At 38.0% G+C, this 144,179-nt stretch overlaps 1 protein-coding gene across 1 annotated transcript; it reads right to left on the bottom strand.

Annotated features, from left to right (window-relative positions):
* Positions 1-23,912: 23,912 nt before the first annotated feature.
* On the bottom strand, positions 23,913-95,694 carry FBXL4 (F-box and leucine rich repeat protein 4). Its single transcript, XM_090279692.1, has 9 exons — positions 95,571-95,694; positions 81,723-81,888; positions 80,549-81,132; positions 71,395-71,737; positions 64,712-64,956; positions 54,844-55,057; positions 34,541-34,612; positions 30,448-30,760; positions 23,913-26,275 (listed from the first exon to the last, which is right to left on the bottom strand). The coding sequence occupies exons 3-9, from the start codon at positions 81,058-81,060 to the stop codon at positions 26,112-26,114; spliced, it is 1,863 nt and encodes a 620-aa protein (XP_090135818.1). The 5' UTR covers positions 81,061-81,132; positions 81,723-81,888; positions 95,571-95,694; the 3' UTR covers positions 23,913-26,111.
* Positions 95,695-144,179: the final 48,485 nt, after the last annotated feature.

Here is a 144,179-nt window from a genome sequence, read left to right on the forward strand (position 1 = left end):
TCAGCATGAGAGAGGCAACTGTGGGAGAAGGTGTCCCAGTATGAAAGAGTAGAGGAGGCAACTGCAGGAAAACTGGGGAGGAAAAGGATCAGCTAACCTGTGGTCTAATTTGGCCTTTTTCTGATTGTTAGTTGGGGGGTGGAGCGTGGGGAGGGCCAAGGAGCCAGAGCAGGAAAGGAAGTTCTGAAGCGTATTCCTTCTGCTCACACCCATTCAACTTTTGGCCACTCCTGACCTCTGCTCCCTGCCTCCCGAGGAGAGGAACCTACTCTCCAAGCGCTCAGGCATGGAGGACAATGAACCTCAAAACCCTGGGCAACCGACCCCTCCCTGCTGGGCCTAAAGTCGTTCTTGTGTCTACACTGGAGGAAAGCCAGTTCCCCAGCGAAGGGAACCTGGGAGCCCCGCTGAACAGCCCATCGTCCCAAGTCAGAGCTGAGGGTAGCAAGCAAGGAGGGGCAGCGCCCCACCACGCGAGGCCTAAGGTTCCCTGCGGCCTGGGCACTAGCAGCGTGAACGGACGCCCTCCTACTTCTCTTATCCGTCCAAGGCCCCAGGGTGGAGTCTTCTGGTGCGAGGGAATCAATTCTTATAACCTTCGCTGGAAGTTCTAAGGCAGTCTTTTGCCTTCTGAGGAGGTGAGGGGCGGCGGGGGACAGGGGCTCTTGGGGATTGGTGAGTGTGCCTGGGTCACCGAGGCGGGAAGCTGGCTGAGGAGGGTGGGCAGGCGGCCAGGGGCAGAAGCAGGGGCTCTGGCGGGGCGCAGGTCTGTGCTGGCGTTGGGCCCGGCCTCCGCCCGGCGCGCCAGGCCTCCAGCTTACTCCCGCCGCGCCTGCCCGCGGCCGCTCACCGAGCCCCACGGCCAGCCCGGGCAGCGACGCACGCAAACAAGGATGCTTCTATTTACTCGCCTCTGCCTGTGGATTTCTAAGACATTCAGCAGGCACAATCATTAAACTAATTTGTATTTGATTGTTTGGGCGGACGGAGGGTAGTTTTATTGCGCTAAGCATTCAAGCAGGCACGCATCGCTGATTACCAGTATACATTAAATAAAGTTGTTTGTACACATTGTCTTACCACATATAGGCAGAGGCTTATTATTCTAATTACTCTAATTAGTGCATTGAAATGTTTTCTACTTGATTTGAGGAGACAGTGATTAGTTCTATTACTTCTTTTAACTCGTATTTTATGGAAAACTGTTGGTGCATGTTCAAATTACTTTATTTGCCCCTGGAATATAACGCTGACCCAAACGCAGTGAACTGCATGGCCCTTGTGGGGCCCCAACTTTGATGTGGGCCGGGGCTTGGAAGAGGCGCCTGTTATTTATTTCCCTCCCACTCCCGCGGCTGCCTCTCCCAGCTCCTGGCCGCCACCTCTGCCCCAGCTTGGGCCCCAGATGCGCGCCCCGCACGGGCCAAGTCCGAGCAGGCGCAGATTCTAAACCTGCTCGGACGCCGCTTCGCTGGCTTGCTGTCCCGCTAGTTCCCTGGGTGCGATTACTTTAAAAAAAAAAAAAACACCCTTAAGCATATTTTCTGTGAATCTGTTTCTTGAGCTTTAATGTTACTATTAATTGATAAGATCAGCTCATCAAACATACTATTTCGATAGGGAATTGTAATTAAAACCTTAATCCTGTTTGAGACTTTTTTCTTTAAATTTCTTTTTCTTATGGAAGGGGTGCAAAGTTCACTATAAAAAGTATTATAACAGGGAGATTAATTTGTTATCTAAATAACAATCTTTGCTATTGATCCAAGTACTTTCCGCCACCTTTTGTGTTGGTCGGGGAGGCCCTTAAAAAGGAGAATATGACAAAGCAGAAGATTTGGACTGCGTCCTGCAGACTCCGACCGACTTCGCCAAGCGAGGGAGTCCGCGGCCCACCACCCTTAACCACAACCCGAGGAAGCTCCGGAGGTGGGTCTTGGCCTGATGGCGCTGCCACCGGGAAGCGCCTCTCCAGGGCACCGGGCCTGGGAGCCTGACCTCCTCTGTGCTCTTCTCCTCTGGCAATAGATCTGCTCAGTTTCTAGGTAAATATTCCACTGGTTCTGCTTTTACTGTTAATATTTAAACTCGGATTATCCCGTCTCCAAATGCACGTTCCTAACCTTTGCCGGTGCCTGGGATGTAATAAACTCCGGTGAGGCAGGGGCTTTCGGCATCCCTCATCGCGGCTGAAGCTTCCCGCCTCCGCACCCCACCACGCCCCCGCCCCCGGCCCCGCCGGCCCCCTCCCTCTGTCCTCCGCCGCCCGCCCCGAAAGCCGTGCAGGGATGAAATCAGCGTCTCCTGGCAGCTGAGGGCTGAGCATCCGAGGCACTGGCATCTGGGGGAGGCCGCCCTTTACCCCGCCTGAGGAGTCCTCCGAGGCTGCAGATGGAACTGGACAACCCCGCGGCGCCCAGAAGGAGAAAGAGCCCGGCTTCCCAGAGGCAGCAGCCTCCATATAGGGTTAGGGAGCGGGGAGATTGGGCGGGGTAGCTGGTGTGCTTGTGGGGAGCAGATCCTCTCCAAATCCACCTCTCCTCCTTGCATGCCCCCTTTAAAAGAGGTCATGGCCCCAGTTTGAGAAGCCCAAGAATTTCTGAAGCGAAGAGGAGCAACTGTGCTCCTTGGTCAGCTCAGTGGTCCGAGAGCTTCTTCTCGTCTAAGAGCTTTCCCCCACTCAAACCCTCCTTTCCTTCTAAACAAAGTCTTCTTCCTCCCTCCACGCACAGACTTGTTATGTAACAAAGTCTCCCAGGCGACTTTAACTGGAGAATAAAGAACACCCCAGCCCAGCCCCACCCCTCCTTTCCTTTCCCTTCCCTCTTTCCTCCCCCCTCACTTCCCCCAGTACGTCTGTTCCCCAGGACTTCTGTCTTGGCACCCAAGGCGGCCGCAGGCCAAAGCGGAGTAGAACTTTGGCGCCCCACAGTGGCATCGGCCCGGAATTACTCTTGATTTTATAGCCTAATCTGTTCAAATGTTTTCAGATCCAATTCTCCCGCCCCCCTCCTCCCTCTCTCCTCACTACATTTTCTCCTCAACTTCTCCTAGACAAATACTTATGAAGGTGACTCTATGCATATGACTCATAAAAATGTTTTTAAATATCCAGGTCCAGGTGGTTTCTGAGTAGAGATTTGAAAAACTTTGACTGGAAAGACCATACATTCTATACCAGAGAAGTTCCCAAAGGTAAGAGGAAAGAATAGCTCCCCCAATCCTTGGTTCCTACACGTTGGGACTGTGATAGGTAAGTCTTCAGTCTCTCAGAGAAGCCCCCAGCTTTTCAAGATACGTCAAGACCTGAATAGCAGGTTAGAAACAAAGCTTCGTATCAGGTAGAATGCTTTATCAGGAGAATGCGAGCCCCAGTGAATGCTATTTTAATTCAGCCCAGGTTCCATCTGTGACTTCTTCCTGTAGAGTAGGTTTGTTCAGTTTGGGGTTCAGACCAGTTTCTAGCTGCCACTTGAACAGACACCTATCCATGGAAGAACTTTCCAAAATAAGAAAAACATCCTCCCAGCCCCCACCCAAGATCTGCCCAAAGTATCATTTCAGCAAGTAGAGCTGAACTTTGCTTCCTTCAGTGCCTGGTTAATCAGTCCTTTTCCCACATTGTAGGCATTTTCACCTGAATGGAAATGGGCCTCAATCAGAATACCTACCTACATTTTTGTACCAGGCCTGCACTTACATGTGAGCACCCTGGAGAGAGTCAGCTGACACCTCCAAATCTCAGCTTCTTCATGTGCAGAAGGTGGATGATACCACTTCTTTCTTCACAACAGGATTTAAGTAAAGCTCCAATGCAGTAATGTACATGAAAGTGCATGGAGGGCAAGTCCAATGTGGAGTGCTGTTGTTGCCAACTCCAGTGGAGGCCTCTGCTGTGACTGTCCAGAAAGAAATGTCTTTAACCTAAAAATAATGATGCAGCCGTATGTCTACCAGCGTGGGGGAAGAGAAATGCACGCACAGCCATCTCAATTGCATTATCCAGGAAAGGCACCACGGATTCTGATTAGCTTTAAATCAGGGCCGCCACTGCACAGGATATTTTGCGTGTTCAGGCCCTGGCTTGTAACTAGAACTATCATTAGGGCCTCCTGTGCCCACACCAGTGATTGCAGCGATGGTAGCACCGCTGTGATGCGAGGGCTAGCCCAGTACTCCTGCAAACCACTTCATTCTTTTAACATCTTACAACCTCTTGACGTTTATTGCGTCCTTCTCTGGGTGTCATTTATAGCGAATATTGGGATCATACAATTAAAACCAGTCACACACAGAAAGCAGCACAAGCAACAACAGCACTAACCACCAGCAGCTTATCATGAATCGATCCAAGACTCCCACCTGTGGAGAGCTCCAAGGGTTGAGGGTCACGTCCAGTCTCTGGGCTTGGAAATACAGTTTGGATCCAACAGGAACTTGGCGGCACCCACAGTCGCCCGGAGGGTCGCTGTGGCAGAAGCCGGTCCTCCACTCAGGGGGTCCTATCCCACTCAAAGCGCCCTTCCAGCACCCTAAGTCTCCTTCCACCGGCTTAGGGGGTCCCTGCGCCACTCCAGCGCAGGAGGAGTGGCCCCGGCCAGTCCCTCCCTTTGCTTGCGCCTGTAGGCCCCCTGGAGGCGCCTAGATGAGTGTGGGTGATGGGGTGGGGGAGGGAATTCTGGGCGTTTTCCCGCGGTGCTGAAGCCGGGGGCCCCTGTGCAGATGAGGCGCTGCGCGGGAGTCCCTGCGCGGGAGGACAGGGGGAGCCTGAAATGCAGGCGGAGGAAGTGTTTGCACCAGACCTCCCCAAAGCTGACTTCCGTCCTCTCCCGGTTGGCGAGGCGGGGCGGCTGGGGCTGTGCCAGTTTAAGTTTTTCAAACACTTTTTCTTCCCAGGAGTTCTCCTAGGGAGACGAGAGGCGGTCCGGGATGGAGCCGCTAAGCAAGGCGCATCGCGGTACCACGGAACCCGCGTGGCCAAGGAGGTGGCCCGGTCCCGAATGCCTTGTGGCCTACGGTCCGCTCCCCCGGCAGCCCCAGCCGCGTTCCACCTGGATGGTTTCCTTCTGACCGTCTGGAGGCCCCGGAGACTGCCCCTGTCCCGCCGCCCCGGGGTGGGAGGAGAGGGCAGAGCGCCCGGAGCGCGAGGAAGGGACTGGGGTCAGCACCAGAACCGTCTCCGAGCTTGACTGGCAAGAGCCAAGGACTCCACACTAGATGCACCTTTACCTGCTTATAGGAAACGCCAAACCAGTAGCCAGAGAACAGCAGGACTTATGCCAAATGAGGAGAGTCTCTTACCCAAGACATGTGGGCATTGCTCCCTGAAACAAGACGTTGATAATGCAGGTACATGAACTCACACGCATTTCCAAAAGGACAGAACCAACTTTAATTCATTAGAGCTCTTAGTTGGAATAATCAAAGTTGGAAGGGAAAGGTAATTTAGCTTTTTTTTTTTTTTTTTTTTTTAAAGATGGAGTGTGTTTGGCACAAAGAAGAAAGAAGTGGAGTGGGCACTCTAGGTAGGAGGCGTCTGGCACAACATGAGGCAGGGAAGCAGGAAAAGGCAGAGGGTGAGCAGGTTTGGTCCGCTGGGCCGGAGAACACAGCCGCCACCAGCAGGAGAAGGCTGCTGAGGGAGCCAGCGTGCAGAGTTAATTGGTAGAGGGTCTTGAAGAAGTTTTAATTAGAGTCAAAGGGCAATTAGGAGACATTGTAGAGGAGTGATCCGATGAAAATCGTGCTTCAGGAAGGGACGCAGTGTATCCGATAGGTTGGAGACGATAAAGAGCTGGGAGATTAGGAGGGGCTGGGGGTAGCCAGGCTCAGAGTAGTCAGAGTAGTGTGAAAAGGGAAGAAAGGCAGAGGACGGTGCCGGAGTGGCTGAAGGGGTCAACAGGAGATGTGAAGAGTGGCGAGACCATGATTAAATTTGGACAGGAATGGAGATGGAACAAAAGAACTGGAGAAATTGTATTCCGTTTCAGATGTGCTCGTTTCACTAGTTTGTCTCTTGTTTCTCACACACGCCCAGTATCATAAAGACGTCATGAGAGCAGGTTTTCCGCAACATTTATCCATTTATTAAACCTAGCCAGAAGGCTGACCCTAGTAAAAATCATTTTAATTTCAGTTCTGGGAATTGTTATTAAGTACCTACTACGTGCTAGGCCCTTTCCTCGGTGGTGTTTCTGTGACAAAGACGGAGAAAGTAGGAAGAAAAAACAAAAAACAAAAAACCACAAATTCGAGGCAACACATTTTTCATGCAAAGTAAGCACTATCCACGGTGCCAAGAAACCTTAGAAGGACCACAACAGGGCTTCTTGTAACTTCCCAATAGAGGCCTGCTTGAACCATACCCCTTCTCTTTTCATGCGTCTTCTCTCACATATTTTTATCCCAATCCTTATTTGCTTCTAAGGGAGTTAGAGGAAGGGGTCTGTTTTAAAGAAATTTAGACATAAACTAAACTTCCCTTACTTAACATGTCAACTGAAATTATGAGCGTTTAGATTTTGGGAAAATATATTTATTTATATGAATACGACTTCCCAGTTAAGGTGCAAAAACCTCTCTTTGGTATGTTCTAGCCTTCAAAAGATTGGAATGGTATAGTTAGGGGGGGAAAGGAAGGCGATGTGAATAGAGGCCACATAGAATACAAATATGTCAATGTTTTCTTGAATATAGTGTAAAGGAAGTGAGACTGCTTGGCTTAAAAGACAGAACATGAACTGACTTCTATATAATTTCTCTTCTTCTTTCATATACCACAGATAGTCACCTTACATTGGTTTTATTTTCCACTTCCCTTTTAAAATCAAGCTCACCAGCCGACTTGGGTTTTTTTGTTGTTTTTTAAGCTAAGTAATATTCAAAAAATAACTTTTTACCTGAAAATATTTGTTAGAAATTAATATTTGGGGGGAAAATGAGAAACTATTTTCTGCAATATTTGTCAGAATAAGATTTAGCTATAATTAGTTAAGGTAATTAACGTTTTCTGGAGTCCTTTTGTATTTTTTTTTTCACATGTAGACATACTCCCACCAGCCCACCTCACTGCCTGCCATATTTTACAAAATGCACCACATAAAAATCCTTTCACGTGCAACTAAGTGGACTGGAGAGGCCACTGGCTCCAAATGAGAAGGTATATGTAAATGGTGGAGGAGCTGCTGGATGCTACCTACCTATGTCTGTGCCTGTCATTATCATAATTAATTTGGAAAGGAGAGAAAAAAGTATTATGAAATGGTCTTGCATGGGGGCTGAATTATCAGAATTATTTATACAGTAAGGCAACATTTTAGAAACCATTAAAAATTATTTCTGTAAGAGTCTCAGGTACCATAGATTATAATGGTATCTTAATCAGGTATAAAATTCTGAAGTATAAAATTCTCTTTATAACTTTGTAGTATTTAAAATAAAGGAAAATATAACAAATGCCTGCATTCCTACCATGCCATAAGAAATAAAACATTGCCATATGTCATTCTCTCCTCCATTGTGGCTCCTTGATGACTTCCTCTGCCCTACCAGAAGTAACCCCCATTCTGAATTCAGTATTTCCCATCCAAGAATTTCTTTACATTTTTATACAATTTTTATTCTTAAGAGTTTTTAATGTTTTAAAACTCTGTGTAAGTTATAGAAAACTGATGAATAAACCACACATCATAGAAAAAATGTTAAATATTTCAAATACAACAGACATGCATCTTGGATACACTGCTACACATTTAGGAATTATAAAATGCAATATACATGTTCCAAGGCCTGTATGGCTCTCTAAACGAGTTATGTTCTTCAAAAGCCAAAAATCTATAGAGGAGAGTAAAAGACAGAATGGATAGTAATTACAATATTTATGTTTTGCCTTCTTAAAAAATGTATTTATTTATTTTTAGAGACAGAGGAAGGGAGGGAGAAAAAGAGGGAAAGAAATATCAGTGTGAGAGAGAAACATTGACTGGTCATCTCCTGTATGTATCTTGGCCAGGGACCGAACCTGCAACTGGCATGTGCCCTGACTGGGAATTGAACCTGTGACCTTCCAATTTGCAGAATGATACCCAACCAACTGAGCCACACCTGTCAGGACTGCTTTTACCTTCTTCAATAAGAGCAAAACCTATCAAAGAAAATAGGCTGGCATATGTGTATACAATACCTGCCACTTCAGAAATATTTACTTGCAATGAAAAGCATTTCTCTTTCATTTTGAGTACTTTTACAAGTATTAAATGGTTCAGGAAGGATTCTACTGTATGCATCATGAGAATTTTGAAATAAAAGGCATGCTAGTTTTATTTTCCAATTATAAATACAAACAGTGAAGCGGATTGTTTCCAAAGATGGTCACAAAACCCCCATCCTTCACACTTTCGGCAATGAGATTTTGCTACTCCTCTTGTCAAGGAATAGTTATCTGCCCCCACTCTAACCAGTTCTACACAGGGTGGGCAAAAGTAGGTTAATTATAATAAGTAATACAATAACAAATAAATAATACAAGAATAAACTGTTGTACTTTTGCCATGTATAAGCTGCGGTAGTCTTCACTTTGATCAGGAAAATGCAGCCATAGAAATGACTACATGGCTTGCAAGACTAAGCTTTAAGAAACCTTGAAACTCTTATTTTTGCACTCATTGAATCGCTGAGGGAAAAGGAGAGATGTGCCTCAAACAACAACCTAACTGAAACTCAGCCTGGCCAACCAGCTAGCTGAATGCAGTCAGGAGTGAGCTTGAGCAAGAACAACATTGCCAAACAGTCTTCAGAATTATGGGAAATAATAAACCATTATTGTTTTAGGCCATACATTTTGAAGTGGTTACAATGCAATAAATAATGGAAAAAGAAAATGAGATGGCTTTGTGTTTTAGCTCTGGCTTATTTGCACTGATAAGGTGAAGTCATAAGAAAATGTTCACAAAAGGAAGCCTTACTAGTTCTGTATTATAGTAAAATTCTTGGGGTGCCATTCCTGCCTGCCTCAGTCCTCTGAAGTATGTGAAATATCAATGAAGTACTTTACACTACATGAAAAATTTCAAACAGCCAATCCAAATGACACTGTACTTGGTGCTAAGTGTGTGGGGAATCCTGAGCTACTCTGATACCAGTATTATTTATAATTGCTACAGTTTGTAATCCAAGTATACAAATACATACCGATTTCCAGCACAACAAAAGCATATGAATATTATGTGTAAGCTGACTCAATTAGAATTCTTAGTTGGAGAATTCAAAGCCAGAAAGGGTAACATAAGAAAATGTTTCAGCATTGTTTAATAGCGTGAGGTGATGTGATCTGGCAGGAACAAGAGGATTGGTACTACTAAGAGGGAACACTGGAAAAGACTAAGGGAACCTGCCCTTTATAGGAAATGGGTGAATTAGTTGCTTATAAGAATATTTTTTTTAAAAGTTTTATATGACTAGTAGGATTCTTTCATTTGCAAATAACTGAAACTTAATCTACAGGTTTAACAAACAAAAACAAACAAAACATAAAATGAATTCATTGGATCATGCAACATAAACCTTCTTTCTGAAATGACTTGACCCAGGGGACAAAAGGCATCATCAAGACTATCAGGCTCTCTTGATCTCCTGGCAGGTGAGCTCACTCTGGTGAGTAGAGCTGCTGGCTTGATCATGGTAGGTTTGTATTCTGTACTGTAAGGTGCTCCAGCTTGAAGAGTTGCACCTGAGGCCCAGAATTAGTCTTATTGCCCTTTAAAAAAATTAATCATGGTGTGTGTGTGCATGTGCACACACCTGTAAGAATTTCAGTGTTCTGATTGATCAGTTCCAAGTTCACGTTCCAATTTTTAAAACCAAGGAATCAGCTCCATCCAAACCTTATGTCCTGAGAGTCTGAGAGGGGTCTTTCCCCAAAGAAAGTTAGGGGGTGGTTCAAGAAGGGTTAAAAGGTGGCTGAATAAGCAAAATATAGTTAAATTTTTTTAATAGAAAAATAAGTATCTACTATAATTAATGTACTTTTAATACAGTAATGCTTATATTTTACATATCTCTAGTCTAAGAACTAAAAAAGGAAGGGTATTTGGAGAGCTCTTTTTCTTTTCTATCTTGACTTAGCAACTTAAATCAGTTATATAAATTTTTAAGTGAGTTACAAAAGTGAAGATTGTTAGTCTCAACCTACAGTTCCCCTATTTTTTTAATGTAGAGGTAATAGAACTTCATAGGAAACTACTCTTGGAAGATTAAAAGATTTCATCTAAAAATGTACTTATTTAAAATCTCACAACATTCTTAATGAAAATATATTATCTGCATAATTATATTAAATGGCTTCTGAAATACATTACCACTAACGATGCTAATAGTCCAGATGCAAACTATAAAAACATCCATTATCTTTTGTCCTTTAAGGAACTTCAAAAATTGCTTTTTTTTTCATTGTAGGAAGCCTAATAATGCTATACTCTAATTTATTGCATGTTGTTTTGTAAACTATTCTACAGAGCCTCAATATCTTACAGAAGTTTCTAAAATGATTATGAAAGTATCTCATAATTTTGTACCCTTTTCTGTGGCCCAATTTCATATGTAATTGATTTAATGAATATAGTATCCAACATATTTAAATATAATTTAAATTTTTCTTTCTAGCTTGCAGTCAGGCTACAGATATTAGGTAGCACCATACACAACAAAAATACATTGTACTATTTGATAAGAAAAACATTAAGTTACCATTATCAGTAATATATAAAGTTGAAAATAAGTTTCATTGTGCATCAGTGTTATGATAACTAGTAGAGCTTACAAAAATTGCAGTGATAAAGTATTTAATTAAAATATTCTGGGTCTCAAGTTCATAAAAAGCGAAAGTTTTATAAATAAAAGTGATATTAATTAAGAAACAAAGCAGATGTTTGTAATGTAGGCACCAAGATGTTGATAGAAGCGTGTAAACACTTAAAAGCTCAATGAATGACTAGATCTCCCCAATAAAATAAATGTAATGCAAACTTCTGCTAGCTTTGATAAAATGTTTTGAATCCAGTTAATAAAATGGCTTTATTTCCTCTTTATAATTTGTAGGTTACAAACATTTTTGGCCTTGTTTAGAAGTATATTAGGGTTCCCCAGAGAAACAGAACCAATAGGATGTGTATATATGCATGTATGTATATATATTTATATTGTAGAATATTATAAAGAACTGCTCATGGAATTATGAAGGTTGGAAAATCCAAAATCTGCAGGGTAGGCTGACAGGTTGAATCCCAGGAGAACCAGTTCCAATTTGAGTCCAAAGGCAGTCTGCAGTAGGAGCAGAAAGAGTCAATGTTGCAGATGAAATGTGAATACAGCCTGCTGGAAAATTCTCTCCTGCTGGAGGAAGGCCCTCAACTGACTGGATAAGACCCCCCTACATTAGGGAGGGCATTATCTTTTACTTTAAATCCACCAATTTAAATGTTAATCTCACCCAGACCCAGAACAGGCCAAAATAATGTTTGGCCAGATACCTGGGCACTCTGTGGTGCCAAGTTGATACATAAAGTTAACCGTGTCGAGTGCACCTGTGTCAACTTGGCATCCATAACATCTCCTGAATCCATATGCTATTAACCCCCAGATCATCTCCATTATTAATCTCCAAATAAAGAGAATAAGAGGGTTATAACTCCACCCAACATGATACAACTATTCTGCATACAACCAAAAACCGCATTACTAACCCTTTCCCCAGAAGAGGATGCAAAAAGGTCTTAGATGATGCTTACTCTTCCTGATGTAAAGTTAACACTTAAATACTACATGGCAATACATCTGATGTACATGATAATGAGCTAAGAGAGGGAAGAAAGCAAAGCTATTTGCTATACAAACACACATTCCTAAAATAATAAGGAGCAAATACTCATGACAATCAGTCCTTGTTTCTGCAACAAGGAGCTGGTATTCATGACTACCGCCTTCCACTCCTCATCCCAAATTCCCTTTGCCTTCAGCAAACACCTCTGCTGCTCCCAGTTCCTTACCTGGTGAGGCAATCCAAACTCTTACTTCTGATGGTACCCTGGCATCTAGGGCATTTCTAGGCACCAGACCAGGTAGTAAGTAAAAAGCAGAGAAGTCTCGGCCAGGGAGAAGGAAATGTCTGAATAAGTGCACTTTTAATGTGGTTTAATTTTATCTCACCAAAAATGTTGTAAACATTGCAACAGCTACTCTTTTCCTTTCGTTTTCAAAGTGCATTGGATCTGTTGTCTAAATAACCTCTGTTCCAGTCACGCATATTTTTATGGCATAAAAGCCTCTACCAGTACTTACATTGATGTTAGGAGGCATGTATCAGAGGATGCTGAGGAATAAATTATCCTTTAGCTTTGTTTGCTTCTTAATCAAGAACATTTTTAGTTTTCAGAGGAACTGTACCCCCTACCCCATATAGGTATCACATGAAGGTAAGTGCTCCGTTTTATGGGAATGTAAATCTGGTTCCCTTCACCAGCACTAAATTCATAGTTGGAGTCTCATATTTCAATTAAGTAATTAAAACTTGTTGAAATAAAATATCTACTTTAAATTGCCATAATTGGAAATAAAGTTATCACACAATTTAAAAATAGACTAGAAAAAGACAGAAAGCAAAGTTTGCAAAAGGGATGATAAATCTGAAAGTAATAAATTGACTTTCAAAATAGATGAGAAATTAAGAGAAAATAAAACTGCCTCTAAAAACATTACTTATTTTATATACTAAAGCTAAGCCAAGCTGTGCATAATCTTCAAAAACTTCAACAAGTGTTTACTGAGTACCTACTACGTGGCAGATATTATTCTAAGCCCTAGAGACAGTGAACACAACGAAATCCTTGTGCTTACATAACTAAAAATTGTAAAGAGGTAGATACAAATCAATACATATGTCAATTAGTCCTAAATATTGTAAAAAAAAAAAAAAAGGCAGAGTACAAAAGCTAGTGTTGATGGGTGGAAGGGAATATCCTATTTTATTTTGGATGCTCAATAAGGGCCTCTAAGTAGGCAATGTTTGAGCAGAGACCTGAAGAAAGTGAGAGCTGGCGTGGTGAAGACATAAGGAGAACATTTCAGCAAGGAGCAAGCTGCAGAAGGTGGGAGTGGGGTGCAGTTAGGGAGGTAAGATCCTATAGGTAGCCAGGATAAGGGCTTTGGTTTTTATCCTGGAGAGTTTCAAGCAGAGAAATGACATCTAAATATGTTTCAAAAGGTGTACTAAGGTTGCGGAGCTTCGATGGTAAGGAAACAAGGAAAGGAGCAGGGAGGCTGGATGTGATTCAACAGTATCTCTAATTTTGTGGTATTTCATTCTGAGATAAATCAACCCATCAAAGCACTTTCACTTCAAAGGAATATTAAGGTATTTTCATTTCCACATTTCTAAATTTCTTTATGAACAGCCAGTACACTAAATGTGGTAACAAAACCAAAAAGTTCATGAAGACAGACTACAAACTCCATATAAAGTATGTTATAATTGAGACAATGGTATTAACAACTAATTTTAAATTATCACACCTTTAGTATAGAGTATCCCAGAATGTGGTGTTTTTTTTTTTTAAATTATTATTACCAAAATAATTTATAGGGTCTGTACTGCTCAAAGTAGTTTAGATACCTGGGGTACTTGTTAAAAATGTAGTTTTCTGGGTTTTATCTAGTCTCAAAATCTCCAGGGGTTTTGGGGACTAGAAATTTAATTTTAAACAAGCTCCCAGATGATTCTTATATGTAATGATGTTTTTACCAGCAAATCTCAGAGTAACTGAAAAGTATTTGTTTGAATACTAAGATTAAAAACAAAGAAGATTGTAGTCTATTACTTTATCTCAAATCCATGTTTTGAATAAGGTTGGATACGAATAAAGAAAAATTAAAATTCCATTGCTCTGTGATAATTCTAAGAAAAACAATGAGTTAAACTATATTAAAAATTGCAGGAGAATATACTTTGTTAATTAGATGGTAGTTAAAAAGCATTAGAATAAAAGGTTTATGGTAAGAATGATCTTAGGAAACTGATGAAACAACATCCTTTCTTTACAGATAAGGAAACTGAAGCTCTGTTAAGCCACAGCCTAAAAATTAGCAGTCCTGACTGTAGACTCTTCGTGACTCCTGTCTCCCCTCTGTTGTTTCCATCGCCACACCATCAATTATCTAGGAACATTTCTATTAGTTTATCATATTTTTTATTTCCCACATAATCAGGTGATATTTGAGACCATCTCTTTATTTTTCAAAAAGTGAAATATAGACAGAATCAAGATCATTCGAAAAATCCTGAATCAACCTATTACGTAGGTTTATATTCTAACACCAGGTACTTATTAAATTAGGTTTATATTTTTTTATAAAAATTAGGATATTTCCTACTATTTTGACATACTTTGGCTACACAGAGTGAGTGAAAATATTTGGTATGTGGGGAATTATTGCTCAGAATTATTTTTTCAAACACCTTTGACTACTACTTGTATTGGCTCCCTGTACGAAGGGTAGTCTTATTGCTCAGTGACTGGGCTTGGCCACATTACTTGCTTTGACCAACAGAATGTGAACAGACTAGATGAGTATTATATCCACTTAAACACTCTTAGATCCATTTCCCATTGCTACCAATTCTCTTGCAGCTGCACCAGAAGGGCATGACCCAGGTAGGGCTTTTCCTTTCAGCCTGGGTCTTAGATGGAGCATATATGAACTGGAACCGCAGCCTGGAGGACAGCCACAGCACGACCTACATACAGTAGCCTGCATGTCCCATGAGTGAGAAATTCATGTTAATGGAAAGCTACTGAAATTTTGGAGGTTGTTATTCATTGTAGCCTGATTACATAAATGCTCTCCAATTTTGACTAAGCACCTGGTACCTGATCCAGAAAGCTATCAAAAGTAAAAAATTTTTTTTTAATGTGTTTTATTGATTAAAATATTACATTTGTGCCACTTTCCCTTCCCTCTGCTCCCCTCCACCCGGTGGCCCCCTCCCTCCAGTTGTCCCCCCCTTTTAGATTATGTCCATTAGTTGTGCTTACAGTTCCTCCCAACCTCTCTCCGTCTATTCCATTCCCTCCTACCATGATCCCCAATTCCTATATTATCTCCCTCCCTCTCCCCACTCCCCCTCCCTGTTGGCCTCCCCCCACTATGTTTCCCTTACCCACAGTTCCTTTTCCACTCTCGTTGCCTGTTTCGTTTGCCTTTGTTTCATCTCCCTAGCTTCTGTTTTTTAAACCAGTCCCTTTAACTTCTCATATAACAGTGGTTTGGATCTAATGAACTCTTTCAGTTTTATTTTGTCCTGGAAACACTTTCTCTGTCCTTCTATTCTGAATGACAATTTCGCTGGATAGAGTATTCGTGGTTGTAGGTTTTGGATTTTCATTACTTTGAATATTTCTTGCCAGTCCCTTCTTGTCTGTAGGGTTTCCCTTGAGAAGTCAGCTGATAGTCTAATTGGGACCCCTTTGTACATAATTCTTTTCTTCTCTCTTGCTGCTTTTAAGATTCTCTCTTTATCTTTGATTTTTGACATTTTGATTATAATGTGTCTTGGAGTGGTTCTCCCTGGGTCCAGTCTCTTGGGAACTCTCCTTGCTTCCTGGACCTGCAAGTCTATTCCCTTCCCCAAGTCTGGGAAGTTCTCCTTTATTATATTTTCACTCAATTTTTCAAGTTCTAGTTCATCTTCCTCATTCTCTGGCAAACCAATGATTCTTATGTTGGGCCTTTTATAGCTGTCCCAGAGGTTTCTGATCCTCTCATTGTTGCTTGCCCTTTCCTCTCGCTGCATTGGTTGACTGCTTGTTCCTTCTCCATATTCCAGTTTGTTGAAATGGACTCTGGATTCCTCACCATCTGTCTCGTATGTGGTTTTGTTCCTTTCGTTATGAAAGTTTTTCGCTTCTTTCATATCTTTTTCCTGCTCTTTTGTGAATTCTGTAAGCCACCTGCTAACAATGGCCCAGAACTGAGCCTCTGACAGGTTTCTTATCTGTTCATCTGTCAGGTTCTCTATCTGCTGTCTGGTGAGTTGTGTCACCGGGATCTCTATATTTGTCTGCCACATTTTGACAGATGCGTTTTGTTTTCCTGGGCCGGCTGTCGGGGGCAGGGGGCAGTGCCTGCGTACGTGTCACAAGTCAGCGACCGCCGGCGCCTGCCTGTCCGCGACCTATTTCGCAGCCCTGTGGTGCTTTCTGTGGGGGCGGGGGTCCAAGATGAATTCACACAGTTATTCAGCCAGGAGACCGGGATCCGTCCTCCCGCCCCCCTGGGCCTCACTGTTCAAGGCGATGCTGCGGCTGCTCCCCAGCGCCGGAGTCGCGCAGGGCAGGGGCTTGATCGGAGTCGCCTGCCTGTCCGCGACCTATTTCGCAGCCCTGTGGTGCTTTCTGTGGGGGCGGGGGTCCAAGATGGATTCACACAGTTATTCAGCTAGGAGACCGGGATCCGTCCTCCCATCCCCCTGGGCCTCACTGTTCAAGGCGATGCTGCGGCTGCTCCCCAGCGCCGGAGTCGCGCACGCCAGGGGCTTGACTGCCTCCGGGATTTTTCGCCGCCCCGCCCCGCCGCTCCGCAAACAGCTTTGCCTTCTTTAACTCTTACCTGCCCAAATGGCACTGCTGGTTTATAACTTCATATGTTGGGCTTCCGTGTAGCTTTATTTTCTGGAATTTCTAGTTATCCTTTGTTTTGAAGTAGTTGTATTCCACTGTAGTTGTAGAGGGAGACCTAGCGTGTCCGTCTAAGCCTCCATCTTGACCGGAAGTCCCCAAAAGTAAAAATTTTGAGGTCCCCAAATAAAGAATCTTTCTTATAAAGATGTGCAAGTATCTTTTCAATGTTCCTGTATAAACATTAGTGATGGAATGTTTTTATGCAGTTTAGATTTTGGTATATGACATGTATGTATTTGAGTTACGGTCATTTGTGTTTGGAAAATAGGTGTAATGAATCTAGATGACAATTTCATAATGTAAAATTGCACCCACATGCAGAAAGGAAATGTCACAATTTATCTGGGGATATAATTTCAAAGTCCATGGAAATATATGGGAATGTGTTTTAAAATTACAATCCCACCAACACACAATGCTCTATCAATTTATATGACCAATGTCAGATTTAAATCAGCAAAAATAATTTGATTCTCATTAGTTTCAGTTTTCCTTACTATTCTTAAACCTCCTACTAGTGATTATTAGATATTTGTTTAGAAAAATTTATTTTAATTTATTCTTTTAATGTACTCAGTGGCAAGAAAGAATTTCATTGATTTTGAAGGACAACTTGACTATAGATAACACCAACTCCAGGAAAAATCTAGTTAATTATCATTCCTATTTTTTCAGAGATGAGACCAATGTTTGATAATTTCATTTGGAGGCGGTAAGCTACAGCCAGTTCATGCCAACTGAAAAAAGCAAAGTGTGTGCATTTCATCCTAACAAAGCACTAAGTGGCTTCACGTGGTAGCCTGAAATCGGTCACTGTGGGAGAATTTAGAAGATAGAATTGGAAGGCACTACAAACCAGGGCTTTTCCCTCCACGAGAGAGTTGGTGGTTGCATTTCTCCATGCACCACTAGGCTTAAAAATTCACCTTAGCATTTGCTACATAATATTCAAAGCATAAAAAATATATGGCCTAATTTAATTTATGAGCGAGGATTTAAGGCTACAGATTTAAAACTGAGGCTTCTGGCTTCTTATAGAGGCTTACAAGGACTGAAGGCACTGAGGAAGGGGGTCTGATGATGATCCAGGAACATTGTTCTGCTCAGACTCTAGGCCCTGGTAAAACTGAGGCACATACACTAGGAAATGAGACCCTGGACTTTGGCAGAAGTGTACGGAGATGGGGTATGAGAAGACATATTGAAAGAAGTAGAACAGTTGTCAGAGTTGAACAGTGTTTCTCTTTTCTGGGTAGTTACACATGGTCAGGCACACTGCTGACAAACTTTAAGAATAACATGCTAGGTACACACATTTTAACATCTTTCAGTTATTCTCATTATAAAGGCATGACTAGTTTAGGTTTTAATATGCAGATTTATTTTGAGGACTTTTAAACAAAGTAAACAAGGCTTCAACACTATCAATTCTTTATTTGGGGTATCTATCAGCAAAAACATCTCAAGTAAGAAAACTGGTGTGCCAGTACTTGTTAATATTAACAATCCTCTAGCTTTTATTGGAATCTTAGCAGCAATTTATATTCAATAGAACATACTGCAGAAATATAATTGCCCCCTAAAAAAGTTTAATGAAAGAAATTAAACACACATTTACCTGTGACTGAAATAAATATATGTATATGTATATATGTGACTATACATAAAATAGGGTTCACATAAAACTATCCATTTGGGAATAAACAATTGCTGTAATAAATTACCACCTTCCTTAATTCTCAGACTTAAAAACAAATGCTGTAGTAAATTGTTACTATACTCAATTTTTTAAATTATATATTAAATTTAAGTCACTAATCAGAAGTTAATCTAAAATTTCTACTTTAAAAACTAATACACAATTTATTAGAAGTTTATGAACTAGCACAACATACAAAAATTAAATAAAGCAACTTGAGAGTGGAATCCCACATACAAATATTAAAACTCATCAGATAGTACAGAAGTTCCTTTAGGCATTCCCAATGACTAGACTATGGTTCATATTTCACAGAAAAGACAAATTCTAAAAGTCTAATATATGAATAAAAATTGAGATAGAAATCATGGGCCAAAATGAAAAGTAATCATGCTCAGAAATATTTTTAAAAATCACATCATCAAAGTATTAATCAACATCCAAATTTTCTTCTAAAATTATAAATTTAAAATACCTTTGTTAGAAACACAATGCATAATCTTTAGAAAATATATTAAAAGTTACTGTAGTAGAGGTTTTTCATAATATGCCATGTAATGCTTCTTAGCAACATTTTCCAAATTGTGGTCTGAGAAACTAAGTTTTCAAAACATGTTGACAAGCATTCCACCAGAAATTAGGAAACACTACAGACCTTAACTCATCGCACCTTCAGTGTCCATTAGGGATTTAAGGTTCTGAAGTTTAGCAGCAAAAAATCTTACCTTTGTTGAGTCCATTATATCCCATACTTATTTCACTACAGAATATTTTCTTGGCATATAACAATTTCAGAAAATTGCTCTGCGGTTATTGATGATGCATTCTATAAACCCATCCCCACCCCACTTTGTGCCTGGAACACAGATGTCAATGCATCTTTGTTGTCAGTATACACATTGTGGACTAAATGAATGGATGAATGTATCTTATCTGTTGTCATTTATTCCATTCTAGCTCACCAAAAGTAGTCTGGGCATGACTAAGAACTATAGGACAACTTAGGAGCTAATCAGTAATGAAGGAATTGGCTTCTAACAAAAAGCTAATAAATACCACCATACATGTTACCTTACAAGTAAAAGTGAGAAAACGCTCTATCATTATGTGACAAACCAAACTTTTAAGTAAATAAATCCCATTTAGTGGAATTACAGAGAAAGTAGAAAGAATAAATTACAGTGTGAAGTTAGTTTACAGTTTAAGTGCAAACTTGTGTAATTTTAGAGTTTAAAATGCATCCGAGCTGATGCCGTTTCACAGAATGAGGATGGACTGTCAGTGTTCAGCACACAGAGGATGGCTCATCTTCCAGGCTTGTCCTCGTCTGATTTCAGAGGCTATGAAACAAACATATTTACCCAAACCTTCCGTTATAGACAGCAGTGTCCTGACATGACCAATTTTCAAAGGGAGCTAATGAGATGCTCATGCTTATCTTACTAAAGTACAGAATAAATCAAACAATAAAAACCATTAGATATTGAACATTTTATAGAAATAAAAATTTAGAACATCTCAGTTGTCTGTACAGATTCTCACTTGTAACAGAAAGAGCTACCTACTTAGTTTATCTGATCATGACTACTTTGCTTTAGAAATTTTCTTTAACATTTTTTTAGCTAAGACTGCACTAATTTACTTTACCAGATGCATTGATAATAATCTTCCCTCCTCTTACAATGTCAGTGTGAAGATAATTGTCTTTTTCCTTTCAAACTATTTATAATATTCACATGTACTAAAATTTAAGGCAATAATTCATTTATAGGCAAAAATCTTTTCTCTTTTTTTTCAGAAGGCATGGCCAGTGTGAGCCCCGAATACTTTGTAAGTTCTTAGGTCCATTAAAATTTTTTTTAATTCTTCAATTACAGTTTACAATCAATATTATTTTGTATTACTTTCAGGTGTATAGCATAGTGGTTAGACAATTGTATACTTTACAAATATACAATTTGTTGGTATTTCAAGTACCCCTCTGGCACCATACAGTTATTACAATATTATTGGCTGTATTTCCTATGCCGTACTTTACATCCCCATGACTATTATTTTTTAAGTATATTTTATTGATTATGTAGTTACAGCAGTCCCAATTTTTTCTTTCCGTTGCTCCCCTCTGCCCAGTACCTCCCTTCCCTCCAGCAATACCCTGCCCCCTTAGTTCATGTCCATGTGTCGTGCATACAAGCTCCTTGGCTTCACCCTTTCCCATACTACTCCCAACTTCCCCGTCTATCCTGTACCAAATAATTATGCTTCTTAATCCCTATACCATTTCCCCATTTCTTTCCCTTCTCCCTCCCAGCTGACAACCCTCCAAATGATCCACATACCTATAATTCTGCTCCTATTCTGGTTTGCTTAGTTGGATTTTGTTTTTATTTTTTAGATTCAGTTGTTGATAGTTGTGAGTTCATTGTCATTTCAATGTTCATAATTCTGATCTTTTTCTCAAGTAAGTCCCTTTGACATTTCATATAACAATAGCTTGGTGATGATGAACTCCTTTAGCTTCACCCCATCTGGGAAGCACTCCATCTGCCCCTCTATTCCAAATGACTGCTTTGCTGGACAGAGCAATCCTGGCTGTGAGTCCTTGATTTTCATCACCTTGAACACTTCCCACCAGTCCCCTCTTGCCCACAAAGTTCCCCTTGAGAAATCAGCTGACAGTCATATAGGCACCCCTTTGTAGGAAACTCTGCTTTTCTCCTGCTGCTTTCAAGATCCTCTCCCCATCTTCAACCATTGGCATTTCAACCATGATGTGTCTTGGTGTGGTCCTTTCCGGATCCAGCTTGTTCGGGACTCTCCATGCCTCCTGGACTTGCATGTCTACCTCCTTCGCCAAATTTGGAGTTTTCCTTCACTATTTTCTCACATAAGTTTTCAATTTCTTGCTCTTCCTCTTTTCCTTTTGGCACCCCTATGGTTCAGATGTTAGCACATTTAAAGTCCCAGTGGTTCCTAAGCCTCTCCTCATTTTTTTCAATTCTTATTTCCTCATTCTGTACTGGCTGACTTTTTTTCTTCCTTATGTTCCAAATCATTGATTTGAACCCCGGTCTCCTTCCCTTCACCATGGTTTTGCGTGGATTTTCCTTTGTTTCATTTAGCATAGCCTTCACTTCTTCCCTTATGCGTTTGCCTATACTTAAGCATATCTGTCAAGCTTGTGAGCATCTTCATCACCAGTGTTTTAAATTCTGTGCCTGTTAGGTTGGCTATCTCCTTGTCACTTAGTTCTCCCACTGGAACCTTGATCTGTTCCCTCTTTTGTGCCATACTTTTCTGTCTCCTCATCTTGACAGGCTCCTGTGTTTGTTTGCCTCTGTGTCTTAGGTAGATCTGTCACTCCTGTTACGTTGTAAGGGGCGGAATCTTAGGTATTCGTCAGTAGAGGGCAACCAGTTTCACCATGTTGTAGTGCTGTTTTGGGGGGAGGGGTACAATGCTGCCTGCTCAGCACTTGCCCTTTTTCTCCCACTTTCGTATGGGACTGGTGCCTCTCTAGCTGTTGTCCTGCGGTGGGTCTATAGATGTTCTAGGACTGTGCGGACCCTTTAAACAAGCGGTCTCTGCTGAGAGATGGGCAGTTTCTTCCTCTGCCCCAACCCCCACTGGTTTGCACAGTCAAAAGCAATGAGCTTTATTTTCCCCGGCACTGGGACAAAGAGCTGTGCAGTCTGGTCTGGTGCTGGGAGTGCTCCCTAGGTGTCCCTCCTGATTTTTTAAAACCTGTAACTGCATTTTCCGTGGGCCTGCCACCACCAACACTACTGCCACCACCACACCCCACTCTCTCTGCCCCAGCTTCGTCCCTCCTACCTGTCTGGATGAGTATTTCTTCTTTATATCTTTGTTTGTTGGACTTCCATGCAGCTCGATTTTCTGGAACTTCTGGTTGTCTGTAGTTTTGAGGTAGCTGCATTCCTTCTTAGTTGTGGAGGGAGATGCAGAATGTCTATCTAGGTGTCCATCTCGGCCGGAAGTCTATAGGCAAAAATCTTATTTCCACTGTGCTAAAAGAAAAATCTTGACCTCTATCCATATTTATAAAAATATATATATAACAAATCATTCTAATTTACCTTTTACCTTTTGACTTGTAGCTATTGCTGCCAATCATCACCTCATTTGTTTATTGGCATCAAGGTACTGCTAGAGAACTAGGCTCCAAGTATAAAATGATAGCTGCTAAAACAGTGTTTTGGCAATAGCTAATATTCTGTTAAGGATCACTGACAAAATTTTCATAGCGGCTAAAGAAAAGCTCTTCTGAAGTACCAATATTAAGTGTGCTAAAAGGGGAGGACTAGATGCAACAGATAAATTTGTGATAAATGGCTTTGAAAATGAAAATTACTGTCATTGATAACATCCTTTTAATATATTAAAGTAAAAAATGAACAAACATTCATTATTAATATATATGATAACCAAATGTAATTTTTGTTGACTACCTGGTTAGTATTATTTTACTTACAAATACAAGGTTTTGGTCGTTAATTCCTGGGAAGCACCCCAAAATAATACTTCTGTAAATAAGTCAGTTTTCCTGTTACATATTAGTTCAAAGCAAGTCACTCCAAAGGAAAGGAAGAATATTTACTGTCTGTGTTTTGTTTGTTGTATATTGTTTATTTTTAGGGTCTCATTTCAAGCAATTTAAATTGAGAGCATCCTGTAATTTTGCTCACAGAAGTCAATGACATGTCCTTATCTATTACTAGCCACTGGGAAGATAATTTACCTTACCAAATGCTAAGACAAATAATTATTTAAAAATTTATGTCAGCTGACAATGGTAATAACAATGAGTCATTTGGCTTCAAATTTAAATGGATAGTCTGTACATTCACTCTGGTTAAGGAAACCCTGGTACACTCTTGGTGGGAATGTAAACTGGTACAGCCGTTATGAAAAACATGAAGGTTCCTCAAAAATGTAAAACTAAAAATACCATATGAGCGAGCAACCCTAATCTGGGCCGGTATGATTCATGTATGTTCTGGAGTTCTAATGTATAACAATGAGGCCATAGTTAATACTTTATTGTGCAATTAAAATTTGCTAGAAGGGTAAAGCTTAAATGCCACTACCAGATAGTGGTAACTATCTGAAAAGAGAAATATGTTAATTAGCTTGAATGTGTTGATTATTTCACAATGTAAATCAAATCATTAAATTGCACACCTTCATATACACAATTCTTAATATAAATGTATATAATATATACATTTGTCAAATATACTTCAATAAAAAAGAAAATATTCAAAACTTTTGTTATGGTAACAAGTTTGGATTTTTCTAAGTCATTAGAATTCTACATTTTAAAATCTAAATAGTAAAATGAGAAAGATAAAGGCTGAGAACAAGTCTGAAGTGGTTTATAAAATTCGGAATGGGCAAAGCTGGGTTTACTAATTGATTTGAAAGTATCCTAGAACAAGAGCCACAAATTCACTCCACAATTCAAATCCAGACTATATGGTTTTATTTATTTTTTACATTTTCTAATGGCTAAAAAAAATCAAAATCAAATCAAAGGAAGAATATTTTGTGACAAATAAAAATTATACAAAATTCAACTTTCAGTGTCCATAGTAAATAGACTTTTATTCGAACATGGCCACACTCATTCACTCTGTCTTGTCTATGGTTGCCTCCACACTCCACAGGCAGAGCTGAATAACTGCAGCAGAGACCAAGGTGCTGCTCCCCTTCACTTGCACTGCTGCTCAGCACATTACAAAATATAGTGATGCAGTCATAACTACCAGCATTTTGAATGTCACACAGATTGTCACACCACAATATTTTTAGTTTTTTATTACCAGTGCATACTCATAATGTCGAATGAGAGAGAGAGAACTTCAAGTGACACGTGTTTAAGGCACAGTGAGGTACGGATTATTTTGATATTGAATTAGATGGCAAAGCATTGTGTTTAACATGCAGTTACACTGTAGCTGTTCTGAAAGAACACTATATTTACACTGGAATTCCAAACTAAGTACTTGTCATAATATTCTCAATTTATCGAATGCAGTGGCCACAGAAATTAGAAAATTTAAAACAAGGTACCTTGTCACAGCAAAATTTCTTTACAAAAATAAAAGTAAAGCTGTAAAGTAAGTGTCTGAGTGGCTCATTTGTTAGCCAAGCAAAGAAAGCCTTTTTACCAATGGGGAATTAATTAAATTGTTTTTGATTCATTAGCTGGAGAGATCTGTCCAAAGTAAACTCACTTAAGACTATTAGCCTTTTGGCACTAACAGTTGCTTGAAAGAATTGAGAACATTGGGAACATCAATACTCAAAAAATAAAATAAAATAAAAAGGCACATGATTCTGAGTGGTTTTCCTTGGCTCTTGATGAATTGACATACATTACTGATACTGCCTAGTGATTGTTGTGTATTTGATAAGCCAGTGCCAAGGTTGAAGCATCTGAAGAGTTAGTTTCTATCACTAGTAGGTGTGGAGTAATTATAGGTAAGAATATTTTCTAAGTTAAGAAAACATGATTTCAGTACAAACTGAAGTAGAATCTGCTAAAATGTGTTAGAATTGGTGATGGTAAAAATACACATGGAGCAAAAAGTAGGCTTAATTGGTCAAATTTACAAGTCTGTAAAAATGTAAAGTGTTAAAACCTATGGTTATATACTATATTACTCATCAGTAGATACTCTGTGGAATATATTTCACTCAATCTTGTGTTATTGAACCAATAGGGTCAACTAGCAGTTTGCTAAAGTAGTAGTTTTATTGTTTTTGAGCTCAGAGCTGATATTTAAATTCTTTTGAATAAAAAGTAATACCCTCAACCACTGTTAAGAAACAATAAAGGGCTTTGCAATTCAGCTTTTGTTGCAGACTTGATAATGCTTTGTAATGAACTCAACCAAAAACCCAAACAGCACAAAATAAGGACAGTTATTCCCACCATATGTGGAATTCACTGGGATTCAGGAAAAGCCACCAGACTCAAGGAGAGGTCCAAACCAGCAGCAGCATCACCTGTCTGACTACTTATTAGAAATGCAAATTCTACTGAATCAGAAGCTCTGGAAGTGGAGCAAAACAGTGTTTAATATTAAACATAGCTAATTTTGATGACAATTAACTTTGTTTGAATTATGAAGTAACATCAAGCTGCTTTATATACTTCTTGTGCTATCAAAAGGTTAAGACAAAATAAGCAAGATCTCTATTCTCACATAAGTTTGCAACAGATTTTTTGAGCTCTGAGCTCAAACTATAGGTCTAACAGCACATTTTGGACAAGGATGCAAGTATAAAGGAAATTTCCATTTTGCGAAATCCATTCATTTGTGCAATCGAGAAGCCTCTACAAGTGGAAGTGATTAATCTGCAATGTAATAACATGCTAAATGGAAATTATCAAGAGAAGAGGGAATCTAATAGAATTCTATCAGTGCCATCCAAGTGATAAATACACTCAATAAAAATCATATTTTTCTCACAGATTAACACATGTATTTGGCAATACCGATCTGTATTTCATAATATTCATATTTGTCTTTAATACCTAAAACAATGGGTTAAGATATCCCCATCATTATAGAAGCTACACAACACACAAAACAAAACCAACCCTAAGATAAAACCCTACAAAAGCACATTAATTTTATTATAGAACATATATTAAGTCACTGAGTAAAGCTCTTTTTTATGAACACTTTTGGAAAGCTCATATTGAATTCTAGCACAGCTCTATTATCAATCTGAGAACAGAAGGACACGTCAAGTAAGGAAAGATCTTTACATGATTCCAGGAGTTTTCTTAAGGATGCTGGACTCACCATTCTTGTTCCTGTTTAAAAAAACAAAAGCACATAAAACACTTTAAATAATATTTATATAATGTTCTGATAAAGAGTCCCTTTATTATTTATTGTTCACAATAACCTTAAAATAAATTGCCTTTAAAAGTTAAGAAAAATATTTCTTAAAACAAAAAACTTCATACTGAAATAGTCCTATAAACAAACACAAACTGAATTTTCCTGGACCATTTGGCAATCTTCTATCAAAACTCTACCCACTATCTTTATTCCTACCTCCTGCCACTTCCAAGCAGCTCCTCCAGACATTCCTATTTCTGTCACCACAGTTCAAAACTGTTGGAATCTTGTTCCTTAATCTGTGGGTCAAATCAGGCAGCAAATGCTTACGATGATTCAATCTCTAATTCTATGCAATGCAACTACTCTGTATAAACTGTTTCTAGCACTAAAGATGCAAGGAACTCAGTGACCAGGGTTGAAAGCAAGTAACAACAACACAACTTGGTAAGTGTTACAGTACGTGGTGAGTAAAAAGTGGCAGTAGTGGAAGACAAGTGATAGGTGATGAGTCCATGTTAAATCTGAAGTGATTATGGAATGTTCAGATGGGAGCTAAGTTATCACTAGACACTAAGATGTCACCTGTTGTAACATACCTTTCTTTACCCACAGCTTTCCTGGGGTGGGGGGGAGGATCACAATTGTATTATCTATCTATATACATCTACTGAGATGGGGACTAAAGTTCCTGAAATGTTAACTCATGCCTTTTCTCTGAGAACTCCTTTCTACTCCCCCCCGACATGGGCTCTGAAAGCTGTAACTGTAGTGCTACCCAGGCTGTGCCATGTCCCTCACCAAACTAACACAGATTCTCCTGAAAATTTGTAACTGGAATTCAATAAAGCTTTCAGTGTCCACAGATCCCTTGAACTAAAGACATGTAAAAGTGGGCTGGGTCTATCCTATTTGGCCATGCGGACCCAAAGAAGTAGAGATGACAAGCATGATGAAAGAACAAGGCATACAATTGCAGGGGCAGGGGCAAGATAGAAAAAGGAAAGAAAAACAGAAAATAGCTCCCTTGCCTTTTGATGGTTTCCCAGTACCTCCTGAGGTCTGACCATAGTGAGCTCCTACCCGTGGGATCTGAGAGAGAGACACCTGTATCTTTGCAATAGTTTTCTTTTTCTTATGCTTAGGTTGAGTGGGTTTCTATTATATAAGACCAGAGAATCTCAACTAAGATACTTGGCTATGTGGTGGGTCTTTTTTTACCTACGATTGTGATTGTTTTCTATTTTTCAAAGTCTTGGTCATTAAAATCTGACTTTTCCAATAAACCAAGAGTTCCTAAGAAAATGCCAGGGAAGGAAGTTAGAGATTGAAAATTTACCTAGACAAAGGTCCCCTGTCCTAGGCTTCCAGGGCACTTTGTGCTTTCTTTATTCACTCATGACACAATTATGTTGCCAGTTTGCTTGGTTTAACTAAGAATCCTTTAAAAAATAAAGATTCTAATACTTAAGTATGAAAGGAAACCAAAATAATAATAATAATAATAATAATAATAATAATAATAATAATAAAGGAAATGTAGCACAATGGTTAGGAGAATAGACTCTGGTTCAAATCCAGATTCTTTGTTAGCCATGAGACCCTGGGCAGATCACTTAACCTCTTTCAGCCTGTTTATTCAGAAGTATCTCATAAGGTTGTTGTGAGGAGTAAGTCAGTTAATATATGCTCAGAACAGTATAAAAGCATACAGTAAATTGCTGTTTACGTTTACTGTTAATGTAATTAATAATAATGTGATTTCCCAATATATTTGCATGATGGCTATCTTCTATCTGTAATTAGTTATAGCTTAACAGATCATGTTACTTGTTCCTTAAAGTTACAAATGTTTTCAAAAAGTGATTATACCCCTTACTATTTTTCTTTTATGTCTCAGTCAAGTAACACATGCATTTATAAGCCAAAGTGAGGCCACCCGACAACCAATCTCACTGTTCATCATGACTATGCTGGTATTTTAGGATCAGTGCTACTGACTTCTTTGTGGTTCTGTAGCACCTATTTCAGACTGGCAGCTTTTCATCCCTTCCCTTCCCCTCCCCTCCCCTTTCTTCTCTTCCTTTTCCTTTTCCCTTTCCCTTTCCCTCCCTTCCTTTCTTCCTTCCTTCCTTCCTTCCTTCCTTCCTTCCTTCCTTCCTTCCTTCCTTCCTTTCCTCCCTCCTTCTCTCTCTCCCTCCCTCCTTCCCTCCCTCCCTCCATCCCTTTCCTCCCTTCCTTCCTTTCAGGGGAGAGTTGTAAAGCAGATTTTAAGCAACAATAGCACTATTCTCTGAAGTGAAGCCTGATGCAATTAATCCATTTTTTAAAGGCCCCAGTCTTCTTTCTTCATTCCCCCTGTGAATTTATGACTTTTTATTGAACTTTTCAAAATATTTCTCTTATATACATTTCTCTAGGCTAACTCTAAGGTTAAGGTGGGTAGGAAGGAAAAAAAACAAGCAAGGTAAGTGGCTGTGGTGTTACAAAAAAAATGGTACTGACTGTGGAGCCAATAACCATGAATTTGAACTCTTGCTCTGCCATATATTAACTGCTCTCACCTATAAAAAGACAATGATGCCCAACTCCCTGAGCTAGGAAAATTAAGGAAAACATAACCTAGATGAAGTATCTGGACCAAAGTATGCATAACATACCAGGCAAGAATTCCTCCTCAAGTTTTTAGGCAAGAATTTTTGCCTAGATTTATCTTGAGTAAGTAATGTGCAACTATATAAGGAACATACACAAATGTATCATAAGCCTGGACTGTGAAGAGATTTAAACTAAAATCACAAGCACAGGTGTTGAGAATCTTTAGGTTTTCCTTTTGTTCAATGATTAATAAAAAGGAAAAAATATAATTAGAATTTCATGGACTAATCTCTTAGTACCAATAATTACCAGAGAACACAGTGCAAGCACTATGTAGGTGCACAAAGTAGCAATTGTGTGGACAGTTATAGCTATGGCATTGCTTGTACTTCTGGCTAAGGTAAGAATTAGTAACAAAACCTCAGTGTTCCTGGCTGAGAAACTGCAACAAGGATATACAGAGAATCTCAGAACTGAAAAGGATTTTTCTTAGATCTGTCTTGGGGTAGCACTATTTCTAAAAACTAGAATTCTCAGGAATGGAGGTTTTACAATATTTCTTAGTCAAGAGTTTAAGATCAAGAAGAGATATGGATATATATATCCATATATATCCATGTATATATATACACACATGTCCTGGCTGGTTTAGCTCAGTGGATTGAGCGTCGGCCTGCGAGCTAAGTGTCGCTGGTTCGATCTTCCAGTCAGGGCACATCAGAGAAGGAAAACTCTGACTCCAAAAAACCTCCGCTGCCTTGCGGCATATCTCTTCAGGGGAAAGGCTAAGGGAGTAAACCCCGACAGAAAATCTGGAGCCGGAGTCCCTAAGGCGGTTTGACGTTGTAGTCAACACCGGCAACTCCTGCGGCGCACCTGAAGCCAAGCTGTATCGACTCCGTCTTTCCCTTGGACCCTTCAGCTGCGAAGAGAGGGGGGGTCTGCTGCATGGGCAACAGCAGACCCTCCATATCACCCTGCCCAGGCTCTGTAGCTTCAGCGTCATCGCAAGATGTCGATTCAACACGGGAGGAGACAGATACCATGTCACTCCCGAGTCGGACTGCACAGCCATTCTCGGCGGTGCAGATAGACTCTTAAGAAGCTACACCATCGTCTCTCGAGACGGACGGCTGCCGACAACGACAACGACAATATATACACACACATATACATATATATATCTTGAATTCATTTAAAAAATGGATTTCTTAAATCTTAATAAAAATGGAGAATACAGCTCATATTAAATTCTCACTCTTCTTATTAGGCCAAGAATTAACGGTTATTTGGAGCTTTCTGATGGGTACAACAATAAAATTCTGTTCTTATCCTCACTCTTTTACTCAAGCACAGATAAAATTACTCTCCATATCAATTAACCTATCTTGTACTTCCTAGCAAACCAAGCAGTCTTATCAGGACAAAATTTTTATTGTATCCAAGAAGTTTCTTTTCTTTTTTTTTTTTTTTTTTTTTGCAAAAAGGCTGAGTTTAGCTTTTATGTCAAGGCTTTAAAATTTTTTATATATTGTATCCTTACCTAGTATGTCCAGTTGCCGTAATTTAGTACAATTACATGCCAGTTCTTCAATGTCTGTGTCACACACAGACCTGTTGGCTGTAAGAAAGAGTTTTTGCAAGTTTGGGAGCTGTCGTGCCAGTTTGGTGAAGCACCCAGTGCTGCTCTGCAGAGTAGGGCACCAGCCGAGGTCAAGTTCCTCCAGAAGCTGACACCCAGAAGCCAGTTCTGCTATCCCATTCTCAGTGATATTCTTACATCTCCACAGATCCAGGGTACGCAGTTTTTTACACTTGGCTCCTATCATGCTAGCTATCACATCGTAGTCTTCAATCTGGAAATCAAGTAATTCCAATCTTTTACATATTATGCTCAGAAATACTGACTGTTTAGAGCAAATTAAAACATTCTTAATCATCTTCTGCTTGCTTTCATGCAGACATACCACATTCTCATTAATACAGATCTGTGCACTCATCTAAGTGACCTGACACTGTTTCATGAGACAGCACGAGTAATCACTTATATAAAAACCTGTTTAACAGAACTCCAGACAGAGGACGTTAATGAATGAAATCCCAAAGCAGTCTGAAATCCTTAGTCTCTCACAAAGAAGTTGAGGATTCCCTGTTGTTCTTGTAGGCCTCCCATTTTGACCTTGCTCCTGCTACTGGCTGACAAGGCCTACCTTCTTCTATTTTACATTTAATCAATCAGTTTTGGTAGATATGTAAGATCTCCTCAATACAGGTGTACCCTTTTACTAGGCTCTAAAATTGTATGTGAATATGCTGATAGTACTAATGAGCATACTAGTTTTGGGTTAAATGAAGCATCTGGGGACTGGCTATACAACAAAAAATAATTTAGATCATGATATATTAACCATTGTCAGTTATAGGAGGTGATTTACCTCAAGATCACAGGATAAGCCTTTACTAAACAAGGATGAAACATTTCAATTCCTGGGCTGTATATGCTTCAATAATGTTTCTTTAAACAGGTTATTAAATTTTAAGAGGTTCACTTGATTTTTTTACAATCAGGTATCAAAATTATCAACAGAAATCAAAAGGAAACAAAATAGCAAACACTTCCAGATTATTTCCTTTTATTTCTTTTATCATATTTCCAACCATGTTGTGCCAGCACCACTCCAGATGCTAGGAGCAACGGTGCACCAACAAAGACTTTGTTCGCATTTTTGGGGAAAGACATACAGACAAATAAGTAAGCCAAGTAAATTCAGAGAGTGGTAAGTGGCATGAAAATAATAAAACAGAGTATGTGGGAGTAGTCGCAATGTCAGGAGTTGAGGGAAGGAGCGGGGGTTGTTGGGATTGCCAGGGTGAGCTCAGTGCATTCAAGGAACTAGAACCAGGATCGGTATGGGCCTGGAGAGTGAGCAAGAAGACAGCTGTGCAGGCAGAGTTATGTTGTGGCTAGGTTATGAAGGAGTTTTTTAAGTGCTAAGAAAATCAGTGGAGGGTTAAAAACAAATATGATTTCTATTAAAACAAAATAAGAACTCTCCTCTTAATTCTATATGGAAGATGATCTATGATGAGTAAGAATGGGGGAGGAGGTCCAGTGAAGAAGCCTGCCAGGGGAGAAGTGACAGGGTCTTGGATTAAGGAAGTAGCACTGGAACTGGAGAAATGGACAGATTTGGGGCTATATTTTGAGTCAGTACCAAAGGCTTATGGACTAGACATAGTGGTGATTTCTAAGGTTCTGGTCTTTAGCAACTGTGTATGGTAGAATCATGCAGAAGCCGTGTGAAACAGAATGGGGGAAATATAACTATCTAACTTGAGTGAGTGTACCTGAATAACACAAAACCGTAGCTTTAATAATTAGGGCAGCTAGTTTGCTTCTTTAGAAAGAAACGATTTAAAAACTTTCTGAAACCCATGATTCTGATTGCTATTATTTTGATAGTCAAAAATAAAATAGCAAATTGACTTTGTCATTTGACAGAAAATAAACTGAAATAAACATAGTATTAAAGTTTATCCAAGAGCTTTCTTACTACCCTGGTAAACTCCAGACCCGCTGTGAAGAACGAACAGTATTTCTATGACCAGTACGAAATCTTTCAATCATGACAGTAGTAGTAGTTTCAGCAATATTAGCATTATTTCTTAACTTTAGTGTCCAGTCCTTAACATTTCATTTCCTGATAACAAATATCAATGGTAACAATATTTTACTAGTAACAACAAACTTCAATCTTAAAATAGCTTATTTTTCTAAGGCAGCATTTACCATAGCATATTACATCTTAAACCCTGGCTGGTTTGGCTCAGTGGATTGAGCGTCGGCCTGCGAGCTAAGTGTCGCTGGTTCGATCTTCCAGTCAGGGCACATCAGAGAAGGAAAACTCTGACTCCAAAAAACCTCCGCTGCCTTGCGGCATACCTCTTCAGGGGAAAGGCTAAGGGAGTAAACCCCGACAGAAAATCCGGAGCCGGAGTCCCTAAGGTGGTTTGACGTTGTAGTCAACACCGGCAACTCCTACGGCGCACCTGAAGCCAAGCTGTATTGACTCCGTCTTTCTCTTGGATCCTTCAGCTGCGAAGAGAGGGGGGGTCTGCTGCATGGGCAACAGCAGACCCTCCATATCACCCTGCCCAGGCTCTGTAGCTTCAGCTTCACTGGAGAGGACACTCCAGCGTCATCGCAAGATGTCGATTCAACACGGGAGGAGACAGATACCGTGTCACTCCCGAGTCGGACTGCACAGCCATTCTCGGCGGTGCAGATAGACTTTTAAGAAGCTACACCATCGTCTCTCGAGACAGACGGCTGCCGACGATTACATCTTAATAGATATAATATGGAAAAATGGGTTCAGTAGTCAGGTAAAGTTGGAAAATACTGGTTTGAGAAAGGAAAAACATTTACTGTCACAGAAACTGCCCTTTGAATGTCACTGGGCCCATCCAGAAGAGCCACTAGAGAGACCCAACAGAAGCTCATGAAATGACTTACTAAGGCAAGAATTTGGCCAGAAATCTAATCTAATGCTGAATTAGTGGGCTCCCAGCACTGTTTTCGGAGACCAGGACAGGCCTGAGCACATAGACGGGGTTTAATCAGGCATAACCACCAGAATTAAAAACTACGGGGACATGGAGACAAATATGTCATTATAACTGGCCTCTCCAGCCCACATGGCCAAACCTTGGGGCATCTCTGAAGCCACTGCTGAGCTCTAAAAGATGTTCAAATGGGATCTGTTTTAGGTCAATGACTGTGCCTGTTGACTCCAAGTCTAGGACACCAGGAGAACCTCTCTGGAATTCTGAAACCATCCTGCTTGTTCTGGTCTTCCTAATAAGTGGCTGCAAAACTGGAATGGTTGGGGACCTCCTAAATCTGACTTGAAGAGAAAGGGATTCCTCACAATTATATTAAGAGATGCATTTCCTATGAGGGTGAACATGTGCATGCAACACGTACACACCTACACATCAACACGAAGAGGTCTGTAGTCCCTTTACCCCATGACCTTTTCAATGGCACATAAAAATCATAATTTTAAATCTGAAAGGACTTTAAAGACTACCAAGTCAGACAGTACTTAGGCTTTTGGATTTCATGGACCAGTAGAATTTTTTAAAATTTGAATTGCAACACAGAATATTCGTCTTTTTATCTCACCTGCAAGGCCCAGTAAAACAACAAAAACCCCAAATAAATCTATCTACTATCACCAGCATCCCCAGAAATAATCTCAGAACTTAAAAACTAAAGTTAACTTTGTGAAAAACTTACTAAACTATAGGCACTTGGTATGACTGATAACTTATTTTATAAAGAAATACAGAGATCTAAATAACTTGTCTGAGGTAACATCTGACTTGAGGCAGAACCAAACTCTTTCTACCCCACATTGTATTTCTCTTCTTGCTCTCATAGCTAAATAATATCACTGTTTCAAAGACATACTCTCTAATTTAAGAAAAATGTTTGAAAGTGGGTCCAATAGTTAACTATATATCAGAAAAGCTGTGAGTGGGTGTAGACAGGGTGAGTCAGGATAAAATTCACCCATGGGAAGAAAAAAAGAGAATGAGCAATTGAGCATACAAAAATTTCAAATACTTACCATTACACAGCTACCCAAACTGAGGTGCTGAAGCTCTGAACAGAAGTTCAAAATGCTGAGCAGTGCTGTTTGCTGCCATCAGGGACCACATCAGAGGCAAATATGGAAAGTGAAAGAATGCGAAACAAAGAGAAGAGGTCAATTAGACATTAAAGGCTGTCACTACTTCTCCTGAAATAGAGCTCAAAGCCTAGGTTACAGACACCACAAATGCCATTTAATGAGTTCCCAGGTGCTCCCACCATTGATTGGCTTAGAGTCAAGGTAATCATTTCCAGTCTCCATGTAAGTCATCACTCTGGATATGGTTTTGCATTCCCTAAAGATACCTGGATTCCCTATGACCTCTCATTTCATTTCCCAAAGGTAAGCAATTTGAAAGTCTGGTTAAGACTGAACAAGACAAGCTAAATAACTCCTCCCTTAAAAAAACAAAAACAAAAAACAAAATTGCAGTGGGCTGGTGACACTCTGAAGACAGCGGCAGCTCTGACATTCACCGATCAGCTGCAGACTGATGGAACTGCCAATAGTCACCTGAAATCAGGACTGAGCTGGTGACTTTAATGTCAAAGGATTCTCTTTGCTGACAAGGATCCCAACAACCATTGAGCACCTGTCACTAGCAACATGCTGACTGAAACATATATAACGTGCACTTTCTAGTCATGTTCCTGCCGTTTCGGCCCATCTATCCTGTGCAATGCAATGAAAACTGTCTCACCACTAAAGAAACCCAAAGAAATGCTAGCCTGTGACATAATCTTGGGACCAAAAATATCTCCAAATAGTCACAGCTTCATTTGATGACAAGTCTGCCATGAAAAAATTATAAAGAACAATGCAAAACATTCAAATTTCTAATTTTTACTTTGTAAATTAACAAAAAAGCTACTCCAACTTATGTGGCAGAATTTCTTTCTAGATAGTTGAATTAAAACATATCTAACAAAATTAAGATATTAATACAATTTATGTTTAATCTGTTCAAAGTATTCAGAAACTGACAAATATCAGTTGGGGAGGGGATGACAAATATGTCAATAACAATACAAAACATCTGTTTAAACCGAGGTAAGAATCTCATTAAGAAAATGAGACTTCTGGCCAAGATGAAGTCATAGACAGACACGTTGCATCTCCCTCCACAACTAAGAAGGAATACAACTACCTCAAAACTAGAGACAACCAGAAGCTCCAGAAAATCAAACTGCATGGAAGTCCAGCAAACAAAGATATAAAGAAGAAATGCTCATCCAGACAGGTAGGAGGAGCAGAGCCAGGGTGGAGAGGATGTGGTGTGGTGGCGGCAGCAGGCCAGCAGAAAGCGCCGTCACACGTTTTAAAAAGTCACGAGGGACACCTAGGGAGCGCTCCGAGCTCCTCACCAAACCTCACAGCTCATGGTCCCAGCACCAGGGAAAATCAAACCTCATTGCTTTTGACTGTGCAAATCATTGGGGGTTGGGACGGAGGCAGAAACTGCCTGTCTCTCAGCAGAGTCTGGTTGTTTAAAGGGCTCCCACGGTCCTAAAACATCCAAAGAACCATTCACTCTGGGAACGACAGCCAGGTCAACAGCTAGAGAGGCACCAGTCGCATACGGAAGTGGGATAAGTGCCTGGAAAAGGGGCGAGTGCTGGGCAAGCGGCATTGTTCCCTCTCAGACCCCTCCCCCACATACAGCACCACAATGTGGTGAGAGGTTGCCCTATACGAATCCCTAAGGCTCTGCCCCTTACAACGTAACAAGAGCGAGAGCTCTCCTACAACACAGAGACAAACACACACAGGAGACTTCCGGCAAAGATGGAGGCCTAGACTGACACGCTCTGTCTCCCTCCACAACTAAGAAGGAATACAACTACCGCAAAACTAGAAATAACCAGAAGTTCCAGAAAATAAATGGAAGTCCAACATATGAAGTTATAAAGAAGTGGTGCTCGTCCGGACAGGTAGGAGGGGTGAAGCCAGGGTGGGGAGGTCAAGCTGTGCTGGTGGCAGCAGCTGTGGTGACAGTAACAGGACGGCGGTAAGCAGAGACGAGAAGCGCCTGAGGAGCACCCCCGGCTGCAGACCAGACCCGTCAGCTTGCGATTCCAACGCCGGGAATCCCATTGCCTTGGACTGTGAGCCCCGGAGGGGGTGGGGACGAAGGAGGAGGCTCCCAGTCTCTCAGTGAAGAGTGAACAGCAGGAATCCATCTTGGACCCCCATCCCCACAAAAAACGCCACAGCATGGTGAGAAGGGTCGTCTGGTTGTGATGAGTGCACAGGGCTATGCCCCCTATAGCATAGAAGGTGTGACAGCCCCACCCAGGAAGCAAAGGTAAACACAAAACTGTCAGGATGAGACAGATCATGATAGAGATCCTGGTGACCCAGCTGACCAGACAGCAAATATCTACTCTAATGAAGCAGCAGATAGAAAATCTTTCTGAGGCTCAGTTCAGAGCTTTGGTTATATGAATGCTTACAGATCTAACAACAGATCTTAAACAAGATGGGAAAGGAATGAAGGATAGTCCTGCTGAAATGAACAAAAACACACACGAAACTAGTGGTGAGGGAAAGAAAACCAGGGATCAAATCAACAAATCGGAACATAGGGAAGGAAGAAACAGTCAACCAGTGCAGAAAGAAGAAAGAAAAAGTGAGAAAAATGAGGAGAGGTTCAGAAACCTATGGTACAGCTAAAAGCGGGCCAACATCCGAATCATCAGGTTGCCAGAAGGTGAAGAAGAAGAACTAGAAATGGAAAAATTATGTGAAAAAATAATGAAGCAGAACTTCCCTAACTTGGGGAAGGAAATAGACTTACAGGTCCAGGAAGCACAGAGAGTTCCAAAAAAACTGGACCCAGGGAGAACCACACCAAGACACATTATCATCAAAATGTCAAAAATTAAGGATAAAGAGGGAATCTTAAAAGCAGCAAGAGAGAAGAAGAAAATTACATACAAAGGGGTCCCAATAAGACTCTCAGCTGATTTCTCAAAAGAAACTCTGCAGGGAAGAAGGGACTGGCAAGAAATATTCAAAGGAATAAAAAGCAAAAACCTACAACTACGAATATTCTATCCAGCGAAGCTGTCATTCAGAATAGAAGGGCAGAGAAAGTGTTTCCAGGACAAAGTAAAACTGAACGAGTTCATCAGATCCAAACCACTGTTATATGAAATGTTAAAGGGACTTGTTTAGGAGAAAGGGGATCAAAACTATGAACATTAAAATGAAAACTGTATCACAACAGCCAACAACAGAAGCTAGGGAACCGAAACAAAGGCAAACTAAGTAGGCAACGAGAGTGGGAGCAGAATTATAGGCATGGCGAAAATTATGGGGGGAGGTCAGCGGGGAGGGGAAAGGGGGGAAAGGGAGGGAGATAGTACAGGAATTAAGCATAGTAGGAGGGAGTGGAGTAGACAGGAATATGTTGAGAAGAACTATATGCACAACCAATGGACATGGACTAAGTGGGGGGAACAACTGGATGGAGGGGGTCACTGGGTGAAGGGGAACACAAGAAAAAGAAATTGGGACAACTGTAACAGCATAATCAATAAAGCATATTAAAAAAAAGAAAATGAAGTAATTAATGAGGAATTTGAGATAAACTTAAGGCAAAATAAAATAACAAGTCTTATAATAGGCCCTATAGAGATACTAAACTTAAAACTATTTCACTGTTGGACATTTCTTTAAATTTAAGAGAAGTTTATATTGATTTTGTGTTTAAGTTTTAGCACAACTTATCTCATGTAGCTCTCAAAATGTTGACATTAGAAGAGATATATAAAGACGAGTTACTTTTCAGATTCTCCATAATACTTTGTGATTTTAATTTACTAATAGATGGGACAATGACATGAAGTTTGTTTTAATTTAAGTACTAGATCTTTACAACAAGGTTGTTTTGTAAGATTTTCCCAATAGCAAGACCCAGAAAGTATTAAGAAAATTTTTAGTGAATAAGAAACTTAAAATTAACAAATACACACATGCACAATACACTCAAATACACACATACTTTATCATGGACGTTGTATGGTAATACATTTTTAAATTACTTAAAATGAAGACTCTCAAATATACAGACTAGTATAGAGTTCAGTATAACATTCATTTTTCCTTCCTTGCTTATCTTCCTATATTTGTGTATTCCTCTATCTATTCACATACTTCCTCAGAGGTAAGTTTTGGCATGACTCAGTGTTTACAAACATGCCTGAAGTTTATATAATTTTATTATACATTATGTGTCCATAAGTAGCATATATTATTCTCCATGATTCATATATAAATGGCATTCTACTGTGCATATGCTTTTGCATCTTTCTTAACAGTGTTTGTGAGGGATTTGTCCATGTTAATAGCTTCAGTTCACTGACTTTTTAACTGTTCTATATTATTCCATTATGCAAATATACTAAAGCATACACTTTCACTCGATGAATATTTGGTTTTTCTTACAAGTTTTACCATAACAGAGAATGCTACAATAAACATTCTTATAGTGCTTCCTGTGTATTTACAGAGGAGTATTTCTCCAGAACACATACTAGAAGAATTTCCAGGTGTTTATGTATACTAACTTTATTAGATTTTCCAAAATAGCACACCTGAGTAATTGTATCAATTGATATTCCACCACCTGTGTAGAGTATGGGATTCCCCACATCTTTGCCAACATATAGGCTTCTCATCCTTTTTATTATCTACCTGTCTGATGAGTATGAAATGTTACAATTTGCATTAGTATAATTCCTAGTGAGGGTGAAAATGTTTATATATCTATATGGTTGACTCATATTTCCTGTTCTGTAAATTGCTTAATCACGTCCTTTGCTGACTTTTTTCATTAGGTGTTTCTTCCTTTTTGACTTGTAAGAATTCTTTTTTTATGCCGAATACCGATCTCTGTCAGTCTCATGCATTACAAATATCTTCCCTAATCTAATACTTGTCATTTTGCTTTGTTTATAGAATCTTCTGAGACATAAAATTTTAAATTTTAATACAGTCACATCAGTCTTTACGTGTGTATTCTGTTGTCTTTTCTAAAAAGTCCCTCTTTACCCTCTGTTATTATTTTAATGACAACTTTAAAGCTTTTCTTTTTTGCACTAAGGATTTAAACCAACTGAAATTGGTTTTTATACATGGTAAGATATCAAATTTCATAATTGCCTCATTAGGAATAACTACTTGTCCCAGTTCAATTTATTGAAGATTCTACCTTATCCACTGATTTGTGATGCTTTCTGTCTTATGTCAAGTTCCCTGATATGCATGAGTCTAGTTCTGGGTCATTTTGTTTCATTGAGCTATTGGCTTTTGCCCACGTTAATAGTTCAGTCTTAATTACTATGGCTTGTAATAAGTCTATAAATCTTTAGTAAGGAAAATACCTTTTCTTCATTCTTTAAAACTCAAATGTTTTTGGCCTTTGGCTCTTTCATATTTTAGAATCACCTTAAAGATTTTAGTTTACTTTTAAAAAATAATACAAAAGATTAATTTTCCGCCCTGGCTGGTGTGGTTCAGTGGATTGAGCGCCAGCCTGTGAACTAAAGTGTCACTGGTTCGGTTCCCAGTCAGGGCACATGCCTGGGTTGCAGGCCACGTCCCCAGTTGGGGGCCTGCAAGAGGCAACCACACATTGATGTTTCCCTCTCTTTCTCCATCCCTTCCCCTCTCTAAGAATAAATAAATTAAATCTTAGAACTTCCCCCATGATCATTATTTAACTTACTGGTGCTTTATTAATTTCTCTGTCATAACTGTTTATTATATCTTACACCCTCTTCCTTAATTTTTCTTCTTACTGAGAAATACTTTTTTAATATATTTTATTTATTTATGTTTAGAGAGAGGGTTAAGGGAGGGAGGAAGGGAAGGAGAGAAACACATGCTTTGTGCACACCTCCAGCCAAAGACCTGGCCCACAACCCAAAAATGTGCCCTGACTGGGAATCGAACCAATGACGCTTCGCTTCACAGGACAACACCCAGTCCACTGAGCTATGCTGGTCAGGGTGAAAAATATTTTAATAGTTCTTTTAGCAAGCATCCATGAGTGGTAAAATCTGAACAAACATTTATTGAGGAGTTATTAACATGTTGATATTGCTGTAAATTCCTTATATACATTAATCTTCATAACACCCTATTCATTCATTTAATATTTATTGAATGCCTACTATGTGTTAGGCATGGTTTAGGCACTTGGGCTACGTCAGTAAACACAGCAGAAAATAACCTATAAGGTAGACATCGTTATTCCCATTTACAGATAAGGAATCTGCATCACAGAAAGTTATATAACATATTTAGTCTTTATATATGCCTCAATCTTGAATAAAAGTTTATTCAGGCTTATCATTTTAAGATTACAGTTACCTTCTTTCATCATTTTGAAAGTATTACTCCATTACCTATCAGCCTCTATTATTTTGATAAGAAGTCTACTGTCAGTCTAATTGTCTTCCTCTATAAGTAATATGTCTTTCTCTCTGATAGCTCTTGTCCCTTTATCATTTATATTCTACAATTTCATCACAGTATGTCTAGATAAAAATTTATTTTCATTTATTCTGTTTGGTATCTTGAGTGAACATTTATTTGAAGACATGTCTTTTTTCATGAACAATCAAGATTCTTAATATTCTCTTCCAATATTGCTTCTCCATCATTTCTTCCATTTTTTTAATTCTTAAAATCCTATTAAATGAATACTGGAGTTTCCAAAGTATCAGTGCCTACAGTAGTTTAAAAAATATGTCCACAAATTATTCTATACTTCTTCCTCCTAGAGGTGGAACTTAATTTCTTCCTGTTTGAGTATGGGTTGGAGTTAGTGACTCATTTCTAACAAACAGAACACTGCAGAAGTGATGCTATGTTAGGTTACTGTGATGGTTATACTATATTATCACCCTGACTAGGCCACAGGGTGACCAGATATGTAGTCCAACATTATCACTGGTGTTTCTGTGAGAGTGTTTTTGGATGAGATAAGTATTTAATCAGTATACCTAGTAAAAAAGATTATTCTCTAATGAGAGTGGGCCTCATCCAATCAGTCAAAGGCCTGAATAGAACAAAAGACTGATTTTCCCCTAAGGTAAAGGAGAATTCTTTCTGTCGGATGGCCTTTGAATTGGGATATTGACTTATTCGTGATTTCAGACTCAAACTGAAACATCAGCTCTTCCTGGGTCAAGTATGCAGGCCTTTAGATCAGAAATACACCACTGGCTCTCCTGAGTCTCTAGATTTCTGACTCACTATACAGGACTTGCTGGCCTCCATAATCACATAAGTTAATTCTTTATAATAAAACTATATGCATACACTCCCCCTTATTTCTGTTTTCCTGAAAAACTCTAAAAGGGCTGCAGATCCTCTTAGGTTCCTCCCTTCCTCATTGGGAAAAGCCACCTGTCATGTCATGAGAACACTTAGGCAGGAGAGGCGCTTGACAAGGGAAACAGAGGCCTCTGGCCAACAGCTAAAGAGGAATTCTGCCAACAGACCCACAAGTGAGCTCCGAAGCTGATCAGTCCAGCCCTGAGACAACTGCAGACTCTGCAACCTTGTTGGAAACCTTGAGACAAAACTGCTCAGCCAAACCACTCTTGGATTCTGGACCTACAGAAACTGTGTGAGATGATGAACACAGGTTTTTTTAAGCCACAACGTTTGGGGATAATTGATGGACAGCAATAGATAAATTAACACAGAAACTACTCACAGCAGTGCCTAACAGGCAAGGCTTTTACAAATTTAAGTACATAGATCCCTCAGAGTTCTCTTCCAATTTAGCAGTTCTTTGTGTCTAATTTAGAATTTATCAACTTACTTTTTTAATACAATGACTATCATTTATTTTCTAGATTTCTAATCAGTTCTTTTGCACAACTACTTATTCCTGCTGTTTTAGCCTATGTGCGGTCCATATTTCCTTTTTTTGTTTATTTTTCAAAATATTTTTCCTTGTTCTGTTTAAAAATATGCTTTTGTTTACTCTGAACCCTCATGCCCTGCCCTCAGTCTTTATTCTTCCCTGTGTAAGGAAGAGTCTTGCAGTTTGCCCCCATCCAGACCCAGGACTTCTACTGACAGTGCAAAGGTCTTGCTCTGCACTGCCGGGGGGCATGGGGGGATACTGCAGAACCAGGAGGAAACTTGGCTCATTTATGACCATGAGGCATGGCCAGCGGCAGGTCATTGTATAGTTTTTGGTTTATCTACCCAGGCCAAAATACCCTCCTTTCCCCAACATTTCCACCCAACCACTGGAGTGGCCTGGGTACCCATGTAAACACAGTCACCTAGTTGTAACTGACTACCCCCATGCTGAGATATGATTCTTTTCATATAGGTTGAAATGAATTCTCTGTTCCATGGTACTTCTAATTAAAAATGAGTAAGACAAAAAATACTTATTGTCAAGAATACCATAATGACCTACCTGGACTGTTCCTTACAGGAGCTATACCTATTGCTTATTGTCTTTCTTAAAGATTGTAACTTTAAGGCACAAATAACTCATTGTTGAATTAAGATTCTAATAATTATATATTTAGAAAACATCTTGTGTAATGGTAGATGAGTTCTGGAGAAATTTCAAGTCATAGAAGAGAAATTCATGGCATACTATACTTATTCAGGCAAACATTTTAGAATAATTTAAATTGCCTGAACATTAAACTGGGAATTAAAAAATTCATTCCTACTTTTAGAACTAACATAGGACTAAAGAGATTTATGGTGAATGATATCACACATCTTTGCTAAGTAAGAGGTGTGAGATCAAATGCTGAGACCAAGAAATGAGGGGACAGAGGTGATGGCTAAAGATAAAAACAAGGCTAACCTTGGAAAAGATGCTGTGAGGTCTGTAACAAGGAGTCAAGTAGAGATAAATCAAAGGGCTGACAGGTAGCACCAAGGTGAGCAAGTACAAGTGAATAGCTTCATGACTCTGTCCAGCAGAGCTCATGATGAGACAGGGGCTGTGGGAATATCCAGGTTTAAAAAACACATCTATAGACCAATTTGCAATCTTTCTAAATCCAGTTAACGAGTTTCTTCCTAGACTATCTTTTGAATATTCTTTCACTATGCTATTAGTATTCAGAATTAAAGTACTGCTGTTGATACTAAAGCAAACAGGAGAAACTAATTCTTCATTTCCAGATATAAAAGGGCTTGATTTTGGAGGCCAGACTCAATGGTTTAGAGCAGGAGTTGGCAAACTAGTGCCCACAGGCCAAATCCAGCCACTAGCTGTTTTATAAAGAAAGTTTACCAGAACACGGTCACACTCATTCATCTATTTATTGTCTATGGTTACTTTCATACTAGAACAGCAGGACTGAGAAGTTATGACAGAGACCACACAGCCTACAAGGCCTAAAATATTTACTATTTTGTTCTTCACAGAAAGTTTGCCAATCCCTATGTAAGAGAAGAATTCTACTGTAAAGAGTACTTGCAGCACTTCTAGAACACATAAATGGATGGATTAAAGCTACATTAAGTGTTCTGTGTAAAGGCATTCAGGACTCTAAAAAAAATTTTAGGACTCTCTTATTTAAGACTTAAAATATCTTCTATATTCTGCTATGGTAGTTCTCTAAAATTCATTCAAGAGATACGTAAGAATAGCTCTTTAAAATTAAAATACAATTTAAAGAGATAGTAACTTTTATAATACAAGGCAGCATTCATTTTCAAATGAGTTTGCAATTTTAAAGCCAAGGCCAGCCTTATTAAACCACTGCAGAAAGAAATTCACTAAGAAATGACTGGTCATGTCAATGTCTCCTACAGTGAATGCTGGCATCTGTAGTAAAATATATGTTCATAAAGAAAGAATCTTTTTGCATTCCACCTAGAATCTATCTACTAACCGAGTTCATTAGCTTTAAAATCCAATGGATAACTATAAATTAAAGATAATTATTATTAGTGCCTCTACTTGTTACAAGGAAATTTATTAAGAGGTAAAAGAAGGCATGAATTGAAATCTTCATTGACAGCCTTTTAAGAGATGCTACCCATAAAGTCCATAACCTCCCATCCTCCAGACTTCTAAAGTGCTAAGCAAAAACAGTTAATAAAAGGGTAACTGATGTTTATTATATTCACATATAACTTTTACATAGGCCAAATGTATGGCTTAGTAATGTACATTTTATAATATCATGAGACAGTATATAATCAATGTATACAGTACTATGTTAACTATTCTATATTTATACTTCTTATAACTAGTTTATAACTTGTACTCAAAGTTTTTTGCATATCTTAAATAAAGAATGGAACCCTTAATTATAACACTCTCAGAATTCCAAATCAGAATTCTCTACTTTAATACCTCAGTCCTAGAAAGCATACTAAAGGAACACATAACGAGTTTTATATATTACATACAGTAGCTGAAATAGACTGGTGGCATCACCTGGTCACAAACATGACACATTCCAAACACATAAGAGCAATATCTATATGTAATAAGTTGTATAAGACTACATTCATTAAATGAACATTTATAAATTTGCATAACAAATACCACCAAAGAAATTCTAATAACACAATCACTCAATTATTGAAATTTAAAATACACATATATGTGTGAATCTTTCTCCCAATTTTTTTGCATCGGTGTTCCAATCTCAGTAAATTTGAATAAGGAAAATAGAGAATAAAAGTTGAAGTATTTTGAGGACTATTTAAAATACTTGAAAATAACTATATGTAGAAGTAAACATCATCATTCCAGAATATTTTAATTCAATTACTTCACACAGATTTGCTATGAATCATCCAGTACAAATTGTTCTCTTCTATACAGTTTAGATATGCAATGAGTTATAGGTTAAATACTGATTACATGGTCACAACTTGAAAATAATATTGTCTTTTACAGGTTAAACTTTAATATCAACATTGTGTTAGAAATGTTAAGACTTCTGATTAACCTCCAAAAAAAAAAGAAACAGTTAAAGGACATATATGACATAATAAAGCTCTTACACATGCCTTTGAGGAGGGGGGAAGAAAAGGAAACTTCTTTAAGCTAATGATAGATAGTTAAAACTACAGACTCACAAATTTGGCTCTATAGTATGAGATTTTAGTATAAGGCTCAAATTATTTGTTCAAATTCCAGAAATGCATGTGTATAATAGACAAAATCTAAGATTAAATCACACATATCTTCCTTACCCTGCTGTCTTACTTCAGAACCTATTTTTACCATTGTGGTGGATCTCTTTCATAATAATATAGAATAATAATAATAACATCTTTGCTCACAGATAACTAAACCGACCAATTTCCATATCAACCCATAATGAATATGGCAGGAATACGTTGTCAAAAAGTCATGGTAGTTTGCACACCAGCTGGACTTGGCAGCAACCTTATTGACTATATAAAGAAAGAATGTTCCAATCAAAGGGGTAAGGGACAGAGACGATCATGGAAGCATGTAAGAGGAGTCTTAGGCATGTATTTGTTGACACTGTTAACCTAAATGATGCCCAGCTAAGAGAGTACACTTGTCCAAAAACTATCTATCTTCTTCCAAAAGTATTTCTTTTCTCCCTAATATGGTGTCATCCTGTTCTGTGCTGATGCCCTTAAGTATTTGTCACATAATTCTCAGTGTTCTCATTCTAAACTCACCAAATAAATCTTACTACTATAATTCAGTTTCACTTGTGATGTGCCAACAGTGAGAATATGGTCATCAGCTCTCTCTGTCGTTTCCAAGTAAATTCCTATTTTAAAGATTCTTTTAATTGTTATTCTATTACAGTTGTCCAAATTTTCCCCCCTTTCTCCCACCCCCTCCCATCCTACCCCATACTTCCACAGTTAATTCCCACAATGTTGTCCATGTTCATGGGTCATTCACACATGTTCTTTAACAAGTCTCTTCCCCTTCTTTCCACCACAATCCAAGTAGATTTCTTATAACCTGGTTTACTGGTCACTGTCATGAATGTGGTTACTAATGAGTCCGATGCCCCAAGAGCTGATGCCCTGTCCCCACTACACTGACAAGTCAGACTCCTTGACCCTGACTGAACCACAGGTCCATTCCTTAGATCACACTCCCCCAACCCTATCAAAAGCCTCATATTCCTATTGAAAATTCTACAAAGCCTATCAGGATAAAGAGAAGTATAAATATATTCCTGACTGGAAACATGTAGACTTTTTAAGTTTGTTCGTTTTAGTGTACGATAATAAGTTAAATAGAAGTTCTTAATATCTTAACTCTTGATTCTGTTTAAGAACAAAATAATTAATGTCCTTTTATTTTATTTGTTACTTAATGTGTTTGAAATATACTGCATTTTAAGTGACAGTTAGCTAATGACAGCCTGTATTAGTCAATTTAGGTGACCAAAGTGGGTTGTTCCTATTTCAATTTCTCCTCATGGTCTCAGTAGGTTATCAGAACTGGCTCTGTTAAGTGAAAGACCACCCTTTTCATTTGCCAGTCTGTTTTTATCTGAGTGTCAGCTGCACTGACTCTATTAAAAGGAAGGCCATCATACTTCTACTTATCAATATGTAATGTGTCTTTCAAATCAAATAAGAATGCAGTTAAGAAAACCACTATATCTATGCATCAGAAAGCCAATTCATGGCACTAAACCAAATCATATTTTTTTAAAAAGACAGTTTACATATCATTTGTAGGACCAGATGCTTTTCATCAACAGACAGGGTGGTATGCATTTTTACTTATATTTCCATTCTGCCAAATAAACTAGCACAGAAAAAAAGAAAATAGGGGGAGAGTGTTGACATGCAACAGAAGTCAAGATCAACTACTCTTGCTGTCTTCTGGTTCATGAAGATGAAGGCAACAGGGTCCTTGAAACCGCTGTCCTGGCTCAGGAAGCTAAGTAAATAGCTGCTGAACCATACTCCTGGATTACTGTCATATACTAGTCCCCGACAATACCTATAATCAGTTTTTTCACTTCTTCAGATTCTTTCAATTTATGCTCTATCATTCTTGAAGTGAGGCAATCAAAACTGGATGCAGGTGTTCCATTTATAACTCTGACTTTTAAAAACCACTCTCGGTTTTCTTGCCTGCTGCTAAGCAACAGAATGACATTCTTACTGAGCTACCTGTCATACCCCATCTCACCCCTCCACCAGAGATTTTTTTTCCAAACAAAGAAAAGGTAAACAGGCTCAAATTTCTAACACTAATCCAGACTGTTTTAGTAAGAGCACAGGACTTCACTTAAAGATACCTTTTATTCAGTTATGTTAACAAGTTATTCTTATGCCATCCTTTACAAGCTGTAGGAGGAGAACCCCCCCCCAAAAAAAAACCAGGAATGATCTTCTTGAGGGTGGGCCCCTTGTAGTACAGGCTTTCCCAGTTAGGTGAGTGTTTTAGAAACCCATCTGTATCAGTGTACCAGCTGGCGTTGTGGTGAGAGGCTGCGTTTGGTTTCAGAGAATTTTTTTTAACTCTTTCAACATGTTTGCCCATTTCATGATGGGTGATTTAGGAGTGCACCTGCCCACACTGCACTGGGTGTTCAAACAGTTTTTGACCAAAAATGGCATGACCCCCCATGCCCCACCCTATTCACCCAATCTTGACCTGGGTGAGTTTTTTTTTTGTTTCCCTGAATGAAAAAAGCCCTCAAAGGGAAACATTTGCCGATGTGGAAGAGGTGAAACAAAAAACAGCAGAAACACTAAAAGGCATCAAAATCGACAAGTTCAAAAACTGTTTGGAGTGTGGAAAAAATGTCTTGATGGGTGTATTGAATCAAATGGAGATACTTTGAAGGTGACTGAAGTTTAAACATGTAAGAACAAATACACAATTTTTTGTAAATATACTGTTTTGGGGGGGGGTTCCCAACTTGTATGACTTTGTTTGCTCTGCTAGAACCAAGTACCATAGGCTAGGTAGCTTAAACAATGGAAATTAATTTTTTTCATAATTCTGAAGTCTACAAGTCTGAGATCCAGGTGTCAGCAGGGTTAGTTTCTTCGAAGGTCTCACTTCTCAGCTTGAAACTGGCATCTTCTTCCAGTGTCTACACATGGTTTTCCCTCTGTGTGTGTCTGTGTCCTAATCTCCTCTTCTAAGTAAAAACACGAGGGACTGTGGATTAGAGCCCACCCTAAAGACCTCACTAACCCTAATTACCTCTTTAAAGACCCTATCTCCAATATATTATGAGGGAGTAGGAGTTAAAACTTCAACATATGAATTTTGGGATGACACAATTCAGCCTGTAACACAAGTATTTAAGAGTATTTTGTAGACATATGCCCCTATTGGGGTAAAGGAGAATTATATCTTCTACTTATTTTCAAATGTTTCAGGGGGAAAAAATACCATTTATGCAACTTTTTGCATAAAGCTTTTTTTTTTTTTTTTTTTTACTTTTTAAGTCAAATTATTTCAAAATAAAAGTTTTTCCTTTAAGTAGTTGAAAGTCTATTTAATGAATTAAATTTTTATAGAACTTTTCTCATGAAAATGCATCATCATGCATGGCTAAAGTGCTTGCAATCAGTTTATCATATATAGTAAGAATTTTATGAATAGAGAAGAAAAGGACCAAAGGAATTGAAACAAAGTTCTTCCAATCATTATATATTGAATATCTAACTACTATAATTACTTCCTTGTCATGGATAGAAGAAACTAAATACCATTAAAGTCTCTTTCCTGTATGTTCTAAGTTCCCCTCTTTTTGCCTAAAGTGTTGGCCACACAACCCTAAAAGATGCCCCAAAATCAGTAAAAATGAAACTACCCAATTTACCAACCCATTTCACTAATTATTCTGGGATCATGAAGTAAATAGGGTCTAAATCTCAGCTCTTTGCCAACCCATTTCACTTAATAATTCTGGGATCACACAGCAAACGTGGCATAAATCTCAACTCTAGGGTCATTTCTTCTACAAAGATTTCCCAACGTGGACCATTTTCCAACCAAGTACAAACATGTGACATTGTTAGCATGCACTGGGTTTCTCATAAAGACAGTCACTCTGTCTCTCTTTAATATAGTAGTATCTTCTTCTTTACTAGGCATATATTTACTGCTCTGAGTCTACTGAAATTTTACAAATGTATACCACTAAGTCTGCAAATAGCTTATTTAGTGATTATATTTTGTTTTGGTTGATGTTATAAGACAGTTGTTATTTCTCTGATAAAGTGATTTTCATTGCCATCTTAAGTACATCTAAAGAAAGAAAAAGATCTCATGAAGTAAATTAATAAAACAAATTGAACTATATTTCACTATTTAGTAGGGTTAAAAATTCTGAATACGGTTCAAACTTTTTCTTACAAGAGTTTCAAGTTGCTGATCTACCCACCCATCTGCTTAGTAGATGTGGTTATTCTGTAGAAAGACAAACTTATGCTATTTTATCTAATAATGAAAGAATGAATTGATAAAAGATAACTGTTGCTCATTCATTCAACACAAGTTTACTAAGTATCTACTATATACTATGGTGAATACCAGACACTGTTCTATGTACTAGTTGTAAAGAAGTAAACAAACATGGTCCCACCCATTATGGAGTTTACAATTTAGAAATAAACATTCTTTTTACAAGAAACAAATCTTAAGGGTAAAAAAGAGATACTGCAGCCTAAATCTTTCTTAGCACATGATAAAAAAAGATATTCCTACTTAGGAAGATCTATAAGAATACTTCATGCAGGTAGGGATAACTGTGTAGGAATATACTGAGTAAATCTATACTATTGTTTCACATCTACACAAATCCATCTAACTTATAAAGTGGGTTTTTTGTTTTTTTTTTTACATGTATGACCTAATTTGGTCTTCTCAATAGCCTATGTAAAAAAAAAAAAAAACAACTTAGGGAAGTGATTTAACCAAGCACATAAATCTTTCTCATGGGAAAGCAAAGATAAAGACAGAGTTTTATGAGTTGGGACTTTGATACAAACTAAATAACAAATATCTCTCCAATCTTTAAATGATCAAATAATGTATTAATCAGATAGATATCCAAACATCACTGCTAAACAGTTCAATAATAGCTAAAGTCTCAACAAGATCCTATTACTGCTTTCTCTCACTGTGGAGTGCTAGCCATAGTATTAGCCAAAGCAGTGGAGGTAGGGCAGAAAAATCTTAATGATCTAGGCCACCACAAAATTTGGGCTCAAAAATCAGTAACAATGACACCTGGGACTTGTTTTAGGGTTGCTCTCATTTTACTTTACTACCAAAGCAGCAATCAAGCTGTATAAAAGATATGCCCTGGGGTACATCCTCGGTTCTTGACAAGGTTACACATGAGGCTAAATGGTCAATGCAGCATCCATGTTGGTGAAATCTATCAGGCAGAGGGAAGCCCAGTGCCCTGGGCCCACTTCCTGTTTCATCACTGGCTCATAAAGAAGCCACATCAACATGCCAGGTCCTACCTACCAGCATATAAATTAATTCTGACCCTACTATAGGTATGTGGTTCATTCATATTGGGTAATCAGACCTGCAACATGCCTGGACATTCCTAACCACTTAAGAACACACCAGTTAGGCATAACAATACATTATTTTACAGACCAATAAAAAACATGGGCTAACATTATCTTTAGAGTGGCATTCATGGACAATAGTCTTCTAGTTTAACAAATAAACAGTCTAGGAATTTGACAGACAAGGTGACTTAACCTAAATTACTAAGCTTGTAACTGATAGGGCCATAACTATAATCAAAGTCTTTTTTCCATCACACCAGGTCACCAGTTAAACTCGAGCTAAACATTTTGCCCAAAACAAGGAATGCTGCATTAAACAGAAGCTCTCATACTCACATACTTTCAGGCTTCCATAGATTAGCGAAAAAGCTATGTCTAGAAAAAGGTATCTACTCTGATACCTTTTAAGGTATCCACCAATAAAAAAAAAAGCTATACACCCAGATGGTTTCATAAGTAAATTTTATCTAACAGATAATTTCTATTTATTCAAGTTATTCCAGATCAGAGAAAAAGATGGGAGTTTTCCAAATCATTTTGCTATGTTGTCACAATCCTCACCCTATATCGAGTAAGACAGCATGAAACGAAAAACTACAGTTCAATCTCGTTTAAGGAAGCAGATGCAGAAGTATTTAAAGAATATTTACTTTGAACTAGACACTGTTGTAGACAATTTATGTATATTAAATCATTTAATCCTCACAACAATCCTTTGAGATGCATACTACTCTTATCTCCACTTTATAAAAGGGAAAGCTGAGACACAGGCAGTCAAGAAACTTATGCAAGGAAACTCAATTAATAAACAATAAAACTAGAATCTAAATCCAAGGAGTTTGACTCCAAAATGTTAGGAAATTAACCTAGCAATGTAGTGAATCAAAAACATGTAGAGATTACTTCAGGAAAGCAAAGACTGTTCAACGTAAGCCATTATATTAATAAACAAAAGAAGAGAAAAAGATGAGTGTTTGTTAATAGAGGCTTTAAAAACTTAAAAATAACATTTTTGATAAAATATTCTTAATCAAACAATAATGATTAAGACTATGTACCAGAAAACACCATCAAACAACAAATAAAATTAGTAAGCTACATGAGGAATTGTCTGTTTAGTTGACTATTTCAGTCCCAGGGCTTTGTAATGTCTGGCATAAAACATGTACTAAATTTTTTGTGTGTAAATATAAAAAAGGTGAAACACTGAAGACATCCCATTATATTAGAAATAAGACTGGTATGTCCTGGCTGGTGTGGCTCAGTAGGTTGGAGAGCTGTCTCACAAACCAAAATGTTGCCAGTTCAATTCCTCCTGCTCAGGCCACATGCATGGCTGGGTTATGGGTTCAGTCCCCTGTTGGGACGCACATGAGACAACCAATCAATGTTCCTCTCTCACAGATATTTCTGGCCCTCCCTTTCTGCCTCCCTTCCGTTCTCTCTAAAAGAAAACAAAACAAAACAAAATGAAAGAAAGAAGAAAGAAAACAAAGAAAAAGTAATTAGACTGTTACACCTGTTGTGACTCTCCTATTCCACATTATTTACGAAGTTCTATCTAATGTTGTAATGTAGTAACACTTTAGATGTTGGAAAAGAAAGAAGAAATGTATTTCCAGATTATTAACTCTATCATTAGAAAATTCAAAAGACTAAGTAAAAAGTTATAATAATTATAAGCCTGTAGTAAAGTGAGCGGCGGCGGCGGCAGCCGTCTGTCTCGAGAGACGATGGTGTAGCTTCTTAAGAGTATCTGCACCGCCGAGAATGGCTGTGCAGTCCGACTCGGGAGTGACACGGTATCTGTCTCCTCCCGTGTTGAATCGACATCTTGCGATGACGCTGGAGTGTCCTCTCCAGTGAAGCTGAAGCTACAGAGCCTGGGCAGGGTGATATGGAGGGTCTGCTGTTGCCCATGCAGCAGACCCCCCCTCTCTTCGCAGCTGAAGGGTCCAAGGGAAAGACGGAGTCAATACAGCTTGGCTTCAGGTGCGCCGCAGGAGTTGCCGGTGTTGACTACAACGTCAAACCGCCTTAGGGACTCCGGCTCCGGATTTTCTGTCGGGGTTTACTCCCTTAGCCTTCCCCCTGAAGAGGTATGCCGCAAGGCAGCGGAGGTTTTTTGGAGTCAGAGTTTTCCTTCTCTGATGTGCCCTGACTGGAAGATCGAACCAGCGACACTTAGCTCGCAGGCCGACGCTCAATCCACTGAGCCAAACCAGCCAGGACATAAAGTGAGCAGATATAAAATAAATATACAAAAACCAAATTTTCCTTTATACTAACAGTAATAAACTAAAATTAAATAAAAAATGGTATCTGAGACTATAAAATGCAAGAAATAAATTTAACCAGAAAGGTATAAAACTTAGCTGAAGAAAACTATAACATAGTCTTGGACATAAAACAATACCTACATGAACAAATGAGAAGCCTTATTAAAGAACAAAATAAAATATAATGAATGTGCTTTCTAATAAAATCCTTGATGAAATATATATCTGGAAGAATAATATATAAGGATTTATGAAAAAAATTAAAAAGAAAAACTTTCCCTACCACATGGCAAAACATACTACAAAGCTGTCATGATATTATCACTACTACTTCTGTTATTAGCAGCTAATACTTCCTGAGTTTATTACGTTTTAGGCACCCTCCAAGCACTTTACATGCAATTTAACTCCTACAATGATGATATGAGTCTGTATTTTTATTATCTCTATTTTAGAGATGAGAAAACTGAAACACTGAGAAGTTGAATACCTTGATCAAGTTAAATAAACATTTATTGAATGGCTAATCTTTACCAAGTCTAGTCTAGGTACTGGCAGTGAAAAAGAGATATAAGGCTCTTACCATCATGAAACTTATCTCCGAGGGTAAGGAGACAGATAACAGCAAGAAAATAAATAATTTCACAGTGATAAAGATTCTGAAAAGAAAATAAAACTGGGTGACATGAAAGAAACAAACTAGAGGGTGGGGGCTACCTTTTATCAATGTCTAAGAAGCCATCTCTGAAAAAAGAAAATTAAGTTGAACATCAAACCAAGAAGAGGGTGACCATGTAATAAAGCGGGAAGAATACTGCAGGCAGGCAGAAGAGAAAAAGCCACGAGCCTGGACCAGGTCAGAATGTTCAAGAAATAGAAAGAAGGCCAAGTGACTGGAGTAGAGGAAACAAGTATAGAACAATAAATGGGTGTTTACAACAGGAGCCCAAGGCTCATGCGGTCAGGTGGTATAGGTAATGACCTGGAAAGATGGCACAGAGATACTACATGGAAAGAGCACATAGATTAATATATATGATGTAATTCCATTTTTCTTTAATGAGACTGGTGAGCTATGATATCAGAAATTTTAAATCCTAAATCTGGTCCTGGAAAAATCTCACTTTGCTTCCTCCTGCTCCAAGCAAACGCCCTCCTGCATACCATGCTCCTATTCCTTTCTTTAATTCATTCCCTTCCAGCACTTCAGCTCACTTCAGCCCATTACTTGTTTATTTACCTGGAAATGTGAACAGCATCACAAAAAGTTTAAGAGCACAGAGAAGAACATCTTATAACTAAAAAAACAACAAAAAAGACTAAATAGTTTAGAAATGATTGAATCAGTTCTAGTGAATTTTGAATAGCCAGGTGGCACCAAAACATAATCTATTTAAAAACCAGAAACCATATTACAAGCAACAAAATATTCAGTTGGCTATTACTCTAGCAAATATGTAAATGAGTTATTCTTACCTCTACTTTTGTTCGATAGAGAACAAGTCGTTTAAGGCCACATAATTTGGCAATGTGGTTGAAAGCTTGAGGTGGCAGTTTATCACAGGATGAGAGATTTAACTCTTGTAGATTTGGACACATTTCAGAAATAATCTCCAAGCAAGTTTCATTTAGGAAGTGGCTGCAAGATAACTCAAGGCGCACTAATTCCGATCCACAAACCTTCAGAAACCTGTAAAAATAACGATCAACACTTAGGTTTTTCCTGTGAATTTTGTAAAACTAAAAGTATTTTTTGCAAGGATTTTGGAATTATATCAACTCTAAGCAGACACCTTCAGAAGAATGGATTCTATCAGAGAAAATATAAGACTTGCTTCACTTAAATACTCATTTACTACATACTGAAATAGGCATGGTTAAGCTAAAAGAAATCAACCTCAGAAGATAAAATGAACTCACGTCACAAAAAATTCAGCTAATGCTAAGTGGAAAATTAAGAAAGCAGAGCATGTGTTTCTCCAATGTACATGAAATTCACATCTAAGTTAGTACAGCCAAAACAACCATAACAAAACTCTAAACTATGGGAAGACAATTCCCCCTAAACAGTACCCATACAATACTGGATAATTTACTTTGTATGTGGTAAACAAAGTGAAAGATTTAATTAAATGACCTCAAAACAAATCAAACTAACCTCCTCACAACTCACTATATTTCTGGATTGGCTTAACTGTATTGTTGTGATATGTTCCTTGTAACTGTTACTATTTAGCAGTTAGACTGATGTTAAAATTACTACAAGATATTCAATTGCAGCTTCACATAAAATATAGAGAAATAACAATGTAGAGGACATAAAATTCCTTCACAGAACAAAAATAACAATACTTATCTTAGTTATATTACAAATGAGGGAAAACAATCCTGTCCATAATCATCATCTGAAAATAATCTAAAAGTAAATGTGAGTCTAGGACTATCTGAATCCATGAAACTATCAACTAAGCAAACTGAGCCTTAAATGAGTGCACCAATCATCCCTTTTGAAATTCTCTTGCGCATCTCAGGGTCGCATCAGTAACATACTACTAGTTTATGGCATGTTCTTTTCCTAAATGACTTAATTAACTTACAAATACACATACAAAATAAAATTAACTAAATCACTTAAGTAAATAAAGGAAGTAACACTGGACTTCTAAGTCCAAAGTTGGATTTTTTGCCTATTTCACTACCTCCTAGCATATAAACTTGGAAAAGGCACTTAACCAAGTCTCAGTATTTCTTCGGCTGTAAAAGGCAGAGTAGAATTATATAACAGCACTCAACACACTACCTCGTGCTTCTGAATATCAAATATGTGAAAGCAGTTTGAAAAAATCAAAGCACTCCACAAACATGAAAATAAAAGTTAAATCTTGGCCAACTCACATTCAAAGAACAATTAAAAATACAGTTGCTACAAATTTATTTAAATATTGCAAATAACTCTAGCCCACAAACCTTATTTACATCTGAACACCCATTCTTTTTTTTTTTTAGTATATTTTATTGATTATGCTATTACAGTTGTCCCAATTTCTTTTATCTTTGCTCCTCTCCACCCAGTACTCCCCTTCCCTCCAGCAATCCCACGCTCTTAGTTCATGTCCATGCGTTGTGCATATAAGTTATTTGGCTTCACCCTCTCCTGTACTATTCTTAACATCCCCCTGTCTATTTTGAGCCTACCAATTATGGTTCTTAATCCCTGGACCATTTCCCCATTTCTCCCCCTTCCCCCTCCCAGCTGATAACCCTCCAAATGATCTCCACATCTATGATTCTGTTCCTATTCCAGTTGTTTGCTTAGTTTGTTTTTGTTTTTTAGATTTTGTTGTTGATAGTTGTGAGTCTGTTGTCATTTTAATGTTCATAGTTTTGATCTTTTCTTAAATAAGTCCCTTTAATATTTCATATAATAATGGCTTGGTGATGATGAACTCCTTCAGTTTTACCATGTCTGGGAAGCACTTATCTGCCCTTCCATTCTAAATGACAGCTTTGCTGGATAGAGTAATCTTGGTTTTAAGTCCTTGCTTTTCATCACTTTGAATACTTCCTGCCAGTCCCTTCTTGCCTACAAAATTTCTTTGGAGGAATCTGCTGAAAATCTTATAGGCATCCCTTTGTAGGTAACTCTGTTTTTCTCTTGCTGCTTTTAAGATTCTCTCTTTATCTTTAACCTTTGGCATTTTAATTATCATGTTTCTTGGTGTGGTCCTCCTTGGGTCTAGCTTGTTTGAGACTCGCCGTGCCCCCTGGACTTGTATGTCTATTTCCTTTGCCAAATTAGGGAAGTTTTCCTTCATTATTTTTTCACACAAGTTTTCAATTTCTTGCTCTTCCTCTTCTCCTTTTGGCACTCCTATGATTTGATATGGGCACATTTAAAGTTGTCCCAAAGGTTCCTAAGCCTCTCCTCATTTTTTTCAATTTTTGTTTCCTCATTCTGTACTGGTTGTCTATTTTCTTCTTCCTTATGTTCTAAATCATTGATTTGAACCCTGGTTTCCTTCCCTTCGCCACTGGTTTCATGTGGATTTTCCTTCATTTCATTTAGTATAGTCTTCATTTTTTCCCTGTCATACTTAATCTTGTTTGTCAAGTCTGTAAGCATCCTTATCACCAGTGTTTTGAACTGTGTGTCTGTTAGGTTGGCTATCTCTTTGTGACTCAGTTCTCCCACTGGACCTTGATCTGCTCCCTCCTTTGAGCCATACTTCTCGGTCTCCTCAATTTGACAGCCTCCTGTGTTTACCTCTGTGTCTTAGGTAGAGCTGTTGCTCCTGTTACATTGTAAGGGGCGGAGCCTTAGGTATTCGCCAGTACTGGCGATCCCTTTCATCACGTTGTGGTGCTGTATGTGGTGGAGGGGTCTGAGAGGGAACAATGCCACTTGCACAGCACTCGCCCCTTTTCCACCAAACAAAGGTACTCTGTTGAGAGACCAGGAGGTCCCTCCACTGTCCCAACCCCCACTGTTTTTCATAGTCGAAAGCAATGTGGCTTTATTTTCCCTGAATGGCGGAACCATGAGCTGCCCATCTGGTCCCGGGCTGTGATAGTTCCCTGGGTTTCCTTCCTGACTTTTTAATTGTGTGACTGCACTTTTCCCCAGCCACTGCGCTGCTACTGTCACCAGCACTGCTGCTGCTGGTGCAGGTGCTGCTGCCACCAGTGACACCGCAGGTGTTCCCACGGGGGTGCCGCTGGTGCTGGTGCTGCCGCTGCCACCGGTGTGCCACCCCGCTTCCTCTCCACCCCTCCCACCTGTCTGGATGAGTATTTCTTCTTTATTTCTTAGTTGGACTTCCTTTCAGTTTGGTTTTCTGGAACTTTTGATTGATTTTTATAATTTTTGAGGTAAACGTATTCCTTATTAGTTGTGAAGGGAGATGCAGTGTGTCTACCTATGCCTCCATGTTGGCCGGAAGTCCCCATATATTCTTAATCCATTGTAAAATATGTCTGCTCTCTCTAAATTCAGGCTTTCCTTTGAAAAGGCAAATTCAGTGGCCTTTCTTTTCAGTTTGCATTAGTTAACTTTCTGTGGCATTTCAGACAACTGCCCACCCCTTTCTTAAAAATTTCTCATGCCTCTCAAGCTACTCTCTCGGATTTCCTCCCACCTGCCTGACTACTGTTACCTCTGCTAGTTGTATAAGCTAAACTGCAGCTTGAATCAATCATATTCATTCATTCATTCAACAAATATTTACTGAGCTCCTACTATGATCTAGCACTCCTCTAGGCCCTGGGGAATTAGGAGTGGACAAAACAAAGTCTCTGCTCTCATGGAACTTATGCACATTTTGGTAGGAGAGGTAGACTATAAGCAAATACAAGAGTAAAATAAATAATATATTAAAGAGTAAAAAGTGCCAAGGAGGAAATAAAAGCAGGGATGGTGATAGGAAATATTGCCAACGGTGGACTGGATGGTCAGAGAAGCCTCACTGAGAAGGTGAGTTATGACCAAAGGAAGTGAGGAGGTGAGCAAAGCAGATATCTAGCAAAGGGAGGGGCAAGTGCAAAGACTCAGGGGCAAGATAACACGTGGAGTGAGGAAATGTAAGGAGGCTAAAGCAGGTGGCACAAAGTGAGGGGGAAATGAGGAGCAGATCAGAGAGGTAATGGGCAGTTCATACAGTGTGTGTCCTATAAAGATTTTGGCTTTTATTTTGAAGGGGATGGGATTCTCAATCATAGGAGGGATTTAGCAGAAGAGTGACACACCTGCTTGCAATTTAACATGGTCACTCTGGTTTCTGTGGGGATAAAAAAACTGAAGGAAATAGGGGTAAAACAGAGGGACCATCAGGACACCACTACAATATTCAGGGAAGATGGATGGTGCACTGGATCCAGGTGGTATCACTGAATACAGTTCTCACTATTGAGATTCCAGATCTATTTCAAAGGTAGACAATGTACGAGATCTGCCCAGAAGTAATCCAGCCATGTAATATGAAAAAACAAAGACATTTATTAAAGAAGAGACAAGATACAAGATATACTGTACATAGGACAGATGCGTCAGCCCCCTTCAAAGTAGGCACCTTGGGACCTTACACAGTTTTTCCAATCACTATCAGCTACCCTGTCGTATTTTCCTGAATCTCATCAATGGTCTGAAATCTCTTTCCTTTCAAAGGTGATTTTAGTTTTGGGAAAAAAAGCCAGAAGTCAGAGGGCACCAAAACTGGGCTGTAGGGGAGGCTGAGTCACCTGGATGATTTGATATTTCACCAAAAAACTCTGCATAAAACATGATGCATGAACATGTTGTTGAGATGAAGCTGCCAATCACCAGTTGCCCATAGCTGCAGCCTTCTCAATCATCTCAATAGTTTTACACAGGAATGTTCAAGCTTAACGCAAACTTTGATGCAGATTCATTGCTCTACTTGCTCATTTTGAACACCATGGCCACACATACACCTGCTCACTCAGCAGTATCTACTGCCCCCACTGACCAGTACAGTGAAGTCGTCATTGTTCATGCATGCACATTCCAGTTAACCCTCTTTGGCTGCCTGGTTACATCAATATTACGCAAACCATTCTTATTATATTAACAATGACTGGACTTTTTCCGGACAGACCTCATGTACTAAATTAGGATATACCTTCTATATACTGAATTGAAGTCTGGCTCATCTATTTCTCAATAACTATTTATTCACCTTTTAACCATAATTTCCTTACTAATTTGTTTATATTGAGTTTTATAAGCTGCCTAAGTCCTTTGGCAATTGAAGCAGATTCTTGGTGTATCCAGCACTTAGTACAATATCAGGCATGCAAAAAACATCTGGTGAGAGCTTGCTGAATGGATCTTCCAATTATAAAAATTCACTTGAAGAACTGAAGTTCCCTCTATTCTGGAACAAAGTTCAATGGACTCGGTATTTTTCCCTTAACAGAGTCAAACTATTCCCAAGGAGTATGACAAAATTAACATTTTTACCTTACTTTGAGTATACATAGAAGTTATGGTAGTTTTTCATTATTTATAAGCCAACAATCTAGAAATAACTGGACATAAAGTTTCAGAGAACTAAAGATACCCTATTTTAATTTGATACTTCTGAAATTAACTGCAGATCAAAGAAGTTAGGAGAGTATATTAACTCTTAAAATTAAAATGTTTAAGCACCTTATCTCTTAAAGGTCTTCGTTATTTGACAAAGCACTTTGTTCTACAATTCTTTTTCATATTTGACTTGGGATACTTGAACATTCCTATCCTCCTCACTCTCATTACTGAACTTTTCCCCTCTAAAGACTTTACAGAGTGACATCAAGCCAGTTACCAGCAAGCCAACTGTTAACAGACTAGAAGACTTCCCAAATTGATTTAATGAATGACAGAATTTGAAAGCACAAAAAAGATAATGATCATACCTATACTACCTCTAAGCAGATTATCTGGTCACTATCCCCATATTCTCTCTTTCTAAATTTAGAGGATCTGCATTACCTTCTTTTTCATAACATGCCCATTCCAAGAAGGCAGAAACAGCAGCAAAACCAATTAGCTGAATACAACTCTTGTTTCCTTCCTTAATGCTGCTCATGTCATTTCTATTTTAATTCATAATTACATAATGCTTTTGTCTTGATCATGTATTTATTCATCTCAATTGTGTTACTGCTCTTCCTTACTTTCTACAGCCTATTCATTCCATGTTATGAATTCTCATAAAATATTTCTTGATATTGAAGGTATTATGAGAACACCTAAGTTCTGACAAATAAATCCAAACTAGGTCTCCTGCTAAGAGAAAAGGAGTCTCTGGAGAGAGAAATAAATTGCTTATCCTTATGAGGTAAATTAATTTGTCCAGAGTAATATAAGTACGTAAGAAGTAATTTCCTAAATGATAACTTACACCCTAAAATAATTAACATCACATGAATGAATGATTTAATCTGAGTTTATTCATCACAAAATAAAAGGCATTAATCCTCACAATCTGCCTGATGCATAAAGGTAAGGGGAGAATTAGATATAAATAAATATCCATTACTCTGATTCCTAATCTTTTGTTAGCTGAACCTGACTTTTATAAAACAGCATATTTAAGATAATTTTTAATCCCAAATAACTTGAAATGTTATTTATTACATCTGGTCCAAAATAAGGCCATTAAAAACAAAACTTCCTGCATAACTCTGTATGGTGCTTATCCAGCAACTGTAGAAGGAAGTCCGTAAATTGTCTCTAATGTCTAGGTATTGACAATCTAAAAGAGACAACTATATGAAGTACAGGGAAGCAATTAAATAAACTAATTTATGAATAGGCAATAAGCTCTTTATCCCATAAAACTATAACTGTGTCACAATATCTAATAAAGTTCTCGAATTTAGAAAGCATCCAGGAACATTTACATTTACAGGTAAAAAAATCTCTACATAACTAAGGTGGAGATCAAGGTGATTAGTTTGGGTAACTATCTAAAGAAAAATGTAGTGGAAAAATAAACCCTAGGCTCTTTGATCATCAGAATGATATGACTAAGGAATAGCCAGGACTTTAGGGAACTGTATTATAAAAGAAAAGTAGAATTATAATGGATGTGATTTTAATGAGTAACAATATGCCTGAGCAGTAATTAAAGTTGCAAAGCACAAATATGCAGATAAAATAGGATTTTGATAACTGATTAAAAACTTTAAATTCTTGTTATTCCAATTTAACCTATTTCCTTGCTATTTTGAATAATATAAATTCCTAAAACAATTCTTTAAAATCCAGTTAAACAGTTTCGACATGTGAGAATATGGTTTTTAGGCAACAAAAATAAATTGCATCAAACTTTTCCCAAAGACTTGCTCAAAAAAGAAGCACATCATCATTGTCTCTAGTTTAAAAGTGTACTTTTTTTCTTTAAAGTATTATAAATAAGTCTTCTTCACAGTAATGAGCACAAATAGACCATACTTATTCATAGGTTATTCATTAATAATCAAGCCATGAATATTTATTGTTTATTCTGGGAAAGCTGCCTACAAGCCATAATGATTGTCAATTCAGCAGTCAAGTCAGGGGACCAACAGCAATCAGGAGGCAAAACTCCAGTATCTCCTACCTCAAAAAAGATTTCTTCCCTGTTATTTAAACTTTTTCTATTCTTAATGGGAGCAATGGCTATGCTTAAAGGAATGCTATCAAGATTTATGGTTTTATTGGCTGAAAACTACAGTAAAATATGAAAAATTTAAATGTATGTATGTGTACTTTTGTGATTATTCAAACAGTCCCACAGCAACTAACATGGCTGAATGAAAATGAAACAGAAATTGCTGGGGAGAAAGTAGATTGGAGCTTTAACCTTGCAAAAGATCTTTATTCATTATGAATCTAGAATTTAAAAGAAAGCATTGCTAAGTTTTCTCCTCACAACTTGTGTTTCAGCTCATGCACCAGAATGAGTTACACAGAGTTTTAAAAAACAGATTTAATATTACCATTACATTTTACTCATTATATCATTATTATAGGTAATATATAGCCAAAGAAGTTGGACTTCAGCCATTCACAATCAATGCTTCCTTTAATGTCTATATTCATTAATTGCCACCCTGGTATTTTATTTATAAAAAAGAAAGAAAGATGTATTTATGTTTATCTTTATCTTTTCTGTAGCCTGAAGGCAGGAAATATGGTATACATCTCTTTACATGGTCAACAACCCTCACTAAAATGCCTTTACACATAAAGGGTTGAAAACAAACAATAAATTCCTAATATTGGGAAACATTAAGGAAAGAGCTATGAGGATAATTAAAATACTGGAAAGGTCCTTTTAATGTAAAATAATGCTTACTGACAGTAATTGTTCTATTTGCTCTCAGTTTACCTTGGTTTATAATCCGTAGTGTATGCTCTAAATACCCAAAGTCAGCATTAGCTTCAGTTCTTCTTGATCCCATTAGCGGAAAAGAGATTTTGCAAATGATGTGTGTGTTTGGGCAAAAGGGGAAGTAAAAAGGACTAAACCCTGCTCCACAAGATAGTTGTCAAATGTCCAGCAGTTTTTAAAAATTCATCAAAATCACACTGCTAAAAGAAATGCCTTATTTTTTCTATTATAGATATCCTCTCTTAAGCAAACTTACATAATGAAAAGAAATTCTGTGTACATAGCATATTATAAAAATCTTTAAACTCCTTGACTGACAATACTGTAATGTTTCATCAAAGAACCCCTCCCTCCACTCCATTTCTGGCAGAAAAGAAAGACAGTGTATCCATGGTTTCAACATGTGCTATAAGCCATTGCCTGTTTGTGTGTATTTTTTACTTAATTGCATGAACTATCAATATTAGTCTTTTGAACACATTTTTACTATTTCAACCGCTATTACTTCCTCTAAATATAGTGCTATCAAATATTTACTTTATTCTCTGGAATTGCATGTTTATTTTTATAATATAAGTTGAAGGGAAGCAAGGTTCAATATACAAATTTCTAAATCATAAACCACTGTTCAGGGATGTGTGCAGGGAGACCCGAAGTTCATTTTTAACTTCTAAAAACAGGATAGAAGATTATTTATTAATCAAAAATAATAGGTAATTTTCCCAAAGTTTCTACTCTTTCAATATTTAACTTAATGAAATTATGGTGGTAGATTGTAACATACATTGAGAATAACCCTCACCAAGGTTAAGAGAAAAACAATCTGTTTGTATTGTAAGAAAAATTACTATGGCATTACTAAATGAATATGCACTTGTGCAAGCTTTTCCATGTTTAACAGGTGACATTTAATAGTAAGAAAACTAAATGCTTAAATAGAAAGGAACAGAAACACCTGGGCAGGTCCGCAAGTGCGGTCGCCTGTTTAGCATGCAATTGCATTTTCAACATAATTAGTTTAAATGTGCTTCTAAATTTGGGTGATGTATTGCATATGTAATTAAGATTTAATTAAAAATGCTCTATAATAAATTGTTTTCCATTTCTGGCAAATCACATTAGAGGTGGATTTTGATTTGAAAATAGTTTTTTAAATGTGTTAATCATCTGTGCTGAAAATATGAGAAGGAAAAAAAGGAGCTCTGTTGAAAGTTACTTAGGATTTTTAAAATATGAGGTAAAAGGCACATAGTTTCCCTTCATATTATCTTGAAGTTTAGCTCAAGAGGATGGTGAAACTCATTCACTTTTATAAGCTAAAGCATTCTGAACGGATGATGCACAAAATGTATTTCCTCTTTATTTCTGTAAAGTACATGGTATATGATTTCAAACTTTATTATGGAAACTACTACAAAATAAGTACAGCTTGTAGTTGAAATAACCTTAACAAGCTTGGTACTAACCTGCTAAATCCTGCAATGGAGATGAAGCCCCTATTGCCAGTCCAAGATAAATTAAGCCACTGGACGAGAGTGCAGCGCGTCTGCAGAAACTCCAATGAGGTGTCGTTTAGTTTTGCCCAGTAAGGTTGCAGATTGAGATGGATGTACTGAAGAGGATCATAGCAATGCTGGTTCAGCAGTCTGCAAGTCTGTGCTAATCTACACAGGTCTGGTAGTGTAAGATGATTCAGAATCAGCTGAATGAGCTACATAAAACAGAGAAACCAAGATCATCAAGACTGAAAAACAGTATCATATATTTTATAATATTATTTTTACATACTGAGAAAAAAAACAATATTCAACCAAATTACCCAAAGCAAAAGAAACCATACCTACTTAAAACTCTATTACATTTCAAAATTTTTCAAAGTATACTCAGCTCACGCTGATGAATTTTTTTATAGTGCAGATATATTTTAATAATCTGTTGAATAATACAGTTTTTCGCAGATTCAATATTTACTACCCATCAAACACTAGTGACAGAGAGAAACAGGTTTCCACTTTCAAAGTTTTCAGAGTCCAGTGGGGACTAGTAAGTACAATGACATGTTTTAATAGTTTTGATGAGAGAAGCACAGACTGCTACTAGAACCTAACACAAGACATGAGCCTAACAGCAGGGTGAAAGAGGACTTGTATCAGGAACTCTCAGCTTTAAAGGGTGGGAGGCAAACTAGGTGAAAGGAAAGACAGGTTACAGACAACCTCAAAGAGCAGCTGGAATTTACTCTGAAAGCAATGAGGAACCTTGACAGGATTTAAACTGCAGAGTGACATGGTCTGATTTGTGTTTTAGAAAGATTACTATTGCAGGGGGTCCTCCTGGAGACAGGGAAGCAGGAAGGGAAAGCAGCCAGGGAGCTACTGCAGAATTCTATAAAAGAGAAAATAGGAGCCAGCTTCAGGAAGCTGGAAGCAATTGGAGTGGCAGACTGATACAAAAGAAAACAAAACAACCCCGCCACACACAAAAAAGAGAGTGAGAAATCAAAAAGATTTCTATCTCTAATTAAAATAGTTTCCTTGAGCTAGTGCAAAATTTCTTTCTTTCTTAAGGGTGAATAGTTTGGGACTTCTAAACTAATATTCAAAGAACCACTGCTAAATAACCTATTCTGAACCAAGCAACATAAAGAAAAAAAAGATCAAATATTTGCTAAATTGTAAAAATCATTAAATGAGAGAGAAGGTTGGGTTTTGGGTTTTTTTTTTTGTGTGTGTGTGTGTGTGTTTTTAACTTAATGCAGCATATTTATCCAGCTACATTTTCTCTTTTGAAAATACTCCCTTTAACATAAATGTTCTTCTTCAATTTCTTTGACTATGTAGGCCCAATATTAACTTCAGATCAGAATTTCCCTGTTTTAGGCCAAAATATTACAAAATAAAGAGTGATAATATGATATTTAAAATAAATTTAAAGACTATTACAAATGGGTTTGTCATATATGGCCTTTATTATGTTTAATATGAAACTATACTATAAGGCCACAGTAATCAAACAGCATGGTACTGGCATAAAAACTGACACATAGATCAATGGAACAGAATAGAGAGCCCAGAAATAAACCCACACCTTTATAGTCAGTTAATATTCAACAGAGAAAGCAAGCACATAAATGGGCTAAAGACAGTTTATTCAATAAATGATGTTGGGCAAATTGGACAGATATGTACAGAAAAATGAAACTAGACCACCTTCTTACACCACTAACAAGAATAAACTCAAAATGGATCAAAGACTTAAATGTTTAACCAGAAACCATAAAAATTGTAGAAGAAAACATAGGCAGCAAAATCTCAGACATTGCTCGTAGCAATACAGTAGTCCCTCTCTATATCGCGGTTCACTTATCGCGGGATTTTTAAAAACATTGTATTTAATTATTTATCGCGGATTTTTCACTATATTGCAGGATTTTGTGGTACTGTATATGTATGTTGTTAAAGTTACATAGGTTTAAGAGTGTAGATAAATGTAAGGTTCCTACTTCGCGGGGAGGGGGTCTAGAACACACCTGCAATAAGTGAGGGAATACTGTATTTTACTGGATATCTCTCCCCAGGCAAAGGAAACAAAAAATAAAATAAACAAATGGGAGTACAGTATTCCTTCACTTATCAGGGGTATTACGTTCTAGACACCCCTGTGATAGGTGAAAATCCACTAAGTAGGAACCTTACATTCATTTTAGTATTTATATATATTTTTTAAGGCTTTATAATATAGGGGACAGTTCCCAGTCCCTTATTAACCTTTCCCACTCCCTTATTAACCTTTTCCACACTTTTATAAACACTACTTATGTTCTTAAACATATTCTACACTCTTAAACCTACGTAACTTTAACAACATACGTATACAGTACCGCAAAATACCACGATATAGCAAAAAATCCACGATAATTAAATATATTTTTAAAAATTCCGCAATACAGTGAGGCCACGATAAGTGAACCGCAATATAGAGAGGGACTACTGTACATCGAATTAAAAGTTTTTGCACAGCAAAGGAAAGCATCGATAAAATTAAAAGACAACCCATAGAATGGGAGAACATATTCACTGATACATCTGATAAGGGGTTAATATTCAAAATTTATAAAGACTTATAAAACTCAACACCAAAAACACAAACGACCCAATTAAAAACTGGGAAAAGGACCTGAACAGACACTTCTCCAAAGAGGACATACATATGGCCAATAAAAATATGAAAAGATGCTCAATGTCACTAATAATCAAAGAAATGCAAATTAAAACCACTATGAAATATCATCTCACACCTGTCAGAATGGCTGTCATCAATAAATCAACAAACTAGTGCTGGTGAGGATTTGGAGAAAGGGGGACCCTTCTGCACTGTTGGCAGGAATACAGACTGGTGCAGCCACTGTGGAAAACAGTATTGAGATACCTCAAAACATTAAAAATGAATCTCCCGTTCGACCCAGCCATCCCACTCCTGGGTATATAACTGTAGGAACCCAAAACACTACTTTGAAAGAACATAAGAACCCTGATGTTCACTGCAGTGTTATTTATAATCACCAAGATATGGAAGCAGCTCAAGTGTCCATCAGTAGGTGAGTGGATAAAACAACTATGGAACATTTACACATTGGAATTCTACTCGACCATAAAAAAGAAGAAAGTTTTACGCTTTGCGACAGTATGGATGAACCTGGAGAACATTATGCTAAGTGAAATAAGCCAGTCAGAGAAAGACAAGTGCCATATGATTTCACTCATATGTGGAATCTAATGAACAAACTGAACTAACAAGCAAAATGGGGACAGACTCATAGATGGAGAGTAGATGACAGCTAGTGGGGGAGGTTAGGGAGTGGCTCCTTCCCTTCAGCATATGAACATGCTTAAATCTCTCCTAACCTGCATCTCAATCGGGGACTTCCCTCGTCTGCTGCATCCTCCACCACACCACTCACTTGTCTTTCTCCCTTTAAAAGGTTAAGTTAGAAGAGATAGACATACCTATAATAACTTCATACACTCCATGACCTTTCTTAAAGATTTTATTCATTTATTTTTAGAGGGGAAGGGATGTCTCTCACATGCCCCCAACCAGGGACCTGGCCTGCAACCCAGGTATGTGCCCTGACTGCAAATCAAACCAGCAACCCTTTGCTTCACAGGCTGTTGCTCAATCCACTAAGTCCTATGCCCTTTTCTGAGTGAGACACAAAGGGGTGGAGTGTTAGTCAGCATGCCAGTATTGTTCATTATTGATAGACAGTCTTACCGATGTTACAGCCCATCATTAGAGTATATTATCAGAATTATTTTTCTGCTTATACTCAGAGATTAAGCACTTTTTATCTCTGCTTCTTCCCCACTCCTTGATACCTTAACCAAATATGATAAGGCTTTCTCATCTCTCATTTTATGGTCACAGTTCCATTGAACTGATAATGGTAAAGGATTATTAAAGACCTCTCAAAAACCAAAACCAGTGGGCACTTGTAATTTACTCTCTGCAGCAATGCAGCCAACTACATCCTTTTTATGCTTCTGTACTTAAGCTTCCTACCACTTTACTTTTAAGACTATCTCATATTTGTCCTAAGTGGCTTTTATGACTTGTTTTCTTCTATGCGATTCTTAGATGTCAATATTCCCAGAATTCTATTCTTAGCCCTTTATTCACACTTTACAATTTCATTGGTCATTTTCATCTACCATGGTGCCCCCCCTTCTCTCGAGTAGACACTCTCAAATGTAAAATTAGACCTTCCTCCTGAGTTTCAAACTCAGATAGCAACTGCCTACTGTCCTCAGTCAGACAAGTTAGCTTTAATGACTCACAGGTACCTCAAAGTCAGTGTGCCCTTCCCAGCTTCACCCACTGTTTCAGAATGGCATGTCCAGCCACTGAGTCATTTCAACCAGAAACTTGAAGTCCCTCTGATGTTCTGTTTCACCTCCACATTAACTAGTTACTTTTGATTTCTAACTTCTGCATCTCTGGAGTACTTCTCCCATTCATCTCCTTTACAAAACTTCCAATACCCAGGACTTCATCATTTCTTGCTCAAATTACTGCAGTAGCTTCTTAATTGGTGTAACTGCCTCCCACCCTGATCTCCTTTGGTCTATTCTTCATTTACCAACACAGTAACCTAAGACAGGAATCTCTTTTTGTTATTCTCCTTTTTAAAATAAATAAAATAAAACCTTCAATGTTTCCCTACATCTGAAAGACAAAGTTTACATGATGCCAAATACCTGGGCAATTATTCCAGCTGTGGGCCAAAGCATGTGCAAAAATGCCTGCACATTATGGATAATTCCTGGAATGCTAGCTATTATTCCACACTTTCTCTCTCGCCCTAAAAAAGCCTAGGAAGAGTACAAAAGAACACAAGAAAGAGTGGGTAAAATTATTACAGGTATAATCCAGGATCTGCTCTAATTTTTTTTACCTAATGTGAATTATTTATAATATCTGAAGTATGTATGACTCTCCCAGCTGACTTTGCTGCGTGCTGCAGAAACACAACACCCTGAGGACCACTGCCTGAAGGGATAAAATGCAAACCTCTTGGTAAAACCCACAGAGCCCTCTATGATACAGCAAAGTAGGCTGTGCACTGCCATGGCTAAGATGTCCCAATCACCGTCTTCTACGCAAATAAGAGTCCTGTGGAGTTCTGCATGGAGACAGCCCAGAACATGTATCCAATTTCATCTCTTGGAGCTTCTGCTATCAAATCCTGTCCCAGCCATACTGAAATGCTGCAATTCCCAAACAGGTCACACAGCTTCACTCCTTACCTTTGTACACTCTCTTCCCTCTCCCTGAACTTCCTCTCAGTTACTCATTTAATTGCTATGTGTCAAGCATTTTGTGAGGTCTGGATAAAATTCAGTAAACTGTTTAAAATAGATTTGCTGAATTTAAATTTCTATTTTTCAGTTTTAGGAAATGGGTAAGATTCAAGGAAGTGATTTAGTTTCCTCCAGATGAACTGCTCTCTCCTAGGGGTCCTGGGGAACACTGTCACTATCCCATGCTTCTTTCTTTCCCCAGCTCAACTCTTCCTTCATATTTCCTCCCTCCTTCCTTCTCCCTCTAAGGGCCAGAGGGTCTTCTCTGATCTGAGAAGCTTCCTTTCCATAACATAAAACTTGACCTAGAAAACCTGGGATGGATCCTGGTCCCATGGTTTATTGACTGAATTATCCTGGATCCTTTAATTCATCTTTATGTGGCAACTTCAGCTACTTCACAGGATGTACCATACCATTTTAACTGTAAAATGTTGTACTGGCATTATAGTTACTGGTAGGCATTTGAGAGGCTATCTTATTGTTCCATGCAAGTTAAGCTACTTGTGTTATTATAGTGAAAACTCAAATATGTACCCACAAATTTGGAAGGAATATAGTCTGAAATGATTAAAATTTGAGGTTGTAAATTTTTCTTTAAAATTTCTGATTATATTATTTTTAACCACACACAGCAGTTCTCAGTAGGGGACAGAAATGCCAGGCCCCACCCCCACCCCTAGAAGGTACGCAGCTGGCATTTGATGCCTGGGAGCCAAGGATGCTAAATATACTGCAGCAACACCCCTATAAAAACACACTGAAAACAAGACTTTAGGTAAAGACGCTCTGTGCTTGCCTAGACCAAAAATTAGAGCTAGTTAGAAGAATAGAGTTGGTATAGCAAAATAAATGACACTTGGAGAAACTGTGGACTATTAAATAGAATAAGCATTCCTCTTGCAATCTTATTAATCTTATTTTTAATAGCAAAGCATCTTTAACTTAACTAGCATAAAGTTAAGCACATATTGCCCATATTTACATTGTATAATTATGAACTAGACTATAATTTATTATTGGTTTATACATTTCAGTTATTGTTAATCAGTGATACAAAAACACATTGTTTGTCAAAAATTATTAAAGTCAATCCAAAACCAAGGCATTGATATTACTCAACATAACTTTGTCTAGTTTTTCCAAAATCAAAATACATAATACATCAGGTTAGGTACTCCTTACCAATGCTTCTATTTCTTTGATATCTAGCAAAACAAATATTAATACCTAAACTTTAAAAAAATTAGTGTTGTATCCAATATTGCTACTGAATATATTTGGCTTACCTCACAAGGTAGTTTGTCAAAATATCCATTATTTGGCCCTGCCCTAAGGGCAGTGCTAAGCTTTTTGTTAAGATTGTCCATTCCACAACCATCCTTTTCTTCATAGTCATCTTCTTCTAGATCATTCATGTCAACAAGTGAAGTCTTGAGAGAAAGCACTGGCTTGTCCTTCGTACCATGCAACACAACTGCATCTAATTCAGTGTAATAATCCAGAAGAGAACTATTTACTTCCAGCCGTATAAGATTTGTGGGAAAATTTATCTGCTTAATACAAGGTTTAAACTGGCGAGCCTGGGAAGCATTCACCTTCGTAGGTCTCTCTGACCAAAGAATCTCCCATCTGCTAAAGAAAGAAACTTCCCTATAATACAGTTTAGAATGAGATTTACTGTTACCTTAAGGCTATGGTCCCATGCCCAATACGTTACAGTGCGAAACAAAGGCATTAAATAAGGTGAGGAGAACCAAACACAAGTACTGTTTCCAGGCCATGAAAAAAAACTTCAGAACTAAATGCCACAGACCTTATTACAATACTTAAATATTTTTACGACTTAAATTACTTTTACAACTCCCAAGAAAGTATTTTTGGCAGATTTCACATTAGAAACTGGAATAGGTAGTTAGAGGTATATGAAGGACAACACTCATTTATTTTAAAAACAGATAGAAAGAAAACCCAAACTAAGAATAAAGCACACAGGATAAAGCTCTCCTGTGTGCATTTCTTTAACCAACAGAAAACTAAACTTATCATCTTGCCTAACAAAGGTCTCCTTTTCCAGCTTTTCGTTACTAATGTCATACAAAATCAAAATTCATTACCTTTGATTTTTTAATCTACTCATTGTTTTCAAAATTTTCATGAAATTGTCTCTTATATATGCCCTTCTTCTAAATTTCCATTACTGTAATCTTTTATTCATTCTTGTAACCTCAATACCTAACAAATATCTAACACGTAACAGGTGAATAACATTTTCTCCTATTCCTCCAAAATGAACTCTTCCTTTGCAGCCATATTAAACATTACTTTCTAGAAAATAAACTTATTTCCACCTTTGTGTCTTTGCTCATGTCGTCTCCCCCAATTGAAATACCCAACCTACAGGTTATCCTATTTTTTCAAGGCCCAACTTCATATTCCAGATCTTCATGTCTTCTGATAAAACAATTTTCCAAATTTATTTAAAGATTTCTCATAACATAACATCATTAAATGTATATAAGATTTTCACATATGTCATAAGTAACCATTTCTCTAATACTGTTTCTTAATGTATCAGAGAAAATCAGAAAAACAGAACAAAATACTCCAATAAACACCATTCCTCTACTTCTAATTTACTTTAGGTAGCAGAACTTTTTTTTTAAATTTTTAAATTTTTTATTTTTTAACAAGGTTACTTTATTTATCTGTTTTTAGAGAGAGGGGAAAAGGAGAAAAAGAGGGAGAGAAACATCAATGTGCGGTTGCCTCTCACACGCCCCCAACTGGGGATCTGGCGTGCAACCTAGTCATGTGCCCTGACTGGGAATTGAACCAGCGACACTTGGTTCACAGGCCAATCGATGCTCAATCCACTGAGCCACAGCAGCCAGGGTAGCAGAATTTTTTAACAAAGATTTTATGGTCAAAGACTAAGAATATTTTTAAGTCTTTCAGTATATACAACAAACTACTTTGCCAATAGTATATAAAAATGATCACTGAAATAATTATTTTTAAAAAAATCTCTAATTTCATAGTGAGCCATTTCTCTGTATGACCTAATTTATAATTAACTGATTACTAATAACACTTCAAATAATCATATGAGTATTTTCCCCTTCAATATATTACCAGTTCAGTTACTTAGATCTATTGAGATATAAGTAAAAACTGATTCATGGCAAGCGTTTAGGAAACTGAAACAGACAAAAGAACGTAAAATTCAGGGGAGAAATCTGAGCCCAAACTACAGAAGACATCAACATACAGGCATCCTGATGGTCTCTAGGCTAAGATGGGAGCATGAAGGGCATAGAGCACCAATCTTGGGAGAATGGAAGAGGGAAGTATGGTAATTTCCATCTTTATGAATAAACGCCTAAGGCAGAAGCCCAATGGGGATTTTAGTAAACATATCACTAATCACAACAGTAGGAACTTTTGCAGTTTCTAGAACTTGTAATCACCCCCACCCCCCCATTTACTAGCTTCATTGATTCTGTACTGAAAATTAGGAATAAAACTTAAGAGCCTATAAGTATTTGTATTTGGAGACAACATGAAAGTAGGAATAGAGATTGGTCCCACTCTAAAACCAATCCTGGGAGGCAGGGGACAAATTCTAAGGAACAGAGCAGGTTGTGGCAGGTTTAAAGAGGAAAGGAAAGCAGACTGGGCATCTTCCTCTTCCTGTGACAAGTAGAAAAGAAAACTTGGAATGCCAGTCCAATGGCAGTGTTGATGTGATTAAACTGATTTAAGTCATGGCCTTTGTTGTCTGTACATTTATGTACTATTTAAGTTCACACAATGTATTTATCTATTGGACAAATCTGCCATACTCTAATGTTCTATGTAAGTATTTTAATTCTACAGTATCGTACATGTAAAATTCAGCTTGAAATTCCTTTCAGGCTCTCCTTCGGTCTACATTTGGAGCACTTAATTCTGGGATGATAACCAACAGGACTCCCTCCACCAGCACACTTATTTCTCCTTGTGTTGGTTGCACTAAATGCCTACTATGTGTCTAGTGGTTGGAAACAAAGGCAGAAGCCACTCTGTGCAACTGCTAACCTGCTGTTGCCCCACTGAGAAAATCTAGGGCTCACTGAAAGCAACAGGAAGGTGAGAGAGGGAGAGAGATGTTATCAATGGAAACCCAAGAAAGCAAGTTTTCTAAACCATTCAGGCTGGAAGCCAGGCACATAAATGCAAAAAGCTTCCCTATAACCAAAATTTCTCCTGGTCAGTAAGCATATCTAGTAGGCAGCACGAAGAAAGTTCTCTTACCGACACTATTCTATTTCATCACGTGAAAGTGAAGGGAGAGAACAGGAAAGCAACAAGAATAAAGGAAAAGTATTCTGATGGGTGTACCTACTCACTTCCCTACCTCCCAGCCCATCTCTAATTGGAACTAGCAAACTGGAATCTGCTTTAACAAAAATCAACCAGCAAAGGGTCTGGTCAATTGTGACTTAAATGGCTAAATCATGCTTGCTGGCCCACAAAGTCAAGGGGACCAGACTGTGACCAATTTGTAAAATTGTTGCTTAATCAGGCAACTCATTTTGGCAACAAATTCTCTCCACAACAGCCACTTTCTTTTCTCCTTACTTTCTTAACTTCAATATTATGTGGTTAAAATGCTTTCGACACTCAAAAATAAATAAATAAATAAACAGAAGAGATCCATACCACTAAATTTTAGCCCCAAGTAACTTTACTCCCATTTCTTTAATATGACCTCAATTTGTCATTTTCCTCCTCCTCTGTATCTCTCTTCCAATGTGTAACTCTATGCTAGCCTATTTTCTGGCTCTTACTCAACTACCCATTCAGATCTTATCCTTAGGACCAGGACACCCTATACGACCTTTTTAAAATTTTCCCTTGATAGAGCACTAGGCAAGAAATCAGAAGGCTTTGAGATCTTATAGAACTATCTATCACTTTTCTACTTCCCTCCTTGAACAAAGAAATGGTGAAAGGTCCCTTTAAATTCTGAATGTTCTGGATGACAAGTCCATTTTCTGCAAATAAATTCCTGAGCTACCCCAATACACAACTCTCATTTGCTAACTCCTAAGGTGGGCATAAAACCGTGTGCTCAAACTTCCGGCCAAGATGGAGGCCTAAACTGACATGCTCCATCTCCCTCCACAACTAAGAAGGACTACAACTACCACAAAACCAGAAATAACCAGAAGTTCCAGAAAATAAAGCTACATGGAAGTCCAACGTATGACGTTATAAATAAGTGGTGCTTATCTGGACAGGTAGGAGGGGCGAAGCTGGGGCGGAGAGGTCAAGCTGTGCTGGCGGTGACAGCAGCAGGACAGCAGTTAGCACAGACACCTGCATTTAAGGGGAGGTGAGAAGCACATGGGAAGCACCCCCAGCTGCAGACCAGACGCGTCAGTATGCGATTCCAACGCTGGGAAAGGCAGACCCCCATTGTCTCAGACTTTGAAGGCCAGAGGGCATGAGGATGGAGGAGGAGGCTCCCGGTCTCTCAGTGAAGAGTGAATGGCAGGAATCTATCTTGGACCCCCGCCCCCACACAAAGCGTCTCAGTGTGGTGAGAAGGGTCACCCAGTAGTGATGAGTGCGTAGGGTTATGCCCCCTATAGTGTAGGAGGTGTGACAGCCCCGCCCAGGAAGCAAAGGTAAACACAAAACTGTCAGCATGGCACAGATCATGATAGAGATCCTGGTGACCCAGTTGACCAGCCAGAAAATATCAAATCTAATGGCTCAGGAGATAGGAAAACTCTCTGAGGCACACAGTTCAGAGCTTTGGTTATACGAATGCTTACAGATCTAACAACAGATCTTAAACACGACGGGGAAGGAATGAAGGCTAGTCCGACTGAAATGAACAAAAACACATATGAAACTAGTGGTGAGGGAAAGAAAACCAGGGATCAAATCAACAAATTGGAACATAGGGAAGGAACAGTCAACCAGTGCAGAAAGAGGAAAGGAAAAGTGAGAAAAATTAGGAGAGGCTCAGAAACCTATGGAACAGCTATAAGCGGGCCAACATTTGAATCATAGGGTTGCCAGAAGGTGAAGAAGAAGATCTAGAAATTGAAAAATTATGTGAAAAAATAATGAAGCAGAACTTCCCTAACTTGGGGAAGGAAACAGACTTACAGGTCCAGGAAGCACTGAGAGTTCCAAAAAAACTGGACCCAGGGAGAACCACACCAAGACACATTATCATCAAAATGTCAAAAATTAAGGATAAAGAGGGAATCTTAAAAGCAGTAAGAGAGAAGAGAATTACATACAAAGGGGTCCCAATAAGACTCTCAGCTGATTTCTCAAAGGAAACTCTGCAGGCAAGAAGGGACTGGCAAGAAATATTCAAAGGAATGAAAAGCAAAAACCTACAACCATGATTACTCTATCCAGCGAAGCTGTCATTCAGAATAGAAGGGCAGAGAAAGTGCTTCCAGGACAAAGTAAAACTGAACGAGTTCATCAGATCCGAACCACTGTTATATGAAATGTTAAAGGGACTTGTTTAGGAGAAAAGGGATCAAAACTATGAACATTAAAGTGAAATTGTATCACAACAACCAACAACAGAAGCTAGGGAATCAAAACCAAGGCAAACTAAGTAGGCAACGAGAGTGGAAAAAGAATTATAGGTATGGGGAACATTATAGGGGGTGGTCAGCGGGGAGGGGTAAGGGGGTAAGGGAGGGAGATAGTACAGGAATTAAGAAGCATAGTAGGAGGGAGAGGAGTAGACAGGAAGATGTTGAGAAGAACTATATGCACAACCAATGGGCATGGACTAAGGGGGGGGACAACTGGAGGGAGGGGGCGTCACTGGGTGGAGGGGAACAAAGGGAAGAAAAATTGGGACAACTGTAACAGTATAATCAATAAAGCATATTAATAAACAACAACAACAAAAAAGAAAAGTGTGCTCAATTAATAATGGGCAGTATAGTCCAGTACTTCCCAAACAACAGTGTGTGATGAAGGTTTCTATGGCTACATGTAAAAAATAAGAAAATAAAAAAATATACATATGCACATATACACATGTGAAATTGCCAATCATTCTTAATTTGAGATTTGGATCATGCTAATTTCTCAGTATAAACTGAGGTTTTAATATGAGATGACAGTGATAATAAACGATGTTGGTATTTCATTTGTTTGCCTTTTTAATGTATTTATTGAGCAAAGTAAATAATTTGACAACCCTGTATCAGTTCCCTAATTTTTATTATCATTACTATTATGTTCACTAATTTATTGTAGCTGACTTTTCCTACCATTTAGAGCTACTGGATGGTTCTTTGGGCCCATCTTTCAGATCTGCTTGCTTCACTAAGGGCTTCCACCTGCAGCCTTATTCAGATAGCTACCTCTTCATCCAGAGTGTGGCATGTGCCTGAAAGATTCCCATTCCCATAGCCCATAGCCAAGACAGACAGATGCAGAAGTGTAAGAGGCCATCTCTCTAGCAACTTTGCCTCCAGGCAGACCGGGACTGCACACATAAAATTGCATCCTTGCCTGACTTCTTCCCTTCCCTAAAGCACTTCTCCCAGTCTCATACAGGTCTATCCAAGAGCATTTCTGTAACAAATCATTTGCATAGGAACAGCCTTCTCAAGGTCTGCTTATGGAAAACTGGATCCAAGAGTTCTATGAAATCTCAAAGTCTGGAAACCACTACTCTAGATCTTAACAATAGTACTCCCATGCTAATAGCCCTTAAACAGTTTGTTTTCTACACTCTTGGACTCCCACCTCTTCAAAGACCAAGATCTCAGCTCATGATTTCATCTTGCATGTGCTGTTCTCTACCTTTCCTACCCAAGCTAAAGCCTCCCTCAACCCTCAGGTCTCACAGTCACTTCCTCAGGGAAAACTTCTCTGAGCCCATAAATTAGCTTCTTCCCTCCACCAACACACGTTCCCTATAATCTCACGGTCCTCTTCCAGGCTGGCCTATAAACTCAAAGGACACCAGCCATGTTTGTCTGATTCTGTTTTGTTCCCAGCATGAACTGGCAGAACAATCAATGTTTCTGACTGTCCAAAGAAACTCACCAAAATGTTAACAGTTACTGAGTCTGGACAGAAAGAAGAATTGTGAAGGTTTTTTCCTGTATATTTTCTTTTTTGGTATTTCCTAACAAGCTTTTTAAAACAAGGAAACATCTATTGATTTCATAATCAGTAAAATTTAAAAAGGTCCTTTTTTATTCTGCAATAATAAATGATGGTTAGATTCTTTCTCTCCTGAAATACAATGGTATTTTCTGTAGACTAAAGTTAAAAATCAGAGATCATTATAAATAAAGTTGTCATTTTAGTCACAATCATGCAGTAGAGCTCTTAGCTAGGAGCCTAAGAGCATAACCTATGCTCAAAATCAGTTATCCACACACTAAGTTTTCAATTAGAGGAAAGACGTTACATGTTTCATAGATTTCATCCTCAAATTTGTTCAGTAGTTAAAGAAGTAGATAACTTTGTAGGAAAGAAGAATGACAGAGTCCAATAAATCAATTTTCATATAAGAAAGGGAAGATATTGCCCAAAGTACTTTCTTTCTCTCAGAAAAAAAAAATCTGTACATTAAAAGATGCTGGTTTTCCATGTTTAAATTAATTTGATTCATTAATAATACTGTTCAAAATGAATTATCAAGGTAGTTCTGAAAAGAACAAATAAAGAGTATACCAGCCATCTCCAGCTTGAGTTAAGCTCTGTATTTGTTTCCTGGTAGGCTGGGAGGTGTTCCTTAAGAGTTGAGGAAACTGGAATTTCAACGAAGCAGTATGTCAGGTGGCAGCTGACCCCTTCCCCACTACTCCTCCACTGGCAGTTGGGGTCCTACAATTTAACAGGTGTGAACAAACTGCTCTGAGGATAGAATAAACTCATAAGGGAAGGGGTTTTTGTCTGTTTTGTTCATTGTTCACCATTATATCCCCAATACCCAGAACAATGCTAAGCACATGGTACACACACAAATATTTAATGAATAAATTAATAGTGATATAAAGATTAAAACAAGTAATAGAAGATGGGCAAATAATATGATCGGATAGCTGAAAGAGAAGGAAATATCAATGGCTCTTAAACATGTAGATACTCAACCTCAGAGATAATAATTTTAACTTAAAATTAGCATGAGAACATTTTTTAGTTACCAAATTGACAAAAAATATTAAAATGTATTAAAACATTCTATAGGTGGAGCTTTGGCAAAACATGTGTGTACCTGCATTGCTATTAGAAATATAAATAGGTAGAGGCTCTTTGGAGGGAGAGTTGACACTATTTTGAAATTACAAATGCATAGACCCTTGGCCCAGCAATCTTGAGAATTTATTACACATGTGAAGTGACTCAAGACAAGATTTCTGTTTTAATCTTTGTAACAACAAAAGTATGGAAACAACTAAGTACTCATCAGTAGGGGAATGGGTAGTAAGTTAGGGTCCATATACACTGCATTATTTGCACATGTAGAAAAGAATGAGTAAGCACTCTTTGCACTTAAAAGATCCAATATATACTACTAAATGAAACAAATAAGGTGTGAATAGTGTGCTTATATTTGTGTATAAAGAAAATAATATATTTGTATTTGCTTGTATTTGTATAAATAAACTCCAGAAAAATACAAAGGAAGCAGATTAAAGTGGTTTTTTTTTGTTTTGTTTTTGTTTTTGTTTTTTAGGGGGAGAGAGGTGGGTCCTAGGCACATGGAGAACAGGGTTCATGCAAGACTGTATAACACACGTTTTAGATTATTGAAATGTGAATATACTAGTCAAATAACTATATTTTTAAAAATATGCAGACTGAACTACAAAAACAAGAGAAATTGAGAGAGTGTGAGAGAGCAGGAGGACCTGCTATGCAAATTAATGATGTAAATAAATAGACTTTTAGGGAAAATGCATGAATACTTGGAGTACATTTATTTTTAAATGAATGTTTGTTATAAAAACATTCACCTAACGTTAAAGCTAATCTCCTAAGGACCTCCTAAAAGTATTTAAATGCAATAACATGATGCCTGTTTGAAAATGTCAGAAACCATATTTCCTCCTAACTTCTCAGATTTCCCCATGTCCCAATTAGTTCAAATCATTCTTTTTGATTACAGAAAATTCTGGGACACACAAATTTCACAACCTATGAATATTATGGTGTGAGGTGCTACAGATAAGAAGAATGTGTTAAATCTTCATATGTGTGACCTTTATTTCCCCTATCAGAGAAACTAAGAAAAATTTTAAAAGTCAAGTTGGTTTAAATTAAGAGAATGCTTCTAATATTAAAAACAAAACAAAACACAACAATAACAAAAAAAAAAACAAACTTGTAATATTAAAATAAGCAAAACCTTTCAGGCATATAACATGATCATTAAAAAATGAGTCTTACCTTACTTCAGCTAGTGGACTTGGGGAATAGGGATTTGCAGAACAAGCTAAAATTCTAATGACCGCTCCAGGATGATAGGTTTCCAGAACATGAACAGCTGTAGGATACACCTGTTGTTCAAAAGTAAGTTCCACATAGTCTTGGCTCTGAAAATTAGGCGGTGTCCTCTTGAATGGCAAAGAAGCACTAGGACACTGATCCCACCATGTTCCATAAGTTCGAAACACAGCTGTCTGTGTGAAGTCACCAGAACTCGGGAATACATTAGGTACGCCTGCCAAATTCCACATGGTATAGGACATACTATTCTCACTTCCATAATGGGAACTAAAATCCACTACTTCTTTGGCATACTGGACCACCTCTGCATTCAGAGGGGAAGTCCGGCTGTTTGATTCTATAGTTCTATGGCTGTTCATCATTTCTCCTCTTGTGGCTGTCCTGGCTCGGCGCCGAAGGCATAGATAATAAAACATGGTCAGAACTGTTAACATAGGGAAGACTGGTGACATCTAGATGTGAATTATGAAGCTTCAAAAGGTCAGGTGTCCTCTGTAAGATGCATGAACTCTTTGAAGGATGTTCTAAAAAACTGAATGACTTGATAAAGTAAAATAATTTAAATAAGCAGAAAAACGCATGAAAATAAGATAATAAACAGGCTTTTTGCCCAATGTAATTTTCCAGAATGAAACAAAAACAAGATTTACTATAAATGTGAATCTTTGGTATAATTTCCATAATATATTTTTAAGAAATCTAAATATTGAAAATGTATACAATTTTATGCTATATCAGAGGCAAAACTAGTATTATAAAGCAATGGAATATGTATGACCCCCCAAAAAACTATTTTACACAAAATTATAACTACCCTTCAAGAAATAGTTAAGTCCTTGAACTTTTAAAATTAAAATTATTTAAAATATATGGTGAGCAACTAAAATACTGCTGTAAATCCAAGACTGTTAGGCATTTTATAATTTCACTTTTTAACCAATGATTCCCTATTGTTAATTATTCATTATGTCCAAACATGCTAAGTACACATTATGGGATTTCACATTATGGGAATAGTTTTATGGAGCTGACAGTTAATTCAGACGAACTAAATTAACTACCTTACACATCACAGATCACCAGAGACAGTTTAATTTATAACTCTTAGCATTACTTGTTAGGGCAGTCCATGGCTGGCTGGCATCTGGTGGGTTGCCAGCTACTTTTAGAAATCACTCACTCCCAGACAGAAAGGTCACAGGATATGCAAAAATTGGCACTCATCGATGTGGCCTGAAAATTGCATGCTGATTTCAGGTACATATGTGACGTTCTTTTACCTGTAAGATAAGAATTTTAGAAAATATTTTAATTCTCAACTTAGGAAGTCAACCATCCCAGAAGATTTAGCATAGACAGACACAGAACTTTCAAACTGAACTGGCCACACTTCTCTGAACTTGTGGACTATTATGAATAACTAATACATTTTATTAATTTTATGAATGGATGTATAAAAATATAATATTGAACCCTTTCTAGATAGAGGTTGTAAACCCAGAGCTTATGAGTCAAACTACACCAACAGATATTTTATTGGCACCAAACAGCGTTTTTAAAATTTGGACTAGTTTGCAACTTTTAACAATCAAGAGGACACCAGTTAGAAGAGGCCCGAGCTCTCTGGGTGGTTGTCATTCTTCCTGGCCAGCGTCACCAGTTTACAACCCAGGTCTGACCGTTGTCCACACAGAGTAGGTAACCTCTTGTCTACACAAACAAGGAAATTAAACATACTTATTTTTGTACCTGTAAAGTCTCAAGCTTAACTTCTAAGTAAAAGAGGAATATATCAACATTTCTTTACTAGAGCAATGTTCTAGCCATTCAAAATGTTAGCACTAAGATTATAAAAATTATAATTTATAAAACATAAGTAGTCTTTCTTATTCTCTGGTACCTGCTGGTACTGCCTTTGTATCAGACATATACCCTAACTCCACAAGGCTCTAATTAGGACTAAGTTTCTTTAAAAGTGAATGTAGCCAAAGATCTTCATTTCTCAAAGTACTCAGCACACAGTAAACACAAAATATTTGACATGTTGAAGAAAAAGGTGATACGCAAAGAAAAAAATGTATGTAAGTCTAAAATAATTTAAAATTACCTAACAGCATCCTTTCTGTCTCTGAATAAATCCCAGCTAGACCCAAACACACTGAAATGCTTGACAAGATGTAACAAGTAAAACAGTAAATTAACAGATGAACTTGAAACAAGTGGGCGGGGGGGATCCAGAGTTGAGAGAAACAAAGAGGGAGTCAAAGAGCAGAGAGCAGGAGCTAAAGCTAATGTGGCTCATGGAACCAGTTACAGGGCCTAATAGAATTTCTAATACCCAGGCAGAAATGCTATTGCAAGCCACAGATCACAGCGGGAAGTACCTTTATAAAGCCAAAACTCAGGAAAGATCACCATATCCATGAAACCAAGCATATGAAAACATCTCACTGGCCAGGAAGCCCAAGGAGACAGGACATCAACTCAGGCAATGGGGGAAAGTCACAGAGTAAAATCAGAACCCTTTTAGGCATATACCATACGACAGAGTGTGAGCTTAAATTCACACACCTTCATAGTTCAGAATCCATCTCCAAGTCAAAAAGTTTAAAAAGTAGTAGTCCTGAACCGTAAAATGTTAGGATCCATTAGGGGCAGATTGAAAACCTCTTTGCAGGGATGCTTCCACAACACAGGACAGAGATTAAACCCTTTCTAAAGATGCATCACAACAAAAACTTACAGACCACAAGAGAAAATGAACCACAGTGAGAGACAGTCAGTAGGCAGATTCACTAAATGCAAGAACTTGTAACCTAAGAACAAGAAATAATAGGAACCATCTGATCAAGACTTTTCCTTGAAAACAAAGCTTTTATAAAAATAACTAAGGAGTTTCCACAGCACATATTTCTACTGCTGATGTATCATGAATCAACGGGTCAGATTCATCTCAGGACATATTACACCAAGTGCTGAAGTGTAGGTCATATTATAAATGTGGGAAAAAGTAATTAGCTAGTATCACTTGCTTATGCAAACATTTCATCTACCACAAGTATAAATCTGTCAAGAAAAAAATATTTTTATAACTGCTCAAATCTCAAACCCCTCACACCAAAATTTCAAATGATATAGCTCTTTCTTTCACCATATATACAGGCCCCCAGGTAAATTAAGAAGGGTAATTTGTCAAAGAAGTTACTTAGTCTCTCTCTTTCTTAAAAGAATGAAAATTTAAACTATAAAATTGAAATTTCAGAAATAAACAACAGCATATAAGTATCCAATTCAATTGACTAATCAGCTAATTTGGAAGACTGGATGTTTTATTCCTGGAAATCTTCAAGAGGAGGACAGAATGGCATCTGCCAAGGTGGGTTAATTTGACTGTATAATCTTTGGATATCACTTCTCACTCTATAGTCTCTAAATTGCTTCAACCAAGTTCCTTTCACTCTCTTTATAAAACTGCATTTATAAGAAGTAAAAGTTTTATAAAGCCAAAAAAACCTGCAAAATTAGATATCATATTCATGTGGACGTTCACAGTCTTGGCCAAAACACTGAGACAAATTGTGAAAGCCAAATTCTATTTGACATACAAACTACAAACTTTATAACTGTTTCCCAGCTGGGTTTTACTACTGTAGATTATGGGATAATATCAAAAGCAACAAGAGTGTCATATAGGTAATATCATTTTTAGGTTGTGTTAAATAAAATTTTGCACTGAGGGATTATAAACTACAAATATATGTATTATATGTTCAAATATCTTCAGTGTACAAGAGAAATGTAAATGGATACTTTATTTTCTCCAACTATGAATAATCTTTAATTTTTTTGTGATAAAGCCAGAAATGACAAAAAATTTTAAAAAGCAAATATTCTTTTACAGCAACACTATTCTGAAAAGTCTAATAAAATTACAAGTCTCCTTCTGAAAATAAACAAGGCAAAGAAATTTAAAAAGAAAATGTGTAAACCCATTGTTATTAACATCCTTCAGTGATTCTCAAGTCCCTTCTAGTTAACTAGTGTTTGGAGGTGGGGGGTGGGGAAGAACAATGGAGAAGAAAGGACAGCACACTCTACTTTTCCTTGGGAAAGGAAGCTGAGAAAGGGCATAGAGGCACAGGCTCAGCAATGACCAATGCAGAAGCCAAACTGCCCATGTACTGTTTGAACTTCTGCCACGGTGTGGTGGTGATCTGCGATAACCAACCAATGAATATCCTAATGGACAATAAACCAATGCAAAAGATACAATAACTATTCTATAAGAATGGGATTCAAAAACAAAATTATTTTTCCCACCTGGTGCAAATAAATATTAGTCTGGTACACTACAGTTTTCCAAAAGGGTGATTATAAAAATATACCTTTGGGGAATTATGTTCCTTTCCAGTTCATTTAAAACACTCCTTTAAAGACTCTTGTAACATGTAAAAATATCATATTCATCAAAATATCATAATTAGGAATAGGGTGACCTTTATTAGTTGTTTAATCCAATCACTTATCTGCAATGATTATGAGGCGAAAAATTCTCACCAACACAATGAACTTTGGCATAATCAAGGAAGTAAAACAACAGGCATTTTAACTTGTATCATGAGACTTCCATACTCCTTGGGAAACAACTTGCTTTATAGGACATGATTTTATTATAATACAACTTTATTTTCAACTACATTTTTCATATTATCAAACGCTTAACAAAGTTAAAATAATACAATTACAGAGAAAGCAGTAATGATGGAAAAGAGAAATTAAGAGATACAGACAAAGGAGAACATATGTTTACTACTGAGATTTGAAGTGAGATAGGGAGTCGATGAGGCAGAGAGAAGCAGGATGGCAGGAACTGCAGAGAACATGGCTTGGTGATTCAGCAGAGGAAAAGGAAGGAAAGGACTTTTCATGAAATAAACAAAAGGAGGCAACGGGAATGAACTTGAGCCAGCGACACACAAGTTAAGTTCATAGTGTAATGAAGGAACCTGGAAAACAAGTTTAAAACTTAAAAGAGAATTCTCAACTTAAAGTGAAAAGGTACAGAAAAGGACAGGCAATGAGGCAGTGTCATATCTGAAGGCAGTCATAACACAATACTTACCTTCAAAATACCCCACAGAAACATGTCAATGAAGTGAGAGGGAAAAAAAAGAGCGTTTAGGCAGCACTGCAGACAATACCAAAAGGTAACAGAGTGCATAATGTGGCCAAACCTTATATGTTATTCCTGTATTCTGCTGAGACTGATCAAGAGACACTATTTTGAGGAAAGGATTCTGCTGGCTGAGTCCAGAAATCAAGACATGGGAGAGACTGAAGAGTGGAATTATAGCTGAATTTGGTGCAGAGCTGATGCTCATAAGGAACCCTCCTTCCCAGCCTGCCCACTCTGAGTTGCTATGGCACCACATGCAATTATATCTCCTACCTCTCAACTGCTTCTCAGTCTCCTTCTGGGTCTTCTTCCTCACTCTCAAATGTATAGAGGCACCATTAAAGGAAGGCTGTCTTTCTGATAAAATGATACACTGAAACATTCCACCAACCTTGGCACCAGTCCTCTCCCAGCACACCTGCTGTACACCCACCAGAACTGCACCTGTGCTTTCCTGCCGAGGCTGGGTACCTCCAGCATGCCTGTGCATCCCTCAGCATGGCATCCTCTCACCCATCCTTTCAGGTCAGGTTTAGACCTTACCCACCACCTACTTTTGCTTTGCTCTTACATGTTATGTGCCATTTCCTACATGTTGAGATAATTTTCTACTTTAACAGACAATGAATTCTCCAAGTTCAGAGAATGTGTCTTAATTATAACTACACCCTCAGGACCTAGTACATGCCAATATACGCTCAACAAACATTTGTTGTTTTTTGAAAACTGGCAGAGTAGATGGCCGAAGATAATTAAAATGAGCACAGAAATGAAACCAGTGACTCTTCAAGATAAGGCACATGTAGAACAAAAAAATGGAACAAGAAAAGTTCCATATCTTGATATAGAGGAAAAGAGGGGGAAATGGTTAGTAAAAAATGAAACAATAGGTGAGAATCAAATGTAGGACCTTCTTTGAAGCCATCCAATAAGGAATCATATACATATTGAAATTTTACTGTTCAAACAGGTTTAAAATGTAGTAACTTCTCTTAGTATAAAAGCAGCCCCTGAATATGTAAAAGACTTGACTTTGGCCACAAAGAAACTCTGAGTGAAATTAAAGAAAGATTCATAAAAGAGATGATTGGGGAGGTAAAAGAAAATTATTTTCTCAAATACAATAATTTTTTAACACTCCAAAACTGTGTTAAGATCATAGGGTGATTATGGGGAACTAGAAAAATTATGGATGAAAAAAAAATTCATCCATAGAACAAGAGAAAAGAGCACAAGAAAGGCAGTAATGTAAAAGCAAAGGTAAAAAGACAGGTTGATATTTTTATTAGCAAAAGCATCCTTTTCCTTCATCATAATTATTTACATTCCAATATACTGTATCAGTAACTTTCAAACTTTCTGATCTCAAGGCACGCATAAACTAATTACTAAAATTCTGCAGCACACACAAAAGTATATTTTTTGCCAACCTGACAAAAAGTGATAAAATTCTGATTCATTCTCACAGAAGAACTATTGTAGCACTGGCTGTGGTCATTCTTTTGACAATCTAAGGAAAAAGAGGTCAATGCCCCTGACTAAATAATAAGGCATTGCATGTTTTAAAAATTCTTGCTGCACACCTGTTGAAAATTGCTGTACTATGTTGAAAAAATGTAACAACATCAGTAAGGAGACTTCTAGGATGGAATATAATGACTCTATGTGCCCCCAATATAGAATAAATAGGTAGAGTTCTTAACTGAACTAGGTATATGAACAGGGAGAATACAGCCTCCTATCCAATTTTAAAGCTTCCTGGAAATCCAGGTAAATAAAGCAACAGGAGAAGGCAGGGGGGAAAAAACAAACAAAAAACTGTAAAGGCCAAGGAAACAGCTTGAAAACCAAAGAGGCAAACAATACCTCTCTCTCTTCCAGAAGTACACAAAAAGTATTGAAACACAGGGGGCACTTCAAAACTTCTGCTGAGTTAATAAACAAATGGTGAGGACTTATGAAGAAGTGCTAAAAAGTCCAACTAGAAATGGACTTGTCAGAAACAAGAGATAAGGTTTAGAATTAATTTAAACTAGAAACTGATAATGGTTAGTTCTGCAATGTTTTCTCTCTACTCTTTCTTTCCTAGACTTTCTTTAACAAGCATATTTAAATTTATTAAATACTGCAGAGGCATTTCCAGAGCTGGAAGGGATGTCAATAATGTTTAATAGCAAGAAAAAAGAGTTGAGTCAAATTGTTTTTTTAAACAAAGCAGAAGCGTAGGATAAGTGAATTGTGGTTTTTCTGATACAGTGCATCTGGAAACCCTCTTTCTGTCCAAGGTACTATATCACAAAGTGACAAGGAAGGGCATGTTTCTAATTACACAGTTGTGATAATATAAAATATCTTTGATACAAATGTCACTATGCTATATTTTCTATATATTTACCTTTTTCTTCACTGTTTAATGATGGGTACAAATAAACCATCCAAATGGTAAGAACTATGTAATTAGAATAACCCTAAACCTTCAGCAGCTACACAATTTATATTAAACTAAAACCTAGAATAATAAAAATTAGAGATACGCAGTTGAAGATAATTTTAATGGATTCACTGAAGACAGAAAAATAACTATTAAAATTTTATCATAAATATGAATTTACTTTAGCCTAAAACTAGCTATACATTTTTGTACATTAAAATAAAGAGCATTTTACATAATAAAAATATACTGAATTTAGTTAGCTTTCCTAACAAAAGTCCAAGCACAAGATCATAGCTAAGTCACTGCTAGCCAAACTAAAAGAATAATTAACTAAAATAGTGTGTAATATTGTTAAATTAACTTTGGGGTATAATTTATGTCCCAAAAAATGTACCCCATTTTAAGTGTGCAGTTCAGAGTTTTGACAGAGGTATATACTAATGTAATCACCACCAGAACCAAGACACAGAATATTTCTATCAGTCCAGAAGTTTCCCCAGCATCCCCGCCCAGTCACCCATCCACTCTCTGCGCCTAGTCAAAACTGATCTCCTTCCTGTCACTATACATCAGATTGTCCTTTATTCTAGAGTTAGATATTAGTGAAATATTAGTATTCTTTTGTGTCTAGTTTATTTTGCTCAGTTATCTTTAAGATTTATCTCTGTTATGTGTATTAGCCATTTGTTCCTTTTTATTGCTGAATCAGATCCATTATATGGTCATATCCATTCACTTGTTAATAGATATTTCAGTTGTTATTAGTGCCGCACTGTTTCCAAAATGGCTGTAGCATTTCACAGGAGAGTTCTTTCTAGTTGCTCCACAACTTCACCAATAGTTAATATTTTCAGTCATTAGCCATTCCCATGGGAGGGTGTTGGTAGCCTGTGGTTGTAATTTGCAGTTATCAATTGACTAGTAATGATATAAGAGCATCTTTTCATTTACCATTTGTAGCTTCTTTAGTGAAATATTTATTTTGCACATTTTAAAATCAGTTTTTTCTTATTATTGACTTGTAAAAGTTCTTTATACATTTTAAATAGAATCTTTATCTTTATCTGATATATGGTTCACAACTATTTACTTCCAGTATGTGCCTTTCATCTATTTGATAATATCTTTTAAAGAGAAAAATTTTCAATCTTTATGATGTCAAATTTACCTTTTTTTCCTTTATGGCATATTTTTGTATGTCCTAGCAAACATTTTACTTGAGTAGGTAATATCAAGTATAGTTTCAAGAGGGGAAACCTCGGAGTATTTAATAACTGACATCTGAGAACAATTAATTACAGATTAATAAAATTTTAAGATGATATCAAATTGGATGCCGCAAGCACTTTCAGTGGAAATGCAAAATGATAAAGGCCACTCCTAGGTATTTACCCAAGTGTATTAAAAACCTACATTCAAAGTAAAGTCTGTACATAAATGTTTACAGTATAGCATATTTATCCATCATAGCCTGAGAACATCCACGATGTACTGCAACAGGCAAATGAATAAACTGTGCAACAGCCACACAATTAAACACTACTCAGTAATAAGGAATGGACACTGAGTCAGGTAACAGTATAGATGAATCTTAAAGTGTATTTCCTAAGTGAAAGAAGCCAGACCCAAAGGCTTCTCTGTTCAATTTCATGTATAAGACACTAGAAAAGACAAAGCTTCTAGGGAAGGCAAACAGATCAGTGGTTGCCAGGAAATCAGGGGAAAGCTCAGTTGACTACAACAACTAAAAAAGGAGCCACACAATGGAATTCTTAGGGTCATGGAACAGTTCTGTATGCTTTTCTTTTCCATCTTTGTTTTGGACCAAAACAAGTTAGGTTGGAGATTTGCTACTCTGGTATTGGCTTGTTTATGGGCTTCACTTACTAGTCTGTTCTTGACCAGCAACTCTGAAAGACATGTACTAGTTGCCATGTCCTGCCCATTCATTATGCCCAAGGCAAAGCCTGATCACAGAGCCTCAACCCCTCACCTGGCCTTAGGGAACTACCTGTGTGGAAAAGTAAACAATGATTTTCATGACTTCAGAAAGATTCTCAACCAGGACCAAGTCAGCCAATATAAATCTGCATTGGTATACATATGTGTGTGCGTGTGTGTATGGAATTAGCCATCTTAGAGACGGGGGAAACAAGTTGGGCAATTAAAACAAATGGTCTCTCTCAATGGTTTGGCTGAACTAAGTGGCTGGGTTGGTCAAGCATGGGGTGGTCTGTGGGCTTCACTTTAAAACTGGTTTCTCTCTTCTGTTCTAAAGGCTTGGACAGAAAGCGCCCAGAGGTCTGAGAGGGGGGAAACCTAAAATATTCCCCTCAGCCCAAACTAAGTATCGTGGGCAAAAGGGTTTTGGACAGGTGTGATGTGCCTGGCACACCTTCCTCCAAAGAAGCCTTTTTTTTCCCTAATGTGGGACATTAAAAAATTAATCCCTGCCTTTTGTCATCTAGTGGTTATGGATTGAATGATGCCTTTTAACTCTGTGGCTAAATTTGTTGCCCCCAGAATACAACAAGAATGCCAGCCTGTTAAACCAAGTACACCGTTGTCCGGGGACAGCCAACTGACCTGGAGTCTGCACGATCCTTCCCCATGTGGGAAGGCCACCCTCCCCTCCACACCCCCACTCTTATTAGGGATTTCTGGACCCAAGGGTAGGTAGGATGATGACCATGTCCGGCTTGAAGCAGCTAGAGGAGTACAAGACCTTTGCCCATTGTCCTTTATAAGATTATAAAGGATCTTAAGTCTGAGAGGGAGGGATTGTTATTTTTTATTGTTATAAAAAATTAATTAATTTAAAAAAAAAACACACACAAAAAATGGTCTCTAATAAAAGTTAATGTGAGACTAGTTTTAAAATAATAACTTATCTTTACTGTGAGTTCACAAGGTATCAGATCCATGAATAAGAACAAGCTAATTAAAACTTTTTTAATTTCTTAGAAATTAAAGATATGATAGCCAACTAAATTGAAAATTAAAATTTAAAAAAGTGACCTAGAACACAGAAGCAAGAAACCTAATATCTATAGAAAATAAATTTAAGACGAGTGAAGCTAACAAAAATTCAAGAAAATACTAGAAGATCATGTAATACTTTAGAAATTCCAAAGGAAAAAAACTCACTAAAACTCTTATTCGCATAGAAAACAAACAACAACAAAATACAGACAAACTTTCAAATTGGGAGGAGTGAAGACTGAAAAGAGAATGGAAGTTGAGCTGTATGATGTTTGATGTATAAGAGAGGTAAGTACAGCAAAATGATGTAGAAAGACTGAAAATGAACATATAGGCAATAAAGATCTATCTGGTATACACAAAATTGACAGAGATGGTAATAGTAATATCAGACAATGTAGATTCCACGGCAAAAGTCATTAAATGGCAAAAAAGGTATTTCATATTTTGAAAGATTAAAATCCACTAAGAACAAGCAACTACATATAGTAATCTAGAAGGATGAATTCAAACAAATTAATAGTCCCTGTGGCAGACAAACATATTTTGCTTACTGATTTGTCAGTTTTGAGAAAACAACAAATAAGGTTATAGTACATTATAATGAATGTGGCAAATAAAAACATTAGGGAAAGGACAGCTGATCAAAAATATTTTAGAAAAATGCCCAGACATTTAGAAAAGTACATTTAGAATATTATCATAGCAACCATTTCTAAAAAATCTAAATATATAATACAAACTATCCAATAAGAGAATATATACAAAGAGTATTTTAATAACCTTGGGGTGGAAATTCAGAGGCCATAAAGGAAGAGAACAGTATAACTGACAACATGCATATTAAAGATTTCTATACAGGAAAAGCTCCCAGAAGTAAACTATAAAAAATACTAGCAAATGACATATCAAAATAATAGCCACTACATGTAAAGAGCTATTAAAGTCAATAAAAAAGAGTAACACTTCAACAGAAAACCAAGCAAAAAATATAAACAGGTAACAAAAGAATACAAATGGCTAATTTACACATATATTCAACACTATCAATAAGCAAAGAAATACACAATTAAAGCAGTTATAAAATAGTATTTTTCATCCATAAAATAACAAAAATATAAAAAGTTATTGTATCATCTTTGCAGCAATGGTTTTGAGACAATTCTTCACAGGTCTCTCACATTTCTGCATGTCTTAAAAGCAGAGGTGCTGAGAGCCTTTGTTCCAAACTATCTTTTCAAGGGTGTCTCTGTAGCAAACATCCTTGATAAAGAAAGGTCTCCCTCTGAAGGAGAGGGCATTATATACATATTGTCTCTATCTATGACAAAAGTTGGGCTGGTTTACTTGCAGCCTATTATGAAAGATTCAGGTTCCCTAAGCTCAGAGTTCTTCTCCTGTAATGCAATTTACTGCCATGTCCTGAATCATCTGGCCCTCATCACATCACCCACTGTAAATTAGGGTTCAAGGAAGCAGTACAAGAAAATGATGATCCTCTGGCTACTTTTATTGCTGTGCTTTGTCTCTGACCAAGGAATCTCATGTCTTCTGCCAGCTTCCAAGTAAGGTAAAATCTCAGCCTTGACAATTCTTGGCAATGATATGGCAACAGAAGCACTGTCATAAATTGTATAAATCTGCTCTTACAACAATCTTTTGGAGAGCAATATGGAACAATCAATCAAAATTTAAAACATAGTGATCCTTTGACCCAGCAATTCCATAATTCCATGTTTAAACACTTACACTAAAGGAATAAACAAACATGCAAACACACACAAATGATCCCTGTCCCTGTAATTTTGTTTGTGATAGAAGTAAATCTGAAATTGGCTTATTATCAATAGGGGATTGGTTATATATTACTATTTGGGGGTTATCCCTACAATAAAATACCAAAAAGAGTTTAAAAAGATATTGTTATATGCACTGATATAGATTGTTGTCAATTATTACTAACTGGAAGTTATATATAGTACACTGCCACTTATGAAACAACTGTAAACTTACACACATTTATTTCTAATGTCTAAAAGGAAAGAAGACAAGTGATTAAACAGTGATAATCTCTAGGGTGGGCACACAACATATTTACTTTCTCTTTTGGCTATATCTGTACATATTATTTGACTTAAGAAAAAGAATGTATACATTTATGATCTCATGAAGTTTCTAAGTATCTATTATAGCAACGCTTGAAAATTCATTATATTTAAGATGTTCAGTTGGAATGGTAAAATACAAATAGACATGAGGTTGTTCTAGGTGTCACTTTACAGGCATTTATCCCTTAGGGCTGCTGAAACCAGGTATACAACGTCCTAAGTCAGAGCAGATAAGGGGAGAAACACCATACTTAAAATACACAGAGCAAATCAAAATACATGCAGAATTTGATTTGAGCTGCTTCTCCATGTACAACTCTGAGGAGCAACTCTACATGGAGAGCTGTGAGTTAGCAAGAGGAAGAATTTAACAACAGTAAATGATTCAACTGACCTTGAGAAAAAAACAAGCTAAAAAAGTTATTTCAAGAAAAGGCAAGAAATTTCAAAAGAAGGGAGGGCTAAAAAAGGAAATCAACTTACCCAACTAAGTGTGTTCATTACAAAAATAGGTAGTGATGTTTACAACATGCCAGGCATTGTTAGAATCCTTAGACATTAAAATACATTATAAACCTAGAATAATAAGAGCAGCACGGTATCAGCAAAGGAAGCCAGGGATCACTGAACAAAAATTCAGAAGTGCCAAAGATTAATGAGAATCAGGGCCTAAGATACAGTATTTGTTATCAGCTGGGAAAAACTGAATTCAACATATAACGATGGGGTCATTGGCCAACAATTTTTGGGGAAAAAAACAGTAGAGCCTTACTTCCTTTCTCACCCTTAAGTATTGTGGAGGTAGGTTAAGGATTTAAACATGAAGAATATGAAGACTGAAAAATACTAGAAGAAAACAGAGGTAGACATACACAATTCATGTGACAAATAGTCTAAGAAGATACCAGAGTTAGAACCATGAAGTTAAAACGGATTATTTAAGAGGATGGGCAATGAGACTAACACAGTAAAAAAAGGGGAAAGTTTTGTTAAATGACCATATTTCAAAGTAAAAGATAAGCAGTTAGCAACATTTTAAGATGCCATTATACAGAGGACTATAATCTCATTACCGGATCATGGCATTAGTGAAAATAAAGTAACCATTTCACATTGAGCTGATTTTCAAGTCCGTAACAAAAAGAAAGAGCATGAAAACACAGGGATATGAGAAACAAATATTTGGCACAGCCATTAAAAATTTTTTTTTAAGTTGGTACCCAAGAAAGAGGTGTGGAAAGAAAGTCCAATTCAATGAACTATTTAAAAGAGTGCCTACTATGGGGTGATACACCTTCCCACTGGAAATGTAAGTACTGACCTTTTCCCCAAAAAACTTCATCACTAGAGGAGCATTTGATATATCAGGAAACTCTCCCTCTACTCAACCAACAGGTACAACATGTAATTCGGCCAACAGAAGCATGAAGCGAGCTTTAAGGGCAAAATATGCCTAACCTCTGAACTTAAAAAACCGAGTGCACACCAGAAAGCAGTAAAGGCAGCTTGTGTCCTGGGAACAGACCAAAACCAGCAAGATCCAGCTCCTGGTGTTTGTGAGTCCTTCAGGACTTAAAGCCAACGCAACTACCTGACCACAGGTTTATATGGTCTTGCCTTTCTAATTATTTGTGTATTTCAATTAGTGAATGCATCCCAATACTCCTGCTATGAGTACTTGGGGAACCATCAAGGAAATGCAAAACCAATCCCCTTGCTTAACACGTTGTACAAGTGGATGTTCATCATCCCAGAGCACTCTAAGGAGGCCCTAAACACAGAAATGAGGCTGCTGCCGGGTGCTTCGTGGCAGTCCTGAATGAAGTCACAGGCCTGGTCAGGCACAAATCACGGGACGCCACTGGAGTATCAAGGAAGCACACACAGGAGCAACAGATACAGACGTGCAGGTGGCCGACGCGTGGCAGCAGGGCCACAGAGAAGCTGCGGAGTCACCAGGGCCCGCAGACGGCGCGGTGTAAACACCCTGCACCGCTCGCAAGCCAAGGCTACGCCTCACACCCTGCCGGCCGACTAGAGTTCAGAAAAGAAGCGCCCGAGGGCGGATGCTGTTCTCAGGGTCCCCAACAAGCCCCGCAGGCGCCGAGTGGGCGGTGGGGGAGGGGAGGCGCGCGGGGACCTCTGCAGCGCGCCCAGGCTCCCAAAGCTCCGCCCCGGCCAGGCCCAGCCCCAGCGCAGAGCCAGCGCCGAGGGAGGAAGACGGGAGACCTGCATGAAGGAGAAGTAAAGAAAGGACCGTACCCTGGAGGGACCAGGACAGCGCGCGCCGTGGGCTTCACCAGCGACCAGGCGGCGCGGTGAGGCCAAAGCGCGATGGCCGCTCCCAAACTCCCGCGCTCCTGCGCGACCGCGCCGAGCCCGGCCCAGCGCGACCCGGAAGGAAGACGCGGTGGCCGCGAGGAGGGCGGGACCGAAGGGAGGAGGGGCGCTGTCCGGGTAGAGCCCTTGGTGGCTTCGGGACCGCCAGTAGGACGGTTCCCAGTTCCGGGTGTATCCTTTAAACAGTCCGGTTACTCCCGGCGGACCGTGGTTGCCAGCCCTCAGCGGGAGTAATTTCTCTCTGGTACCACCCTGCTGTCTGTAGGGTTGCTACGGGTTTTTCAATTCAGAGTTGGGTCATAGGGCTTGCGGATGGTAAGATCTCCAGAGGAAAAGTGGAGCAAAGTTATGTCTTCTAAAGGCGTAATTCGCCAGATTGGCAAACCTCTTCTGGCCCAGATACAAATCCTTTCTGCAGGCTCACTTTCCTCCCAACATTCAGAAGCCTGTGATCATTACCATTGATGGACGCTCTCACGATCTCCCTTAGTCGTTTTAAATTAGTTTTCAGTATATATAATATCACGTTTTTTAAAGTTTACATCATTTTATCTTATTACAAGGTTTCCATTAAGATAGAAAAACATTTAATAATGACATGTTGAACACATACTTGCTGATTGCTCCTAAAGAGGCAAAATAATGATATTTATATTAACTGAGCTGATATGTGATGTGCAGTATAAACTGCATACAAAACGGGAAAATTTTAAAAGGAATTGAAACTTAATCCTCCATCTCACTTGAGTATGGGCAGCACTTAGTGACTTTCTTCCAAAGAATATGAAGGAGTAAAAGTAGCTTTATTGTGGAGAAACCTGGTAAACACTACGTTGACCAGATAGATGAAAGTTAACACCACTAGTGATATGGTGTGATGAGAAGGCACTTCATCCCTGTGATATTCTTCCTCAAAACCCATAAACCCAGTCTAATCTTGAGATAACATCAGAATATCCAGATATCCTACAAAATGCCTGAACAAACTGTCAAGTTAATGGGGTGAAAAAAGGAAAAACTGAAAAATTATCGAACCAGAGCAGGGCTTAGGAGACAGGACCATTAAATGTAATGTGGTATTTTGAATGGGATCCTGGAATATGAAAAAGACATTAGTGGGAAAAGTAGTGAAACTGGAATGAAGAGTGGAATTTAGAGAATAGTAATATGTGTACCAATATTGGTTTTTTAGTTGTAACAAATGTGCTATTATAATGTAAGACATTACAAATAAAGGAGAAATTGATGTGTGGTATATATGAACCCTCTGTACCCTCACTGCAACTTTTTCTGTAAATCTCAGTCTATTCTAAAATCAAAAGTGGATTAGAAATAATAAATGAGTTCACTAATAAGTAAATAAACCTGACCCTTTTATGGTTGCAAGTGAGACTTAGTTGAGTTGATACCTTCAGGGCACTCAGACCCAGTCTAAAGCGGTTTCTCATTTATAACATAATTCTAAATAAGCTTTTTATTGCAACATAAAATATATTCAGAAAATGACAGAAACTATGAGTGTACATTTTGATGTATTCACCACTCAGATTAAAAAAATAGATAACTACTCAGGAGCCCTCCACGTGCTCTCCTAAATGTCTACCCTTTACTCTTCCCCAAAGGCAACATTTCTCCTGACTTTTAATACCAGAAATTACTTTTGCTAAGTTTTTGCCTTTATACATATAAGATGGATTCATACGTTATACACTCCTTTGAGTCTGGTTTCTTTCTCTCAACATTAGGTTTGTGAGAGGTATTTACATCATTGAGTATAACGGTAGCTTCTTGAGTTTCTATTGTATAAACATACTATAATCTCTTTGTCTGTTCTACTCCTGATGGGCACTGAGATGTTTTTAATTTGGATTATTACAAACAATGCTACTGTGAACATTCTTATGCACATCTTTTCATGCATGATCCTCCATACATTTTTTTTTAAATTGATTCTGGAGAGAGGGGAAGGGAGGGAGAAAGAGAGAGAGAGAAGCACTGATGTCAGAGATTGGCTGCCTCCTGCACCTGCCCTGATTGGAGATGGAACCACAACCCAGGCATGTGCCCTGAGAGTTATTCAAACTTTCGACCTTTCGGTTTGCAGGGCAATGCCCAACAACTGAGCCATACTAGCCAGGGCTACCCTCCATGCATTTTCATGTCCCTGGTGTTTAATAGATGTAGTACTTGGTGCTGTTATTTTATTTATTGTTTTTGTTTAATTTGCTTAGTTTTGTTTTAAAGGCACTTAAAGTACTGCTTGGAAAGTATGCAGGGTTATATTTAAGGAAAGGAAAAGACTACAGCAAAGTTCCATTTCTGTGGTTAGATGGAATTTTGGTCATCATTGCTCAATCTACTCTCCCTCCAATCTTCTTGTCTCGAGGGCCATGCCATTGCCATGCTTTGTTCACTGGCAGAAGAGCCAAGCGAGGCCAAGGAAAAGGGCGATACTTATCAGTTAGTGATGGTGCTGATTTAATGGGTGAATTAATGCCTCGTTATTAAATGGAATGTTGTTTGCAGCTGAATAGCATCCCACGCTGTAACAGCACTATTACAAATAAAGGAAGTTCCAACAAAGCTTAATTGTGCATAAACTCACCAACTCAGCAAGCTGGTTATGATTCATTCTATGTTAGCTTCAAAAGTTACAATGTTCTACTCAAACGGGGAGGCAGGCAAAGAAGGAACAGGTTCAAAACTCTTCTTTGTCTCTAATCTTGAAACATTCATTATCATAACCCTTCACTATTATCAAGTGTTTTTTTTTTTATTTTAAAATGAAATGTCTATCCATTATAAACTCTCAGGGTGAGGAATATGCATGACCATCAGATGCTATATCAGAGAAGTAGAGATATCATTCAGCACATTGCAGAAGGGCCAAAAATGTCTTCACAATGAGCTCCCTTAGGTTTTCTATCATTGGTTCCCAAGTAGGTTTTTCTATTAAGTCAAGACCTCACAGAAAAGGCAACTCCATGCATTCTCTAAATAACTCAGCCAACATTTTTTACCCTTGTGTGAAATCTTAAGTTAACTAGTTTGTTGGAAAGTATTGTTCAGTCGATAATGTTAGTTAAGGTTTTTAATATGTTGGTGGCCAAAAAGCATGACTAACATCCAGTAGGAGTGATCTTAGTGTATTTTTTTAAACCTTTTACAGTCAATAAGTTTCATTTTAATATTAATTTATCAAAATATTAGGCTAGAAACAGTTACAGTCGAAGAAGAAAATAAAATTTTTAAGCAAGAAAAACCTCAAAAGTTTCATAGTCCAAACCCCTTTTTACAGATGAGGAAAATGAGGCTCAGAGAGGTTCTCCAAATCATAGTGTCAGAATTGTCAATAAAACATAGTTCTGACTTTAAATTCAGTGTTGTTTTTTTTAAATTACGTCACATTACTTTATGATTTAACAAAAACTTAACTAATCATACTCCTATATTACCATAATTTGAAGTAGCATTATACAGCAGAAAGAAAATTGAGCTTTGGAGAAGGAAGACCGGTTTATCCAGCTCTGCCATGTATGTAACTGTGATTTTGGATTAGCTACAACGTCACTGAGTTTGTTCTCACTTTTGTGAACTCTGCCCAACTCATAGGCACTGGAGAGATTTTAAAAAGATCATATATGTGAAAGCATTTTGTGAGCTATAAAGTAGTATGCAAATGTATGAATGTTATTAATATTTATTAAAACATGTTGAAGTTCAGAAATTGAGTCATTCCAGCATAAATTGTCAGAATAGGACTTTCAAGTTCATTCTAGTCTAATCCTTTCCATTGTTGCCAGAGGAGAGAAAAGCTTAGAAAGACTGGATAATTTACCCAAAGATTTATGGCAAGTTGCTGGCAAAGCCAAGTCTCAAATGTAGGTCTCTTAATTTGTGACTTCCAATAAACAATTTCTAATATCTTTGGTAACTAGAAACCAGTAATATGGTTTAAAATAATCTGATAAAAGTTTAGACTGAATTTGCACAGGCCTAGAAGGGATATCTTGAAATATTTTGTAAAAATATTTAAAAAATAAAAACTTACCTAACTAGCCCTGACCTCTGTGGCTCAGTTGATTGGGCATCACCTTACAAAGCAAAAGGTCACCAGTTTGATTCCCAGTCAAGACACATACCTGGGCTATGAGTTCGGTCCCCAGTTGGGGTGCGTACAGGGAGCAACCGATCCATGTTTCTCTCTCACATCTGTTTCTCTCCCTCTTTTTCTCCCTCCCTTCCCCTCTCTTTAAAAATAAATAAATAAAATCTTTAAATAACTTATCTAACTTATACTGTTTGTACTGTTTTGACTTGTACTTTTCCTTTTTATGTAGTTTGAGTCATTACCTTTAAAACTTAATATTAATGAAAAATTGTTAGTGGTCAATAATAACGTAGAAGAAATACTACCTGGAGACAGAATAGATCTCTTCCTGAAGTAACTTCATGCCTACGGTTCTATGATGGATCAAACACACAGCCATGAAAATGAAGTTTGTGGCAATTGCCCCAAGTAATCCCTCTTCTTCCTTTTGTAAGTGAACCTCTGATAGAGTTCCTGTGTATCTGTAGTAGGCAGATTCCTGTGGTCTAGTCACAGTGACATGATAATCAATAGAAAAAAAAGTAAAGAGTATCTTGTCCATACAAATAAAGCAAAAGTGATATGTAATTATCTGAGAGTTTCAGTATTAATGTTCCATGTAATTCAAAGTCTTTAATCTCTCACAATTATTTTGTCCTTAGTGGAAGATTTGTGGGGACTACATTATCCAGAGAAACAGGCAATATTCACCCATTTACTTGTGCCCTTGTACAGCTGTGAATTCCCTTCTCCATTGTAACAATCTATCTACTTAAAACAAAAAATTAATAATAGGATTTTCTGGGTTACCCATGTTTTTGAAGGATAAAAAAAGTGTATTCAAATAAGATCCTTACATATGCCACCTACAAGAGACTCACTTCAGATTGAATGACACAGACTGAAAGTAAAGGGATGGAAAACAATATTTCATGAAAATAGAAAAAACAAACAATAAAAAGCTTAGGTAGCAATACTTATACCAGACAAAATAAACTTTAAAACAAAGGCTATATATAACAAGAGACAAAGAAAGATGCAGCAATTCCACTTCTGGGTATTTATCTGAAGAAAGGCAAAACACTAAATCAAAAAGACGTACATCCATATGTTCGTTGAGGCATTATTTATGACGGCCAAGATATGGAAGCAACCTGAGTGTCCATCAAGAGATGAATGGATAAAGAAATGGTGAATACATCCAATGGAATATGACTCAACCATAAAAAAAGAATGCAATCTTGCCATCTGCAACAACATGCATGGACCAATAGGGTATTGTGCTGAGTGAAATAAGTCAGGTGGAGGAAGACAAATGCCATATTATTTTACTTATATGTGGAATCTAAAAAACTAAATAAACAAGTAGAACAGAAACAGACTCATAGATATAGAGAACATTTTGACAATGCCAGATGGAAGGGGATGTTGAAGGGATGGGTGGAAAAGGTAAAAGGATTAAGAAGTACAAATTAGTAGTTAAAGGATAGTCACAGGAATGTAAAGTACAGCTTAGGGAATGTAGTCAATGATACTGTAGTAAATACGTGTGGTGTCAGATGGGTACTAGATATATTGGGATGACCACTTAGTAAGTTGTATAATGTCTAATCACTGGGTTGTGCACCTGAAACTAATCGTCGTCGGCAGCCGTCCGTCTCGAGAGACGATGGCGTAGCTTCCTGAGAGTCTATCTGCACCGCCGAGAATGGCTGTGCAGTCCGACTGGGGAGTGACAATCCCTGCCACACTTGTTACAGGTGAAGGCAGATGGCTGTTGTTGCTGCTGCTGACGCTGCTTCCGCCTCGATCTTTTCTGGACCGCCTCCTCGTTGCGCGCAGCCTCCGTGCGTGACGTACCTCGCCTGACCGCGAGCCTCCAGGCTAGGCGGTCGTCTGCTTGAACTTCCCATGTGTTGAGATTGATGGAGCATTGTGTCATGTTCTTTTTGCAGATGTCTTTGAACCGCAGTTTTGGGCGCCCTGTCATCCTCTTGCCTTCTGCTAGCTCGCCGTAGAGGAGGTCTTTGGGGATACGGCCTGCATCCATTCTTTTGACATGGCCGAGCCACCTGAGGCGTCTCTCGCTAAGAACTGCATGCAAACTGCTCATATTGGCTCGCTTCAGCACCTCGGTGTTGGGGACCTTATCCTGCCAGGCGACATGCAGGACGCGTTGCAGGCACCTCATGTGGAAGCTGTTGAGTTTCCTTTCGTGCCTTGCGTAGGTGGTCCACGTCTCGCTGCCATAGAGGAGAGTGCTGAGTACGCAGGCTTGGTAGATGCGCAGTCTGGTTTTCTCAGTGAGGCTGGAATTGTTCCACGCTCGCCGGTTCAGTCTGGCCATAACTGTGGCTGCCCTGGCGATTCTCCGGTTGACCTCCAAGTCGACTGACAGAGAGCTCGAGATGGTGGACCCGAGGTAAGTGAAGTCGTTGACAACCTCCAGGGTGTGTCCGTCGATGGTGATGCATGGGGGAGTCCCCGTGCCTTGAGCCATAACATTCGTCTTCGTCAGGCTGATGGCTAGTCCGAACTCCTTGCATGCGTGGGAAAGGCAAGTGACTAGCTGCTGGAGTCCCTCTTCGGAGTGTGATGTCAAAGCTGCGTCGTCGGTGAAGAGCATCTCACGGATGAGCACCTCTTTGACTTTGGTCTTGGCTCGTAGACGGGCCAGGTTGTAGAGCTTGCCATCGGATCTGGTGTGAATGAAGACACCCTCGCTGCAGTCCTTAAAGGCGTATTGGAGGAGCATGGAGAAGAAGATTCCGAACAGCGTAGGCGCGAGGACGCAGCCCTGCTTTACTCCGCTGCTGACTGGGAAGGCCTCAGAGGTTGCGCCGTTGTAGGACACCGTGCTGTGCATGTTGTCGTGAAAGGACATGACCACAGCAAGCAGATGTGGTGGACAGCCAATCTTCCGTAGCAAGCTGAAGAGTCCGCTTCGACTGACCAGATCAAACGCCTTCGTGAGGTCAATAAAGGCGAGGTAGAGTGGTTTATGCTGCTCGTGACACTTCTCCTGCAGCTGGCGTAGGGAGAAGATCATGTCCACTGTTGATCGGCCAGCTCTGAAGCCACACTGGGACTCTGGGTAGACGCGGGAAGCAAGGGTCTGCAGGCGGGCAAGAGCGACCCGGGCGAATACTTTGCCGACGACGCTGAGGAGAGAGATGCCCCGGTAGTTGTTGCAGTCGCTGCGGTCTCCTTTGTTCTTGTACATGGTGATAATGTTGGCGTCTCTCATATCCTGGGGGATGTAACCCTCCTTCCAGCAGAGACAGAGTAGATGGTGGAGCGGCTGTAGCAGGACTGGTTTCCCGCTCTTTAGGATTTCTGGAGGGATTCCGTCGCTTCCTGGTGCTTTCCCGCAAGCAAGGCGGTCGATGGCTTTGCCGAGCTCTGCCGCAGTAGGTGGGGTGTCTAGCTCCTCCATGACTGGTAGGTCTGGGATGGCTTTAAGAGCAGTGTCTGTTACGGTGTTCTTCGTTGCGTACAGCTCGAGGTAGTGCTCGGTCCACCGCCGCATTTGCTGTTCCTGGTCAGTGATGACCTCACCTGTCTTGGACTTAAGGGGGGCGATCTTGGAGGGGATTGGGCCTGTTGCCTTCTTGATACCCTCATACATTCCTCGTGCGTTGCCTGTATCGGCGGCTTCCTGAATGCTTCTGCACAGGTTTAGCCAATAGGTGTTGGCACAGTGGCGGGCGGTCTTCTGGACTTTGTTCCTGGCAGCCCGTAGAGCTTGAAGTGTACTGGGAGTGGGCGTGACCTTGTAAGCCAGTAGGGCCTTCCTCTTAGCCTCGATCACGGGTTCCATTTCTTCCCAGTGAAACTAATATAATGTTATATTTCAACTGAAATTGAAAAATAAAAATTTGGGACAACTATAATAGCATAATCAGTAAATTATACTTCAAAATAAAAAATTAAAGTCAAAAAAGAAGTGTATCCTATTTTTTGAGCTATAAATATTTTCCCATCTAGTTAATATAATAAAACGTATGTAGTAAATAAAAATGACTCCCAAGTAATTTATTAAGGATTATTTAAAATAAAATCTTCACAATGATTGATGAACTTTTATTATAAACCTTTCCCCAAACCCAGTACCCTTTGATGATGCATTTCCTTCATCCAGCTGTTCTCTCTCTCTCATGGATAGTGTGTGAAAGGACAAACATAATCTGGCAGAAGCTCCGCAAAGTGCATCTTAAAATGTTATCCTTGCCCTGGCTGCTGTGGCTCGGTGGATTGAGCATTGACCTGCAAGCCAAGTGTCGCTGGTTCGATTCCCAGTCAGGGCGCATAACTAGGTTGCACATCAGGTCCCCAGTTGAAGATGCGAGTGAGAGGCAACCACACAGTGATGTTTCTCTCCCTCTCTTTCTCCTTTCCCCTCTCTAAAAAATAAATAAACAAACAAACAAATAAATAATTAGTTTTCAAAAAATGTCATCCTTTGTGACACTGTAACTGGGGGTTTTTGGTTAGAATCCTCAACCTCTTATTGGGAAAAATTCCTCTATTTCAAAGTTATTTAAAAAGAAATACAGAAAACATTTAAGACAAGGCTTGCCTTCCCCCCCACCCCCCAGTTACAAATTAATAGAAGGTTTCCCAAATTTTGAAGAGAAATTGACTTTTCTCTCTAATGAGTTCTCAAAATGTTACCAAAGATAAAGCTCCCTATTATATATAGTTCTCTTGCTATTTTTTCTTGCTTATCATTTCAGCCTTTAATGTTGAGAAATTTGATTGCTTTAGAGGAGGGGCCTTTTTTTCTTCAGACCAATGACTCACAAAGTCACTAAGAGGGTGAGAAGTCAGGATGGGCTGCTGGCAGTGTTCCCCCTTCCGGCAGCCTCCTAGCCTCCTGCCCCCTGAGAATGCCTGCAGCTGCCAGGACAGCACAAACAACTTGGAGGTGGGCCAGACAAGATTTAACAGCGGTCTGTTGGGATCGATCTGTTATGGAACTGGGCACTTTATTTACTATTTACTAAATAGATTGCTATTCATATGGTGTTGGATTATTATATAGGATAAGAGGTCTTGAACCAATTTATATTTGTGTGTCCTATTTCCCTAATAATGTATATTTTTCCTTAGCCCTTAGTGCAGCTACAAAGCAAGCTTAATGCAATCACTCAGAAATATCTCTTTAGAGAACCAACACAAGTATTTGAAATTCTGAAGAGTGGGTATTTGAGCTACTTTCTTTGAAGGTCATATTTTGAGGATGGGAGGGGCCTTTTTTTTTTTTTTTTTTGTAAAAACAATATCAATATTTTATTCTCCCACTAATAAGAATTTATGTTCATTTAGACCCAGAGTTGGGCCTCACATACAAATTGTATTTGGTGGGGTTTTTTTTTTTTTCCCCTATTCCAATTTTGTCTGTGCCTCCAACTACAGATGGGAATCTAAGCAGGTATTCTTTTATGTAAAATGACAGACAAATACTATTTATAGTAAAAATAGTAAAAGTCCCATAGGCCAATACTTCTTAAACTTTAATGTACAATGGAATATTATTCAGCCACAAGAAAGGAAGAAATTCTCCCATTTGTGACATTGTGGATGGACCTTGAGTGTATTATGCTAAGTGAGATAACTCAGGTAGAGAAAGGTAAGTACTGTACATCACTTATATGTGGAAGCTAATGAAGTTAAATATGTAAAGTAGAGTAAAATGGTACTACCAGGGGATGGGGAAGAAGGATAAAAGTGATGGTGTTTAAGGGTACAAACATATAACAAGTAGTAAATAAGCCATAGACACCAAATTCACAGTGTAATGAATCGTCGTCGTCGTCGGCAGCCGTCCGTCTCGAGAGACGATGGTGTAGCTTCTTAAGAGTCTATCTGCACCGCCGAGAATGGCTGTGCAGTCCGACTCGGGAGTGACATGGTAGTATCTGTCTCCTCCCGTGTTGAATCGACATCTTGCGATGACGCTGAAGCTACAGAGCCTGGGCAGGGTAATATGGAAGGTCTGCTGTTGCCCATGCAGCAGACCCCCCCTCTCTTCGCAGCTGAAGGATCCAAGGGAAAGACGGAGTCAATACAGCTTGGGTTCAGGTGCGCCGCAGGAGTTGCCGGTGTTGACTACAACGTCAAACCGCCTTAGGGACTCCGGCTCCGGATTTTCTGTCGGGGTTTACTCCCTTAGCCTTTCCCCTGAAGAGGTATGCCGCAAGGCAGCGGAGGTTTTTTGGAGTCAGAGTTTTCCTTCTCTGATGTACCCTGACTGGAAGATCGAACCAGCGACACTTAGCTCGCAGGCCGACGCTCAATCCACTGAGCTAAACCAGCCAGGGCAAGTGTAATGAATATAGACAATAATATTGTACTATAATCATGTAAATATCACTACATGTAATGCAATTATATTACAATATATAAATGTACCATGTAGTAAATACATTGTATAGGTTAAACTCAAACAATGTTACATGTCAAATTTATTCCATTAAAAAAACAACTTTAATGTACATACGAATCTCCTCAGAATTATGTTAAAATACAGTTTCTGATTCTGGGTTGGAGCCTGAGTTTTGAACTTATAACAAGATCCCAGATGATCTGTATGCTACTGAATCCAGAACTATACTTTGAGTAGAAAGATTTAGGCCATTTTACTTGCAGAATGTTGTATCTGAACTATGCAGATTTACCATGAACAGGCACTAATATTGCAAAGCAATACCTCAACTGTAACTGGAGACTTGAACAAAGTAAATGGAGAGAGTCTTATTAAACATTTGTGTTGACTCCTTTAGATAACTTTAGATTTTCCTTTGACTAGAGGAAGCTCATCTGTATTCTATTTTGGTTTTACTGAAAAGGCAGGTAGGTACAAAAGAAAAATCTATGCAGTGATGGCACAAGTGGCACATAGAAGACTATGGAAGGCTCATCTTTCAAGAGAAGCCAACAGTCAATATTAGAAGAGGTTGGGGGATAAAATTCTAAGCATGTACCAAGACTACATGACCAATTTACCTTTCTATATGTCAAAGTTCTCAACCAATGTGTCACGTCTCCAGCTACTATTCTGCTTCAGCCTGCTGTTGTTTTCACCAAGTTCAGGTTCAGCACAGAAATGAGGGCATAAGAAAAACATCAGATTTTATATTCACAGCAACAGCTCCAAGCCCAGGCAGCATCAAAGTAAATCTGAACAAGGTCTTGCTGTGACTTTGTGACCAAAAACTTAATGTTCTCATACCATTAGTGGGCTCTGGCACTTTATCAAACCCATGATATTGACTAACTACCAGTAATTGCTGATTTATGGGCAGAATTTTCTCAGCCTTGTTTTCTTCAGAACTCTAATATAAATTCATCTTCTGGAAACATGCTGAATTAGTCTGTTCACATGCTCTGTGAGCTTTGCTGTTGACTTATCTAAATAGAGGACATCTTGCTCTTTTACCTGTTGCTATTAAGATGACCTTGTAGTACTTTGCTTGCCTTAAGTTATCACTTTAAAAAAACAACCACACTTCTCTGTTTTCAGGGAGGGCAATTAACAGAATATAGCATGTAGGAAATAAATTTTATTGTTCTATAATTTTGAAAAGCTCTTTATTTAAGCAAGATAGAATAATGCTATAACTAAAAGGATTTATAAAGGAGAACTAGTCCAGGATGGCAAATGGGTGTCACTTCCAGTGCCCTCCTACAGAGGAATGAGGGCAGATGTGCCTTTGGTTTTCCATTACAGATCTAGTATCAACCCTAAATTCTAGTCCATGCTTTTCTTTCCTTTGCTTCTCTCTCTCTCTCTCTCTCTCTCTCTCTCTCTCTCTCTCTCTCTCTCTCTGTCTCTCTCTGTCTCTCTCTCTCTCTCTCTGTCTCTCTCTCTCCACCCCTCTCTCCCTCCCTCTCTCTCTCTCATTATCTGGCACCACCTATGTATATACAAGTACTAACCAGGCCTCAAAATTATATCTGAAAAAGGATTAGGGTCAAATCAAGAGCCTTGAACAACTTTACTAATTTCACCTTGCTTTCAAACTTTCTCTACTCCTATTCCATAATTAACCAGGAACTGGTTGATCAGATACATGCCAACCTTGGCCCTCAAGCACCTCCAAATGGGTTAGTATTACTACTGGGTGCTTTCTGCCTAATCCATTCTCATGAATGATCACGTTAGAGCAACCCTTGAAACCATTCTACAGAATGTTTATGACCAAGTCACAGTTCATATTCGCTGGACACATAGATGTGTCTCTGGTTTCCATTTATATCATTTTCCAGAAGCAAGACCTCCAAACTCCTATCAGGTGACTCCTCCATCTATTCTATACTTTCTAGTTCATTGGATACAGCACTGGGAGGGAGGCACAAGCTGATGACAGCACCATTTGAGACCATATAATATCTTGGAAGTATCAAGAATAGCAATATATTTTTGTCCTGTTTATTTCTGGATTCAGAAAAGCACTAATTGCAGACAAAACATCTAGAGCAGTGTGACCTTGGTTGAGCTACTTCGCCTTCTTGATATTTTGTGGAAATGGCATCTGCTCTAAAATGTGGTTAATCAAGAAAGAAATGCAAAAGAAACTTTGCTCTCTCCACAGGAATGGTTCTAGTCTACATAAACACAAGGAATTATTAATACAGATATTTTCAGGCTGAGTTGGGTGTGATTGAATTTTACACCATTAAATGTGCATGTTCAGTGATTTTGTTATTGGTGGGCTGATTCTTGGTATGTTAATGAAGACCTATGCATAGTTTTCTTGATTAACTCATGGCTTAGGACTTGTTACTTCAAGCACCAAACAAGACTCAGTTTTTGAGGCATTGCATCCAATATCTCAAGTATTCATCTTAAGAATTAGTGTAAAATTAACACAGATCCTTGTTCATATGGAAATAGATGGACATGTTAATTGGAATGCTGTAGCTCGAAAAAATCTTGCATAATGAAAGGATTGATATTAATATATTTGAATGAAAGATGTAGATCATATTGTTAATAAGGAATAATCCATTCATGTGTACTTGTTGTAAACAATTATTTTATGTAGTTTATCTCAGTTTCAAAGAAGAAACTATTCAGTATACCTAGCAAGTATTTTGAAACAGAACTACGCTAACACACTTTTTAACTTAAAGTAAAGCTACGCTTAAAACATTGAAATTTCTTTCTTGCTCCTTCTTATTATATTTTCTGTCACTTCCCATATTCAAATTTTCACAGTTAATTGCTGTAAGAGTTTATTAATTCTTAATTATAACTGAATAATTAGGGTACACTTCCACTAACTACCCAGATTAAACACTGGATATGTGATAGCTTGCTATCACTAAAATTCCCTGGTTCCTCCAGGTAGGTCCTGTAGAGTCTTTTCTGAGTTCATAAACAAAGTTAAGCCTAAATAGTGGGAACAGTTATTTATTGAAATGCTGAAGGAAATAAAATACCACACCACATGTAAATATATATAATACATATGTGTGTATGTGTTTGCACACACATATGTACACATACACACCCTGAACACCAGTTGAGTCCTCTAATCAGTTTTAAATTTTTGAAGCTTATTACAATATGATATTACATATATTATAATTATTATATTATATTCTTTTAATGATATTTTACCCTTAATTTTCATTTAGAAATATAATTCAGAAATTTAATAAAACAAGCATGTATTAAGGGTCTATTATGGGAAAGGCATTCTGCTAAATGTTGTAAAGGAAATAGAAACCAATGAGGATCTCACTATGTATGTGTACAAATATCCATGTGTATCCATGGATATCCAAATATCCATATCTTAATCAAAAGAAGATTTAAAAGCTTTATAAACAAAATTGTGTGTGAGCATAAAGCTGAACAAGATTACCACTAGCATGGCTACTTTAGCTCGGAAAGTTTAACTGAGCTAAAACGGTAGATTCCAGGGGATGATCAGGCAAAGGCAAGGGCACAAAGAAAAGCCTGCGGTGGGGGTGGGGTGGCATGGAGAGAGCAAGGAATGTTCTGGGATTGTTGAGAGCTGCAAAGAGTATAGCGAAGTATATCCTATCCCTTTTCCACCTACAGCACTTTATGATAATTATACCTCCTTTTCACCAATGTTGTGAAAATGTTATTTTGTTAATACAGATTGATAAGTGAAAAAATTCCAAAGCGAAACGTGATTTTCCATAGAGAACATATACAATAATTTCACTGCTTCAAACTGTCCGAGATAACTGAGGATGACATTAACTAACATTTAAACATTCACCAAGGCCTACGGAGTACCCAAAAGGAAAAAAGAGTCATCTGGTAGTACAACGTTGGCAACCATCTGACAAAGCCCAGTGCACAGTGAAGACAGCTGCCAAGTCGTAAGAGGCCACGGGGTAAGAGTCATCAGCTGAGAATGCAAATTCGGGCACCAAATATCACTTTATACTCCCCGTAGTGAAGGGGTTTGGGGGCTTGGGATAAAAACATTGAACAAGTAATCGTAAAATGAAGGGGCTTCTCCAACCATTTCTATCTCAAAATTAACGGAGAAGGACCCCTAAACATGCGATATATCTACTTTTTTGCTCAAAGGGCTTGATCCATTTACTATGACTGCTGAGAATTGTTTGTGCACAAAAGGAGAGCCAGGAATATGACTCCAAGTCTTGAGCCTGAGTACTTGAGAATATATTTATCAAAAGAGAAGACCCAGTTTGGCAAAGAAATGATGAAAACACTTTATTAAAATATAATTGCTTGTAAACTTTGGTATTTCCCAGGATGTGATCCTGAACCCTCTTTATTTCTTCCCCAAAACACTTTCTCTAGGCAAATGCATCTCAAGGCTTTTGCTAGCATATTCTAACCATGTCAAAATTCATAACCAACCTCACACCTCTTCACTGAACTTTAGACTTGTATTGACAGCTGATTCCCAAACACAGCTCTTCTTGAATGTTCCATAGACTATTCACTGAACATTCAATATATGCAAAGTAATTTATCATCTTCCTGCTAACATTTGTTTTTTTCTTCAAATTATGTTAACTAATGATGTCATTATTTACCCAATTATTCAGGCCATGGGTGATCTGAAAACCAATCAAAATGTCTGCCCCTACCTTACCCCTCATACTTAATTGGTCTCCAAGACTTGCTATTTCATCACTTAAACAATAGTTGAATCTGTCCTTTCTGCTTCCCAACTCACTTCCCTACCTTCATAACTGGTATCTCTGCCTTCATGTTCTCTCCCTTCTAACCTATGCTTCACATTGCTACCAGAGATAGATTTATAAAATGCTATATTGCCATACTACATAAATGGTTAAAACTTCAATAGTTCCCCATTGTCTAAAGGATTTAGCCCCAAATTCTACAAATGGTACATAACATACATGACATGTAATCTGCTTTCTGACTTTCTCTTCAGATTCATCTTTACTCCTTATATCCTATAATTGGCCATATGGAATTGTCATGAAAATAACTCCACCTCCCAGAATTTACTATTCAAAAGCCATACAATGAAATTTTCAAGGAGAAGATCTTAACTGGATTGGTGAAGAGCATCTCTATTTGCTTCAAGGAATCTTTCAAGAAACAGAAAAAAACAAATTCAATCCAAACTTTCTGAATTCATTTTAAGAAGTCTACCTAGTATAATTCCACAAGAAAAAAATTCTCAAAAAGGGATGTTTACAATCTACATTTTATTCTAAATATTTGTTTTATGAATGTATAAATATGTGTTTCTAGTTACCAATTATAATTTGTATTTTCCTTGCATTTACTTCTATGATTAACATTGGTGTTTTTATAGTATTAATAGAATCGAAACTCTGACTTGCAACATTGTATCTATAGGACAAAAAGAATTTTGTCTAATAATGATTTAACTTCTAACAATCATAGAAGAACCAATTTTGCTGTTAGAAGTATCCCAATCACAAAGTTAGAAATGAAAGAGAGGACAAAGAAGATATTAAAAGAACTCCAAGAAAATAATTTGCATAACTCTATAATAATAAAATCTACAAGAAATGAACAGTAGTTTAAGAAAATATAAATTACCCAATTTGGCCCTTGAAGAGATAGAAAATCTAAATAAGTCCAATTTTATGGAGAAAATAAAGTTATTATAGAACTATGCCTCAAAAATATGTAAGACCCAGATGGTTTTACAGATGAATGATTTCATTTTTTCCAGGAACAAATTGTTTCTATGTTATATAAACTGGTACAGAACACAGATAAAGAAAGAAATCATCTATTTTTCTTACATATGACGTTAGCATCATCTAACAAGGAGAGCACAAACTTCAGACCAACACCCCTTAAAAGCACTGACACAACTTCTAAGTAAAAGATAAGCCCATTTACTGTAAATATTTTCAAATGTGTAAGAATGACTTAATGAAGCTAATTTCAAAAATGCAAAGATAACTCAATTGTAGAAAATGTATTCATAGGTCCCAAGGGGAAAATCATGTTATTGTCCTGTATTGAAAAAAGTTGAGGTGGAGGGGATTTATTTTGATCAGTTTGAACTGGAAAAATGCACGGATGCTCAAAGTTTGGCATGACTATCACCTACTCTTACAATAGATATGAAATGGTTTATGATACCCTGAGGACATATACAAAGTGTTGCCAAACAAGCAACTCACCTGAGTCCTGGTGTCCAGGGTTTCACTGGAGGTCGGTTAGGCAGACTTACAGAACTGAATGAAGAATCAAAGCTACTCAGAGTCTACCACCTACCCAGGCATTCTCCATAAATCTCATTTATTTATTTTTTTAAATAGACCTATTTTTTAGAGTAGTTTTAGGCATACAGCAATATTAAGTAGAAGGTACAGAGATGTCCCATATACGTCCTGGCCACAGACTTGCATAGCCTCCCTCATTACCAACATTTTTCACCAGATTGGTGGTACATTTGTTACAACTGATGAACCTACATTGAAAAATTAATATTCTTGGTGTTGTATTTTCTATAGATTTGGACAAATTTGTAATAACATGTATCTAACATTATAGTATCACACAGAGTAGTTTCACTGCCATAAGTTGTATCTGAGCCCAGCCTATTCATTCTTCCCTTCCCCGAGCCCCTGGAAACTACTGATATTTATATTGTTTCCATAGTTTTGCCTTTTCCAGAATGTCATATAGTTGAAATCATTCAGTAATCTTTTCAGATTGGTTTCTTTCACTTAGTAATATACATTTAATTTTCCTCCATGTCTTTTCATGGCTTGATAACTCATTTCTACTTATCCGTTTATCTATTGAAGGACATCTTAGGTGCTTCCAAGTTTTGGCAATTATGGACAAAGCAGTTATAAACATCGTGTGCAGGGTTTTGTTTGGACATATGTTTTCAAGTCTTTTGGTAAATGCCAAGGAGCATGATTGCTGGATCACAGGGTAAGAATGTTTAGTTTTGTAAGAAATCAGCAAACTGTCTTTCAAAGTAGCTGTACTATTTTGCATTCCCACCAACAATGAATGAGAGTTCCTGTTGCTCCACACATAAATTACATTTTTAAGGTAACTGTATCTGGTAAACAGCTGTAGCATGACCCAAGACCTCAGGCACAAAAACAAATTTTATTAGACAAGGTCTCAGGTTATCTCCCAGGAGTTGGCCAGGGGCCAGCCCTGAAGATAGGTCTTGAATTTGAACAACTAAGGCCTGCTGGGTTAACACTTTCCTACCACCACCACTACCCCACCCCACCCCAACCCCAACCCCAACCCCAGGCACTGCCCAGCCCAGGTCCTGAGAGCCCAGCTGCTCTCTATAATAAGCTGATTTACACCCAATTAGCACCATATGAGGGAGTGCACTTTGACTTTCTCCCAAGCAGCCTAAACAGGAAATACCACTGACTGAAATGCTGATCCTTCTCTGCTGAGAATCGGTGTGATAGGACTCCAATCTCCAGTTCTCACCTTTATTTCTAACTAGTTCTGTACCCTCTGTTGTCCTCTGGAGTAGAAATGCAACCTCTCCTAATCCACATGCCCAAGCGAGGCTGGAGGGAAGCATTAAAGCTTTCCTAGGTTTAATTTGAAATTGGTGAGTCAGAGCTCTTGGGAAAGGAACCATTTGATTAGATAAAAAGAACCTGCTCTCACTTCTTTCTTTGGAACTAAGCAAAATAGTAATCCTCAATAGACTACTTTAGAGATAATCCTTTGCAAGGCTGGGATGTGATGGTACAGAATGAAGCACGTGCTCTGGGTGGGCAATGCTCCATCTCTTGCAGCCAGAATATTTAGGTTTGGGACACAAAAGGTAAGGTGAGAATGATATCACTCATAATGACACCTAGGCACCCATGCTTAACATTTCAGGTTAGACAAGGCCAGACCAAAAAAAAAAAAAAAAATATATATATATATATATACATATATATATGCATCCTTTGTTAAGAAAGTTGGATTTATTGTGGGGGTAATAAGAAGCTATTAAAAGAATTTACAGGGTCTATCAGACTAAGATTTATATATATTTTTTATTAACAATAAACTTTATTTTTAATTTTATTTATATTTTATTGTTTATGCTATTACAGTGCTCCCAATTTTTCCCCCTTTCCCCCCCTCCACTCAGCCCTCTCCACTCCCTCAGGCAATCCTCATACAGTTGTCTACATTCATGGGTCCTGCAGACACCTTCTTTGGCTACTCTATTCCCTGAGCTGTACTTTATATCCCCATGGCTATTCTATAACTACCAATTTGTACTTCTTAATCCCTTCACCTTTTTCGTGCATTCTCCTCACCCCCCTCCCATCTGGCAACCATAAAAACATTCTCTGTATCAATGATTCTGTTTCTGTTCTGCTTGCTTGTTTATTTTGTTTTGTTTTACAATCGATTGTTTATAGATATGTATTTATTGCCATTTTACTGTTTACATTTTTTATCTTATTTTTCTTAAAGAAGACCCTTTAACATTTCATATAATGTTGGTTTGGTGGTGATGAACTCTTTTAGCTTTCTTTTGTCTGGGAAGTTCTTTATCTGTCCTTTGGTTCTAAATGATAGCTTTGCTGGGTAGTTATATTTTTAAAATATTGTTCTGAACACAATGAGGACTGAGGGGAACAAAACTGGATATGAGTTTAGTAGGAGAATACTGCATTAATTAAGGCAAAAACTGACTAAACTAAGACTCTATCTGTGGAATAGGAAGTAATTTGGGTAGGAGATATTCAGAGAGTAAAATTGACATGCCAGAAAGAATCTAGCATGATGCCCATGTTCTGGGTTGGATGAGAGGACAGAGAATCCACCAGGGAATATAGAGGAAGGAGGACCGCCTAGCATGGTGGATCACACATAGAGGGTTTAGTACATTTTTAGAAGACTAACTATTGGAGGAGGTAGTGTAGGAAGATTATCCTGGAAGTAATAAGTCACAGACTCTGGGTAAGAAAAAAAAAAAAAAAAAAAAAAAGCCAGAGAGGCCTCAGTTAGGGAGTGATAGTGAAATATAAAAAGCATAAGCATTTGTGAACCTGAAAAAGAAAAATCCATCATAAGCTCTGATGATTGATTAATATAATACATTGTATGAAGGAGAAAAAAAGAGGTAGAGATGACTTCTGTTTTCCAACTTTTAATTCCTGGCTAAAGTACCAATGTCACATGACTGGAGTCTCACGGATAAATAATATTATTAATTCTAATAAGAAACTTCAATGTGAACTTTTATTGTATGGCTAAGTTATTTTTCTCCAGTTGGCACAAAAGTCTCATTATACTTAACAACCATTATTCCATTGGGAAAAGTTTTCTTGCCCAGAATTAAACTGATTGCCAAATTACCATTTGTGCTGACAATGTTGAAGTGCCATAGCTTTTGTTTCTACCTGACCATTGCTCCCTGATGAATGGTGATTTAGTTTGTGTAACTGTTTAACACACCAAGTTTTAAAGACTGATTGTAACTTTTAGTTTGAGGTGTTTGACCTTTTATCCGCATTTAAATATCTGAAAAACATTTGGAAACCTCAGCTAGAAGATCAAACAAAATTCTGTCACAAAAGTTCCTGACCTTTCTACATTTCTGAGTAAGGGAATTAAGACGTCAGGCTTTCTTAATACACATTTGAAATCAAGTCCATTGATTGAGAGCTTTCTGTTCTGCATTTGTCTCCTTGGCTTTACCTAATGTCAGTGTGAAATCTGTGGAGCCCCATCCATTACCTTCTCTTTTTTCCTCTGATCTCTATAACAGTCAAGTGACTTGCAGTTGAGTGAATACAAGTTCAGATTCTGTTGAGGTTTGAGTATGTATCACCAAAGTGGTCAGAATCTTATACTAGAAAGCTAAAACTATAATCCTAATACTGGTTGGCAGAGCATTTACTTAAATTTGGAATCTCAGTCTTGTTTTCATTCTACTAAAACTGAATATTTCTACTTCTTCATTTATTCATTTAATGATCCTTACTCAGGCATACTGTGTGTGAAGCACTTGGGATACAGCAGCGAATTAAAACCTTTCATTCATAAAGCTTATAGTTGAGTGTGGATATAAAACAATAAGCATTATAAATAAGTAAATCTATGACATATGAGAAGGTAATTAGTATTCTGAGAAGAAGAGCAAGTAGAGGAGGTAGAGCAGGTAGAGAATGGAGTGGAATAGAGGAGCTGCTGTATCAAATATGGAGATCAAGGTAGACCTCATGGAGGAGGTGATATAAGAGCATGAACCTGAAGCATATGAGAGAAATAAACAGAAATATATATGGGGAAAGAGCATTTCAGGCCAAAGAAAGAGCAAAAGCAAAGATCCTAAGGCAAGATGGTGCCTAGAATGTTCCAGAAACAGCAAAGAGATGGGGTTCAGAGGGGGTCAATAGAGGATGCAGGCTGTTGCAAGCAGAGGCAAATATAAGTACTCAAAAATACCCACTTACAAACTCAGGCCCCACTTGATCTAGTCATAAGTGTGTAACCTTTTTTCATCCCCCACAATAACTTTTCCACTTATTAAGCTTATATTCTCACCAGGCCTCCAACCTATTCATATCTATTTTTACCTTTATGTTTTTGTAGATTCCTCTGGCAGCACGTTTTGTACCTTACTCCTGGTGACAAAGACTTCTTCTTTGCTAAGGTCCACCTCATTGTTCATCCATCTTTGGTGATGTTTTTTCTCACTTCACTTACAGATTATTTTTAATTTACTCAGTGCCACACATTTCATCCCTTATGTATTTTCTGTCTTCTGTCATTCCTATATTACATCATGCACGTTACTATTTTCTTATAGAGTATATGCTTCCTGAAGTCTGAGATCACATGTCCTACTTAATCTATATTTAGCCTTTGCAGAGTGTTTATGCCATATCAGGCACTAGTTATACAGAGATGACTAAGACCCCATCACTATTTTGATAGAGTTCAATCTGGAGAGAAAATGACTGGTGAATCAAAAACAATGATACTATAGGATCAATGTGCAGCTATGATTCTGAGAATAACAGCACTCTGAACAGAGAGGAAACAAGGAACTAAAATGTATTGCCTGCCACATGTTATCTAATTTAATTCCTACAATAGTCTAGCAGGTAGAGATTATAAACCTCATTCTAGAAGATGAAGAAATTCAGGTCCAGAGAGGTGAAGTTCCTTGACCATGGTTATTCAGGTAGATATGATCAGTCCTGGGACAGGAATTAGGACTTCGATTTTTGTTTAACTACACAATTCTTCCACTTGCCTGCTATCCTGTACCAGTCCAAAGAAAACAGCAGCTAAGAAAAATAAAAACATATCAGTAAAATAAAATAGCAACTTCTTTCATTTGGCCTTATGGTTCCCTTTCAAATATCAGAGGATACCCATAGTAAACAAAGTTTTTTAAAAATTTAGAAACTTTAATCTTGTCTTTCCACAGATCTTGATTTTTTAAAAATTTAAATCTAGTTCTATCCATATTTTTCTCTTACAATTTCTATTGTGTTTGTTTGAAGACCAGTCATAAAATGGAAATGTCACATTATAATTCTAAGTCTGCCTTTGATTTATTATAGGTTGCTCAATTTAGTGGTTTTGGGTCACTCCATTTGTAAAAAAGAGATACCAATATGAGGATGTTGGTAGAATTAATTAATATTTTAAACACATCTGATACTATGCAACTGAAAAATACTAATTAAGTGAACAAAATTACAGTTTCCTTTGCATGTATAGAAAAGACTGTGGGATACATGCAGTAGACAATTAGGAGATGTCTCAAGTAACCATTATGAAAAAAACAAAGACCATCTGAATGAGAACAGAGGCTTTCTATTCAGACATTACTATAGCAAGGGAGTCAGCCACCATCACTTGCACTTTGGCAGAGACTCAAAAGCAGGTGAAGGAGTGGGAAAGCTTTGTAGTAGATAAAACAAAACCTTTGGGTATGTCCTGATTGGAGGATGTTGGCATGGGGAAGCTGTAGAGAGGCTAACTACAAGTGTGATATCCGAAGTGATTGATTAAGAGTGCATATTTGGCTTTCTTTGGTTGACCCTTTGTTAGGAGTGCATATTTGGCCCTCTGGTTGATCCCTCATTGGGAGTGGGGATAAATATTAGGAAAGCTGTCAGTTATCAATCAAGTCATGTCCATTTTGTTACAGAAGCTATTGTTTGGCTTCTTGGGTCAGTTGCTAGAAACAGTGATCTGACTTTCTACAAGTTTGACTCAGCAGGTTGTCTTCCTGGTTGGTTATTGTAGATAATGGGTTTGATTTCCTGGTTTGGTTGCTGTAAATTATGGATCAAAGTTCTATTTTTATAAATGGCCTGGCAATTGTCTATATATTCAGCCTCTTACTGTAGATTTATCAACAGTTGATTTAGTAAGTCTCTATAATTTATATGATTCTATATGTGCTTTAATGAATTGCCAGTTTTTAAAAAAATTTAGGTCCAGAATCATCTAGAGTATATGTACCAATTTTTCTAAGCAGTAACTTCATCAAATTTGACCTATATTAATAATTTGAGTGTTCCCTTCTCCTGTCAAAACTTTAAGGTAACTATTCCAAATGTTGCCTAAAATTTCTATCATGATTAATTAGGCAATATATACAGGCTAGAAAAGTCAGTGTTGGATTCTAAAGAGTTTATTACCATTGTTAACAAACATTGCTAATTAGCCCTCCAAAAAAAGGTTAGGCTAACTATATATGTGTACATATTCTTCAAAGCTTACAAGAAATGAAAAAAAAAAAAAACAAAAAAAAACCAAACTCTACAACTTGGATTTAGGTGCTATACACTAAACAATATAAATTTTCTAGAAAATATAATCATTTTTATAACCCTCAACAACAAAAGTCATAGCAGCCAACACAGAAAAGGTAATTCAGGTATATATTGAGAGAATCATAAAACTACTGCTATCAACATCCTGGCTATTCTCTTGGTCACTTCATGTGAAGGTGGCCAGAAAGACAGAGTGGACATTTTTTGTTTGCCTGCTTGGCTAATTTTTAAATAGTAATGTACCACTCATCTTCTCTCAGTTCTCATTGTGGGGTGAGATGAAACCCCTCTCCTTCCCCTAGGGGATAGAGCCATGCTGAAGCTAATCAATAAGTCAAATTTCATAACTGCAGTCATTTGTGCAAAGATGGGTTCATGGCCAAAACTGGTCCAATCAGAGTAATTGTCAGAACTTTTAATGAGAATGCTGGAACAAATACTCATACATTTCTGGTGGGCACAAGCCAGGAAGACTATACCCCAAGGGCAGTTGACAGCAAGTTTGCCCCACAGAAAGAGTGCAAGACTGAGAATAAGGTCAACAGAGATAAAGCACAGTCCAGCAATTAAAATTAAAAAAAAAAAAAATCTCAGCTTTCTAGCTTCCTATGTATGGAAAACCCCAATTGTTCCATACTATGAGTTTCTTCCCTGTGAGTTTCCTTTATTACTGCACAGATCACTTAATTCTGACACTTTTGGTCACCAACTTTGTTCAGATTTTCCCCCACAACAGGCAATTTTCTCATATGAGCTGGGTGTCCTACAACTTAATTCAATTCTAACACTATCTACCTAGAAATAGTATCTGATCCCACAGGTTAAAAGTTCAGTTCCCATAGACTATAGCCCCTTCCCCCTTTACATATACATACACTTCAGATGTCAGTCCTGAGCCCAGGTTGTCACTTGTGCTTCTGACCAACCAGCCATAGAGGGTTCCAATGACCCCCTCCTTGGGTTAATTATTTCTCTAGAGCACCTGACAGAAGTCAGGGGAACATGTTCACCAGTTGTTGTTTTTTTTTTTTTTTAATATGATAAAGGATACAGATGAACAGGCAGATGATGAAATACACAGGGGGAGTCTGGGAGAGTCCTGAGCACAAAAGCTTCTGGAGTTTGGGTGCGTCACCCTCTCAATGTGAATCTGTTCACTAGTCTGAAAGCTCTCCAAAACCCCTACTATTGGGATATTTATGAAGGCGTCCTCATGTAGACATGGTCAATTATTAACTCCATTTTTAGCTCCTCTCCCCTCTCTGGTTGAAAATGCCAAGCTTCTGAGTATGATTTGGTCTTTGAGATGACCAGCTTCTCATCCAGGAGCAATCCAGGAGCCCACCCAGAGTCACCTCAAGGGAACAGAAGGTGCTCTTAGTGCTCTTATCACTTAGGAATTTACAAGTGTTTCAGGAGCCCTGTATCAGAAACTAGGGAAAGAGAATATATCTTTTTCTATTATTTCACAAGCAGTAAAGAGCTAGAAGCCAGTGAGCAAATGATATTTGAATCTGAGTATTTTCTTAATTATAACTTCATAGTCTTTTTTAATTATAAAATAAATATGGCAAAACATAAGAACAAAGTGAACAAGGTTAAAGAAACAAACAATCTCACTACCCATATTCTTATCATCTAGAGATGACCGTGCTAACACTTCATAGGGCTGAATCTCAATAGTCAGAGTCAACTGGATAAAGACAAGTTTATAGCTAGAAAATGAGAAATATATCTGGTGAACAAACCAGAACAGCAACATATGTAATATTACCATCAGTAGCAGTAGATTATAATTGCCATACTAGCTGGAACAACTCCTTCAGCAAAAGCCCTGTGTCAAGGATGGTTATTTCTTGTAAAAAGCGGCTATGGCCGCAAACCAAGAAGCAGGGTCTGACTAAAGAAACTGTAAGAAACATGGCGGGTATAGCCCAGGTTTGATTAAACAAATTTTCATGTGTAATCTTGATGTTAAAGCAAAACCTCAAGATTACTCTGAAGACAAGGCAAAAGTACTTGCTCTAAATGGGAAGACCTATAAGGAATCCCTGCCCTCAGCAAGCTTTCTATCAGGAAATAGTATAAGGAGCCTCTGGGCCAACTTCAAGCATTCCAACATTCACATCATGGTAGTGCCAGAAGGGAGGGATGAGGGAAAAGGTGCAGGGATTAAGAAGTACAAATTGGTAGTTACAGAATAGGTAGGGTGATGTTAAGACCAAGTATAGGAAATGGAGTGGCCAAAGAATTTATATTCATGACCCATGGACATGAACAAAGGAGGGGTGATCACCAGAGGGAGTGGAAGTTACTGTGTGGAGGGGCGTAAAGGGGGAAAAATTGGGACAACTTTAAAAAAAATCAATTAAACAAAAAGAAACGTGCTTTTCAACCCCTTCAGGAAGTGAAATAAGCAGCCAGGCACTTAGTGGATTTCAGGATGAGTCTTCATTAGATCAGAAAAGTGCCTATGCTTTGAGCTTTGTATGCCATACTACTTAAGTCAAAAGCTCCCACCTACAGAGACATTTATGTGCACTAAGAGAAGAAAGCCTTTAAAAAGGAGATAGAGAGAACAAAGTCTAGGACATTTGTCATAAAGAGATTTTTTTTTTGACTCAATAGGAAACAAAATTTGAGTGAGCCAGAGTTATACAAATGAACCAGAGATAGCCCTGTGTGTTATTTACTTCTTCACACCAGGTAATACCAGTAGCCCAATGCCTGCCACTCTCAAACTCAAATTCTCACACATCCAACTGCTTTAAATAAAGTCCAAATAAACATATTTTTAGCCACTTGGAGCATATGTACTTTATATACCCCATAAACTGCACACAATATCTGGCAATCATAGATAAGACAAGGCCTGTAGCCAGAAAGGACACAAAACTGCTATTGCCCTTCAGACTTCTCTGACCCAGAAACTCTAGATCTTGCTGCTGAGCAACATTACCTAGACTCAAAGTTTCTGCTAGGATTTTAACATATGTCCTGGGAGTTCCCTCGCTCAATTCCTCTTTTGAGTGGTGGCCCTGTGTTGCCAAGTCTGGAAGGTCTCTTGCTGGAAGGGGCTTCACCTGTCATGCCACCTCATCCAAGCATTCCTCAGTAAAGCCTCTTATGGGTTACTGCCTCCTGTGACCCTGTCTTTTCTTTGTTCAACCCTGACATCTCTGAACTTTACCAGAGCCATCTGAATCTAGGCTTTTGTAATACATTTGCACCATTTTGTTCAGAAGAAATGTGTTCCTCAAATCTTACTAATGAAGTATATTTCATTGTATATTAATATTAATATATTTTTCTTGGTCATCCAAGTTCTGGACCATGTGAGAGGTAAAGGAGTCAACAATAGGCCCAGAGTCAGGCAGATTTATTCACTCAGCCTCAGGAGGGGCTGGAGATCCAACCTTCCCACTCCAGGAACAGATCAGAGTTCATGCTTTCTCCAGACAGCCAGGCAGGTACACCCAAAGTCACAGGCAGAGAAAGAGGCTCAGACTTTTCCCAGGTGCACCAGCCAGAGAATCCACTGAATGATGGGTAAGATACAGGCCAAGAGTTTCCTCATGGATGGCCCTCCATGTAGAAGGAAGCAGCAGCATTGGGAATGCATGTTCTCCCCTAATAACCATATTCTCTTTTGCAACTACAACTTATACAAATGGACGTATTTCTGTGGAGAAAGTTTATATCCAAGATGATATGATTTTCATTGAGTTTCACCACTTTTACAATCATGCATTTAAAGAAAGTATATTTCTTTTGATAAAATGCTCAAATCATATCAATAAAATGACTGAATGTATTTTTATGTTTAGGGTCATAACATACAAGCCTAGAAGTAAGTATGCTTAATGGAATGAAATGCAGTGGACTAACTAACCCTTAGTTTAGTTGATGAAAATTTCATACTGTAGTCTAGGCTAGGAAAACATGTCAGTTATGGGTTTGTTTAGAACTTCTAGGGATTGTACAATAGTTACTTTCGGCTTTTCAAAATGAACAGTTCTAAGAAAGAAGAGGCTCTCAACTCCAGTAGTGGTGACAGCCTGAAACATACAACAAAAAAAGAGAAAGCATGTGTGGGAAGACATCACCCTAAGTGTTTCCAAGGTAGGTTGTTATATGACATTTATCAAGTCACAACCTTTAATTAAAAGTTTGGTAATCTCACATATCTGCCTGGCACACTTCTGTACTTCCAGGAATACTTATCAATACCAACTGGGCATAAATTAAACATACAAAACTTAAGTCACAGGAAACAAGAAGGGAAAAGTTTTGAGCACATGAAAACAAGAGATTATTTGAGGGTACTGTGGCTTTAACTGTAAGCCCTGAAAGCCTGAGTGTGTTGTGATACTGTTGTGACATTTAAGAAGAGTTACACCAGACAATTTAGATTTCACTGTGACATATGCTGTATAAATTCTTTAATGTTTAGCTTATCTTGCACTAAACAGCAGAAGAATACTTAGTAAGTGCAAGTAGGTCAACATCACTTTAATTTGCATTATCAGTTCAGACGAACATTTTACACTATATGTGTTGTGATAAAACACTGTGTCATTTCTGTCACCCAATGCAGAGTATTTTTAGGTCTTTGCACATTGTGTGTAGAGATATTTGGTATTGCCTTTAATGTAACTTGCCATCTGTGTTCTAGTTTCTAAGCATTGGCAGAAGTGAGCAAAAAGCATTGGCCAAACTTCAAGGGGTTAAGGTTTTTGCTAACAAATATGGACTATTTGATATGAAAACCATCATTGTTTGATATGTCAAATAAAACATTTGTCAATCAAAAGTCTTTAAGCACTGGGCTATGTGACATTTACTCTTTTATAAACCAACAAAGTCCCTGGTGGCATGCCTTTTTTCCTCTCATTTAAATAGTGGTAAGAGAACAAATCATACTTCAGGGCAAGTTGATAACTGCCAGTCACGATTCCTGCCTTGTTTACTATAATGAGGAGGGTAATAAATGCATCTGACCATTTCAGCTGGCATTTGCATAGATGAATGATTTGTCCAGTCAGTTGCTCTCCAGTGATTTGGGTCTTTTTGTCAGCACAAAGAGCATTCAGTCTCTCTGGAATTTATAGCAGCCAAGCTCTCATTAGCAAACATCCTTTACCATGAATGATTCAAATAATTACCACTGAAATAATAAACTGTTTCACAAAAACATTTTATTTGATGGCTCCAAACATCAACTTTTCGGAATTGTTGACATTCAAATAAGCCAGAGAGCTGCATTGTTAAGGAACAATGGCCCTCTTGTTAAAGGGTGGGCATTGTTTTACCTCCAATAGACCTTTAAACTTGGCCAGCTATCAAATGAGTCCCTCAGTCTGCCTGCCAACATTCTGGGTAATCAGAGGGCATGTACCAGATGGAGCTGTTAAAACTTTACATATTCAAACTCCAGGAAATATTCTTTTGATTTTCTTTTGAGGTTGCAAACCTAGAACTCCAGATTAATTAGTAGCTGCTATTTGTATCTTTTTTGCACCTCTTGGAGCCAAATAATATTAAATGTCCTCACTTACACTGAGCTATTCAAGTGCGAGTTCTTTGCAGTAATGGTATTCTATGTGTATAATTAAGTGTTATTTGATATAGTTTTGGAGTTCAAGCAAATGAGCAAGCAACAATTATACCTTACTATGATCTTCTCTGGTGCATAGCCATAGGGTTGCTCTCAGTGCATTACCAAATTCATAGCACTAGGCAAGCAGCAGTTCCTGTTATCAACGTTTTTCACCCTCTGCGCCATGCATAATTTAGAGAGTTTTATTAATTTTGAGCTTCTTTAATGTATGCGCATGTTCTAAAGATCTAGGTAGATTGTATGACTAAGTTTAGCTTTCATAGTGCAATTGTTTATGCATGTAAATGTCTGAAAAATATTTTCCCTCGAAGCTTAAAAAGCTATAGTTTCACTTAAATAGATTAACTTGCACATTGCACCTTCTTCCTTACCTGCAAGAGAAAATTCAGGAAGGTAATGGATGGAATATATTTCTGTGCTTTGCAAATTTCCTCATTACTTTGCTTCCAGTTTCAGATTTAAACATGTTATATATAGCAAGAATGGAAAGTCTCAACAATAGTGAAATACCTTGATGTTCATGCAAAATTACAACATGATAACAGGAAAATCATGATCATTGGTAAGCAAAAATTTTAAATGTTAACTTTGAGGAATACCTTAAGGATATTAATACCAAGTAGGTTTTGTAGACCCTATAGCCACTCTCTCATAGAAGTATCCTTTAAGATTTCCTGATAAAAGCAGCCACTTAAAATGGAAAACAACTCCTTGAGCTTCCATTTCTATCCCACAAGGATAGATGCAAATTAAAAACATAATTAGTTATATTTCAAATAATTTACTTCATTGGGGCTTTGTGTCCAAATCCTCAAGTTTTTCCTTTGCCACTAGCTCAGAACTTTGACTTCAAATGATGTGGCTTTTTGTTTCCCCTTCCTCATGCTGCCTGCCCTGGTTGGTAATCATGGTCAAGACTACAGAACCCATTTTTCATTTTGTTATTTTGGCTTGTCAAATCAAAGGTCAAGAGATGATGAAGAAACTCCAAAACAGCCCAGGATTGGCAGGTTTTCCCCCAAGTTTTCTAACAGAATTTGGTGCTTATGAAAGTGAGAGAATAGAGAAATTGCTATAGCCATAAATCATGCAGACAAGAGCTTTCCAATTTCTGCACGGTTTCACTGCCTAGTGCCCAGGGGCCCAGAAAAGAAAAGCAGGTGTCCTACCATTAATAGTGTCATTCTCATGATCTCAGGGCTAGGGGCATGTGAGGACAGCTTTCTGACATCAGCTTATCATTTATGATTAGAGATGTGGACAAAGAGTAAGTGCACCCTTAACTCTTTAGCTGTGATCCCTTTCAGACATGACTTGATATATGAGGAATAGAGAATTATAGAATGTTAGTGCCAGGGGCGACTTCAGGACCACTGTAAGCAACAGAACTTGTACTTGAATCCAGGTCTCTTGACAGCGTAGAGGTCATTCTCTTAGAGTTAGACCACAGTGATATGCCCCTAACACTCAATCTTTCTCATTGCAGTTTACACAGGCATGTGTCCTATTCATGAATGAGCTTTCGCTCATATTAATAAAAATGATTCCATGCAATGCTACTCTTGGTCATTAGGTCTTCTAGTGATGATGTCACTCTAGGTTCCAGGACAAGAATCATTTATAGTGTTGCCAGTTCTTCCCCAGTAATCCAAAGGAGAATTGCTTGATATTGTGCTAATAGAGTGAGGGCAATACATACGCGCGCACACACACACACACACACACACACACACACACACATATTTAAAGGCACAGATTTGTATTTGTTTGTTTGTTTGTTTAACAAAATATTCCAGGGACTGCTATAGTAGTCAAATTGCTGAAATGTTTTTAGGCCCAGATCTTCAACTCATGTGGGTAAAGCATTGTTTTCAGTTCCTTTGGAGGGGAGAAGAGAAAACTCTATAGTTCTTTCTGAAACGATTAATGCAATCTCTTGAGTTTTCTCAAAATATTGATATGTTTGACATTGTGGTTCAGTTGTAGAATTTACACAAGCATTTTCACTTTAAGTAGTGCTCTGATAATATTAAATTTTACTTTAAGCTCTGTTATGGGCTGAATTGTGCCCCCTCCTTACCGCCCCCCCCCCCCCAATTTATATGTTGAAGCTCCAATCCTTCAGTATCTCAGAATGTGGTTGTATTTGGAGACAGAACCTTAAAAGAGGTAATTAGCTTAAAATGAGACTGCTAGGGTGGCCCTAATCAAATCTGACTTCTTTTAAGAGGAAATTTAGACACAAAAAGAGATACCAGAAATACATGTACACAGAGAAAAGACCACTTGGAAAGGCAGCAGGAGTGCAGCCATCTGCAAGCCAAGGAGACAGGCCTCAGAGGAAACCAACACTTCCAGCACCTTAATCTTGGATTTTCAACTTCCAGAGCTGTGAGAAAATAAATTTCTGTTGTTTAAACTACCCAGTCTGTGGCATGTCCTTATGGCAGTTCCAGCAAACTAATAAAAACTCCTCAAATGTGCAACCATCCCTAAATTCTAAAACAGTCTTTGCTGAGCCCCCTATCTGAAATGCTTTTCCTCCCCATCTTTGGCCGGGCTGACTCCTACTCATCCTTCATTTTTCAGGTTAGGAAACTCCTTTTCCAGGAAGACTTCCTTCACGGTGCATTCCTGGTCTGGCGCCCCTCATTAAGTTCAATAGCACATCACAACACTTTTCACATGGCACTAAGTAGTAAACCTGAAGGCTAAGAGATGTGAGATTTGACTCTGCCTTGCCCAATTTTAATGGAAGAATGTATTATGTTACAGATTTTAGTGACATTGTTGGCTTGTTCCTCTGTAAGGAAAGAAAGAAAGTTCTAAGTATATGTGGTGAGAAATTTCTTTAGTCAGAGTTCATTAAAAAAGTAGTGCAGCCAAAGAGTTAAAGTTAGGGTAGGCAAAAAAGTTTCAACCAAAGGGTTTTATAAAGCAAGAGTACATGTGTTAACCTCTATGTGGGAACAATATAAGTTTGAGAGAAATTTGAGGAAGTTCTACTGTTAGAATACACATGCAATGGAAAAATCACCAACTTGAGAACAGAATAAATAGTAGTGTAAAAGCAGGATTATTAAAGTCTTGGACTTAGGCCTTCAGACTTGCAAAATCTCATAGCATGCTGACCACTGGTCTGCTAGAGCCACACATATTCACATTTACACACCTGTATACACATATGCATGTACATGCACACACATGTGCACATGCATTTGAGGGAGGGGCAAACAGGACAATTTCTGAAGGAAGCTGTCGTTCATTAACACTACCTAATAATGTGCATCTTCCCTGTTCAGAACTTTATTAGCTGCTTTGAGACTAGTTTTCATCTCCAATCGGATGTAGTAAGTCTTCTGATTGGGCAGCACTTAACTAAAGGAAGAAATTCATGTAATAGAACTACCTCCCTACCCTGAAGTTCCCTGAGAGTAGGCACAGATTCCACCACACCCTCAGTGCCCATGGGCACAGGTCCTGGAACTCAGAAGGTCCCCAAGAAGTATTGTTCTTTAAGCAGAATGAACTGAGGGAGAAAGAGTAAAGTCAGGAGAGAGAGAAAGAGGAGAGAAGGCTTTCTCAACAACTTGCCTCAAACCCAACAGCCTTGAGCATTTGCATTTGTTTTGTACATGCACCTCTATTAAATGACCTTGTTAATATTTATTTCTCATTTTGAAAGGGACTGATTTAAATCCAAGTTGTCTGAGTTAGAAAGACAAATTCTACCTCTCCTAGCTTGCTAGATAAATATACAGCCACAACCCTTTTGATACCTTCTCCTGTTTGACTCTAAACAGTTATCATGAAGTAATTATAGATGCTTTCTCCTGTTATGTGGAATAATTACCTCTCCCACCCCTGCTCCTGAACTTATTTTCTAAGCTTTAATCATCACAAAAAATTTACTTATGCAAGGAAATAGCAAGTTATTCACTCAGCTCATTTTATTCACCATTGTCTTCTGATTTCTTCACACTACTTAATTTAGCACATCAAGGTGAAATGATTAGTTTATCTCACCTTGACACGGCTATAGTCCACTGACAGAATGTGTTTGTGACATTCTTGTTGGACTTCCTCTCTAGTAATAGCTGTCTTCTGAATTACTTATCTTTGGTTGGTATTTCCAAGTCAGAATACTATGTGACCAGCAGGTAAATCTGGTCAATAGTAAATCAGAATAAGGGCATCAAAGAAAATGCCATCTCTTTGGGCCACTACAAATGGTAAGTGGTTATTTCACACCAACATCTGCTTTTACTCCACTTAATGATCAGAAAAGCCCAATTAACACCCACAGTTTAAAAAGATACAACTTTTTATTTATCTAAGACTCCACTGCTAAAATCCATGCCAGATTTACAATTCTAAAGACAACAGCTTTTTGGAAATGTGTTTTATTTGCAGTTATAATATCTAGAGTTAAATCAGTTCATTAAGAATAGAATTGTAAACTATCTTCCCAAATGCCATATTTAAGTGTTTAAAACAAAAATGATTAAATTATATGCTTACACTGCATTTAGTTAGAACTGTGAAGTCATCTAGTACACAAAATCATGTCCTTTGATAGGAAATCCTTTTTTAAATTAAGATAGAGGTTAGGACCAAGTAATTTTATATTATACATCTAATCACTCAACTCAGGGTTAAATCAGCATTGTCCCTGAGCCCTTCACCATGGTAGTATTTGCTACACTGAATTTCTAAAAAGCTATTACCTGTCTAGGTCTCAGGGCAAATGAGCAGCAACATATACTCAGTGGAAAAGGTGACACCTTCTTAAGCCCAGAAAGTGTGTAATACATTGTAGCTTCAAAGCCTCAGTCTGTGTGAGAACAATCTATATTTTGCCTTTTGAATTATATTATCTCTTAAGGCCCTACTGGGCTTAATTCTTTTAACAAGAAAGCTAAGGGACTTTTTCTGTTAGTAAGAACTACAAAGATCCTAGACTTTCCAGGATGCTCTGTTATAGACTAAATCCTGTGAGTGAAGGGCAAGGGCAGAAGAGGACCTGTGGACCCAGAGCACCACACCTGGGTCCCAAGTTCAGCCCTGTTCTGCTAATTGTGTGATTTCCATTTGTCTCTTAATTGCTCTCTACCTTTATGTCTTCATTGTTAAAACAGGAATACTAATAGCTGCCCTGCCTGCATAGTTGTTATGAGGATCAAATGAATTAATAAATGTGAGAGTGCTTTGGAAAAGTTAAAAGTGCCACTCAAGCATTCATTATTCTTATTTGGCTTTCATATTCTCTGGACACTCCATTTATAATAAGGCTCTCCTGGAGAAGTGGCTGTTTCTTGAAATCCTATGAAAGCTTTGTCTTTGTATTATCTCTTATGGGTTCCTTTGGAAGTTCAGCACAGCTCTCTGTTCCCTACTGTGCTGTGCATACATTGCCCAAAGCAATTCTAGAACTAGCCTCCAATGGATGGTTTTCTGTTAGGAGAGCTCTGTGCATGGTGGGCTCCTTGGGGGTTGGTGCTAAGGCAACAGGATTAGAAATACATATGCTTTTTATAGTGTTTTTCTGATTACAAAAGTAATACATTTAAAAAAAAATCTTCACCTGAGGATATATTGTGCTTGTGTGTTTTATTGAATTGAGAGAGAGAGAGAGAGAGAGACATCGATGTGAGAGAGAAACACCCATTGGTTGCCTCCTGTTCAGGCCCCAATCTGGGGATCAAACCTGCAACCTAGGTACATGCCCTGAACTGGGAATCAAAACTGCAACTTTTCACTATATAGGGATTACATTTCAACCAACTTAGCCACCCAGCCAGGGCAAAAACATAATACATTCTTTTTTTTTTAAAGTATATTTTATTGATTATGTTTTTACAGTAGTTCCAATTTTTTCCCCTTTGCTCCCCTCTGCCCAGTACCACCCTTCCCTCCAGCAATCCCACCCCACTTAGTTCATGTCCATGGGTTGTGTATATAAGTTCTTTGGCTTCACCCTTTTCTATATTATTCTTAACTTCTCCCTGTCTATTTTGTACCGACCAATTATGCTTCTTAGTCCTTGGACCGTTTCCCATTTCTCCCCCTCCCCCCTTCCAGCTGATAACCCTCCAAATGATCCCCATACCTATGATTCTGTTTCTATTATGGTTTGCTTAGTTGGATTTTGTTTTTATTTTTTAGATTCAGTTGTTGATAGTTGTGAGTTTGTTGTCATTTTAGTGTTCATACTTTTGATCTTCTTTTTCTCAAGTAAGTCCCTTTGACATTTCATATAATAATGGCTTGGTGATGATGAACTCCTTTAGCTTCACCTTGTCTGGGAAGCACTTCATCTGCCCTTCTATTCTAAATGATAGCCTTGCTAGATAGAGTAATCTTGGTTGCAGGTGGCCCTTCATCACATTGCATACTGCTTGCCAGTTCCTTCCTGCCTGCAAAGTGTCCTCTGAGAAATCAGCTGATAGTTCTATAGGCACCCCCCATAGGCAATTCTCTGCCTCTCTCTTGCTGCCCCCAGGACTCTGTCTTTACCTTTCACCTTTGGCATCTCAGTCATGATGCGTTCTGGTGTGGTCCCCTCTGCATCCAGCTCACCTGGGACCCTCTGTGTTTCCCAGACCTGTATGTCCAACTCCTTTGCAAAATTTGGGAAGTTTCCTCATTTTTTTCAATTCTGCACTGGTTGAACTTCCACCAATGATAGACACTATCATTGTAACATTATACTTGTTAATTTGAAGACAAAATGGTATCTCATTTCTATTTTAATATGTATTTTTAATTACTAAACTAATAAATTATGTTTATTTTGGATTTTTTCTTTAGGAGTGGGAAGGAAAGATGCCCCTCTTAACACATATTATTACTTATTAACAATTTTATTATAAAATCTTAATTTTTAAGTATGTTAAATACTTTGTTTTATGACATAGACTTTATCACATGAAGAATGCACTTAATGTAATTATCAACCATGAGTTTCCATTTGCACAATGTTACTGCTTTGCTTTTCATAATTCTTATAAAACCTTAGAAACATGAACATTTTGTAGGTTTTATGGAGGCTGGAATTTAAGTCTGAATTAGTCTTAATAAAACTTCTAGAAATCCTTAATACAGAGGATTATGGAATGCTTCAAGGAATAATATGCATCGTCGGCAGCTGTCCGTCTCGAGAGACGATGGTGTAGCTTCTTAAGAGTCTATCTGCACCGCCGAGAATGGCTGTGCAGTCCGACTCGGGAGTGACACGGTATCTGTCTCCTCCCGTGTTAAATCGACATCTTGCGATGACGCTGGAGTGTCCTCTCCAGTGAAGCTGAAGCTACAGAGCCTGGGCAGGGTGATATGGAGGGTCTGCTGTTGCCCATACAGCAGACCCCCCCCTCTCTTCGCAGCTGAAGGGTCCAAGGGAAAGACGGAGTCAATACAGCTTGACTTCAGGTGCGCCGCAGGAGTTGCCGGTGTTGACTACGTCAAACCGCCTTAGGGACTCCGGCTCCGGATTTTCTGTCGGGGTTTACTCCCTTAGCCTTTCCCCTGAAGAGGTATGCCACAAGGCAGCGGAGGTTTTTTGGAGTCAGAGTTTTCCTTCTCTGATGTGCCCTGACTGGAAGATCGAACCAGCGACACTTAGCTCGCAGGCCGACGCTCAATCCACTGAGCCAAACCAGCCAGGGGATAATATGCATAATATGCTGGTAATATAATAAGATCTTCAAAATAAGTAAGTTAAATTTTATTACCTGGGTATTTTTTTTCTATGTGCCTTAATTATCCACTTTTACTTTTCATTATGGCACATAATAGATGTAAAATAAATATTTGTTAGATGTTTGAATAAATTAGTGGAGGAAATCATCTTGTTTCAAATAGAAGAAAATAAAATCTAATTATATTCTAAACCATTTTAAATCAATGACTATAATCCTATCTCTTACTATCCCCAATGTAATCCTTCTTTACATTCTCCGCTGTTATGATAAATTTTACATTTTTTCTTTCAAAGTATCCTGAAAAACCATCTTTCTAGAAATTATTGAGTAGCTAAAGGTTCAAGGACTTGTTCTTCAAATGTTTTAACTTGATGACCAAGTCTTTAGCTGAGTTTCAAAGTAGCAAAGGGATAATATTAGGGAAATTATAATTCACAATTTCTCAAAGTCAGAAGGAGAACAAATGACATGTAAAGCTCCCAATTTATTCTTTTGTTTAATCGGCAATTGCCATAGAAAATTTGCCATTTTTTTTCCAGCTCATTACTCCAAAGATCAAAACAAAGATTTTGATCTTTGTTTTCTTTGACTGAGACTAACCTTGATCTACCCTCCACTTTTGTCCACTCCCAGTGAAAATATCTTTAAAAAATATTAGTGTCTATTTTATGGTCGTTTGTGAAGAAGTAATTGCTGAGAGATCTGTCATAACATTTTTTATACAGTTAAAAAAGAGTTAAAAGAAATTTTCTTCAAAAAGACCAGTACAAAAGTACTCCTACATGTACTAAGCTTTTGGATGCCTAAAATATTTTCATGAATGAAAGCCCTTTTGGTTATTTTCATTATAGATGAAATTCTTTTATGGAAAATTCAGACCAACAAAGGAAGTTCAGATTGCAGTTCTAACATTTTTCAGCAGAGTTGACTAAACATGAACTCTAAATTGACGTATTATGAACATAATAAATAACGTTTTAAAGCCTGGGTAACACTGCAAAGCTTTGTGAAACAGACCTCTCTTTTATGTATCTATCTTTCTGGGAGTTCATGGATCATGGGAGGACATGGAATTTGAAGTCCTTTGGTTATTCTTACAATAGCCACAGCAAAGCAACAGCTAGGTGGCAAGGGTCAGTCACTTCCTACAGAATTATCTGTGATGAACTGTCCTCGTTGCCAGCTTGGAAGTAGGGGAGTCCATATATTGCCTGACCAGGCACTTATTAAAATACTGAACCGGCATTGTGAAGTTATTTGCTAATGGATAAACAATTAGACTGATACGATTTTCACTGATTTCCTAGTTTGTACAAGATACAACAATGGTAGTGTTAGAAGCTTTGGTCTGGCCAGTGGTGGTGATGGTGATAGAGGTGGGGCATATATGTGTGTGAGGCGGAGAGAGTCACAAGGTGGGGCATATATGTGTGTAAGGGGGAGAGAGTCACAAAGAGAATGACCCAGTCCTTGCCCTCGGGTGTGGAAAATGTCATAGTGAAGGCTCATTTAAGGATTATGGGAGCAAAGAAGTAGAAGACAACTGTTCTAAAAGATGGGGAAGAGGTATGAGTTACCCAGGAGAAGCTCAGTAGTTCTAATTTCAGAGTACAAAAGGTCAAAATTAAATTCAGTAGAGTAGGTCAAGAGCAGAGGACAGTTTTAGAAAGAAGAGTCTTGCAGGTGGCCAAAGGAATAGTTTGGACAAACTAAGGGTTAATCAATGAGAGTCAGAGAGAGGCTCACACTGTAAAAGAACTGGAATCTGGAACAGCTCAGGCAATCAGTGATCCTGTTCTGGGCACTGGATGTACAAAGAAACAAGACCAGTAGTGCTGGTCTCAAAGTCACAGTCTGCTCTGAGTCACAGATCCACAGTGGAACACGCCAGGCTGACTGTTTCCTTGGATGGAAGATTAGACACCAGTTGCACTGAGTTTGCCTTCTCAATGTCTGCAAAGGTTCAAAAGTCCAGGTTTTAAAATACAAAGACTTTTTGCCCTATGTAATATAAACATTAGGGCATTTGTATTGTTTTCAGATTCTCTTTTTAACTCTGTAGCTTCCACCAATGATGATAGGTTAGAGTGAACTCAGCAAACTTTTCATGTAAAGGGCTAGTTAGTAAACACTTATGGCCTTGTGGGCATACTGTCCTTGTCACAATTATTCAATTCTGCCCACGTAGCATGAAAGCAGCCCGAAACATACACAAATGGGTATGGCTATATTCCATTAAAATCTTACGAACATGGAAGTGTAAATTTCAGTTGATTTTCATGTGCCATGAAATACTGTTTGTTCCCCTTTGGATTTATTTTCAGCCACATTAAAAAATATGCAAACCATTCTCTTAGCTTGTGGGCTGTAAAAGAACAGGAGGATGGGAGTATTAGTACCCTCTTCTTAGGGGGATTGAAGGCTGAAATGAAATAATAAAAGTACTTGGCAGATAGTGAGCACTCAATACTATTGACTCCTGTTATTAATTCAATTCAGTAAATATTTACTGAAGGCCAGTCATAACAATAGCTGACCGTTTTGTGGGCAATAACTGTGTGTTGGGTCCTAAGCCATACATTTTACAAGTATTATTCATTTAATATTCACAATAACCCTTTAAAGTCAACATACTTTTTACCCTATTTTACAGAAGAGGAGTCTGAGACTTAGAGAGGTGACACAGGTAGAAGATGCTGACGCCAGTGTTCTAACATGCAGTCTAACTCCAGAGCAGGCCCTTCTGATCACCAGGCTACAACTTAGCCAGGCGCTGGGAAACAAGAATGAGCTGAAAAGCAGGGCCCCTTGCCCTTGGGAAGACAGCCATCAATCCAAGCACTAGAAAAATAATTATGGTCTGGAGCTTCTCTGAGGAATTGATGTTTGAATTGATTGAAGAGCCAAGTGAAGTTAGCCTGGTGAAGAAAAAGTGGCAGTCACTGAACGATCCAGGCCAGAAAAAATGGCATGAGCAAAGGCCCTGAGGTAAGAAGGAAGACAGCTCATTCCAGGGAATGTTATGTTAGTCTGAAACGGCAGAACATGAAGGCGAAGGAGGGAGTCCACAGAGGAAGAACTGAATAAGGGGAGAAGTGCTCCAAATCATGTGCAACTCAGAAAATATGTAAAACCTGAAGTTATAAATACACTCTCATCATTGTACTCCAGATATTCATGGAACAGGGAAACCCACAAATTCTAAGAAGAAGCAGGCATTTTATAGGGAGCATTTGTAAATAAATTTCTATATGAAAATCAAGACCCTAGCCCAGGGGTCAGCTGATTATGGTTTGTGGGATGCCTACATTTGGTTATGTTCACATCTACCTATGTAAATAAGGTATTGTTACTCATACTCATATTTAATTCACTAATATTTTAAATTTTGATTCTTATCTCTGAATGGAACTTACACATAGCTCACTAATTTAACTTAAAAAAATCTTTAGGCGAGTAATCCACTTAAAGCATTTTACCCAGAAAGCTAGTGATTTTTTCCACTTGCTTAAATAATGCACTGCACAGCACTGGACAGCCTTTCCTTCCCAGCCTCTTTATTAAATGCACAGATAGATTCAGTAGTCTGAGCAGTTAGGGGCTCAGGCTCTTGAGTTACTATATTGACCTGGATTCAAATTCCGACATGACTTACTCAAAACATTTAAGCTGCCTATCCCTTAGTATCTCCACCTGTAAAATGGGGTAATAACAGTATTTACCTCCTAGGGCTACTGAAATCATTAAATAAGATAATAGTTTGTGAAGTGCTCAATAAGTTAATGACTATAACTATTAATTTACATTAAGAAAAGTAAGTTCATCCATATTTATTAGTGGCTCCCCAATCATACTTAGTAGATTAAACTATCATTGTTGAACTGAATCAAAAGTCAGAATGGAAACTTTAGAGTCAAACAACATGGTTTTAGTACGAGCGGCTGTTTAATCTTGCCCCAACGCATTCAAAGGCTTGTTGCATGAGAATCACCCTGAAACTTTTTTAAAATTTGGGATTCTGATACTCTGAAAATCCTGAGTCAGTCAGAAGGTTCAGCAGTAAGCCATGAATTTGTATTTTTAAAAGCCTTCATAGGCATTCTGATAGCCATATTTGGGAATATGGCCTCAAATGCACTTTCAATTCAGTAAAAAATGGCCCTAGTAGTTCTATTAGCCAGATGAGTCCCCAGTAAATGGAACCCAGATCCCACAAGTTCCCTGGTTAAAAAAAAGTCTGTATCACACAGCACCTGTAGCCTCATTACAGGAATAACCTTTTCAACTCTCTAAAGGTCAATTCAAGGTGGTCCCAAAATGGCACAAGAGAAACCATAGGAAAGAGTACTGGATTCTGAGAATTTTCCAAAGTATCAGTGTCCCCAACTCAGGGATCAGCAGCTCCTCCTAACCAGAGCGTTAGAACAAGTGGCATGGAGTTAAAAGAAAACGAAACTCTCACATCCTCCCTGGATTTCTGCTCTTTTATATCTCTCTAAGCCATCTAGTTCAAAGGTAGTTAATAAATACTCATTGACTAATTGTATGCTTAGAAACAGTCAGCCTCCCATTATATCAGCCTTAATACATATCACCTACGGATGTGAATTTAGCCAGTGAGGTTGATTTAATTAATATGCTCCTCACAGCAACCTATGAAAAACTGCATACATTTTATTTTCTCCCATCTTCGTGTCTTCTCTGTTTCCAGCCATGATTTTTAATCCTCTCTCACGTGGCCTCCTACTCGTCTTTCCTGCTCTCCAGCACCTTCAGGCATGCCGTGGAGTCACATGCTATGGGATATAAATAAGTGAAGAACATTAATCTCTGTGGTAGCAGAGAAGCTGCTGCCACTTTTTTCCTCCTGGAAACCTGCCTTTAGTGTGACAGCATACTACAGCAGTTTGAAACATTTTCACAAAACATTTCTGAGTGAAGCAGGGAAAGAAGATGGGGAAGTTAAGACACTGTTGTGGCCTTCACATATCAGTTTACAGCTTGCCTAAATATTTATTTGTCATCATATCAACAGGGCTTACACATGAGCCAATAATTCATTTCAATCCAGATCTATATTCTCTGAAGTGATCTTCTTGGGAAATAATTACTCTGTGCTTCTAAACTTTTATTCCTTCATCACTGGGAAATACCTATTTTTACTTATTTAGGGTTTTCTTTAGGAAGCTGTAACAAAGATGTGAATTCCAAGAGCAGGCAGTATGTCTGTAAAAATACCATTATATCCCTGTACCTCACAGTAAAAAATATATATTTTTAAATCAGTGAAGACACACTTTAGAAAAAAGGGTTGGAAGACTGAAAATAACAAAGAGGCCTTTGGAAGACTATTTTGGGGGAAAGAAAATCCCAATTAGTCAGATGGGAAATTCTTTTCTACCTACCAGGGAGTGTAAATACACAGAGTGACAGAGATGGAGAGAAGCATAATGAGATAAAAAGGACAATATATTTGTCAAGGAAGGGAATTATGTCCCTCTTTCTTCATTGGCCATGAAAACAAAGGGAAGTATAGGAAACATGTATGTGCTTCAAATAGAAGTTCCTGGAATGGCTGCCCATTGCTCTAAGGAGGAAATCTTAGCATGGTTTACAGGACCCTACATGACCTAGACCCTGTCCACACATCTAGCTTCAGTGTTATCGCCGCCACTCCCACAGACGTCCTATATTCCAGCCATATGGAATTTGCTTCACATTCTTTTGCACATGTACCATCTGCCAGGAACATGTTTCACCTCTTCATTGGCCAATTTCCTTCCATCCTTTAGTTATCTGTTGTGTCATTTCCTCCAGGAAGTCTCCTCAGGGTTTTTTGGGTTGGGTTTTCCTTCTGTTTCCCTGCTATGGCATCTTCTACTTTGCATTGTAATTGCTTGTGTAGTTACTTCTGCTGAGATTGTAGGCTCCAGAGGGAGGTGACTAAGCCTATATTGTTCATTGTTGTTTTTTCAGAACTGAGCACAGTCCAACACAGTGTCAATAAATATTTATTGAATGAATGAAGAAAGAAAGAGGGGACGGAAAGAAATCTGTAGGCTGAGAATACAGAAATGGATATGGCAGAGGAGAGATAGTGGGTACACTGGGTCATTGTTCCCTTGGTCTTCCTGACTCTGATGCGATTTATATAGAGGAGTCCCACAAGATGTGGGAAAAAGAACTAGAGCAACTTAGCCTAAAATTATGTTTGAAAAAGAAAGAAAAAAAGAGTAAGTGATTGTTAATGAGTTCGATAAGTTTTGACAATCAAAGACTATTTTTAGTTAATATACTCACTGTTAGCTATATATGTTATGAATTGGTTTTATTAAACAAAATTGTCACTTGTCATCTAACAGACTTGTCCCATTTTTAGTTTCATCTAACTTATAAGAATTAAGAAATATGCCTACCAAAATATTTTAAGGAACTATTTCCTAGAAAATTTATAAAACAAATAACTTGATTTAGCCATACAGAAACCATTAAAAAGGGAAATTTTATGAAAAACTATATGCCAACAACTTGGACAACTGGGGAAATATAGACAAATTTCTAGAAACATACAATATTCCAAAACTGAATCAGGAAAAATCAGAAAATAGACTGATAATAACTAATGAAACTGAAGCAGTAATCAAAATATTACCAGCAAACAATAGTCTAGATGGCTTCATAGGTGAATTTTGCCAAACATTTAAAGAAGAACTAATGCCCATCATCCTTAAATTATTCCAGAAAATTCAAGAGGAAGGAAGAGTTCCAAGCTCTTTTTATGCAGCCAGGATTATTTTAATTCCAAAACCAGATAAAAACCACTACAAAGAAAGAAAATTATAGACCAATATCCCTGATGATTATAGATGTTAAAATCCTTAAAAGCAAACAAACAAACAAACAAACAATATTAGCAAGACGAATCTAGTAATGCATTAAAAAGATTGTACACCACGACCAAGTAAGGTTTATTTCAGGGATGCAAGGCTGGTACAGTATTCACAAATCAATAAATATGATACATCACATAAAAAATGGAATATAAAAATCACATGACCATATCAACAGAAGCAGAAAAAGCTTTCAATAAAATCCAGCACCAATTCATACTAAAAAAACCCTCAGCAAAGTGGAAATAGAAGGAACATACCTCAACATAACAAAGGCCATATATGGAAAACCTATAGCCAACATCATACTCAATGTGCAAAAACTAAAAGTGTTTCCCTTCAGATCAGGAACAAGACAAGGTATCTGATTTCACCACTCTTATTCAACATAGTACTGGAAGTCCTAGCCATAATGATCAGACAAGAAGAAATAAAAGACATCAAAATTGGAAAGGAGGAAATAAAACCATCATTATTCACAGTTGACATGATAATGTACAAAGAAAACCCTAAAGATGCCACCAAAAATCTTGTAGATCTAATAAATAAATTTGTCAAAGTAGCAAAAAACAAAATTAATATCCAGAAATCGGTGGCATTTTTATACACCAGTAATGAACTTCCAGGAAGAAAAACTAAGAAAACAATCCCATTTACTATTACAACAACAACAACAACAACAACAAATAAGGTACCTAGGTATAAACTTAACCAAAGAGGTAAAAGACCTGTACTCAGAAAACTACAGAAATAGACAAAGATATAAATAAGTGGAAGTGTATGCGTGTTCAAGGACAGGAAGAATTAACACCATTAAAATGTCCGTACTTCCCAAAGCAATCTATAGATTCAATGCAACTCCTATTAAAATATTAAGGGTGTATTTCACAGATCTAGAACAAATATTCCAAAAGTTTATATGGAACCGAAAAGAAAAAAAAAAAAAAAAAAGACCCCAAAAGATCTCAGCAATCTTGAGAAAGAAGAACAAAGTTGGATGGATAACAATACTAAATATCAAACTATACTGCAAAGCCATTGTAGTCAAAACAGACTGGTACTGGCACAGAACAGGCATATAGATCAATGGAACAGAACAGAAGGCCCAGAAATCAACTCATGCCTTATGGTCAATTAATATTTGACAAAAGAGGCAAGAGCATACAATGGAATGAAGACAGTCTATGCAATAAGTGATTTGGGGAAAGTCGGGCAGATGTGTGCAAAAAACATGAAATGAGACCACCTTCTTATTATATATAAGAATAAACTAAAAATGGGTAAAAGACTTAAATGTAAGTTGCAAAACCATAAAAATCCAAGAAGTAAACATAAGCAGTGAAAACTCAGACATCTCGCATAGCAATATTTTTGCCAATATATCTCTCAAATCAAGGGAAACAAAAGAAAAAAATAAATGAGAACTACATCAAATTAAAAAGCTTCTGCACAGCAAAAGAAATCATTAACAAAATGAAACAGAAAACCCACTGTATGGGAGAACATAGTTGCCATCATCTGATAAGGGGTTAATTTCCAAAATATACAAGGTCTGTCCAGAAGGTACCCAGCCATGTAATATGAAAAATAGAGACATTCATTGAGAAGATACAAGAAACATTGTACATAGGACAATTATACCTCAGTCTCTTTCAAAGGAGGTGCCTTGGGACCTCACACAGTTCTGCCAATCGCCATCAGCTGCCCCATCATATTTTCTTGAATTTAATCACTGTATGAAATCTCTTGCCTTTCAAAGGTGATTTTAGTTTTGGAAAAAGGCAGAAGTTGCAGGGTGCCAAATCTGGTCTATAGCGGGCTGAGTAACCTGGGTGATTTGATGTTTTATCAAAAAACTCTGCACAAGACGTGATACATGAGCCAGTGTGTTGTCCTGATGAAGCTGCCAATCACCAGCTGCACATAGCTGCAGCCTTCTGAATCATCCAAATAGTTTCCATGGGGGAATATTCAACCTTAATGCAAAATTCATGCAGATTTGTTGCTCTACTCACTCATTTTGAATGCAAAGGCCACACAGCACACATGCTCACTCAAAGACCTCTACTGCCCTTACTGACTAGTACTGTACAGTGAAGTCATCATTGTTCATGCATGTGTATTCCAGTCCATTCTCCTTGGCTGCCAGGTTACACTGATGTTGCGCAAACTATTCTTATACTAACAATGGCTAGACTTTTCCCAGACAGACCTCTTATAAGCTACTTATACAACTCAACACCAAGAAGATAAACAATGCTATTAAAAAATAGGCAAAGGACATGAATAGTCGCTTCTCCAAAAAGCACATACAGGTGACCCAAAGACATATGAAAAAAATGCTCAACTTCACTAACCATCAGAGAAATGCAAATTAAACCCACAATAGGATACCGCCTCACACTTGCCAAAATAGCTACCATCAATAAATCAATAAACAACAAGTGTGGGTGAGGATGTGGAATAAAGGGAACCCAGATTGGTTTCAGGGACTGCTGGGATAAAGGGAATGCAGATTAGTACAGCCACTGCTGAAAAGAGTATGGAGTATCCTCAAAAAATTAAAAATGAAACTGCCATTTGACACAGTGATTCCAATTCTGGGAATATACCTTAAGAATCCCGACACCAATCAAAAAGAATATATGTACACCTGTGTTCACAGCAGTATTATTTACAATAGCCAAGATCTGGAAGCAGCCCAAGTATTCATCAGTAGGTGAGTGCATAAAAGAGGTATGGTACATTTATACAATGGAATACCTCCTGACTGTAAAAAAATAAAACAATAAAAAGAACTCTTACCTTTTGCAACAGCATGGATTGACCTGAAGATTATTATGCTAAGTGACGTAAGCCACTCAGAGGAAGACAAATACCATGTGAACTCACTTACATGTGCAACCTAATGAACAAAATAAACTGACTAAAAAATAGAGCCAGAGGCATGGATACATGGGACAGACTGACAGATCTCAAAGAGGTTGGGGGTTGGGGAGGGGACTAGATATATGTATAGCCCTTGGACGCAAACAATAGTGTGGTGAAGGTAAGAGATAGGGTGGGGGCTGGGTGGAGATGCACGAAGAGGGTGAAAATGGGGGCATCTGTAATATTGTCAACAATTTTTTAAAAAGAGTAGAGCTACATAGTTGTTGCGAGGGTCTTGGTTTGCTCACTAGTTCTGCAACATAAGGATAAAGCATGTCACCAAAGTATTCTATAGCTTCAATTGGAAGCTGTGCTGGAAAATTGTCAATGGAACACATCAGAATCCCAGAGACTTCAACACTAGGAGAAGCAATTATGCTTTATTTGGATGCATAAAATGTTACTTGTAAGCTCTAACTGTTCCAGATGTCTACTCCATTATATTTGCTTCATATAATTTGTAATTCTGTACCAAAGTATGTAAGAAAATAAACCACAGTTTTCAAACTGAGAGAGAGAGAGAGGATTTTTAATTAATTTTATTATCATGTTTTGAACGTGTTCCTTTGAGCCAAGAACTATTACTTTGGCCTCTGCCATTTATAAATGCCCAGGATGATGTTCCAACAACAAAAAAAAAAAACAGAAAACAAAAAACATTTTTTATTAAGGTTAGAAAAGAGGAGGAAAAAAATAAAATCAGTTATAAAGGTGACCCAAATCACCATGTGTTTCCTGAATGGCTAATTCTCTCACTGCAATACAAAGTGGGGTTGAGGTGTGGCTCTCAGTTCCACACTTGGAATGCAAGGGCTGTTAGGCTGTGAAAGGGGCAGGGAGAGTCCCAGATGCCTCCAGCATACTCCCCTGCTACCTGATGAGAGCTCATTGTTTGAATTTGGGTTCTCTCATTTTTTCATCTAAAATAAAAATTCTCTTACAATTAATTTATACAATTTCATATAATTTTGTTACAATCAATCCATCTTATTTAAAACTCTTATGTAATACCACTGCTTGATATTATAACCACTTTGTATTTTTCTATCATATAATTGGTCAAGGGTCTTGCAAATAAAAACTGATTATTGAGACATTAAAGAAAAAAGAGAAACCTGGTAGGAATCATTAATTTAATAAGAAAATTTATTTTTTCAACAATTATCTATTTTATATCCTCAACTGCTTCATTAGAGGAAAAAATACTTCCAATAATTCTTTTGAACACTAGCAAGGCACTTAGCACATAGATATCCAACTAATTGTCATTGATACATTAGTTTAGGCATAATAGGCACTAATCAAATATCTGTTATCAGTCTATAATAATTTTTATCTGTGGTATAAGAGGTCGGTCTGGTTTATAAGGTTTAATTGATAGAGAAATCACAAAGTTAAACCTCAAGAAATATGGAGTTTCAAAAAACTGAAGGATAGAATAAAAAGATGCTAGTAATGCATTAAATGTCATACCTTTGAAATTACCTTGTTTCTTAATTAGAATTCTTCAAGCATATCAATTGAACTTGTCCTTACTGACAAGCACATCTTAGGCAAATTCAAAGCATGGAAGGGAATTATTTTCTAGTTAATGGAGCATGTAAGTTTATTTTAATATTCAAGCATGGGTAAAATGTAAACTGAAAAGTTTTCCTTTTTATCATGAGTCATGGTATAATAGCAGTACTTACTTTATGAAATAAATGTCCAATTAACATAAAACAAATGGAAGGTCATTATATCTCACTTAGTTTTTGTATGTAGTCTGTGAAATGCACTTCCTTACAAATTGGCATGCTGTAATACTTGTTATTTGTAGTTAATCCAGGCAACCCAACTTTATCTTTTTCTCAGTACAAAGTGCATGGACTCCATTCTAGCAGTGATGACTGTCTTTCTCATCTCTGAACCTTTGCATAAACCATTCTGTCTGCTCAAGATGACTTCTTCCTTTTTCTCACCAACCCATGAACATTTTCTCCCTCAAGACATTTCAGAAACTGCTGGGAGGATGTGAAGGAAAGG

This window comes from Furipterus horrens, unplaced genomic scaffold, assembly GCF_987537825.1.
Source record: "Furipterus horrens unplaced genomic scaffold, mFurHor1.1.pri manual_scaffold_6, whole genome shotgun sequence".
NCBI lineage: Eukaryota > Metazoa > Chordata > Mammalia > Chiroptera > Furipteridae > Furipterus > Furipterus horrens.

Coding starts and splice junctions, on each gene's coding strand:
- FBXL4 (XM_090279692.1), bottom strand. CDS start 81,060: ATGTCACCAGTCTTCCCTATGTTAACAGTTCTGACCATGTTTTATTAT. Junction 64,957..71,394: donor TTGACAAACTACCTTGTGAG/GTAAGCCAAATA, acceptor TGTTTTATGTAG/CTCATTCAGCTGATTCTGAA. Junction 26,276..30,447: donor ACGGCAACTGGACATACTAG/GTAAGGATACAA, acceptor TTTTTTAAACAG/GAACAAGAATGGTGAGTCCA.